This window comes from Magallana gigas, chromosome 5 (genome assembly GCF_963853765.1).
Source record: "Magallana gigas chromosome 5, xbMagGiga1.1, whole genome shotgun sequence".
NCBI classification, from domain to species: domain Eukaryota; kingdom Metazoa; phylum Mollusca; class Bivalvia; order Ostreida; family Ostreidae; genus Magallana; species Magallana gigas.
In genome coordinates this window covers 31,116,415-31,247,048 of record NC_088857.1, presented here as the reverse complement: position 1 = coordinate 31,247,048, position 130,634 = coordinate 31,116,415, and the positions used below count along the sequence as shown (strand labels likewise).

General features: G+C 32.0%; 4 protein-coding genes, 4 long non-coding RNA genes and 1 pseudogene across 10 annotated transcripts; 8 read left to right on the top strand and 1 right to left on the bottom strand.

Annotated features, from left to right (window-relative positions):
* The first annotated feature begins 11,202 nt into the window (after nt 1-11,202).
* On the top strand, nt 11,203-22,431 carry LOC136275611 (uncharacterized). Its single transcript, XM_066085206.1, has 13 exons — nt 11,203-11,267; nt 11,628-11,717; nt 11,982-12,032; nt 14,712-14,741; nt 14,900-14,932; nt 18,097-18,159; nt 18,286-18,348; nt 19,698-19,760; nt 20,274-20,321; nt 20,582-20,668; nt 21,410-21,496; nt 22,041-22,266; nt 22,352-22,431. Exons 7-13 carry the CDS (start codon nt 18,310-18,312, stop codon nt 22,429-22,431), a joined length of 630 nt encoding a protein of 209 aa, XP_065941278.1. The 5' UTR covers nt 11,203-11,267; nt 11,628-11,717; nt 11,982-12,032; nt 14,712-14,741; nt 14,900-14,932; nt 18,097-18,159; nt 18,286-18,309.
* Nucleotides 22,432-35,371: 12,940 nt separating this feature from the next.
* Nucleotides 35,372-39,937, top strand: LOC136275397 (uncharacterized). Its single transcript, XR_010713934.1, has 2 exons — nt 35,372-35,478; nt 39,589-39,937. It is a non-coding gene; the product is annotated as an uncharacterized lncRNA (long non-coding RNA).
* Nucleotides 39,938-42,670: 2,733 nt separating this feature from the next.
* On the top strand, nt 42,671-44,998 carry LOC105342324 (uncharacterized). The gene is made up of 6 exons (XM_011449237.4): nt 42,671-42,850; nt 43,498-43,593; nt 43,729-43,960; nt 44,103-44,165; nt 44,318-44,377; nt 44,684-44,998. Exons 1-6 carry the CDS (start codon nt 42,848-42,850, stop codon nt 44,893-44,895), a joined length of 666 nt encoding a protein of 221 aa, XP_011447539.3. The 5' UTR covers nt 42,671-42,847; the 3' UTR covers nt 44,896-44,998.
* A 5,214-nt stretch (nt 44,999-50,212) lies between these two features.
* LOC105326528 (uncharacterized) lies at nt 50,213-107,708 on the top strand. Its single transcript, XM_066085205.1, has 13 exons — nt 50,213-50,268; nt 50,462-50,551; nt 53,784-53,834; nt 61,992-62,021; nt 104,174-104,206; nt 104,353-104,415; nt 104,642-104,704; nt 105,659-105,706; nt 105,999-106,085; nt 106,590-106,676; nt 106,812-107,025; nt 107,124-107,189; nt 107,629-107,708. Exons 1-13 carry the CDS (start codon nt 50,266-50,268, stop codon nt 107,706-107,708), a joined length of 915 nt encoding a protein of 304 aa, XP_065941277.1. The 5' UTR covers nt 50,213-50,265.
* LOC136275396 (uncharacterized) lies at nt 80,565-82,265 on the bottom strand (annotated as a pseudogene).
* LOC136275486 (uncharacterized) lies at nt 86,897-87,828 on the top strand. Its single transcript, XR_010714065.1, has 3 exons — nt 86,897-87,005; nt 87,387-87,440; nt 87,736-87,828. It is a non-coding gene; the product is annotated as an uncharacterized lncRNA (long non-coding RNA).
* On the top strand, nt 95,161-101,451 carry LOC105324410 (uncharacterized). The gene is made up of 6 exons (XR_004601294.2): nt 95,161-95,244; nt 96,428-96,523; nt 96,661-96,898; nt 97,013-97,075; nt 97,216-97,275; nt 101,019-101,451. It is a non-coding gene; the product is annotated as an uncharacterized lncRNA (long non-coding RNA).
* Nucleotides 107,709-107,743: 35 nt separating the features above from the next.
* On the top strand, nt 107,744-109,183 carry LOC105348453 (uncharacterized). The gene is made up of 3 exons (XR_004601295.2): nt 107,744-108,088; nt 108,592-108,695; nt 108,794-109,183. It is a non-coding gene; the product is annotated as an uncharacterized lncRNA (long non-coding RNA).
* A 7,673-nt stretch (nt 109,184-116,856) lies between these two features.
* On the top strand, nt 116,857-127,304 carry LOC105338274 (uncharacterized). Of its 3 annotated transcripts, XM_034468099.2 has the most exons (17): nt 116,857-116,893; nt 117,840-117,917; nt 119,594-119,644; nt 119,730-119,759; nt 119,893-119,925; nt 120,003-120,065; nt 121,049-121,111; nt 121,462-121,509; nt 121,806-121,886; nt 122,428-122,535; nt 122,660-122,888; nt 122,986-123,054; nt 123,709-123,786; nt 124,625-124,684; nt 125,443-125,520; nt 126,359-126,418; nt 126,870-127,302. In XM_034468099.2, exons 1-17 carry the CDS (start codon nt 116,891-116,893, stop codon nt 127,103-127,105), a joined length of 1,368 nt encoding a protein of 455 aa, XP_034323990.1. In that variant the 5' UTR covers nt 116,857-116,890; the 3' UTR covers nt 127,106-127,302. The 3 variants fall into 3 exon arrangements, with proteins under 3 accessions (XP_034323990.1, XP_034323996.1, XP_065941126.1); XM_034468105.2 differs by lacking the exon at nt 119,594-119,644 and having other exon boundaries at nt 116,861-116,893; nt 126,870-127,304; XM_066085054.1 differs by lacking the exons at nt 119,594-119,644; nt 119,730-119,759; nt 119,893-119,925 and having other exon boundaries at nt 116,861-116,893; nt 126,870-127,304.
* Nucleotides 127,305-130,634: the final 3,330 nt, after the last annotated feature.

Here is a 130,634-nt window from a genome sequence, read left to right as displayed (position 1 = left end):
ATATAATATTTCAATTAATTCTATAATACCTTAAATTATTTTTATGCAAAATGCCGACTATCATATATAATCTCTGAATATCTTGGTTAAAGGTAATGAGATTCAATAAATCAATGATAAATGTTCCATGATACATGAACATTTTTGATGAAGTTCAGATTAAATAAAATTACAGTAAAAATATAGCATTAGAGATTCATTGTTTTTATTCTATTCATTCTAAACATCGAAACACATTATGAAAAGTAAAACCTGACATTAATTCTGAGATGAATCAATTACATCATTATTGTACAGTAATCACATACCTTAATATATTGTCAGTCAACCTTATAACACTTTTAAAAAGATACAGATATAAGATTCATACATTTACAAGTTTGATTTTTTTACTAGAGTACTTGAAACAAGATAAATATTGGTCACATTCATTTACTAAGACAGCCGCTTATATTGAATTTGATTTTAGAAAAATTCCTGGACTACAGTGCTGGTATAACTTTCAAGTTTACAGAACTACCCTCTAATAACTTAACCTTCATAATAAAGAAAATTTGGTGAATTTTTAAAAGCACTGAGGTCTAATTACATGTAGTAACACAAGCTAGTGTGTGACTGTGTGAGAGAGCACAACAGAGGATAGGAGGATTATTTTGATTATGCTTCCATTATGAGGCACTGATTACGAATCTCAAAACAAAATGGAGATCTGATTGTATAAAGTGTCACGTAATTCTAATGGCTAAAATAAATATATACCAGTTTAAAATGTCTGCATTCATAAATCAATCATTGGGAGGGGGTGTTGTGTTGAGAATAGCTCTAGATTCAAACATTGGCTAATAACTTCATAAAAAAAAATTGGCTGGTTTAATTGCCATTTTTAAACAGAATATCAGACTTTTGCATTACTTGAACTGAATAGGGTAAGTGTAAAATACATTTTAATATAAAATGCATAAAATACTGTATATGTAGTGTTAAGTTTGACTAGTCTTTAGCCTTTTTTTCCATTCAAGTTTCAAAATTGAAATACACAAAATGTTGAACAAATGTCCAAAGATGGCTTGATTTGAAGAGGGTATATAAAACCATGTATAAGCACAGTACAAAAACTAAAGGCTAACTAATGTAAGCCTGGTAAAAAATAAAAAATATACAGGTCCTTGAGGGGGAAATGTTTCACACCACCACATATTACACACTACCAAGGTATATACTAAGTATAACAGTAGAAAATCACAAGCACCGACAGAAATACCCTGTTCTCAATGGAACACAGATCATTAACCCATTTTAAACACTTATGGAGGATTTTTTTTTTGCAGTTTACATACAAGACCTTTTATCTTGCGAAGACATATATATAACAGAGATTCTGCAGAAAGACATTGTCCCAAATAAAAAAATGTAAATATTTTCCCACATACTAGTATTCAAACCTCAAATTTCAAGCATTTTCTAGCATGATTTTACAGTATGACTTGTTTAAAAAAAAATTTCAACAGGTTCAAAATTTGCTTAACATGCTACAAAAATTACTATGAATGAAAACTGAGTTTACAACAAAGATCAATAAAGAAAATGCACCAGTTTGATTACAAATAAAAATAATAAAAATCAACAAATGTTTACAAGTCTTCATAGTCTACAGACTAATTGCTTACACATTTTCATCATCTACAGACTTATGTAAAAATTGTTCCAAGTGACTGAGATTAGGGGGTAGACTTTTCCGACGCCAGTTAAGGTTAACTGGTGGAGAGGCATCGTCTGTGGAAACCTTCTCAAAGTCCAGAGTGAGAGCCAGGACTTGTTCGTCATCCAACATTGGTCCTGTGCTGATCACGCTCTTCCCATCCTCCCCGCTCGGAACACTGAGTACACTCGACTGAGGGGACCACCCGGTGGTACTCTTGGACTTCCTACTGTTACGATTCTTGCCCTGAGATCTTGCTGAACGAGTCGGTTTTAATGGAGCACTATACATTCCAGCTAAGGGGTCCATGTTGGAGTCTATTTTCAGAATCAGCCCCCCCCCCGCCTGGAGTTTCTTTCTGGATTCAGCCTTGTTTAGTCTGGAAGGGTCAGAGTTGGACTGACCCTGATCCAGATGAGCTGGATTTGGTTCAGAGTGTCTCATTGACTGGCTTCGCTCTTGCTGGTCATCAGAGAACACTTCATCTTCAACCATCGGAGCACTACGAGTTCTAAAAGCTGGTTTGTGGGGATCTGGAAGAGACTTGTATTCACTCTCAAAACTTGGCACAGGAAATTCTTCGTCCTTTTCCCCATAATCACCCACTGCTTTCAAATAACTAGGGTTTCGAGCCTTTTCAACAGATGGATGAATAACCGAGGAGGGAACATATTCCTCAGTCTCCACACCAGCATTCCGTCCCTCACCATTAATGTGACCAGTGTAAGCCTTCAAACTTTGTTTACCCCTGGAGATGATACTCAAACTACGAAGTTCAGTACTTCTTTGGCCAATAGTTTATTAACAATCGTGATCGTATAGTTAAAATTACAACAATTAAAACCAGTCCAAAGTAAAGAGTATAAGACTCCGTTCAACATCATTTTACATGGGTATATAAAACATTTTACTTATGATGGACAGTTCTGACTAGTTCGGTCAATTTACGACGAGCATGAGTGAACATTTAGTGTTCAAAATTAAGACTGATATTTTATTTCTAAATAAAGTAACAAAACTGTCAAAACCGCCAATCAAAGAGTACGGATGCAGGATTTGAGTCTCCGAGTCCTGAGTCTCGGAGTCCCCCACCTAGTGTGAGGCATCACTTACTCATAATACGTTCATTCATACATGGCATAAAAGGTTACAAAGGTTAATATATAGAATATACAATACATGACTCAGTATAGAGTACCAGAGCTATCGTTGCAAACACAGAATCGCTAAATATGACACTTGTTTTTAAACTCTCAATTTGGATATTATTATGCCCGTATTATTCACCTGGTTTTATAACATCATTTAGGAATACTACGCAGTGCTACAAGTTTCACAGAGTTCATTCTGTTAATTATCATTAACACCATTCAGTGCGCAGTACCTAGGTACACATAAATATCATAGTGACCCTTATGTAATACTAGCAATTCAAGGTCATATCATGGCTATCTGTTTACAACAGAGTCTCTGAAGGGGGAGGGGAAGGGGTCTCTGACCCTACCCCTGCCCCCTCTTCCCAAGTTCATCATTTCTCCTCTTCTCCAAAAACATATCACAAAAAATTATAGGCGCAGTGATGGGGACATGCCCGTCACCAGAAATTACAGATAGATATATATATATATATATATATATATATATATATATATATATATATATATATATATATATATATATATATATATAAGTATGAAAGACATCACTGATGATGTAATATCTAAATTCCAACATGTCGACAAAGTTATTTATCACGGCAGATGTAGAGATGACGGCTTTATTCTATTTATCAAAGATAAAATACAGAAATGAAATACAGAAAACAAAACAAATTTTGGGAATCGCCCAATGAAAAACAAGTTTAAGTTTTATTTGGCGATGATTGGCCATGGCTGCTTAAAAATGTGGGAGCCAGGCATCAATTTTTGCCTTATAGGGCATCCCTAACAAACAAGCAAAGCAAAAGCTCAATGCTTAAGAGCTCATTACATCGAATTTATTGATTAGAACTAAATGTTGTCAGCGGTGTTGATTTGTGCTTTAGGTCCAAACACTGTTTCACTTTCGGTTTGCCTGAGTAACTGCATATGAGAGTTGATTAAAATCAACTCCCAAAAATGAACATGCATATGAAGTAGCGTTATGTTCTTATTCACCATTTCAACCGAACATAAATTATTTATAAAATAAAACACCAACACATAATTTATAGGATAAGCTCGCATGCGCGAATGCAACAGACTTTAATAATCATATAATGTATAATATAGTACAAAGCAAACGGCTCTCAGTCTCTTTAACAGTACAAGCATACTCATTCTACAAAAGAAGAAAAAATCATGTAGAAACAAAAAACTGACAGAAATTCAATGTTATCTTTTGGGAGGGGTGGGTGGGGATAGTCTGTTGCAAAGTGGCATCGAACTTCGAATAACTTTAAAAAACCCAAATTCTACTGTATATGTGTACAAGTCATGCGTAGCACGGAATAATTCACCCTATTCACCCGTAAACACCCGTGAATAAACCTGAGGTCAAACCTAAGATTTGAGGCTGAGTATTGACTTGAGGAAAGTTGGTGACGACGATGCCTGGTTTTAATTTTTATGATTTTATTACAGCCATACAAAAATACATGTAATGGGTCTTGTCATACATACATGGATATTAACGAAGTACGTATTGTCATACACAATTCAAGATCCACTGAATGCTTAACTGTTTTCTTTAAAATATTACGTCATTTGATTAAAGTCTTACTCGTTCTTGGAATCTGACGTTATCTTCTTTGAAATCATTTTCAATGTTATTGAAAAAAATCTTTTATCTCGAACAATTACGTGCAAAAGAATGTGGGCGCTTAAGATGTAGATTCGGCAGGAATCTGGGCGCACAAGGAGAGTGAAAATTTCATCAATTAATTTTGAATATTTTTCGAATTATAACCGTTATTTGGTTTCTGTTGGATGTGGAATGAGTGGAAAAATATTTGAAATGCTAAAGGTTTTATTATAATATGGGTCTAAATATAGCAACACGATGCAATTCATGCAAAATCCTACTTATTTACAACTGTTTTTAAATGATTTTGTTGTCTCTGGGTCTTCTCTCCACAAATTTGAAACGTGTAAAGGTAACATATTTCAACATTAAAAATGTCGCATTTTAAAAAAAGATGGGAGATGACCCAGAGATGACTAATTATGTACTTTTCAAATTATTTTTTGAAGGATAAAAAACAAAGTCCATTGATATGACAGTGGTGTTTCAAACAGTACTTTATAGAGCATATATTGACAAGTCTCCGTGGCTCAGTGGTTTCGTCCTGGATTTAGTGAATACATACATTCAGTGTTTTGGGTTCAAATCCAACTGGTGGTCTTTTAAAAAAAAATTAAACTTTTTTGTTTTAAATGTATGTTATTATAACATGATGTTGAATTATAATATACCGGTATATTTTAATTTGTTTTTATTGATTTCTAGATCTGCTGTATGAACACTATAAAAAAATTCTTTTCTTATTACTAGTTTTTTAGGATAACACAATATAACTTCATTAAATAATGTTTTCATTAACATTTCCAACTAGTTATCGGTTTACCTCTCATTGCCATTTTTTGAAAGCTTTGTGAGTTTTTTAATAACCGGAATAGCCATGTACTTCGACTCTCAACATAATATATTTTTGTTGAAACCTGTACATAGCCTTTCGAGGTTATAGACATTTAAATCCCAATTGATTTGTGTCGAGGATTCCTGCAAACTTACAATCTTGTGCGCTCACTTTCTTTGTGAAATAAAACATGGAATTTATATTACTTATAATGGTTTTGGATGCAAATTGTAAAACAAACATCGTATGAAATTCTGTTGTATCATCAATTCCATCATCTTTGAAATTTCCAGTGCCATGATCATAGAGACATGAGCCTTAAGCGTTGTAACAGCATCTCCACGGTTTTTACATTGCCTATGCATGCTGTTTCTACACCGCAGATGGTAAACATAACGAATACTAGTGCTTTTTTAACGGCTGACAGTTTATTTAATTTCCAGGGTTTTTATATCTCCGCGAAAATTTGTTTCCATATAATTAGAGGATTGCTTAATCAAAATGAATCTTGCATGCTATGTAGACTAGTGAACAAAGGGACACAGTGGACACAGTGGAAACCACTGAAAGAAAACAATCGGTCAACAGAAAAGAACAAACCACATCCAATATGGACTCAAACATAAAGTATGAGGTAACCAGCCCTAACCAACTCAATATATATCAAATGAAACCGTACTGTGTATGAGTAAACAAATTTTCAACTTTTTTTTTCATTTAAGATGAAGAAACGGAAAAGCAATCGTATCAAGAAATACATGGTTCTGTTTTGTATCGTCCTTGTCTCGGTCGTTGTATCAACAGTCCTGGCTGGTTACATCGGATCTAAGAGTGTCGAGAAGGATATTCCTGATGAGACCAGTCAGGAGCTTCAGAAAATGCCAGAAAGGGAATTTCTGGAAATGTTGTATTCAAATCTTACAGAAATTAAAAGCGCTTTACAGCTTGGTAAAAATCGTGATTTCTGCAATTTTAATATATTTTTTTTTACCGATATTCAAGTGATAAGGTTGCGTTATTTCCCATTAATTTTACTTTTTAAGGCTTCGACACTGTTGAGAGGAAGTCTGTCAACAAAGAGCAATTTCATAATTTAACAAATGCAATTGGTAAGCATCAACTTTTTCCTTCACTTTCACAAAAAGCAGATGTAATATCCTTTTTCCATTAATATGTTTACTTATGCTTCATCTATCTATCTATCTATCTATCTATCTATCTATCTATCTATCTAGCTGATGTCATTATTTGTAAATAATTAATTTTTATGAAACAGACTTAAAAATGAATCAAAAATGGTCAGCGAATTGGTTCTCCAGCGTTTTCTGAACAAAACAGGTACAGTATGCATCTAAACACATTCACCAGTTCTGCAAGCTTGAAGCACAAAGTTTTTAAAAAAAAAAAGGTTTAGATTAGCAAAGTGCAGACATTTTCATGATATAATGACATTATTTGAATATTTTAGATTTTATATCTTGGAAAAAGTACCTCAATAAGAAAATTCACACCATTATTTTTTCGTTAGGTAAGTCTTTGACTTCCACAACAGCTCCACGGTATCGTTAAAGAGGTGATCATTTATTGTCATTCTTGAGGTTTGGGGATAAGATGTCGATCTTGACCCAACATAGCTTGAACAGTAATAAAATGGATACCCCCATTCATTTATTACTTGTAACTTATTTAATTCCGCGGGGTAAGGGCGATAATTTGTTTGCTATATTAAAGGGGGCGGGTTCCGATGCCGTTTTTTTTTTGGTAAGTTTACCAATTAATCAATACGGGGGTTTTTTTGTAGATTATTTATGATGTAAATTCCTGGGTAATGAAAACCAATGAATCTGGGAAAATAAACCATCACGAGTTCTAATGATTATTATGATGAATGATTGTGTAAATATTTCATGAATTTTTATACAGCAAACATGAGTTGACTACTGCCTTGAATGAGGATTATGAGCATTTTTATTAATACATACATGTATGAAGTTAGAGAGATGTGGTCCAGTTTTGATAAGTTTCTTTTTTTCAATCACAGTCTGCGTACACAACTGCACAAATCATGATGATGGGGACTATCAATCCTGCAATACTTGTAATGGATACGTTTCATGCGGCGGTCATGTTTTATTGAACAGGGACTGTCCATCAACTCTTGTGTGGGACAACTCCTCTACCTGTGACCCAAAGCATCTACCGAGTTAAACTGAACATTTAATAACTGTTTGAATTTTTTTTATGTGTTTGTTATCACTTATCCCATTCGTTTATCAATTGCCAGTTGATAATCTTTAATATAACGACTTTAATTACATAAAAAGTAACTGTCCTGAGATTGGTTGAAATCTCTACAGCGTTATAGTTCGCGCACGTGGTTAATATCCAAAAACAAATAACCCCAGGAGAAGAGTTCATATTTAAAAGCAAACTTTTACCTTGTTTAATTTAATTCATCGACTATAGATAAGATATACGGATACATCGCCCTTCGGTTTCATTAAATATTTCATACCTTGGGTATCACTCTTTCATTTGTAAAAGGGAACTGTATGAAAGATATGTCGTGGTTCAGGATACTAATTGTTCCTATTCTGTATTACAAGATAAATCGTTGTTCAACTTCAGGGTACTGGTTGTTCTGATTCTATATTACATTGATTGTATTTCTTTGTATTTGTTTGTTGTGTTTATGAATAAAAGCTTAACGCAAATATTAGTCAAATATTCAATTCTTTAATAACTTTTTTGCCACTCAAAAGTTGACGTTTTATCCTGACAAAAAAGAAAGGGTTTCCAATATATTAATAAAAGTATAGCAACATGCAGTAATTTCATACGAGTGGTAGATATGATCTGTTTTAAAATCCCAAGCTTTATATAAGAGTAAATGTCTAAGATCCTCCTAATTTTGTTCAGAATTATACGATCAGTGATTTAGCAATTACATTACATTGTACAATATAAATGTCCCAGATTTAGAGTTTAAATGGTTGTAACAAACGCTAGGAACTGTTTATATATGATAAAAATGAATCAACAGATAGAAAAATTAGCGCGAAAACGAACTTTTACTTGTATCATTTAATTGAACCAATGTTAACAAAAACATGACACGGTCCTTGTTTACATAACAAAGACTTGTGGCTCTGTATCTCGCTTATATCTCTACGACCGACACTCAAATTTTGATTGATCATTAGAAATGCATTACTTAAGCATTACAATAAACAATGAAAATAGAAAAATGAAATTTGATTAAAATAGGGACTATTCCCCTTTGGAGAACATGGTCGCTAACATTTTTTGTGGTCAGTCTACGTTGTGTTTTAAGACAAGGTAAAAATTGGCATGACGTTTCCATAATATGATTCTACATTGTTTTGTAGATGATATTGTATCCGTAGAATTAAACGATCGCCCTTTTTTCTGTTTCTTGATATTTTGGTAACTAGCAAGGGAACTGAAACGCCTTTAATTTGTACTGCACATGCCGTCCGTCTTAAATATGTATTGTGTTTCCATTTACCTGACTAATCAAATCATTAATCATACATGCCGAGTCTTCAAGACCATTTGGCAACATAATTTTTTTTACTGATCGAAGAAATGATCACGTTTATTTAATTTCACTTTTTAAAACCCTTATTTCGGTCCATAAAGAAAATCCTTAGTATGTTACCAGTTTTTGTATGTCATTTAAATGAAATTCTAAACCTGCGTATGTGTTTAATCTGAACTCCATGTATAACAAGAGGCAATCTGACAGGCTTAAGATTGAAAGCAAAAATAGTAAGAGTTAGTTTAAATATTCTCCTGAACCACTGTCTTAAAAAGACACACAATTTGTCGAATTTTGGCATCAGTAACACGTGATATGCTCGGATCTAGAGAGAAGGGGTTGAAAGGGAACTAAAAAGAGGCCATGGGCTACCCAACATCCAATCAAATTCATCTTTTGGCACCCTGCCCTTAGTAAAAACTTTGATCCTGCACCTGCATTCGTACGCAAGGATTTTGGGTTGTTAAGTTGAGGTTCCGTCGAATTTATTTTGAATAATTGATTGTGTGCTAAGATAAATCCAACCTTAAGTAAAATTATTGGACAGCTAAAATAGACGAAAAGAAAACGTGCCTCGGCTGAGTTAAACATTGTTCAAAATCAGTGTAAGAGTTTCCGCAACGCTAGCTTCCTAGGGCAATTTTTATACTAGTACACAGCAAACATGAGTTGACTCCTGCTTTATATGAGGATTTTGTGAATGTGGAGTTTATCAAATTGAATGCATGTATGAAGTTAGAGAATTTTTTTAAGGGGTTCCATTTTAAATTTCAGAATACAGATATTTAAAATCAAGCAATTTTATACTTCATTACTTAAATGCGTCTTGCAAACGACTGTTTAATAAGCATATTAACATTTTCTACTAGTTTTCACTAAATCCATCGTTAAAAAATGGTACATATAAATGATAACATAACCAAATGAATACTCAAGATTGTATTTTGGTTTTTTGTTCTTCGCTTGTTGAAATAGGAGACGACAATTGCCAAAAAAAAATTCTCTTTCAAGTGAAGAATTAATGATTGATAACACCCAAGAAGCATGAGTTTGCCATATCAATTCTTCAATAAATTCATCAACTTTTGGAAGACCTGTGTCAGTGCGTGCAGTCTGTGCTATCAGCATGAACATTTCATGATCGATGTAAAGTGCAGTTTCGATCATGGAATAATCCACTTATTGTGAAACTCAAAGTATAAGATAAGACTAAGTATTCAATATTCCTTATTCAAACAACAAATATTCTTTGGTGGTGCAAGCAGCATGTAGGAGGTAGTGAACATTGTAGAAAAAAATACTCATGTAAACAAATTGCGTTCACTTGACAAACCTTAGTCAGCAGATTCTTAGAGGAAAGATTGCCAAGGTCTGTCGAGTGATGGAGAGTAAACTTATTAGACCCTGACGTCGGTCAATAGAGTCTGTTCACTCTCCTATCAATTAAATTTATTCAAGTTTCAATTAATCACCGAATAATCTACATTATCTCAAAACTATAAAAATTAACACTAATTACTTACATAAAACGTCCTTTTTGATGTTCAATGCATGCATTCCTATTGGTCTGTAAAAGCTCAATGCATATATGCAATGTTTCCTGCCTTCTTAGCTGGTCTAAGTCGCACCAATAAGGGCATTTCACATATATAAAATCAAATTATAAAATCTTCTCATATCCACTGCCTATGTATCCCTATGTGTATGTTTTAAAAAGAATTGTTTAAACTGTAACTCGTCGTTGCATGAATATAGATTTTAAGAAATAAGAGAGAAATACCTTAAAGATGAAACAGATTTCCTTTAAGTTTGAATTTGGACAAACAGGAACTTGCTTGTCGTTTTGTCAAACAAGGAAATCTAATTAGTGTAATAAAAAGTTTAAAAGTTGAAAGAAAGTTTCTATATATAAATAAACAATATCCGCCATAGGTTATTTTTTTTTTCTTTAATCTATTAAATTATCAATCTCAATTAAGAATTTAACATCTTCAATTTAAACGAAATACACTCATTATTTATATTTTTACGTCAACCATATATACATGTATATTAAACATTTTAACGGATTTTTTTCTTTCAATATTTTCAATTTCCAATAGGGTACGACCTGCCTCGAAAGTTTTAAACATGGGCAATTGAAAAATCCTTGTCTGATATGTTTATGACGCGTACTCGTAGAGCGCTATGCAATGTTACAACACATGAATTTGGACCAAGATTCCTAGATACTCAATGATTCGTAATAAGATTTGTCAGCTGTAAATTCATCGATTTATATATATTTTTTATCGTTACATAATTTTGTTAGTTTTCCGTACACTCTCAACCCGGAAGCTTAGAAAAATCAATAATCGACTATCTTCAATTGAGCTTCGTCGGGGACGATGGTAAGTCTTTTGGTTTGATTGTCATTTCATAGATGTTATTATACATTTTAAACTTTTAATTTAAAGACGCTTTAAGAAAATGATGTCCAATTTAAAATTAATTTTGATTACGACCCGTCCTAAACAAATATTTCATACTCCTTTTTAGTCGGTTTTTGTCCATAAATTAAAGGTCTAGAGATTAAACCAGATTTTTTTAAGGATCATTACCACAGAGATAATAAGATGCTGGCAATTGATTTTTAAACCTTCTATACATTATTAAATTTTTATACCAAAATATTTAGGATTGACCTATCGGAATATATATTTAAAAATAAGATATCACTATTCAATATAGCTACTGTTGAATGTTGACAGGAGACGCCAGAAGATTTGGTCACAGGTCCACAGGTTCACGAAGATTGATGTGATAACCAGAACCCGTACGTGGAAGTGCTTCCAGATACGGTAAGGTTAAAATGCTGATTATTTCTTTTAGAATTGTAGAAAAATATTCGGGTTCAACTTACAATTCAGTGGAAAATATTGTACTAATGATAAATAATTAATTCAAACGGAGAAACCACAACATTCAGAGTTCTTTGACATATTGAGTTCACAAACAAGCAAGTTTTTTTTAAAGGATTATATAAGAGTACCAAAAAATATGCAAAATATGCAAATAAAATTGTTCTAAAATCCTAAACTTGTTTTTGGTTTTTAAATTTTCAGCATGAAGTTGTCTCCCATTCTTCTATTCCTTTCCAGATAACACAAAGCCAGGTAGAACTAGATGTCTATTTTTATTCTGTAAACCTACATTAAAAAGTTGCACATTTTGTCATGTTAGAAGTTTTTACTTTAGATAAAAAAATTAGTAAAGGACACATATATACATGTAGTGGTTAAACAGTAAAGATTTAATTCATTTGATAAATTGATTCTATAAATTCGACATTTTTAGTATTGATATTTGCATTCTCATCCCAAAATACAAGCAGGGAGTTTCTTGAATTTTGGACTATGCATGTCAAAGAGTACTCGGCTATCGCTCTATCGCTAAATGGTCATACCGATAATTGATTTTATGTTATGAAGTTAATAAAATCGGAAACAACTCATCTTTTATAAAGCGCATCTGCTCCTTTGTGAATGAATCATTTTGTGTTAAGACTAAACTCGTTCATTTTCAAAATAGTTTAAAAAAAAAACCACCAGCTTTTTTATGATAACTTTTTGCAAGTTAAAAATTTGGTCTTAAAAGATGCGGAATATTGTCATAACATTTGCGAGAACTGAGCTGCTTTAGCTTGTAACAAAATCTGATGGAAAAGGTTAAAATACTAGCACTCGTAAATAAAAACGTTAATTTATTCGATGAAAATACGCTTGCCTTGTTGACTATAAACTTGGAAAGAACATTAAAATTTCCTATTCAAGGCATTCTCGAGTTTTGTTGCATATCTTGTTGTCTAAAGCACGATAACCTATTTTTCTAATACTTATATCAAGTTCATTTATATATTTATTCAATATATACGAAAAACCTGAAACATACAACATTGACTCATTTGACAGTTATCTCAGAATACGGTACAATAACTTGGATAAAGATTATTTAATATATAGCATGGAATTGGTTAAATTATAAACATAGAATATATCTATAAGTAATAAATTACACAAGAATTACCAGACACCGGCAGCTAATCGCAGACAAAGCTTGCGCTTAATCTTCATGCGTACAGGTCCCCTCTCAAGGCAAGACAAAGTGTGCGCGGGCCTGGTTAGTTAGGCGGGAAGATTGGTTAGTAGAAGTTAAATTTAGAATGTTGTCAGACAGATCAATCGGGTAGTCGAATGGTCAAATAAAAATAAACAATTACACGTGGACAATCTCACCTGGAGATGTAAATAAAACACACACACATGCACACAGAAACACAACTTTAACTCCTAAATCACATTTAAGCCAATGCTCGGGCGAACAAATTTTCCTCATACATTTATCGTCAGCTGAAGAAACATGATCGCCCGACACAGGTATCGGACGACGCGGAGCAGTCGCATTAATTTCTAGGAGCACCGATATTTTCAAAAGCTTGATTTTTAATAGTCAGTTGATCATCGCTGGATCATCGAACGTTAAGACACAGTTTTGTTTCGGTCGGTCGATTTAATCAACAATTACGCAATTGCTGAATATTCTCTTGCAACCATGTGGGTATAGCTTCAATTTTTTGACGAAATAGTCCGCATGTCCAACGCTTACCGACCGATGTAGATGTTTACCGTTATTGGTTTACAATCGGTCGTCCAAAATCGGTGTCAAAATCGCCCAGAATGACCAGTCGACCGTCGGTCCATTTTCGGTCTACAATCGGTGTTTGCCAGCTAACACTGGAAAAAAAATTAATTAAAATGCTAAATGTCGACCGACTGATGACAGATCTAAAAAAAAAAAAAGGCTGCTGATGGTCGGACGATGATCAAGGGTTGCTCGACGCAGAAAAAAATTGTATAACTTTGACGGACAAAAAATTTGTCGGCCGACGAAAAAAGATGTCGATATCCGCTAAGACAACGGCTGATGAACTGCCGACTGTCGCGCGAATAATCTCGTTTTTGCCACAATAACCGTCGGCTAGGTTCTTTTTTGGAAATGAGACTGAGGTTAAACACACAGTAAAATGCTAGTAGTCTCTTCAAAACTTTTGAAACATTTTAAAATTAAGTTTGGATTTTGGTACAGTAATACCTTATACTAGTAATCCTGATGATTTTTCTCCATTCATCTGACCTGTGACTTGTGTGCTTCACAAGCATTTACATTTTGAAGAATGATCTTGCTGATGTTTTGCAGGAAATTTTTTTGAACATTTGTAAGACTACAGCAGTGACCTAGGCTTGTCTCACAATAATTGGTTATTCCGGGTTTATTTATACACTTGTTGCAGAATTGTTTTGTAAAGTATAAGCTGTTCAGAGGTCTAAAATTAAATCAATCACAATTTCATAAAATCCGTATTTTCTGGGTTCTTTAGATCTCGAATTGTCAAAGATTTGTCCTCTATATCAGATAAAGACATGCTTTCTTTAAATGGTATATTATTGTGCCGTGTTTGAACAAAACGGTTTACTTGCCTTAAATCGTTCATTTAATTTAAAAAGAACTACGAATCACAGTTCCTTCTCATAAAAAAGTAGAATCGGATTTTTTGGTCGCAAATATATGTAAGGATTAAAAGCAGTTCGTCTTAGTTTTCTACCTATTATTTTTCCCCTGACTCTAAAATTCTTTCCACTATTGGTCTGATCTTTCTAACATAAACTAAATGTTCTTCAAAACAGGTTACACGATTTAGAATAGACAAGTCAAAATTTTAAATTGATTTACATGTATCGTTTTTCTTTGACAGGGTTTTATATGCAATCAACTACTAATTTTATTTTATTCTTCAGAAAAAACGCCGAAAATTTATTCCATTCAAAGTATGTGCACCATCTCTGTTTTAACATTTTTATGTATAATTATGCACAATTTCTGAAGAATTTTGAAAAACTTCTCCTATTTCTCTATTAATCATTTGTTGAAATCGTTTTGAATCATGAAAAGATAACCATTGAAATGCACAATTTTAACTTTACAGTACCATTCCAAAATATTCAAGAAATCCAAAAAGGTATGACTTTTGTAGTACTACATACATGCTAGTAAAGGCAATAAACTACAATTTTTTGTGAGAAATGTGTAATCAAAAGTTTAGTTTAATGTAAACTTTAACAAGAGGCCCATGGACCACATCGCTCACCTGAGCAACAATAAACATAATAAAATCAGCTTTATGGAGTCGTATACAAAATAATTATCTGGACAATGTAGTATAATATATTCTGAATTTAAAAAAATTCGACTCCCCCTGGATATTCTTATGTTTATTATTGAGCAACTTTTATAACAGGATGATTTTATACTCATATTACATATTGAGCATTGCAGTCTATAGAAGATTTTAAACAGCTATTTATATATGGGATATAAACCTAATTAAACTTTGGACCACTTGTGAGGCCCAAGAATTGTCCAGGGGCCAAACTCTAAACAATTTTAAAGAACCAACAATATGGCAAAATGCTTGCATATACGTAAAACTATATATTATAACATTTGGGGTTTTTTTTAATAAAGGGCCATTGTCACGATTTTGGTCAAATTTTATTTTTATATTTTTATTATTTACAATGCTTTCGATGTGCATGTCTCACAATATAATGAAGTCCGAGGGTCAATCAGTTATAAGCAAGATATAGAGCTCACAATTCTTTGACATATAACCAAGGTTCGTGCCCTGTTTTTAATTACATAAGTTTAATACACCTGTAAAAAATCTTCTTCAGGATAATTTGTCTATTTTCTTATTCCTTTTAAGCATAATAAAACAGTTCCCAACGTTTAACCCATACAATTTAGGTCTAAAACTGGAATTTTTATTTTAACATTCAAAATGTAAACAAAAGATTTGTTTAGATGGCAGGGAATTGTAAGCTCTGTAACTTGCTTGTAACTCAACAAATGGCACTTTTAAAAATGCCTTGTTGAAGCGTTGTAAACAATAAATTCGGAAATGTTTTTGACCAAAAACGTTACCATGCTTCTTTAAAATGTTTCCCTTTGTAAAATTGGACCCCCAATGTAGCCCCACCGTACTCTTGAGGCTAACAATTTTCACAAACATGAATCTACACTATCTAAGACTGGTTTTTTTTATATAGTTTTCTATGGAAATGTTTTTTCAGAAGATTCGTAAAGATTTTCTCTATATATTCGCATGTAAAAATTGGAGCCTCAACGTTGTCCTACCCTTCCGCCAGGATCATTTGAACAAATTTGAATCTACTCTACCTACAACTGCCTCCACACTACTGAAAGACGGGGTCTTGAAAGTTTGAATTTGTAATTGTCCTGGATTTCCTTGAATATGCTTCCAAAATTTATGAGTTTGAATTAGTTGTTACAATTCGGTTATTTTGCAATTGTCTGATACTTTGTCTAAATTTTACTCAATCCCGGCCTTCATATTTGTAGAAAATTGACACAACGGTATATTATGTAAAATAAGACCCCAAGGAAATTTTTAAAAAAAATTACTACTAACCGGGAAAATCAAACAACAATATCAAAGTAGATAATTTTAATCATTAGATTTATTCAATTTTTTGATCCAAGGGAAAATCCACAAGTCGGACGGTATCCGTGATAAAAGTTTTATGAAAACCCCGAAAACTTTAAAACTGCTGAATTAACACACAAAGTGAACATTTGTATACCGAAAACAAACACCGGCACCTGACGTTAGAAATATTTTTTTACAATAAGAATCCAAGAACTTTGACAATAAAAAGATTTGTCACGGTCGGCATTTTGATTTTTAAGACCGACTTACATGTATCTGACTAGATTTTCTTCATTTGCGATTCATGCAAAATTAATAGGTAAAAATAAATCCGTTCGCCACTTACTACTTTTTTGTGTAAACTCGTGCATCACCTACACGAATTACGATACAACCGTTCCTTTCATTAAAAATCATAGTCCGAAAATCAGAGACATAAATAACAGAGATTGTCAACTCCGCCATTAGCGTGTAAATGTTACGGAACCAACCTTACTTTTAGAACTGCACGTGCAACAGCAATCTTGTATAAGTCATTAAATTTGAACCTGATAGTGAACATGAACATGAACCTGTTAATATTTTAAGCATGTTTTATTTATGAAATATTTACAAAAACTCTTTATTTAGTTTTAGAATTACTTTTTTAAAACTTATTAACTTTTCACAAAGTAATGGTAATGCATTACTTTACTCGTGTAATGATAATGTAATGCATTACTTCAAGAAAATTAAGTAATGGTAATTTAATGCCCTGATTCATGAAGTAATGGTAATATAATGCATTATTTTACAATGTAATTCACCCCAAGCCTGATTCCAACTAAGCTGGAAAACATGAACATTAACATTTAACTTGGTTCTTCAATCGATAAGATTGTATATATTATATGATGTATAAGTCTTCCAAAATGTATAATCTATTATAGACTTTGCTTACAATGCATTATTTAAAATTTAAATTAAGTTTAATCAAATAAAGAGCCAACGAACGAGAAGGCAAATTCAGACTTGTTTTTAGTTTAACTGTACAAAATTCTTTTAGAGACGAACAGACGAGCAGTCATACCACAAGTAAACTGGACGCCAATGAAACACCTATTTAATTTGTAAACATCCAAAACATCTGTGTATAACACTTCCCAATATTAACTTCGGTTTGCGCATGAAGTTTGGTAGTATTCAGGTGAAAGATAGTCAAAATAAAATTCACAACTTTTCAAACATGGCACATTGCGTTTGGGAACTTTAATTTCGATTCCACAATCAACCTCTTCTATTGATTAATGAGCTCGTACACCAACTGAATGTCAACGGCGCTGTGCATTCAGTTACGTAACTCATTCCACATTTGAACCCGAGCAAGAATATTTTGATCAATAAAACTATTTGTTTATTTTCTAAATAGAATTTTGTTTATACACAGAGGACTTAAAAAGATTTAATGCGTGTTTTTATGATACATATTTACTGAAATGCATGAAAACTTTCTGCACTATTTTCTTACGCGTAGACTCAATTCATGTGTTCTACGCGTGCCTTCCGGTTTGAGACTTCGGCTGACAGTAAACCAATAGACGGGGTCACGTGACCCCGTCTAAAAAAAACTTCAAACTTTGAAATAATATGTTATTCGTTAAAAATAAACTCGATTACCATACGATCTATTACAGAACAAGGACAGAAATTAAAGTGAAATATCAATATTCCAGGGAGCGGATCCACACAAGCATGGGGTATGAAAAAAATATATTGTTTTCAGCATTATAAAAAGTCACGTGACCCCGTCTAAAAAACTTCAAACTTTGAAATAATATGTTATTCGTTAAAAATAAACTCGATTACCATACGATCTATTACAGAACAAGGACAGAAATGAAAGTGAAATGTCAATATTCCAGGGAGCGGATCCACACAAGCATGGGGTATGAAAAAATATTGTTTTCAGCATTATAAAAAGTCGAACTTCATTAGATAAAACGCGTCATTTGTATCTTTATAATCGACATGCATCAAATAATTGGCGGCAACATGCCGGTGTAATGAAGAATAATGACCCCCGGCCAAAGACTTTTAACATTTTTCAATTATGTAAAAAAGTTAACTTCCTCGACAAAACGAAACGTGTTAATAGGTTTGTTACTGACTGCCTATGGAAATATGGCGTGTTGTTTAAGTTCGTAGAAGGATTGAATTCGTCTTGCTTCTATATTTACAACCCTGCTGTGTAGATTATTGAGTAACAAATGTAATAAGTAATAATATACACGTATCTTTATCAATCAGTCAGTCCTTCATTGCTAGCCTAGTTTTTTTAAAAGAAAATTTCGGATCCAGGGAGAAAAGGAGAAATAAAAACCCAATATAAACATTTCGGAAAAAAATGGCTAAATTTCTACTTCTCCATATGACAAGATACACGTTTTTGGGAGTTGATTTTTATTGGTCAACTCTCCTATGCAGTTACTCAGGCAAACCGGAAGTGAAACAGAGCTTGGGCCTTAGCACAAATCAACGCCGCTGACAACATTTAGCTCTTGAAAATAATCGATAAATTCGATGTACTAGTATTCTAAAGCATTGTTTTTCAAGGAGACTTATTTATAGATACATTGTAAATAGTCAGCTTTTAAATGGTAGGAACAATTTAGATATATTTTTCTAGTCGTACATTATATGTATTCCTACGCTAGGGTTCAATAAAGTCTTGTTCAACAAGACGCTCGGCTGACTCCGTAAATCTCCTACAAGCAGAGGGTCTCTTTTGCTTATCGGAAATTAACGGAGACAGCCGATCCTCAGCTGGTTGAACGAGACTAGAGTTTAATATTGCTTGGATCCATACAATTTCTCAGAAAGATTTCGATTAGTGGTGCGTAGTTTGATAAAATTAATTCAGATCTGTGAATAATACACAACATAATTCATATGGAATTTTCACGACATTCCTATCGGAGAATTCATATTATAAAAAATGTGCATAATTCTAATACATGTACATAGAGGAAGCTACTTGCTATGCAAAATAATATATCGTTGATTTTAAAATAAATAATATTCGATAAAATCAACTCCCGTCTGTATTTTAGTAATTTGATTAGATTAAGTTTTGGTATAAGAATTGATTAGGCATTACGAAAGAGGAAAAAAATTGGCATCGATATTATTTATAATACTAAAACAATAGGATTAATACGAAATCCCGATTAACCATCATATATAGTTGATAGAATCCAGAAAAAGGAACACGCTACTAAGCAAACATTTTTTTCAGGCAAGGCATGTCATCGAGGATAATCGCGTAAGCACAACTAGCAGCAGCTACGAAAGTTGTCGGGTAAGTTTTCAAATGTATGAATTCTTGTTTCTTTCTGCGAATTATGACAATGATATACCATATATGTCTCATTTACTGCAGCTATTTGCATAGAAAACAACAGCTTTTTTTCTTAAAATCAATTTTAAGAGTATGAGTCAAAGGCTCCAAACTATGGAGCGTCATTGTCTAGAAAAACAATATTAGATTTAAAGGTTTCAGATTTAAAAGACCTATACTGTAATTTGGTCGATACATGCAACACTATAAATCTGTACAAACGTTCGATATAAGAAGGAAAGTCCTTTTGATTCATTATGAAATAAACATTAATATTAATTTTGAAGTCTTTAATTAATCAAACGTTGTATTCAAATTATTAATCAGTTTGTAAACAAATCCACTTTGCATGATTTAAAGCAAGATTAAAAATTCTGTATAGGCTATATATTTTTTTGAGATAAACCAGTGTAAAATGTAAGATCACGCGTAATCATGCGTAATTCAGTAAATTGTAAATGATTTTAATTGCAGCCACACAAAAATAATGTATCCTGTCATACATATGTGGATATTGAAGAGGTATGTGAACATGGAGGGTATAATCCATCAACCATCTTATATAGACATGATAAAGAATATCGGGGGAACTTTCCTTTGACCATGTAGAGAGTAAATTTTGAGACAAAATTTGTTTTACAACCCTTATTTAATTGTACTTGATACATCTTGGATTAAACGACTGATCTGAATATTTTTGTGAATTTAAAAACATTGACATTCGTTAAAAAAAGGTAATCGTTAATGTTAATAGATTTATCTAACTTTTCTTATTATACCAGTGCTTTGAGCACAGAGATATGGACATTGAGCGATGTAACAGCATCTCTACAGTTTCTACGTTGCCAGTGATTACGTCTAGACAGAGGGTAAAGGTTTACAAATTCGTTTTACTATTCAAAGCTTTAAATCATTTTCCATGTACATCGTACAAGTATTCTGCTACTTCCAGTTCTCTGGAATTTTTCAGCGCAATATCATTATAAAATTAATTTAGCAAGGTCAATATTGAGAAACGACAAACCTTTGCAAATACTAAAACGGCGTTTTAGTGGCCAAATCATCAAAGATATAAGGAATAAGGAATCATTCTTTGAGTATTATGAGGTGATAATTTTGGTCGGGGCGTGATCAAATCCAATAAAGCCCAACGTATATTCAAAGAATGGTTCCTTATTACTTATATTTATATAATCTTAAACCATCGTACGATTAAATATTTAAATATAAATAAGCAAACCCTGCTGGCGCCTCAATTTGGCTTTATGAGTTATATAGTACAAAATCGATACGTAGTGTTATCACAGGCAAAGAAACTGAAAATATAAATATATGAAAATACAGAACGTTTGCAAACCATTGAACTTCAATAAACATAATCCCCCCCTTAAAATTGTGCTCATTTGTTTATGTGTATTTCGATTATTTAGTGCATAGATTAAAAACAAACTATTTAAAAATGGTCCTCAATTTTTAACAAAATTCAAGTTTATACAACCAGTTTAGAAGAAATAATTTTCTTTATATTAATTTCAAAATCAACTGGACAATTACCAGTATTATCCAAAAGCATTAATGCTGGTTAATTGCTAAACATCTATTACACACAGTGCGGAGTAGACGACCATGCTGGAAGACAAGTGGTTTACAGAGAAGAACAACCTTCGGTTAATATGACTCCAAAAATAAATTACGAGGTAATTGATATGATCACAACGAATAAATATCAATAACTTATATTCAGCCCTCCCCCTACATCCCCCCTCCCCCCAAAAAATAGAGAAAACAACCCTACCATTTTTGGGCACATATTATACTCCGTAGAGAATGTAAGATGGAAGCATGAGTGTTCCATACAATCTTAAACAGTAAGTACATGTAAAAAGGGATCTTCGTTAAAATGCTTTAACAATATTAAATATTAGCTCGGTATTAATGTCCAAAAGTATTTCCACATCTTTTTCAGGAAAAATTGTTTTAGCACAGTTGATCACTTACTGTGGCGAATCTCTTACTCCTATTGGTTATGGTTTGAATTTTAAAAAATCATTTAGACGAAGGTGCTTTAATGGGTTTATTAGTTTTACAAATAAATATGTTTATTTTCTCTGTTTGTTTCTATTGTTTTTTGGACCCCAAACTGATTCCAACAATCGTTAATTTTCCGTTTTATCATTGCTAGTATAACATGTATCATTCTTATGACTTACATTATAAGAAATTTATTTTTGCTCTCTATAGATGAAGGTTCCTGATAAAAACAAGGGAATGAAGAAATACATGGTTCTGTTTTGTATCGTCCTTGTATCTATCGTTGTATCAACAGTCCTGGCTGGTTACGTCGGTACGAAGGATGTCGTGGATGATATCCCCACTAAGGTCCAAAACCAATTTCAGATAATGCCAGAATGGAAGAAACTGGAAGAACAAACTAATTTGACAGTGATTAGAAACTTTTTGGATAATGGTATGTCTGTAATTGAATGTGATTATATTGTTTAAAAAACTTCTCATTTAAATTTTCCTTTAATCTTTAAATTTCTGATTAACAGGTCTTTCTGATTTTTCTAAAAAGCTCAAGGCTCTCAACGAACAACACTTTCAAAATTTAACAAGCGATTTAGGTAGGTAATGCTTTTTATCATGTTGTTTTAATTCATATGAGTTTGATCATAGTGCATGAATTAAGAATAATATTTTAGTCAATACTATAAATCAAATTTTTTTTACTTAGGTTTAAGAAAATTCGTATTTAAATAATTATGGGCACATACGAATATTAGAATGATCCTAATTAAGCATGGTAATTCTAATTCATCAAAATTCGATTGTACACTCTTTAGCATATGTTTAAAGATTTAAAAAACACCACAGAACATATCTTTTTGTTCCAACAAATATTGGTTAATTAATATTAAAAAAATTATTTACTTTTAAATCAGGTATATATCAATTATCCCTAGGCATTAAACCGAATGTTTTGTCTTTTAAAGACGAAATTTTCAGCAAAAACTTTATCCTGAACGAAATTGGGTATTTGTGCTTCAACTTTTTAGAACTTAATTTGGACATGTTTAAAAATGAAACAAAGACACAGAACGAGCTAATCCAACAACGCATTTTGAACGAAACAGGTTGGTTTACATGTATATACAAGTTGAAATGTGTGCATTATTAGAGGATAAAATGAATTCACCAAATAATATTACTTTTACAATTGCTAAATATATTGATATTTCTAGCATCAAAAGAAGACGTGAAAAATATAAACACCATGCTCAACCTAACACGTAAGTTTACACAAGCATGTGTCGAATAATAATGCCACAACGTACGTAAAATATCACTCGTCTAAGGCACAGTTCCCAAACATTTCAAAAGTGTGATGACCAAAACAGGTAGATTTGTGACCGCGTAGATCTTACGGTTCTAGAGAATTCGTCTGGATCTGCATCGGTCGTGTGCAGTACAAACCGGGTGGGGGAATGTTGGCGTAAAGAAAATAAGGTATAAGGTTGTGGCGCGTTGTATGCCGTAAGGTAAAAAGGAAGGGTAGGTTTGCCGTATTCCCGAAGGTCCACCGGTATACAGTTCCATAGAAATAAACAGGCAATTGATGCAGGATCATTCTGAATTTATTGGACGCAAATCAACGATGGCAACATTATAACAATTTAACAGACAGACATGTTACAAACAAGTCGGATATGGCCAGTAGTGGCCTCGGGACTCAAGACTCTGGGTGAGTCGGACGTGGCCGAGGCAGGCCGCCGTATTCCAGACTGTCGATTGACAATTGTACATAACTATATATAAGAATCTGAACAATGAGTATAAATTGACAGGTGATGACATTAGTAAGCTGAGTGAAAGGTTCACAGATATAAGATAATTAGATAAACTCGATGAGTCTTTGATGTCCAAGAGATGGAAAACTGATAATTGCACAATGTTGTTTTAAGAGATTAGCAGTTCTTGAGACATGACACTCTCAGACTGTCTCTTTGAAATCACACATAGAGTCCGAAAAGTGTCAATCACTAATTAGATAAGTAACTTTGTAAGAAATAAACTGTGAGAAAATATTATAAAACAGATGTTGAATTTTAAAAGTAAAGTCCAAAATAAAGATATAATTGAAAGGTGAATTTTGCACGGTGATAGATTTTTAAATGACATCTCATCTTTAATGTTAGAATATCTGCCTAATGAGAAACAACTTCATGGGATATGTAGAGTTTTCTTTCGGAAATAGTATAATACCGTTTGAAGAAAACAGTTTCAATTTAATCTTAGAGGACTTCTTTTTCGATATTTTACAATTCCATTGAAAATAAAAGTCCTACTTGGTATTCTATATATTCCATTTGAAATCATTTCTCCAATAGCAATTATTTTATTCATACATTATTGTAATTTTCACAAGAAAGTTATCTCGCATGTCAAGTGATATATACTTATATGTACACTCTAGACAATTGTATATCATATAAATAGGTCACACATATGTGCAACACCTTAGATGGATGCTAAAATACCAGGACGGCGTATACTTCTTAATTGGCAAAATGTTACACTTTTAAGACATTTACAAATGTACGGGTCAAGAAAACATCAACGAAAGCAACACACATTTAAAGTAAAAAAGAAACTAAGTACAGTTTCAGTTCTAGTTTGCCCTGTTTTAAAGTGATTTTTAAAAATATTACAAAAATTGAATTAAAATGTAATATATAAATATATATATAAAGCACAGGGAAATTCACTTTTTTGGAGCTCCACCTCCGCCCCGACCGAGGCTTACCTCATGACCTCTGGAACCCATTCACCTGGCAGTGAGCGGCTACCGCGCTAACCAGTCGGCTATCTAGACTAGAAAAAAAATCTTGCTTTCGATGTCGAACGGAACCTAGCGCGCTGACCGCGCACTACACAGTCGTTTGAGATACCGGTGGAATACAGTTAAACGCAATTTAAGAGGATCGGATCGATACACATTGCACATATATATACATATATAATAAACACAAAGATTGCAATAACTCTCAAATTGACATATACCTGCCCATAATGAATGATATAGATATATATATATAGAGCACAGGGAAATTCACTTTTTTGGAGCTCCACCTTCGCCCCGACCGAGGCTTGAACTCACGACCTCAGGAACTCGTTCTCTTAGCAGTGAGCGACCACCGCGCTAACCACTTGGCCATCTATTATATAAATCATTGAAATCGATGAAAGGGAAAATTTCCAAGATAACTTCACACATTATCATTTTTTCATCGTAAAAATTCACAGGAATTAAAACAGATTTTCTAAGGAGATTCATAATGGGGAATGTTGACATCTTTTCTCCATTCGGAAGTAACTCGGAATACCTCGCACAATTTTTCGGGCTTAATTATGGCTGATGCAATGCAAAATCCCCTTAGACTTTCTATTTTCAGCCGTGTCTTGAAACCTGACAAGCTAGAGGGGCGTTTCAACAGGAAAATCTTGGACACAATGAATTTAGATTCGGTTATATTTATAGTCCGATTAATACTTTCTGTCAAACTAAGAATATAAAACGGGGTTCTTCGTAATTATAAATGTCAACGGACAACTCTAATGTGTTGTTTTTTAGTATGAAAGGTAAAAATTACACCGGGATCATTTAATGAAATACATTATGATAAATGACAACAATAGACAAATTTCAGATTATCCGGACGCTTCACTTTTCCGGACGATTGGAATTTTGAACAAAAGTGTCAGAATAACTGAGGCCTCCGCAGTTTATAGAATTAGTAAAGTAGTCATAATCTTCATCAATAAGTAGTAATATTTAGTTCTTTGGATCATTGATTAAAAATTATTATTCAAAGTAGCAGTTCTATTAAAAAACTAGTTTAAATACCCGCACCTTCATTTAGAATTTATAGTTCCTCCCCCCCCCCCCCTCTCTTTTTATGTGCTTGTCGAAGAGCGGATACACCTCCAAAACATGATGCATCCCCCCAATACAATAGAAAATCGCATTTTATGTTTATTAATTGATTCATCATGTTTTAAAAGCCATGTCGAAAAAACATTACATACGTGCGATTGAAGATTTAACAAGTCACTAAACCCCCAAAATACTTTTAATATCCATGAAAACAAAATGAAATCACTCGTGGCCAACCAGCTCTGAAGGTTTGGTGACATTTAACACTTATATACTCTCAAATCTAGTGCCCTTAAGTGTTCTGACCACCCAAATATGATCAGGTCAAACTAGAAAGCCGAACAACATATTTTACTAGTGATATTCTTTAGATGTTTATATCCCGCATTCATGCTTATAAATCTATCTCTACATTTATCTTCAGAATCAAACACAGACGATTTAAAAAATGAAACAAAGACGCTCCATGAACTGATCACGCAACGCGTTATGAACGAGACAGGTGTGTATTGTTGCTTATAGAACTTAAAAATCAATTTTCTAGGATTGGACCACAAAACTTATTCGTTAAAAACTTTCTCGATATATTACTTTGTTAAAATTCGCCCCCCCCCCCCCCCAATGGCCCAACCCTACCCTGGGGTCATGATTTTCACAACTTTGAATTTTACACTAGGTAATGATGCATCACCTAAGTTTCAGCTTTCCTGGCTGATTAGTTTCTGAGAAGAAGGTTTTTAAAGAGTTTTCTCTTTATATATATTCGTTTGTAAATAATTCGAACCCCCCCCCCCCCCCATTTTGCCCAAACCCACCCCTGGGGTTCTTGATTTTCACAACTTTGAATTTACACTAGCTTAGGATGCTTTCACATAAGTTTCAGAATTCCTGGCTGATTAGTTTCTGAGAAGACGTTTTAAAAGATTTACTCTATACATGTGTATTTCAATATATATAAAAATACATCCCCATTGTGGCCCCACCCTACCCCCGGGGTCATGATTTTCACAAATTTAGTTCTACACTATCCGAGGATACTTCCACATAAGTTTCAGCTTTCATATGGATCTTGAGAAGATTTTTGAAAATTTATCAAAAATTTCAAATAATTTCTCATTATCTCCCCTTGAAAAAGGGTGTGATCCTTAATTTTAAGGACGTCAGACAAACTGTGATCAGAATAGCTAAAAGGAAATAACTAATTGAAAAGTGATTGTTATGACAATTTATGGATATTTGAATATTTTGTAGCATCGAAAGAGGACATAAAAAAGACGTTGTTTACTATACTCCATGTGTCAAGTAAGTACTTATAATTATGAATAGATGCAGTATGAACATATTTTTAGATCTTAAAAGTATCTAATAGTTAAATACTCGAAAGGATGACTGCACTTAAGGACATGCGATATTTGCGAAAAAATAAACTTTTAAAAGAAGAATTTTTCTTTCAATTGCAGAAATGATCAACAAATACGTAATTGCGTTACGATACGATAATAAGGACGCCCGCTCTTATACTAATTTCCTTCATAGCGCATGTTTGTCTATTGTTCTCTCAGTATTACAGAAGTTGTATATCAGCATTATCAAAGTTATGTCAACGGGAGATTAATAGACAAATATGCGCTCATGGTTTAAATAAGAAAAAATTGCTTCTTTTTACTTTCGCTTTCCCAGTTGAAACCAATGATTGATGCATGTTGAATATTATATTTCACCACGTGAGTTCTCACCTAAGGTAACTTTTCTTTCGAACACAAAATTCGATCACGTGACGTGTAAAGTGGCATGTTATGTGCTAACTAGGACAATGTATTCAAACACGTTAAGCTTCAAGCATTGATTTATAGTCTTCTGTACTAACATGGGCGTGGTCTATTGTTGAAACCATAGTGAATAGTATACTTGTACCATATAGAATAGATAGGGTTATGGTGTAAGAGTGATCATATAATATTTTATGCATGGCATTGTAAATTCATGCTAGTCTAATTTTAGTACAATTCTGATAATGTCAGCTCCACCTCTCATGCATATTAGTTAAGGTCGTCCGTTTCCAACGGAAGACCTTATTGTTTTCGTATTGTTTATTAAAGTCTTCCGTTTCCAACGGAAGACCTTACAGTTTTCGTACGATTTCTTCGGAAGATCTTATTGTTTTCGTATTGTTTATTAAAGTCTTCCATTTCCAACGGAAGACCTTATTGTCAAGGTTTTATAGACCTTATAGTTTTCGTACGATTTCTTCTTCTTCATCTTATTATTTTTTTTCCCACAAATTTTGTGCACGCGATTTCTCAAGAACTATTGGACCGATTTCAGCCATTTTTTTTTTACAGAAGATGGGACTTGATGTAAACTTTATACATTTTTGAGATTTATCTATCATTTTGTACATTTTGACAACCTGTTTTGTGCAGAGCTGATCCCAGAAACTATTAAAGATATGATTATAAAATTTTCGGGATAGGTAGTCTATAGTTTGAAGTTGTGCACTATTATGTTGTTTTACGCCAGTGGCGCCATTTCTTGGAGCTCGCCTAGGCACGAAAATTGGGTACGAATTTTCATTCAAAATTTTCATGCGTTTTGATCTGTATCTTTTTATTAGTTGATATTTTGTTAAGACATATATAACATAAGTGGTAGATAATCAAAAGTTCTTTCCAACGAAATCAAGAAAAGGGGACTGGCCCCTTTATTTAGGGACCAAGCCACTCGTAAACTCTATTACGAATAACTAAAAATGATAAAGATTTTGTAATGCATTATAGAAGCAAAGTTGTTGGTCGTAACAATATCTATCAGAAAAAATCATTGCCCTGCCCATTTATTATGTAATTAGGGATTTTTACGGGCTTAAAGTAATTAAACTTTGACGCAATATATCTAGAAAAGGAGAAATATTTTGTTAAGCATTGTAGAAGATAAAATGTTTGCATTGATGATTCTAATCGATTCCATTAATCAAAATACCAATGTCTGTCCCAATTAAGGATCTAGAGGGCTTGCCCCTAAAATTTTCAATCATTTATATCTAAAAAACTTAACAACAATTTTAGATGGGTGTAAGAACAAAAAAATGTTAGTATTCGTGAGACCTTTTGAATAAACTCAAGAAAAAGGGGCTGGTCCCTTAAATTAGGGGCCAAGATACTCGTAAAGTCTCTTACACATACTTTAAAAACGATAAATATTCTGTAATGCATTATAAAAGCACAGTTGTTGATCGTCACAATATCAGTTTGTAAAACTGTTTTCCACACCCATTGATGACGTTAATTAGGGATTTTAGGGGACTAAAATCTTAAATCTTTAATGTTATCTGTAACTACAGTTTGTAATAGAATAAGACTACCTGGTATTCACTTCGTAGTGGGATTATAATATATATAAGTTGAATGGTAAAATTACAAGAAGTTCTTTCCTTTTATTCATATAAGATAAATGTAAAATCCAATCATTTTGATATGTAAAAATTAATGAATAATGATCGTTGTTATTTTTAGATATTTATCAAAATTGAATCAATGTTTCAGGAATGAAAAAGATGAACTGAAAGGGTGATGCAGTCCAATTCTTTTCAGAAACGCACCATTTTATATAGATCTTTTCTCGTAATAACGAGATCCTTTCTCATAATAACGAGAAAATTAACTCGTAAAAACGAGATCGTTTCTCGTAAAAACGAAAAAATTATCTCGTAATAACGAGATTTTTTCTTGTAATAACAAGATATTTTCTCGTAATTACGAGATCTTTTCTCGTAATAACGAGATGATTAACTCGTAATAACAAGATCTTTTCTCGTAATAACAAGAAAATTATCTCGTAATAACGAGATCTTTTCTCGTTATTACGAGATCTATTCTCGTAATAACGCAATAAAAATTAACTCGTAATAACGAGATCTTTTCTCATTATTACAAGATAAAACAAATTTTATGTGGCCCTTTTCGTCTTTCGTACAAAACCGCGTCGATTTATGTACACGTTTATATCCTGCAAGTAATGAAATCTCAACTTATAAATTACAAAATCGTGTATGTGTTCGTTTAGTTTTAACACACGTACGCGTGCCGATATACGTTCTAAATCTCATCCTCTCTAATATCTGTATTATTCAGATGTCAATCAACTTTTTATGCAATCAAACAATGCAGCTTTTCTGTATATCAATTCGAACTTTCCCATAAAACTGCAGATCTCCAGCTAGTTATATGGCTTATGAAACATTGAACAAAGACGTGATGGCATTGAAAATATTTGCAAAATACAGGCTTTCGGGTCTCATTTTCAAGCGCTACAGAGCCGGTGTTGAAACAAAAACGTTGCCCTTACATTGTTTTTTTTTTCGTAGAAAACATAAGCTGATATAGTACATGTATTTCCCTTTACGAAGAATTGTAAGCAAAACCTATTTTATTTCTTCCATAAAAACCGCTCGAGAATAGAATGCCCATTGAAATGATAACTCCGCTCTATCAATTATTCGTGGATTCGATGGTGTTTTGATAAAGAGGGGACAATGTTGTTTATTTTTCGTGCAGCTTTCAAAGCTAAAACAAGGCGATAGAAAAGGAAATTCATATTCTATATAGTGAGTATTTAGACCTGTAGGGCTATCATTACACTATAAACGTAAGACAAACTTTATCGTTTTTGACTCTCAATACATACGTACTTTTGGTAATTGGGGGGATGCCTGATGAATACAAACTTTTTTCCTCGTACTTTTATATCATTTGAGAAGTAATATGAGTTACTTATTCCTTTTCATTTTTGCTTCAGTCTGTGTTAATGATTGCAATGGTCATGCTGATGGAGACTACCAATCCTGCTACACTTGTGAAGGATTCGTCGCATGCACAGCTCACGTTTTAAAAAACAAAACATGCCAGAATAGCTTTCCTACCAAACCAGTATATTGGGACAATTTTAAAAAGAGGTGCCTATATGAATCCCGTACATGTGATCAAACATATATATTTAACTAAAATATGTGCTACTAGAATGTGATATAGATTAAAATACAAATACATGTACATTGAATAGAAACTTTCCCACTTTAAATTTAACGAAAGGTCATGCGTTATTTGCAGAAGATTTTCCTTCTTTACTTTCGTTTTTAATATATTTTCCATTTGCTACTGAATTTATAAATTGAATGAAGAACACTATGGTGGCATATCTATGACTCTTCTGTGCAAGTTATTTTCTATCAAATAGGCAAGATAAATATGTTAACATGCAAGATAGTTATGTCAACATGCAACAAAACTACATGTATATTGATATGCAAGAAAATTGCAATCAAATAAAAATTATTTTAAAAAAAACTCAAATTCGCTTACATGTGACATCCAGGATTCTTAATTCTACTTATTAATGTCGACATGCCCTTTATTATGCTAACATGCGAGATAAATATGTTGACATCCAACTTGTTTATGTGGATATTCAACTAATTTATGTTAACATGCAAGATAAATAATATTTTGACATGCAACATATAAATGTCAACATGCAACTTAGTTATGTTAACATGAAACTTTCAAGTTGCATGTCAACATGTTTATCTCGCATGTGAACATAACTAAGTTGCATGTCAACATGTTTATCTCGCATGTAAACGTAACTAAATTGCATGTAGACATAAATAAGTAGCATGTCGACACAAATAAGTAACACATGAACATAACTAAGTTGCATGTTTACATAAATTAGTTGCTTGTCAGCATATTTATCTTCATGTTAACATAAATACGTTGCATGTCGCCATATATAAATATCATCTAGCTCCTTGTCACATGTAAGCGATATTTGAGATTTTTTTTTTTAATTTTTAACTTACCTGAGCTGAAAGCTCAAGTGAGCTTTTCTAATCACTTTTTGTCCGTCTTCCGTCTGTCCGTCTGTCTGTAAAATTTTCATATTTTGAACTTCTTTTTTGAAACCACTTTGCCAATTTCAACCAAATTTGGCACAAAGCAACCTTATGGTATGGTGAATATAAATTGCAGAAATGAAAGACCGATCTTAATTCAAAGCGGAGAAAACCTCGAAAATGTAAAAAAAAAAAAAAAAAAAAAAAAGGGGGGGGTGCATTTTAAAAAATCTTCTTCTCAAGAACCACTGAATCCAATTCAACGTAATTTAGCATAAATAATCTTTATGAAAAGAAAAATATAAATTGCAGAAATTATTGGCTAATTTTGTTCCAAATTTGAGTTATTATGAAATTAATAATAATGGGAAGTGGGTGAGCTTCTAACAGTTTATAACTCCATATCTCGAAAACCTCTTTGAAGCGGCCATATGAAAAGGGGACGATCTGACAAAGATGAATTTGTTTGTTTTGCAGCAGTTTGCGTGCGAAGGGAATCTTTGAAACATGCCAGATACATTGGTGCCGATTTTGTTAAATAATTTGAGGTTGAATATTTCATTGCGTTGACAGTTTCACCTTTGACGGTAATGTTAGCTTGTTTTGATTTTCGTTTCATTTTCAATAAATGTGCTTTGTAACCTGGAGAATTATCACCTGTATTTTGTAATTTTTACGTATCAAATCAAACATAGACTTCAGTAAGTCAGACAATTGACTGTTTAAATGTGCAAAATAAGCAAAATCTGATGCATTAAAAACGTACATAAATAATTTTGTCTTGTTGAAAATTTTGTAGTTACTGCTACCCGGTAAATTCAAAATTTACAACATGACAGGAGTTTAATATCGCTGATGGAAATATGTAGGTATATATATGATTCATATTGAAAAATAAATTGTGCTCCTTCTTTGTTTTAATGCATGTTTCTTCTGTTTTAATTTTCTATTTACTAACCATATTTAAGTGTCAAGATTCGAATCATAAGCAAGATACAGAGCTTTGCTTACAATTCTGTATGCACACAGAGCTTAGGTCACGTTTTGTTCATTTACATTTTAAATGCTGAATAGGAAATACCAACCTAAAAAATCTTAGTTGAATGTAATAAACTCTTGTGAACAAAAAATGACTCAAATCTAGAAGAATTATGAGCTCTGTACCTTGCTTATAATTGTACGATTGACGCTGCACATGCAATTTTGGTTGATCATTAGAAATGTCTCGCTAAACGTGAAATACTTGTAAAGGAAAATTAAAAGGATGATGATATCCTGCATCGCCGCTAGCCACAATTTTTTGTCCATTCTATTTCCACAATGACGATGGATATGCTGTATCTTCTTTCTGGGGTCCCCTTCTTAAATGATTTATGATATGAAGTCTACACCAATTTTGATAGTTTTTCAGACAAAAGTAAATGAAATCGAAGTCTTTAAAACGATTTCCATGGTTTCGACACATTACTGTCATGGGATTAAATGCATTATCGCTATTCTTAAGAAAATTCTACAGCGGAAAATCATCTTGGTTTGTAGCCATTTGTTTTTTAATAAAGATGAAAATAATGGTTGGGCCATAGGTAAATAGAGTAATATGCCTGTCAATACATTGATTATAGTAGCTTTTGTTTGCATATATCACATGACAATATTTTTCATTCGAGTGTATTCATAGATCAAGTGAGTAAGGTTGTAAAACGTTACACGAGCTCACGCCAGGTAAACAACAATCGTTTGTAATTGGGAAGACAAAAAATATTTTGGATGCTTTTAATTTGAGCGCATTGAGATAAAATTTTCTTCGCTCATATATAGGAATGTTTTAAAATAAGTACAATAACTAGAAGTAGTTGAAGAAGAAAATATACCTAATTGCTCATATATTTTAATCATTTTATAAAGTATGGGGGGGGGGGGGCAGAACTAAATTAAAGGGAATTGTAAGTAAACAGTGTACCCATACCAAAAATTTAGTTTTATATCTTGCATAGTCTTTTTATTTTCGGTAAAATTGGTATTTCATATAGGCACAATGTCAAAGAGTTAGTGTATGCAAAATGAGTGTACAATTAGGATACTTTATGGTATTTATTTCTTTTATTCTACGAGGGGCCATATGGCACAATATCCTTTGAACGCCAATATAAAGCCTTTGTAACAGTTGCTCTGGTGATTGATGTGGCCCCATAGGCCTCTTGTTTATATTTCTTTTTTGATTGCAATTTTCTTATTTGTCAACATAGTTTTGTTGCATGTCGACATAATTATCTTGCATGTCAACATATTTGATAGAAAAATAACTTAAGGGCAGAGATATGCCACCATATAACACAGTGCTGGTTTTCCAGCTTTTTAACATCAGAATAAATTGATTATTTGATTGCTTTGTTAAGCAATACTCAATTTACCTAGTTATTTAATGCTATTAATTTTTTGCTTTATTATATGTTGTCTGTAATAAAATTGAAATGTAATGTTAAGACTTGTCACTGATATTCATCAAAACAGGTACACAAGCTTTGTATTATGTCGACTGTATGTTTCTCTAATTGATCAAGAAACAGTTACCTGATACAGGTACGAATTTGTTCCCCATTTTTGTCCACAAGATTTCTTAGAGATGGCTTGATAGATTTTTTGAAAATTTCTGGAGTGATAGAAAAAATATATATCTCGAGGATTTCTTTCTTCCAAAGTTCATTTCCTGTCGTACGTTTCCTGTCCCGCGACAAAAAGCTTGTGACATTGAGATCTCAAAAATGATAAGGACTTGAGCATTCAGACTTTGTAGGATTATAGACCTATACTAGTAAATTTCCGTCACCGGATACACTTCAATTTTTTTTTTTTTGCATTTAATTTTTTTCCATATGGAATTGAAATATAAGTATTAATCCTTACATATGTCATCTATCCGATGTTAGATAAACAAAAAAATCCGGTGAAATATCTCAGAAAGCCTTTTTTGTAAACGTTCCCATGATATCTTAGAAAGCCAAGTGATCAATTCACGAAATTTATACGGATGTTAGACATTTGATAGAAAATGCGTTTAACCGTTTTCATTTTGTCAACCGTCACTTCCGATCCTCACCGGAAGGATTCAAACAAATCAAAGCTGTTTGAAAGTTTAACTATTTTTCTTTGACAATTTTAGTAAAATTGATAAACAATATAATACAGTTGTCTAATGTTCAAGAAATAGTAACTTTAATTTTCACTGACCATTTACGTATGTCCATTTCCTGTCAAGAGACAAAAAACAATGACTTCACGAGATCTAAAAAAAAAGGTTGACGACTGAAAAACCAAACTTTGTTGGATAATAGCCCTACGTGTGTATCCATGTTTACATTATTTCGTTTGATTCGTCGTCACTTTCAGTCGTCACCGAAAGCACTTAAAATATTAATTTTTTTACTTATTTTACATGGAAATAATATATCAGTACACATTCTTATATATATGTTAACTAAACAATGTTGAATAAGCAAACATATTCTACTTTCGGTGAGATATATCAAATATCTTAGGTACATATTCTTTTTACAAACTTGATACCCGCGAGATTTTAGTCACTGTAAGTGACAAATCAAGCTGTTTGAAAGTTTAACTGTTTTTCTTTGAATATTTTAGTAAAATTAATAAACAATAAAGTACAAGTGTCTAATGTTCAAGAAAAACTAAGTTTTATTTTCACTGAGCATTTCCGTTTTTCTGTTTCCTGTCAAGAGACAAAAACAATGAATTTCCGTTTTTCTGTTTCCTGTCAAGAGACAAAAACAATGACTCCACGAGATCTCAAAAACGGTGATGACTTGAACAACCAACTTTGTGGGATGATAGCCAAAGTATGTATCCGTATTTACATTATTTTGTTTGAATCTTCGTCACTTCCGGTCGTCACCGGAAAAACTTTAAAAATACGTTTTTTCTTATTTATTTTACATAGAATGAATACCCGTATATCATTACACGATCTTGTATATGTTAAATAAGCAAACATATTCTAGCTTCTTCCGGTGAGTTATGTCAAATATCTTAGGTACCTATCCTTTTTACAAATGTGATCTCCGCGAGATTTTAGTCACTGTAAGTGATTGAGACACACATTTTTATGAATGATAGACAATTGATTGAAGATGTGTTTAACGGGTTTTATTTTGTTAACAGTCATTTCAGGTACTCACCAGAAGAGTTCAAACAATTCATGTTTTTAACAGATTGTTTTTGGTGTTTCATCAAGCATGATCAACAGTGATGTACACAAGCCAAATATATATTTAAAAAAAACCGGTTTTTTTATTAATCACTTTCGTTCTTCCGTTTCCGGTCCGGAGACAATAAACCTATTTTCACCAGTACCTCAGATTTGACAGAGAGCATCGATATTTCATCGTATCATATAAAACAAAATCGGACGGTAGACCTACTTGTTACTCATAACGAGATCTAGGTTCTATGATGCATGAACATGTTGGTAAAGTTTAATTTAATTTAAAATTACAATAAAAATATAGCACTAGAGATTCGTCATTTTTATTCTTTTCATTCTAAACATCAAAACACATTATGCACAGTAAAACCTGACACATACCTTATATTGTCAGTCAACCTTATAAACACTTTTAAAAAGATACAGATACCAGATTCATATATTTACAAGTTAAATTTTTTTAACTAAAGTAATTGAAACAAGACGAATCTTGGTCACATTCATTTACTAAAACACTCGCTTGTATTGAATTTGATTTTTAAAAAATGGACTACAGTGCTGGTATAACTTTTAAGTTAACATAACTGCCGTCATATAACTAAACCTTAAAGAAAATTTGGTGAATTTTTAAGAGCACTGATGTATAATTAACAACACGGGCTAATGTGTGACTGTGTGAGAAAGCACAACAGAGGATAGGAGTATTATTTTGATTATGCTTCCATTATGAGGCACTGATTACGAATCCCAAAACAAAATGGAGATCTGATTGTATAAATGGTCATGTAATTCTAATGGCTAAAATAAATATATACCAGTATAAAATGTCTGCATTCATAAATCAATCATGGGGAGAGGGGGTGAAATAAGCCCTAAATCCAAACAAGGACTTATTACTTCATTAAACAAAATCGGCTGGTTTAATTGCCATTTTTAAACAAAATATCAGACTTTTGAATTACTTGAACTGATTAGGCTAAGTGTAAAATACATTTTAATATAAAATGCATAAAATACTGTATAGGTAGTGTTAAGGTTGACTAGTCTTAAGCCTTTTTTTTTCCATTCAAGTTTCAAAATTCAAATACACAAAATGTAGAACAAATGTCCAAAGATGGCTTGATTTGAAGAGGGTACTATGTAAAACCATGTATAAGCACAGTACAAAAACTAAAGGCTAACTAATGTAAGCCTGGTAAAAAAAAAATATACAGGTCCTTGAGGGAGAAATGTTTCACATCACCACATATTACACACTACCAAGGTATATACTAAATATAACAGCAGAAAATCACAAGCATCGACAGAAATACCCTGTTCTCAGAGGAACACAGATCATTAACTCTTTTTTAACATTTATGGAGGATTTTCTTTTTGGCAGTTTTCATTCAAGAACTTAATCTTGCAAAGACAAATATTTAACAAAGATTCTGCAGAAATACCCAGACCACAATGAAAAAAAATGTAAATATTTTCCCACATACTAGTATTCAAACCTCAAATTTCAAGCATTTTCTATCATGATTTTACAGTACGACTTTTTTATTTTTTTACATTTTCAACAGGTTCAGAATTTGCTTTACATGCTACAAAAATTACTATGAATGAAAACTGAGTTTACAACAAAGATCAACCAAGAAAATGCACCAGTTTGATTACAAATAAAAATAATAAAAATCAACAAATGTTTTCATGGTCTACAGACTAATTGCTTACACATTTTCATCATCTACAGACTTATGTAAAAATTGTTCCAAGTGACTGAGAGTAGGGGGTAGACTTTTCCGACGCCAGTTAAGGTTAGCTGGTGGAGAGGCATCGTCTGTTGAAACCTTTCAAAGTCCAGAGTGAGAGCCAGGACTTGTTCGTCATCCAACATTGGTCCTGTGCTGATCACGCTCTCCTAGTCTGGGCTCTCCCCATCCTCCCCGCTCGGAACACTTACTACACTCGACTTAGGAGACCACCCGGTGGTACTCTTGGACTTCCTACTGTTACGATTCTTGCCCTGAGATCTGGTTGAATGAGTCGGTTTTAATGGAGCACTTCACATTCCAGCTAAAGGGTCCATGTTGGAGTCTATTTTCAGAATCAACCCCCCCTGCCTGGAGTTTCTTTCTGGATTCAGCCTTGTTTAGTCTGGAAGGGTCAGAGTTGGACTGACCCTGATCCAGATGAGCTGGATTTGGAGAACACATCATCTTCAACTATCGGAGCACTACGAGTTCTAAAAGCTGGTTTGTGGGGATCTGGAAGAGATTTGTATTCACTCTAAAACTTGGCACAGGAAATTCGTCGTCCTTTTCCCCATAATCACCCACCGCTTTCAAATAACTAGGGCTTCGAGCCTTTTCAACAGATGAATGAATAACCGAGGAGGAAACATATTCATCAGTCTCTACTACAGCATTCTGTCCCTCACCATTAATGTGACCAGAGTCTCTGAAGGGGGGAAGGGAGGGGGTCTCTGACCCTATCCCTTCCCCCTCTCCCCAAGTTCATCATTTCTCCTCTTCTCCATTCTCTGTTGGTGGATTTCATCACTGATTGTCTCCAGATTCCGTAAAGCTTCAGATTTGAAATACAAGTTATAAATTTCATCTAAAAACATTGAAGGGGTGGAGGATGGTAATTAATCTTGCAAACAGAACTTCAAGAAGAATTACAGATCTGTAATTCTATACATTTATCAACTAAATTTAATTTGTGAATAAGAAATAATTAAGATTTTTCAGTCAAAGGTACAAATGAATTCTTACCTCCATTGTTTGATTGAACTTTGCCTTCATTTCAAAATATGGCATAAACAAAACAAAATGATTTTAATTGTAAAATCACTCGAACAGTATTTTTAAGATACCGGTATTCTCCATTACTAATAAAGATAATTTGTAGGAAGGCTTTGTTCAAGCTGTGTAAGAACTGCATAGGATACCATGCCATTGTGTTACCATCAGAGAGTGCAAATGAAAAGCTAGCATTAAAAAGAACCTATTATTCTGCAAAGGGGATGCACTGCTAACACATACAATATAACATTAAATGAAGCTGGATAGTTGTGGCCAATTTTTTTTTCCCAAATGTTTACCTCCAGAGAGTGCATTGTACTAGTCATGTACCGGTACTCCTTTATTCAAACGCATTATATCTACCTATTATCTCCTTCATGCAAATCTACCAATGACTTGCACTACAAGCACAAACTTACTTCACAGTACCATCACAATTCTGCTTAATAACACACAAAAGGAATGACATATGTAAGACTTCGTATTTATTGCTTTTATATCTTTTGGCAACAATTTTGGCCAGTTTCGGGCAGAAACAAACCAGTTCAAAAAATGTTTACATTCTTATCCTCAAATGTAGTGATTGTGGCCGCACATCTTCCTTAAAGTAATCCAAGACGAAGTAATTGAAACTTTTGTAGGTGGTTTTTTTTCGTTAGACGAATATTGTTTATCTTCTGTGACTTCTCCTGCATTAAAATTCTATGTTGATATAATAGAGCAAGATTAACTTGTAACGCAAGCTTTGTAACAATTTAATATTTCTCAGGGATTAAACAAATAGATTTCAGTAGTGTTTAATTATTTTGATTTTTTCCCCGAACACCTAGTGTGTCTTAAAGATGTAAAAACAAGTCTGCCTTTCTTTTTCTTTCGGTGGTATTGTTTATTCCGTACTTTAAGATCCTTTTGACATGTAAAAAAATAATATATAAATTCTTTTATTATTGCTACAGTTTGTGGACGTGATTGCACGGATAAAAGTGATGGAGACTACCAATCCTGCTACACTTGTGAAGGATTTGTCTCATGCAGTAATAATGGCATGGTGAAAAAAAATTGTTCGGAGAGCTATCCTGACAGACCCGTGTATTGGGACAATTTTAAAAAGAAGTGCCTGTTTGAATCCCGTACATGTGATCAAAAATATACATTTGACTAAAATTAGTGCTATTTAAATCATAATGTGATGTTTAATATTAAAAAAAACTTTTTGCATTGGATAACGAAAGGTCATGCGTAGTTTGCAGAAAATTTTCTTTCATTTTATTCTTGTTTGGGATTAAAACAATTTCGATTTTTATATTCTCTCCGTTTGCTACAAATTTGTGAACTGAATGAAGAATACAATGTTGAATTTAGCTTAAAAAATAAAAAGTGGTTGATTGGTTAGGTTTGACAAAAGCAATACTTTCTTTGTTCTTCCAAAGATCTTAATATTACCAATTGTATGCCAAACTACCGTATATGTATACCGGACTTCTAACTGATGTTCATCAGAAACATATTTTTATAGGTCATCTTAGTCATGGATATGGGATCACTGGATAGTCCGTGTTAAATGAATACTGTCATTTACTTAAAATTTATTTTATCAAATTAAATTGAGTTTACTACTATATATAGCCGTGTACTTAATTTAAAAAATAAAGTTATATTCTTTGATATATCTTATCTAAATTTTGGTGTAAAGAGAGGAAAATGATTGAAAGATAAACCCACAAACATAAGTAATATATCAACAACTGTGCATATTGATGATTCTTTTATTTTTTTCTTCTCTACTCCAATGTACTTAGCAGAAGAATAGTCTTGGCTACTTATACTATAAAACTAAATGCATGACCAGAACCCTATTAGTTCTGGTCCTGAGACCACTAATGTGAAAAGGCATTATGAAATTTATACAAAAAAAATTGAGTATTAAAACAAAGAACAACAGAATTATCTGGACAATCTAAACATAATTTTTCAAAACATTGTAATCTAAAAAAGTATTGTAAATATTCCCAATGTTGAAGTCACACGAGTCACCCAGGTGACCTATTGCATTTGGCATTCCTCCGTCGTTGTGCGTCGTGCGGTGTGCGTCGTCCCTCGTACATTAACAATTTTACATTTTTACCTTCTTCGTTAAAACAACAAGGCCAATTGCTACCATTTTTGGTGTGAAGCATCTCTATTGTATTGTTATACTGTGGTTTCATCAATATTCGTTGAATACCAATTTTCGTGGATTTCGTTGTTAAGTTGATCCACGAAATTAAATAATCATTGAAGTTCAATTTCAACTAACATTTTGTATTGATAGGATCATTGGCCACAAAATTACGAATCCTTGAAACTGTGGTTTTCAGAAAATCCACGAAAATTGATCCCCACGAAAATTAATGAAACCACAGTATTCATGGACCCCCCGGGGCGCTACAAGTGGGGCCTAATATACAAAAAATCCAAATTTAAAAAAAAACCGATCTTTTTTTTCTAATTCCACACATGCGGGGAAAAACTAAATGCATTGTAATAATGTCCAGAAGCCCTCTACTAAAAATTGTAAAATACATGGCCCCTGGGCAGTGGTTCAGGGCCAAGGATGTGGCTAATATGGCTATATTATAAAAGTGTATCAAATCTTATGATTTTTATGAAGCCCTCTTCCTAAATTGTGAAATTCATGACCCCTGGGTCAGGGGTTCAGGACCTAGGGTGGGACCAATATGGTCATATAGTAAATATATATTAAATCTTAAGATCAATTCTCTGTAAATATCAAAATTCAGTGGCCACGCAAAATCATCGATTTTCTTCATATTTCGTATTATGATACCCTTTGGTGAAGAGAGATGCACACAACCTTAAAGGGTTGCTATGGGGACCGGTTGCCATGGTAATAGAAACAAACGATTGAAAAATGGCCATTTTAAGCTTTTTGAACACAAATTGTAAGAGATTGCAGCATTATTTTCAGCTATATCGAATAAAATAATAGCATGCAAAATAGTGAGTTTTTAAATTATTGAAAATTTTCCATGGGCAAATGAATAGTTCAATAGAGTTACCATGGTAACTAAAATCACTTAAAAGATAATATTTTTTCATTTTATTCGAACATAGATAGTTTTAAATGGAAAAATTAAACAGTTGTTTTAGTTTGGCAACAGATATAATATAATATATAAAATTGAAATTCGTTGCTATTATAACAACAACTAAAAATCACAAAAATCTGCACATCTTGAGGTACTTTAGAAGACTTTTTACTCATACTCATGATACTTTAAAATGAATAAACAGAATGACTAAACTTGTCCTCAATTTTAATGCAATATGCTAAGATAATGCCGTTGCTGTGACGCTTTGAACAATGAAGAATTTCTGTTTAATTTTCTTAAGTCTACACATTTCCTTAGCAATGGCAGTTTTAAGATGGTGAATAATGCTTGAATATATATGATACAAAAATTTGGCATGTTTCCCACGAAAAGCAGCAAAAATGGTTCTAAATTGTGTTTAAACTAGCATTTTCGCTTGAAAGAATCACTATTGTTTTCTTCATTTTTTCTTATCTTTAACCTTGTGACCATAGCAAAAAGTGTTAATTTTTGTATAACTTCTTTGATTTTCAAAATATATGAAAATAATTTTCGGTTTCCATGGTTCCACATATCGACCTACAATGAAGTCCATAATTATATAGTGACCAATTCTTGCTAACTTCCCCGTGCAATAAAAAGATATATAATAAGCAAAAGAAGCATTTAGATATATCAAAGTTTGATATCAAGTTCCGAGAAATTAAATCTGAAACGTTATTTTTATGAAAAGAAAAACAGACAGAGAGGTTGGAGTTATACATGTGTTTTCATGTCAGACGAATCAAATCCAGATTGCCAGATATCCTAGGAAGCCAATACAATAATAAATTTTTTAAAATCACTTAAATTACAGAGAATTTTAGACCTTTTCAACTAAAAGGTAATAAAAATAATCTTGATATTCATGATTATTAGACATCTACAGAGCGCTTTACGAAACTATTTGAAGACATAACAACGCTAGAATTCGTCGGTTGTAAATTTTAGACAAATGACATTTTTCAAGCGATCGTTACACAATCCTTTATTTATTTATTTTTTTTTACTTACACTGCATTCTCAATGAGGAAGTGCAGACCAATCTAGAATCCTGTGAATTTCAATATTTAATATCGTGGTCATGGTAAGTCTGCTGCGTACTTTTTCATATTTTCTTTTTCTGAAACTTTTCATAGTTTATAACATGTAAATTTTCCACATTAAAATCTTTCATTAAATTGAAATCGCAAAATAAAAATTGTGTATTTTATTTGTGGAAATACCATGGTTTTTTTATCAGCATTTAGAGCATTAATGTTTGGATTAATTTAAAATTCATTTCACGACATATATTATATAAATAACATTAATAAAAGATTTAAACACTCTTTTATAGTTAAGAAATCTTTGATTTTATATTTTTAATTTATCACATAAATAAAAGATTTGTGTGTATTTTCTGTCACGTTTAAAATGGTGTTTAGCATGGTATCATTCCTATTTTCAAGTTTAAAGTTCTAGGAGTTTAGAATCTCTAAGAATGATCATTAAACATGCACACGCAACACAAATTCATTTTATATAAGAGTAAAACAAATTTATTTAAAATTGCAAAATAGTCATGGTTTAAAGACTACACCATTGCTTCATTCTGCTGTATTACCTTCACAGTTTTGTAAGATCTTTTTTAATAACTTTGTATCAGTAGTATAATACTTTATCAAAACCATAGACTAAAATTGGTACCTCTGGCATACTGAATAATTATACCTGTGTTAATCATATACTTAGGAGCTGAATGAAGTGGTGTTAAATGTTGGCAGAACAAAATTGGAAAATGGACAAGAACAGTCAACAACTGATAAGACCACAACAAAACAGAATGAAGTAACCTTTAAAAATCAATGCAAGCAATGGAATCAAACATGTTTGAAATGCTTTGATAAATCTTCAATCAATTTAAAAATATGAGTCATTCAATATTTTTCAGTCTACTTCGTAGTCATGATTATCTTTTTCCAGTTTAAGATACAGACGACAAAAGGACATGTTTTGATAAAGTACGTGGTTCTGTTTTCTATAATCCTGGTTGCTGTGGTACTATCAATTGTCCTTGCTGGTTACGTCAGTACAAACAATCTTGTAAAAGATATTCCAAATCAGCTCAAAAGGGATTTGCAGAAGATGCCAGAATGGGAAATTCTGAAAAGGTTGCCGTCCAGTCTTTCTCAGATGATACATGCTTTACAACTTGGTAAAAATAATATGGTCGTTAAATAAAAACATATCCAACCTTACATTAGAATTGTATGAGATCAGTATTTTTATATCCTGTTTCTTGATAATGTCCATTCTTTACCATAAGAATTTTGATAATGTCAATTGTTTCCATATAGATTTTAAAAATGAAACGAAGACTGCTAGCGAATGGCTTCTACAGCGTTTTTTAAACGAAACCGGTACGTAATATACTCTAAAAAGTTGCCTTTAAAAGTTAGTATCCTTTCTGTTTTAATATTTTAAAAAAAACCTATTCGCTACACTGACTTGTAATGCCAAATGCAAAACAAATAAGATATTAATAAATATTACTTTTCTTTCACAATTTTAGATGATATCTCGCGGAAGAAAGATATCCACAATACAATTTACACCATGATTCATGCTTCAAGTAAGCATTTTTGTTTAACCAAGTACATAAAATTCCTGAAGAGATGGTTTTGGGTCAAAGACTTCGGTTTCTAATTGAAAGCAAAATGAATACGTGTTATAGATTTTTAATTGATTCTTGTAACAAGATATATGTGAAAAGATTATGTAAAGTGTAGCTTCAACGGGTATTGATATTACTTTCTAGCGTGGATTTCTGCAACAATAATGAATTATAAAATATTTTTAAAATTTGGCATTAATTTGATTGAACAAGGTTAAATCCACTATTCCTTATAATGTTTACTATTTACAATTTCTACAACAGTCTGTGTCAACAACTGCACTAATCGTGATGATGGAAGCTACCAATCCTGCTACACGTGCCATGGATTTGTTTCATGCTCCAATGGTGTTTTATACAACATGACTTGTCAAGTAAATTATGAAAACAATCATCTTTTTTGGGACAACATCAAACGTAGATGCTATATAAGATCACCTACTTGTGACCCAGATCATCTACTACTATTAAACTGAAATTCTTAAAACTAAGGCAAAAATTAATGCTTTTTGTATTTGGTTGGGGTCAATTACTTTGAAATGTAATTAATTACTTTCAAATACATCAATAATTTTTCAATTACATTCAGTTACAATTACATAGATTTTTTCAAATGTAATTAATTATTTTCAATTACTTTGACAAATGTAATTAAATACATTTTAATTACTTTTAATATCTTAAGAATAAATACATGATTGTATAAAAAACTTTTTTAAATGGTTATGTCTTTAAAGGTTTGCGTCCATTTTAATCATTATTTATAGATTATGGTTTAAAATTTATATTTTAAAATAATATATGAACATTATAAGGGGTACTAAATCCAGTGTCATCGGGTTCATGAACAAGATTTTTATGCTAAATTTTTATTCAGTACATTTGTTCTTGGGTATGAGAGGGCCTCAGGCCTAAACAAATTAAACCCTTTCTAGAGTGTCTAAACACATCAAATTATAATGAGACACTTAATTAGTGTATAAACACAAGCCTATTTAAAACAGGTATGCAACCTAAACATTATTATTAAATTCTGTCTGTCATTATCCTGTAAACCTTATATACCTGAACATGCATATATTAATTGTTTACAATGACTTGTACTGATAAAATGTACTGCTTAAAGCTTTATTTAATGAAGAACTAAACTGAATATGACAGCTTTTTAAATTTTTAAGTAGAAAAAAAGTAATTGAAATGTAATTGAAAAGTAATCAAAAATACATAATATATTTTGGAATGTATTTAGGTACAATTACTTGTAATTCAAGGGAGACTCAATTACAAATTACTTCCAATTACTTTTAAAAATGTAATTAATTACGCCCAAATATAAATAATTTCAATTACTCCATCCCTGTACATTTGTATCATTAATTGTTTTTGTTAATTGTATTTTTGAAACCAAACAATATCAGAGCTGCTTTCAAAGTATTGCAAAAGAATTTGTACATCTATCACCAGTTATGTTAAATCCAGTCTTCTTTGTACATAGGTACATTATATGTGTTGTATTACGGAAATGCATATTATAATGTGATAAATTGTTTATTTGTTTATCGTTTGTGTTGTTCTTCGAATACTGAAAACTGTTTTACCTACCGTGTACGATATTTGGCGCAAAATATTGTTTCTCAAGTTGACAATGATTTGAATATTCCTGAATATTCCTATTGTCATAAATATACACGTATGCATGGTATTTTAGCGATGTACTTGATTTAGCTGGAGGCGGTTTTTGACAAACATTACCGTTTTATAGAATACATAGTCAATTGTATAAATGTAATTTTACAGATAAAGAAAAAGTATTCCATAGCTACCAATTTAGATAGTCCTATGAAATACTAAAATTAGAATTGATGTATTTTTAATTTTATGATAATGCCATTGTTTATTGGATATGGACATCGTAAACTGCCTTAAGCGAAAATAGGAAAATGTACATACTCTGTATCTTAATCGACAAAATGCCTTTTCTTATATTAAAAAAGATATGTAAGAAAAGTGCCCATCGACGAAAAACTGTTGCCTTGTATACTCTATTCTATATAATATTGTATTTTCCCAATGTTCTTGTATGCAATCTGAAAAAAATTAAAATTAGATATTTGTTTGATAATTCAGTAGATCATAATATGTATAGTGTATGAAGAACAATGGGATTATCTCATGGTAAAAAAGTACGTTTTAAGTGTTTTTGGAATATGAATATATTGATTAAACTCAATTTGAAAACAACAAAAAAATGTAAGGTTTTCAAATAAATTTTTCAGGATATTTTTGGTCTAGATGGTTTGCTGGTATTTCATTGTACAATACAAAACAAACTTAAAATGATCAAATAGTTGAGATATATTTTAAACGCATATCAAAACACATTTGTATACGGTATATGTATATACTTGGTTTTTGGTGTTTGTAGTGTGTTTATTTTCAGATCTTAACGACTTTCTTTTTGTTGGTCCCCCAAGTTCGCCTGACTGTTATAGCTTATTGTTAGCTTCCTATTCACTTGCCAAAGACATTAACCTTCATATAAAATCTGGGGGAAAAACACTTTAACCCAACCACCTTGACTTTCTTTTCGTTGAAATTAGAAACACTTAAGTTTGAAATCAGACCCTTGGCAGATAAGTTGGAGCGCTTAAAATCAGAAATAAAAGCATTCAAAAATAAACGCACTGCTACACTTCGCCAACTGCAGTCTTAGATAGGAACATTAAATTATGCATGTGCAGTTATTTCCCCTTGACGTACATTCTTAGGCGTATTATTGATATCTTACTCGGGGCTGCAAAGCCCTTTCCACAATAGAAATCTAGACAAAGAAGCTCGGGCTGACCTGTAGGCATGGGCTATTTTCCTTGATCATTTTAATGGTAAAGGGTTCTTTCCGTCAGTAATAAAACACACATCTTCCTCTTTACAATTATTTACTGATGCTAGCAATTTGGGTTTTTGGTTGTACTTTCGGAAGAAAATGGTTTTATGCCCTCTTTCCAATATCTTTGGTGGATTTTCACAATTCAGTTAGAGAGTTTCTGCAAATTTTGATCACATTTGAAATTTTGGGACATTTGTTATCTAATAGCACTGTTGTTTTACACGTCGACAACCAAGCGGTGGTTTACGTCATCAGCAAAAACTCTTTTATGCAAGGACCCATTACTCTTGCAACTCATGCGATGCCTTATGGTATCATCTCGAACACACAACATCCATTTCCAAGCTAAACATATTAAAGGAGTCAATAACATAGCTGCAGATTTACCTTCTCGATTACAGGTCAAAGAATTCCAAGCACGGTTTCCCTACATGGATCAGGTCTGCACCCCTATCAGCCTATAATTAATACGTCATTAAGTCAAATCTCAGAGTATGTATTGTATACTTCTTTATCGCCATCTACAGTGGCAGCCTATAAATCAGCATTCCAATCATACAAGCTCTTTGTATCACAAACTTATGGTTAAAGTACACCGCCTTTACCACCTCGTCTGGAACACCTGGCTAGCTTCATTACACATTGCTATCAAAGTAATCTAGCTGCATCTACGACTCGTTCATGTAAGATTGTATCTGATCTTAGCTTTATTTGTCAGTTAAATTCTTTCCAAGATTTTACACAGCATTTTCGTATCAAAAAACTGCTTCAAGGTTTCCTGATGTAAAACCAACATGTGACCCAAGACTTCTAATTACCCCCGAAATCCTACTGAAGTTAGTAAAGGCATTCCCCCACACAATAGATTCATGTTTCACCAGGATTTTGCCTTGTGCCATGTTTCACAACAATTCACCTAAATCAAAACATTAAAAATGCCTTTCAAAATATCAGGCGCACAACTTCAGAATAGGCACAGCGAAAACAGCCACTGCAACGGGTTACACGGAAAATGCAAATTCAAAATATGGGCCGTTGGAAGTCCAATGCTTTGAAGAAGTACCTACGCATTCCATAGATTGACCCACATTAGTTTTCGCCAGAATTTAGATTGTTTTGGTTTTCTCTGTGATGAAAAAGTTTTTCTTCAGACAGGGACTTTAGGTAAACCTCTTGAATGATATGGTTGCTTAAAGGCAGGGGCTCTAAGTTTGCATTATATTGTGACACAAACAAACAGCGTTGATTTTTCTTGAAACAAGGGCTTAAATTTGAATTTGCCATGCCTCACTGCAGTCCATGTTTTAATTTGACAAACTCTCGAATTATGTTTAATGCATGATATTTTTCAAATTTTGCACTCAGTGATTTACATGTATTATATATTTTCGTTTTGCATATTTTATATTTTCACCATGTTTTCATTGGTACTTGTTTTTGATATGCTGTTGTATATCTTGTGTGCTTTGTTCTTTGTTTTTTTATAACGTTGGCGCTGTATGGGGCGGTAACAGGCCAGCATGGGTGGCTTTGTCTTATTACACCGATGCCAAAATGCTACCTTATTACGGTGGCAGATAACGCCCCATTTTGTCATTTGGTTGTACCTGTACATATGTATAAATCTACAATATGTATTTTGATTATACAATTTTACAATTCCAACTCGGGGACATTTTTTAAAGTAAACGTACTTTGTTAACTCAGGTGCTTCTTTTGTAAAATATATGTTTTTCTAGTTAAAGATTGGCACCAACCTTGTGGTTTCACTGCATAATATTTTTGTTCCCAGTCTATTTTATTATTGTGTATACGCCCATTGTTTGTCATTTATTCTAATATGTCTTGAAATAATGACCATTTTCTATTCCTGCTACCTACGAGTAACTGTTATGATTTCATTGGAGGGATCAAACAAACATAACCAGTTTGTTTCCATCATTTGCAATTATAAAGCATTTAAGAAATTTTTCTCATAATCAAGTTACTCATTGGTTTTGCTTTACCCCCACCTCTTTTATCATACATTTAATATCATAACTAAGTTTAAAGATGTACATTGTACATAAAGATTTTAGAACTGTTTTCAATGTCTTATCTTTGATCACAATAAAAAAAAAAAGAATGATCGATTTCATTGTGCTAGGCAATATTTAACATTCCATAACATTGCATGGCTTCTATGCAAGATTGTTTGCATTTACGTCCTTTTACCCTTTCCTCAAGCGAATAAGAGGGTTTATTTCATGTTTCCAACTTGACAATTTACATAAAGCTGTAAATTTTAAAAGTTTGATGGGTGTATTTCTTCTGTAGGATATTTGTATTAGAAAAGTAGAAATATTTTACATATAAAAGCTTATGAAAAATTGAATGGCACAAATTCACGAAAACAGTTTTAACAAGATTTCACAAATTTGCTTTTCCTTTTTTGCAAAAAAGAAAAATTTAAAAAAGCAAAAAGATAGAAAAGATATAAACTGTCTATAAATCATGAATACATGTATCTTTTAAACCCACCTCAAAACTAAGTTTTAAAAGTGAATTTTTTATCATTAAAATTAAACCGTTTTTTTTTCTACTTCCAAATCTTTAACAATCTGCCTTAAATGTAATCGTGAACTGCATTAACTTGTTTTCAATCACAAGAAATGTTTAAAAGTATTTTTGCACAGGGCATAAGAAATTAAATTTAATAATAAAACAAATAAGATTTAGGTTATATTAGTCATAACACTTTTGTCAGCTATTCATGATGAGTTACTGCATTCAAATTAAAAAAAAAAAGCTTATCGCGTATACACTAGAACTTGTAAGCAGTTGTAAATTTTAGTCGGTTGTTGGATCTGTCCATTGTTACATAATTCTGAGCATATCTTCTTGTATATCATTCAAGACATTATCGATCCGGAAGTAAAACACATATCGATTCGACCAGTCATCGATACCAACTGCGGTCATGGTGAGTTTAGCAGAAATGTTCTTTTCATTTTTGAAGAAAAACACTTTGCCTATTATATTTATTCTAATTATATGCATAAATTGAATTGAATTTTAAATTCTCAATCAATTTCATTTCTTTCGATAGAACCCGTTAACATTGGAAAATTACATGTTAATTTTCATTGAGTTTACACTTGAATACTATTTTGCAGGATACCCCAGAGGAATCTACTTCTGATCCACAAACTCAAAGTGATGGCGGCGGTACTCCAAACACGTACGTGGATTTGCTACCAGAAACGGTAAGAAATTATTTCTGATTTCATCTTTGCAATGTATTTAAATCTGGCTTGAATTAAAAGATTTATACTCATATGCATTTGTTACTTGGCTTGGTTTATATCATATGAAGTTTAAAGGATCACTTGTACGTAACAAAAGAATTTGCCTATATTGAAGATAGTTTTCCCAGAAACAAAATTCAAAGTTCATTTGATATTTTCTACTGTACATATTTCTTTTTTTAAAATGTCATTTAGAAAATTGTGCTCATGAATATTAAATTTACCTTCAAAGTTGGCTAAAACATCGTTCTTTGCCGTCAAACGGTCTATTTCTGCATGAATTTTGGCCTAGAAATACATTAGTCAGATATTTTGATAGGTTTTGATCAAAGGAATAAATCAATATGGGATTTTTTAGGGACACAGCTGCCCTGAGGTCGAAATATACAATGTACGTGTTTCATATGTAAGTTTTGAATAGCGTAGTTCGTTTTACCGCTGTCAATTACTGTAGACGTATTTTTTTCCACGGGGTCATAATTCCGCGGAATCGCAATATCAATTTAATCCGCGGGTAAAAATTTACGCGGATTCTTGGAATGGAAAAAAAAATCATTTGAATAAATATTATTAAATTTAGTTCTGAGCTATTTTCATTACCTAGAATTTGTCCAACTTTGGACTTAAATTGTAAGAACTGTTCACAGTGAACAGTAATTATCGGTTGTGCACTGGTCGGTAGTCATTAGTTAGCCGTCAAGATGTTATGACGCCAGCTAAAATCGTCTTGTGAAACACCACATGATGATTATTTAAATTATGAGTTGATCAGTTTTATCCATTAAAGGTCAGAGCACAAAGGGATCTAAAATTGCAGTAAAAACACGGGTCTTAGCCTCAGTTAATTGGGTCATTGAAAGACAGACCCGCTTGAGGCTATTTGTCGTCTGACACGTGCCGTTATCTCAAACTGGGAGAATTTTAAATTTCATGCAAGTAAATTTACAGAAAATTCAATTCTTTAAGAGATTAAATTATTTATTATGTGAATTCTCAATAAAAATTTGTTTGACAGTTTGCATGGATAAAAACGATATACATTGGGTACACGTATATGCAAGTGTTAAATAATGTAGAAACTTCCGATTATCCTTATTCATGTAATGCAATTTCAAAATTTTATTCCAAAATGCACTTTTAGTACACTGGGAAAAAATTCCGCGGAAAATTTGTTCCCGCGTTCATAGCGTAAATTAATACCACGCGGACAAAAGTACGTCTACAGTATTGCATATTCAATGGTTTTTTGGTATCCTGGTTCGATTCCAACTGTTGGAATGATTTTTCTTTTCTTTTTTATTATCGGTTTGTATAAACACCATTTTATTTTATTTTGTACAGGATTGTGCATTTTGTATTCTACTCCGAAAGTATTCTACTTTCATTTAATACTCGTTTGCTTTTCAAATTGAATACATTTATGAAAAAGTATGTACTAGACTGAATGCAATCAACCGTAATTATACCTTAGTTTAAGCACGCTCTCTTTGAGAACAAGAATCATTTACTTTGTGTTACTCGAGACAGGTGCCACGTAAAAATTAACAAACAGAAAAATGCACCAATCAGAAAGGAATATTCCAAATTGTAAACTTCTGCCCTTTCTTAAGCGGTTTATAGAACATTAAAAGCAGGTTGTAAGGAGATTTTAATTAATAAATGAGGTTATAAGCCTTTTTAGTTAAATCTGTAGTAAGCTAAGGTGTTGGGTGATCAATCAGACGTGGGCGTTGAGCACAAAAAAAATACAGCTTAGTTATAAGCAAAAATCTACGCCGAATTGACTGTGTTTAGTAAATGGGTACTTTGTGTATTGTATCTTAATGTAGGATTTATCATTTTTATTATGAGAAAAATAAACATGCATAACGTCTGGAGCCTGTGAACAGAACAGGAGCCTCGCCAATTGACAACAAGCGGTGCTAATTTTATAATGACTAATCAATAATATTTTATAATCTGATTCTGTTTTAGGTTGTAGGATTACATTTCGGTATGGACACAACTTTACCTGTTTATTTGATGTTAGTATTCATTTGGCTTGAAAAAAGTGCGTAAAATTTGCTAATTTCATTTCGACCGAGTGATATGGCGAGGCCAGATGTAAGTCCAAAGAAGTGAGACTTCTTCAGCGAAATACTTAAAACTGCCAAAAGGTCTGCGGCATATATAGGGGTTGTAGAGATAGCAGTGATAAAAAGTAAATATGGCGGACAGTGCCTATTTACGAGCAGTGTTTAGCCTTAAAGGACAACATCGCGTAAAAAATACGTACCAATGAGAGACATAAATATAAGAACTTGTTTGTCAATCGTTGGACAATAAATAAGTTCAAATAAAAAAAATCTTGTAAAAACATTGTTTCTGATTATAGTAAATGAATGTGTTCTTTTTGTTGAAAGGGATCTATAATTTTTTTAAATTATCATGCTCAAAACTGAATGAGATATAAGGCAATGCATAACCAATTTTAACGTCATTGTGAACAAGGCATATATGAGAATTTCATCGTCGTAATAACGATTCTGTATGGGAATGAAGTAAATAACGCATTTTGTTTTTTTTATATTTTTACAGGATAATCTGTAAATGTTTTCAATAGAATAAAAGAAAATTAATGCATAAAACGACCTTTGAAATTGCGTCACGAGAGACTTCTGTAGTTGCTAATGTTCGCAGGTTATGAATAAACGCATATAAAGTATAAGTTTTGTATTATTGAAAGTAAACGGAAAATAAAATTTAAAGATAATAATGTAAAAAAAAAAAAAAAAGAAGCGTTCATAACTCATACTGCTTTGAAAAACGACTGTAAGACTTTTTTTTTCAATCCTTAAACATTATGAGAACAAGAACCTAAGAGTTTACTGTGTATGGCCTGATATCAAGAAGTGGAACGGAAATCGATATGCTTTTTGTAAAGACAGAAACAAATACCGTCCTTGTAGGTCAATTCTTCTGTTACATACAAGTGATCCTTTTACCACCAAACGTAAATGCAATGGTACATTCAGAACACAAAAAATTTAATATGAAAAGGAAATAGCCAAACCTTTTAGCAGAACAGTCTTTGTAAAATAGTCTATGCAACATTGAAAATAAACAATATGAAATGATTTTTAAAATAGAACAAAAAAATAAGGTTTAAGATAGAATAAAAAATAAGGTTTATCAGTTTTATCTTTTGTAGCATGGTGTGGCTGGTAAACCTGCTATCCCCTTTCATATGACACAAAGCCAGGTAAATTTAAACAGGAGAAAAAAGACTCTTAAAACATGCTTAAACATTAAAAAGAATAACCCAATGCATTGCAAAAATACAGAAATATGAATTATTACCGTATGAGTTTACTGTCGACTTAAAATTACATGTGTATTTTTACTTCTATATTTGTTCTATATTGCTTACTAGTATCTAAGAATTATGGGAAATTCAATAGAACATGATTTTTGGGAGTTGATTTTAATAAACTCTCCTATGCACTTACTCAGGCAAAGCGAAAGTGAAACAGTGTTTGGACCTAAGCACAAATCAATACCGCTGACAACACTTAGTTCTTGAAAATAATCGATAAATTCGATGCTATGTATTCTGAAGCATTGTCTTCAAGGAAACTTATTTATTAATACCATGAAAATAGTAAGATTTTAAATTGTACAAACAGTTTAGATATTTTTTTTAAAATCGTATGTATTCCTACGCTAGAGTTCAATGTAGTCTCGTTCAACCAGACGCTTGGCTGTCTCCATTAATATCCGACAAAACAGAGTCTTTCTTGCTTGTCGGAGATAAACGGAGACAGTCGAGCGTTTGGTTGAACAAGACAAGAGTTCAATCTTGCCTGGATCCATACAATTTCTCAGAAATATTTCGATTACTGATACTACTTGCCATACAAAATCACATATAGTTGATTTTGAATAAATGATAATCGATAAAATCAACTCCCGTCAGTACTTCAGTACTTTGATTTTTATTAAAGAATGAAGAAAAACCAGACGGAAATGTTGGAGTTACATGTATTTCCATAAAGGACGAATGAAATCCAGATTGCCTATTTCTTAGAAAGCCAATAATATGATATTATTTTACGAATCCCAAAAATTATAGAATTTTTTTTACCTCTTCAACGAAATAAAAATTTTTTAATGATAAGACATCTATAGACCGCTTTACGTAACTATTTGAAGACATAACAACGCTAGAATTCTTCGGTTGTAAATATTAGACAAATGACATTTTTAAAGCGATCGTTACACAATCCTTTAAGTATTTTCTAGAGTATAAATACAATCTCAATACGGAAGTGTAGACCAACCTGAGTCCTGTGTACATCTAGATTTTATACTGTGGTCATGGTACGTTTACTTTTTCATATTTTATTTTTCTGAAACTTATCATGATTCATAACAATTTTTTTCCACATCAAACTCGTTCATTCTTATTATGATCGCAATTCAAAGTTGGTATTTTTCATTAATACTATTCGTTTCGTCACCATTTAAAGGCTTTTTGTTTGGATTAATATAAACTTCATATATAACATACATATGTTAGGTAAATCGAAGTTTCCTAAACTCTATTAAAGTTAAGTTGTAAAACCTTTGATTTCTTTTACCTCTTAATGTATCACATTTATGAAAAATTTGTGCGTGTTTTCTGTAACGTAAAGAAAATGTTCTCTATAGTGTCAATCTCATTTTCAAGCTTAAAGTTTTTCCAGAGATCTTTCTAAGAATGAATATAAAACATACACATGCATCTGTACGTGCAGCAAACAATCATTACATATACAACCAGCATTTTGTGGCAAAAAGCAAAGTATTCACGGTTTATGGAACAGTGGTATATATTTTGCTGTATTACCTTCACAATTATACAATATCATGGTCTGATACTCTTTTCGATTACTTTTTGTATCAGTATTAAACTACTTTATCAAAACCATAGATTACGTATTGGTACCTTTGGCATACCAACTATACCTGTATTAATCATATATTACATTAAGGAGCTTAACGGAGTGGTGTTAAATGTTGAAAGAACAAAAATGGAAAATGGGCAGGAACAACCCAAAACCGATATGACCACAACGAAACAGAATGAAGTAATCTTTTATAAACAGTGCAAGCAATGAAATCAATATTGAAAAAAAAATCTTTGATCAATCTACAATCAAACAGAATCTTTCAACATTCTTTAATATACATCGTAGTAGGTATAATATCTTTTTCCAGTTGAAGATGAAGACGTCAAAAGGACATACTTTAATAAAGTGCATGGTTTTGTTTTCTATAATCCTGGTCGCTATCGTACTATCAGCAGTCGTTGCTGGTTACGTCAGTACTAAGAGTCTCGTAGAGGGCATCCACAGTCAAGTCAAAATGGATTTGCAGAAGATGCCAGAATAAAAAATTCTTAAAAGATTACGGAATTATCTTTCACAGTTAAAGCATGCTCTACGACTTGGTACAAAAATACCGAACCAAAAACAATACATTGCAATTGTATGAAATCAGTAGTTAAATATCGTGGGGCTTTTGTGCTTTTTATTTGTTTTTGTTTTTGTTTTCTTTAGCTTTTTTATTATATCTAATTTCTACCATATAGATTTTAAAAATTAAACAAAGACTGTTAGCGAATGGCTTCTACGGCGTTTTCTCAACGAAACTGGTATGTCGTGTACTATGAGAAATCTTGTAAACAATCTTTTAAAAACTTGTTCCAAACAATGAGTTGTGATAAGAAATGCTAAACTTATATATATATATATATATATATATATATATATATATATATATATATATATATATATATATATATATATATATATATATATATATATATTCCTTTATCATTTCTAGATGTTCTATGGTGGAAGAAAGATATTCACAATACAATTTATACCATAATTCATTTTTCAAGTAAGCATTTCTGTTTAACCCAGAGGTGGTTTTGGGCCAAAGATTTCTGTTTCCAATTGAAGATGTGATAACAAAACATTAGGTATGTACTTTCAGCGGGCATTGGTATTTTGTATTTAGAATTGATTTCAGTTGAAATTTATGAAACATAGATTGATATGACTATAATAGTTCATAAATGAAAACACTTTATTTTAATTTTCTACGTTACTTTGTAATTTAATCGAACGCTGTTTAGCTCACCTGTCACCTGTCATCTAACTTTGTTTTGCCATTTTTATAAAAGTATGTGTCAACAACTGCACTAACCGTGTTGATGGATACTACCAGTCCTGCTACACATGCTAAGGATATATTACATGCTCCGGCAGTCTTTTATACAACATGAATTGTTAAAAATATAGTGATAACAAACCTAACCTGTGGGACGACATTAAACGTAGATGTGAGATAAGTTCGTCTACCCGTGACCCGGACTATCTTTCGTTATTAAACTGAAAAACAATTGCAAACAATATTTTTTGTCAAAAATTGTATTTGTTCATTGTGTTTTTACAACTTTAAAATACCACAGCTGCTTGCAAAGCCTTAATTGGTTTGACACTAGAAACGCCATTAAAGAAGAGTTTTGTTTACAACCGAATACGAATATGCCCACTTATGTTACATCCAGTCTTCTTTTAACATAAGTACATTATGTGTGTTGTATTTTGGAAATGAATATAATAAAATCTTAATAAAATACATTCTTTATTTGTTTATCGTGTGTGCTGTTCTTTGAATACTGGAATCGGTTTATACAATATTTTTACAAGTTGACGTGCATTTGAATTAGTATATTCCTGTTCTGAATATTCCTTTTTTTATACATACTAGATTGTGACCCGTGCGTGCACGGAGATTTACGAAATAGATACAATGACACACCATATATTGTTGACATTTGCATAACCAAGCTTTAAGCCTACAATAATGCTATTAATTTCATTACACTCTGCTGAGTTTGGATGATATAACTGTGTCTTGAGAAAGACCTTAAAAGTTTATCCATGCAAATGTGATATTGTGGAAACATAAAATAAAGAGCCTCCCGTGATTTAACATGAATGTAATGCACATGCGCAATATTGTAAAATCCAAAAATTTCAGATGATTTCCGGAATTTTTTGAGGAATTTTGTTGATTATTAATAAGCGAAGTTTGATTGAAATAAAATAGAAACAAACTGGTAATCTTCAGGTATCAATGATGTTTAGAATATATAAAACAAAAGACAGTACTCTTCCGAATTATCGGTATTAAAGCTAAAAAAAATTGGAGGCTATTATTTTATATAGTAGTATAGATATGCATGGCATGTAGCGATGTTCTTGATTTAGAAGAAGGCGTTTTTGACAAAAACACTTCATAAAATACACAGCCAAATATGATACGTACTTTTACAGAAAATATAGAAAAAGTATTCCTTCATTACCAATTTAGATAGTCATATGAAATGTTGAAATCAAATGTGATATTTTTTTCATTTTCTAATAATTCCATTGTATATTGGAAATGAACGCCATGTCCTGCATCAGGCAAAAATGTGAGCCTTGCATACCTTATCTGTGTATAATAACTGTGCTGTCCCAATGTTTTAGTGTGCAATGTAAAAAAAACCAAATAGATAGATAAATAAATATTTATTTGATCATTCACTAGATCATGATCTAGTGTATAAAAGCCAACTGAATTATCTTATGGCAATAAAGTTAGTTTTAAGCATTATTATATTATGCATATAAAATGATCAGCTCAATTTAAAATTAGCAAAAAGATTAAGGTAATAAAATTTATTCTTAAAGATAATTTTGGCCCAGGTGGTTACTAGTAAATTATTGTACAATACAAAGCAAACTTAAAATAAATAAAAATAAATTGTTGATATAGATTTTCAACGCACATAAAATTCTTTGACCAGTTCATTTCCACCATTTGCAATTATTCTGCACAATAATTAAGAAATGGTGTAAACAATGTTTTTTCAAAAGGTGTTTTCTCCTACGAAAATGAAACCAAAACGATCACTTCGCAGCATTTAAAAAAAAATGTATTCTCACTATCAAGTTATTCATTGTAAATTTGCTTTACCCCGACCTCTTGCACCATGCATTTATTATAATAACTTGAAAATGGACTTTGATACATTACAAAGTTTTAAGGGGTACATTGAGATTTTAGAACTGGTTTCAGTGACTTATCCCTTTATCATAATAAAAAAGAATGATCGATTTCATTGAACGTTTTATAACGTTGCACGGCTTCTGTGCAGGATTGTTTGCATTTAAATCTTTCACACTTTCCTCAAGCGAATAAGAGGGTTTCTTTAATGTTTCCGACTTCGAAATTTACAAGTAGCTGTAAATTTCAAAAGTTTTGTGGGTATTTTTTTCTGTAGGATATTTGCATTTAAAAAAATTATGAAAAATTGAAAAGGCACAAATACATGTTAACAATATAAACGAGAGTTCACGAATTTGCTTTTCCTTTTCTGCCAAAAAAAAATTGAAAAACAAAAAAATTATTGAAAAGATGTCAATTGTCTAAAAATCATGAATACTTAGTATATGTATCTTTTAAACCCACTCTAAAACTATGAAATAAAACTGAATTTTTATATCATTAAAATTAAATCTTTTTTTTCTCCTGCCAAAACGTTAACAGCCAGCCTTAAATCTAATCGTGAACTGAATTAACTTCTTTTCAATCACACGAAAGTGTGAGGTATTTTTGCACTGGGCATACGAAATTAGATGTGAAACAAAACAACTCAGGTTTTATTTATAATAGTCATAAAACTTTTGTAAGCTATTCATGCTGTTGAATCAGCGCATTCAACACCAAAAATGAATAGCTTATCGCGTATACACTAGACAGTTTATGTAGTTGTAAATTTTAGTCGGTTGTTGGATCTGTCCATTGTTACATAATTCTGAACGTATCTTCGTGTATATCACTCAAGACATTATCGATCCGGAAGTAAAATACAAATCGATTCGACCAGTCATCGATACCATCTGCAGTCATGGTGAGTTTAGCAGAGATTTTCTTTTCATTTTTGAAGAAAAAAACTTTGCCTAATATATTTATTCTAATTATATGCATCAATTCAATTGAATTGGATTTTTAGACAGATCCCATTTACATATGAAAACTACATGTTCATTTTATTGTTGAACAGATCAATTTTCATTGTATTTACACTAGTATACTATCTTGCAGAATACCCCGGAGGAATCTACTACTGATCCACAAAGTCAAAGTGATGGCGGCAGTACTCCAAACACGTACGTGGATTTGCTACCAGAAACGGTAAGAATTGATTTCTGATTTTACCTTTGCATTGTATTTAAATCTGGCTTAAATTATAAGATTTATACTTATATCATTGATATTAGGCTTTGTATATCTTATATTATATTTAAAATATTCCACAAAAAAAAAAATGCAATGACAGTTGTGTATTACTATACTATATAAACAAAAACAGGGCACGAGCCTTGTTTACATAATAAAGATTTGCGAGTTCTGTATCTTACTTATTAACTAATGACACTATTTCATTTGATCATTAGAAATGCATTTCTAAAGCATTGTAAATAATAAAAACAGAAAAAAAGAATTTGACCAAAATCGAGACCATGCCCCTTTAAAACTCGTAGACTGGCACCCAAATTTCATTCGATCATTAGAAATGCATTTCTAAAGCATTTTAGATAATAAAAACAGAAAAATAAAATTTGACCAAAATCGTGACCATGCCCCTTTAATAATAAAATGAAGGTTTTTTTTCAATTTTATCTTATTTGTAGCATGGTGTGGTTGGTAAATCTGCTATACCCTTTCATATGACTCAAAGCCAGGTAAATATGTATAGGAGAAAAGAAACTCTTAAAACATGCTTAAACAATTAAAAAGAACAACCTAATGCATTACAAATGCACAGGGGCTCGTTTCACAAAAGTATCTTATTATAACTAAGATCTATCTTAAACCAAAATTTGTGATAAGATCTCGCCATAGCTGTTTCACAAAACTGACATATCTTATGATTATCTTAAGATCTTTCATAATTTTAAGACAACCAAATACATGTTCTAAGTTCAACTTTAACAGCGAGAATCTGTATTTTGGTTCTCAACCATAAGCTGAGTATAATTAGAAAGCGCGCGACAGTCTTTCATTTTTATGCTGCCGTTGGTGCAACGTTAAAAATTTCATTGTGTTTTTAATCATAATAAACATTATCCGTAATATTTTAATATGTTAAAAATAATTTATTTTTATACATTAATCGAGTAAAATGCTAAATTTTTAAAGACAGCATCAATTAATGGATGTAATACACGCTGCACTGCTACGAGTTAAGAGTGATAGGGTGCTGAATAAAAATTTACGTTCATGATACATGTATAATCAAAGTTTTAGCCAGATGATCGACATTTTTATATATTTTCCATTTTGGATTTCTACAATAGTTTTCATACATATGAAAGGAAAAAAACCCAGAACCCCGGTGCACCGCTCCCCTCTCAATTCTTCATGCTATCTTTTTCATGTTTTCTGTCTTCTTCAGAACATTTATAACAGATACATTTTGAATTGAAACCAAATTTAAACTGCGTCTGTTAAAGTGGACACCACACATCGTATACATTTTTATATGGATGTTACCGAGTCCACTTTCATGTTCGTACACGCTTTACATTTACCACTGCGTGCATTCAAATTTGAACAGCATTAAATATCTATTTAACTTGTGAAAAGAAAATAGATTGTTCACGTCGTATGGGGTCAATCAAATAAATATTTCTAGGACTGTAGTTTACTTCTAAAGAAAAACCTTTTATTCCGTTAGTTATATGTACAATTTTATTAATGAATATAATTATATCAATGTTTCAGTAACAGAATTTTATCAAGCTTTAGACATCTCAGTTTAACAACACCCCCACCCCCTGTGAAAGATATTTAAAAGTTGATGCAAGTTTCGGAGCATAAAAAAAGCTAAAATGTAAAATACAATGCATATGCAAAATGAAAACAGCCTCCGCGCATGTATATTTCTTTTTGCTACAAATAACATTTGTTTGTTACATTCAAGAATGAAGTTTGTCTCAAGAACTGTCTAAAGATTTCTAACATTTAAGATAGTTCTGTGAAACAAAAATGATATATCTTAGGATTGTCATTTATCAGATCTTTTGACAATCTTATGATATGTATTATGAGAAATCTTATGATATTTTTACATTTTTAATTGTTTTATATTGCCTCCATCTAAGAGTTTGGACAACTCAATAGAAAATGATTATTCAAATCAAGTTTTCGCCTTTAAAAAGTATTTAATGGTTCATATATTTCTAAACTGATTAAAACCTTGACATAATTTTTACAAATGCGGTGAATAGTGATTCTTTTTTTCTTTCTTTAGAAAAAGCGTCGAAAATTCATTCCTTTCAAAGTACGTATTCACTGTCGTTTATCAAATGATTAAAAATAATACTTCGTTAAATACAATATCAATTTTTTTTAAAATTGTAGTATCATTCCAAAATATTCAAGAATTCCAAAAAGGTATGTACAATATAAATGTAAAGGTATTTAGTCTAGTTAATTGGCTGAAGTTCTTTCTTTTGACAAGGTTGAAAGCATTTCATCAGTTGAATGTTTATCATAATTCACATTATCTAAATGAACATACGTGTATTTACTTCACATTATATTGCAGAGAATGAGCAAAAAGGGAAATAACTTGTCTGTATTCAAGGGAGCTGATCCTCACAAGCACGGGGTATACACACACACACACACCCACACACACACACACACACACACATATATATATATATATATATATATATATATATATATATATATATATATATATATATATATATATATATATATATATATATATATATATATATACACAGTCAAACTTGTATTAAGCAATCATCTGCGGGAGGCACCCAAAGTGACCTCTTAACAGAGGTGACATTTGAATAGAAACTTGTAAATTTACCAACATCAAAAACCTTATTAAAACAATTATCACAATAAAACAATAATGAAACAAAATGATAGATAAAGTAATTGATTAAATGTTTTTATAGTATCTATTATATTTAAAATAAGTACAAATACATAACAATGCATTGTGCATGCAATTTTTATATATTTTTTTTAATTATTGAAAAAAAAAGTCATTACGTGATAAAACCTTGTCGCTGACATTTTCTCAGTTATAAAACTAACTATTGTTTTGAGTTCCGTATATATATATATATATATAAAACAAACACTTTTAATACAAATCAACAATTAAGTTTTTAACCGACCGTATCTGAACTCAAAATCATATTATTACCTAGGCGTCGGAACCGGGGGTTTAGGGGGGGGCTTAGCAACCCCCCCTTTTTTGGCAAAGTTAGACATAACCATTAGGCACATAGCATGATAGAGGGTTCAGCCTCACCCCACCCCCACTTTTTCTCGCTGCAAAGATAAATATTTCTAAATTTACCCTTAAAAGATTAGTCTAGGCCTCCCCCCCCCAACCCCCACTTTCAATTTGCTTCTGACGCCAATGTATTAAATCAAGCAATTTTACTGTTAATACATGTTTAAACAATTCACTTGATTCCCATTCGTATCTGATCTGCCAGTTATGTATTATAAATACATCGATTAACCTCCAGAGTAGAATTATTGTTTACATTTATTACCCGACATTCGGAAGCCATGTTTAAAATCCCCGGGTGTAAATCATATGACTGGCCAAAATGGCCGCCTAATGCATGTCGACTTTACAGTTTCAGATTAAAATACGATGACCGCTGACCGCGTTAGACAGGTGACCGCTCTTTAGAGAGCAATTATAAAATGATCGCATACGAAACGTGACTGCTTAATATGGGTGGCTGTTTTGACTGTGTGTATATATATATATATATATATATATATATATATATATATATATATATATATATATATATATATATATATATATATATATATATATTATATATATATATATATATATATATATATATATATATATATATATATATATATATATTATATATATAAATATATATATAACTTGGTTTGTCCAAGGTCTATCTAAAAAGTATATAGAATATAAGTTTACCAATTGATGCAAAGCTAAGTTAATTGGAAAGTACCAGCAAAATAAAAAGACCAAATTTTATAATAAACATGCATATGAAGTTAATATTTTTTATGTCTGCTTGCCTTATTAACCACCATCAAATTTAAACATAACTCCTCTTTAGAGAATAAAAATGGTCATTTAGTGAAAGATGCAATAAATGACAATGAACAAAAGGCACAATATTAAACATGTGCAAAGTAAAATAATGCACATATATGTACATAAATATCAAACGTAATGAGACAAATCATAAAAAGTCAAGTGTGTGCCTGAGAGCAACAATGAGTTGCATCAAAAGACTAGAATACAATTTTGCCATATTTGACCTAAAAATATTTTAATATGTAGCCAAAATTAAACGAGTCTCAAGAATGATGCATAATTTTAATCTGTAAAATAGATTGAATAATTAGCAATTTATTCACCATTAATAGCAAACAAAATGTATTTTTCTTAGACTAGGCACGCCATTGAGGATAACCGTATTAGCACCAGCAGTAGCAGTTACGAAAGTTGCAGGGTAAGTCCTTACAGATGTGTTTGTAAAATAGTGTGTATATTCGTCATTTTGTCAATGTTAAACACCAGCAGCTACAGTAGCAGCTACGTTTGATGTTTGTTCATAGTCTGAAAAGGGGAAACAGGTCTGTGCAACATCATAGCGGATAATTATTGCGCATATCAAAATGTATTATAGTGACTGAAAATAAAAAAGTATTTCATATGTGACATCGAAATATTATTATGTTTGTGTCTTTAAATCAGCTATTTTGTGTTAAACATCGGCTTTATTTTCTCTCAAAAGTTTTATATTCTAGCTTAAGAAATAATATACGAAAATACAATGATTTTTGTACATGTATATTAGTATTCGTTATCAATTGACCTGGGAGGGTGAAGTACTTCATATAAAATATAAGACAGAGTTTTAAAATTGACAAGTTGCAAAAGATGAAAGGCGAGGAATTGGAAAAGAGCCAATAATGCCAACCTTAGCTTCGATTTTAAATCTCTTGAAATTGTAAAATTTATTACTTTTCTTGTATGCTAAACCACTGATTCATATGAGGAGTCGAACAATAAGAAAACGAATTCTGTTTTTAGAATTGAAATGAAAGAGATCGAGTAATGCAATATAATGCATAAAATGTCGGCGTGAATATAATTATACAAACCTTAAAGTTTAATCAAAGTACTGAAGAACTGATGGGAGTTGATTTTATCGATTATTATTTATTTTAGAATCAACGATATATTATTTTACATGGCAAGTAGTTTCCTATATGTATTTGAATTATGCACATTTTTTAAAATATGAATTATTCTCCGACAAGAATTTTGTGAAAACCCCATATGAATCATGTTGTGAAATATTAAAAGAATTAATTCCATCAAACTACGTATCAGTAATCGATATTTCATAGAAATAGTATGGATCCAAGCAATATTGAACTCTAGTCTCGTTCAACCAGACTCTCGGCTGTCTCCGTTAATCTACGATAAGCAAGAGAGACTCTCTGCTTGTCGATAATTTACGGATATATTAAACTCTGACGTAGGAATACATACAATGTACGACTACAAAAAATATCTAAATTGTTCGTACCATTTAAAATTTGACTACTTTCAAGGCATCTATAAATAAGTTTCCTTGAAAAACAATGTTCTAGAATACATTACATCGAATTTATCGATTATTTTCAAGGACTTAATGTTATCAGAGGTGTTAGTTTGTGCTTAGGTCCAAACACTGTTTCACTTTCGGTTTGCCTTAGTAACTGCATAGGAGAGTTGATTAAAAATCAACTCCCAAAAATATAATTAAACAAAGGTTTGACAAATGAATCTTAGTATTGGACTGAGCTAGTTTAAACACCTGATTTTTCATAATACTGTAAAAAGAAACATTCATAACAGGGAATCTATTTACAAAAAAGTTATTGTCCATAAGAGTAAGCCACGTGTACTTAAATATGTGTGTCTTTTTAAATGCAAGGTCTTTTAAACAACTAGATTTTCAACCGTGCGTGCACGGGTTGACATTGCATATGATATTGGACATTTAGATACATCGACACACCGTATTGTTGACATTAATATTTTACACAATTAATAGCTTTCCAAAAAGCTTGCCTGACTAAAAAAAATTATTCAATGGAAGCTTGCATGTTTCAATCATGGTATCTTATAAGAAATGAATTTTAATTTTTCGCTGCTGATCATAAATTCTAGTGCATGTACATGTATATCACTTGAAATTAAATTATTTCATTAAATTTCCAACCATAGGAAATAGGAAAGGATATTCAAGCAAGTATTGTTTTTGAAAGTGTGTGGGGGCAGCTTCATCCAAAACATCTTGACAAGCAATTAATAAAAGGGCAAATTCTCAAAATCATGAAAAAAAAATCCTTATTGTAACTTCAATTCAATTAGATTCCTTATTTTCAGTTTCACTTATTACATGCTTCGAAAAAAAGTGGAGGGGGGCAAATCTATGATATTTCCATTATTCTAATATGTATGTAAAGTTAAGAAAAGTTCCTGCTGCCAAAAAAGGGGGAAGCAGCTCCCCTCCCCCCACTGCCCACCCCAGATGCTACGTGCCTGTGATGTGTACACACGGTGTGCTGTGGAGTATTCCTCTGTGATCCCAATTTGGACTCGGCCACTAATCGGTGCGCAAAAACTATATATAAGACATTTTGGCGCGAGGTCCTGCTTTACCATTCACGCAACGGCTGAGATCTCGATCCCATGGTTTGAATGAACTCATCCATTGGCATAGATCCATGGGGAGGGGGTGAAATGAATTTTTTGATATTTCGTTTTGTAACAACTACATATATTATACTTTGGGTCGAATGTTTTGAAAAAATCTATCGAATTAACACTCACGCTTGACTAGCAATTGTTTAATATAGTATTAATGTACATTTAGTAAGACATGCGAGTTCTGTGCCCTTTTCAAGATGAATAAAATCGCCCAATTGATCGAAAATCGGGCCACATCTCACTTCGGCGAGTAAGTTCCTCCAGTAAACATTCCAGCTACATGAATATATATTTGGGTTTTTTTCCAAACCGATGATTCTTTGGTGATGATAATAATCCAACACTAATTAATACTTACATTGAACCGTTATAGACAATACGAAACAACTGGTTGCGATGACCCAATCCTCAACCCCTTTTTCCACCGTTCAAATATGGCTAATTTATTTTTAAATAAGGATTACACACGTGCATGGTGAACAGCCCTTTTACTTGAAAACTTTTGCTCACTGATGTTATTACATCCCATATCACATTCTTATCAATTGTGAATGTAAATGCTGACACATTAAACATGCATCGGTTGATCTTTTTTTTGTTAAAAAAAATCTTTACATTGCTTGCTCCCATTGTCTGCACTGTTTCGGAGAAGGCAACTTTCAAGCCTTAGATATGCCTGACGTCATGACGTCAGACAATAACCAAGCTTTAAGCCTACAACAATGTTATTAATTTCACTACACACTGCTTCGTTTGAATAATCTAGCTGTGTCTCGGGACAGGTCTTCACCACAGTTAAAATGCCTCCCATACATATACCCGTAATGTAGCAGAAAATTGCAGAATTGCTGCGAAACGATTTTGGAGACAATTAATGAAGCTGCATTGTAAATAACAGTCAAATTATTCATAACAAACCATTTTAGGCTGTAAATACCTTTCATCTAAAATTTAATTAATATTTTTGAAGAATTCAACACTTTTTCACCAACGTTTTTTACTCGATTCAAATTTACACACCATGTTGACATTCGAAACTCTCGGGGTTTTTGTAATCCTTGTAAATGCATCTGCCGTATTTTCTTTGATGAACAGAATTTATTGCAAAATTCCAATGAAAGTTTACAAGTATTTGTATTATCGTTTCTGAGTTTATCCAGCAAATGTGATTTTGTGAAACATAAACTAAAGGGCCTTCCGTGATTTAGCGTGAATGTAATGCGCATGCGCAAGATTTCCAGATTTTTTTTAGGAATTTTTGTTGATTATTAACTAGCGAAGCTTGATTGAGAAAAATTAAAAACAAATTGGGAATCTCTAAGTACCAATGATGTTGAAAATATATAAAATAAAAGATAGTGCTCTTCCGATTTATCGGTATTAAAAGCCAAAAATTCGAGTCTATTATTTTAATAAAGTAGTACAGATAATGAATTTGTATTATTTCATTTCAGCCATTCAAAAATAATGGATCCTGTCATACATATGTAGATATTGACGAAGTACGTATATATATATATATATGGAGTCTTTTGTCAAACAAATGACATTTTTGCTCCACTGAATATTTTGATCTTAAATCTATGAATTTCACTAGTCTGTTTACTTTGATTTTTAAACTACTCTTAGGAATGATATTAAAAAATTATCATAACTTATAACGTTTTTGGTTAATTACTGGTATGTAATTATGAACAAGATATTTGACAGATGTTTCAAATTTCAAATTACTACATATCTAATTACAATATGTATCTTTTGACAATCTGTTTTAAAATGATACCACACTGTTTGAAATTGTCAGTGCCATGTGGATAGAGACATGGACCTTGAGCGATGTAACAGCATCTCCACGGTTGCTACTTTGCCTGTTGTTTCGACTCCACCGACGGTAAATTGATAGTCTTCTTTACAACACCGATTACATATTAAAGTTCCATACCGACGTTTTTCAGGGCTGAATGTATTTAAAATAATAGAATCTTTCGAACAACAATAATGTACAACTTTTAGAAAACATTAGACTTTGTCAAGAAAGGATATTATTAAATATCTAATATCCAAAACAGTTAAAATGATTGTATACTAGTACATGTATTGTGATATCAATACGATTACTATTCTAATGCAATGGAAAGCAAGAACACTAACACTAAAAAATAAAGTTTAACACCAAATGGAATGATGTTAAATGATATAAATCCTTTAAAACTGCAGTAAGACAGAACAACGCATCCTATGATAAGTTAATTTGAATATTTATTTGAATATTTGTTGCTTTACTTGTAAAAAGTAACCCGTGAAAGTTTTCTTAGACGCGCAAACAGAATGTTGTGGTGGAGAACTTCGACAGAAGACAACCGACCACCCCTTCCAAAACAACTCCCAAAATACATTATGAGGTAAAGGTTTATAATCAAAGCGATTAATATATAACATCAAATAATAAAATATGTCTGTTTAAGCCTGACTCATACGCATAATGCTGGTCGTTTTGCACCGATCGTAGACTGTAATGCAGAGCAGTTTTAAAAGTCTTCAACCAACCTTTTTCTTCATGAAAAACTCTTTCGCATTTTTGCACTTTTGTGGATGAAAAATACAGATTGGGGTGATAAAAGAAAACAATGTCCTGAGCACATACCAGCAAACAAATTGTGCTCATCATCAAACAGTAATAGTAAAAAGAACAAGCGGTAGGACTGGACCATATTATTCTTTTAAAACAAAAAACTAACGTTATATACTGGAGATAAACTTATTGTGATTAGAATGAATATATCTTCCAAAGCTCTTTAAAACTTTTAATAAAAAAATGTTTAAACTCGATTTTTTTCCCACTAATTATTTGGCATCTAGCAGAAAAATTGAGATCAGTAAGAGTCTTTTTAAAAATTTTAAAAGGTTTTAAGGTGGTATTTGACACTTCCATATTGTGACGTATTGTTTATCTAAATAAACAATAAAATGAAGTGTAATTATATAATTAGTTTCTTTCACCTAACAGTGTAGCGCAATTGGTTAGAAGGTTTGAGAGTCATGAGTTCGAATCCCGCTCGGGGTTTTACAATTTTTACCTCTCGAAATATTTTTAAAAGCTATTTTTTGGGGGGTTTTATATTGTAAAATTTGAAAATTCTAAACCAGTGAAAGTATTTCAATTGTAATGTACTTTAATCTACATTAATATCGACAGATGCCCCATACCACTTAAAAATTAAACCCCCTTTCAGCTTACCAGGCTTGCAGTTATTCGAAAACATTGAAGACATGCACCCATACCTGTATAATAAATGTTTTGTTTATCCATAAGCTATAACAAATGAATAGTAGATGATCCATTGATGAACACAATTAAATTAATCAATAAATTCACCTATTCCTTCCATATTTTATGCTCAAGTACTCTTAACGTCATCAAAAAATTAGTTCATAATCAATGAATGTTTATGATCTATGATCAATAAAAATTTCTTTTATCTAAGTATTCTTATATGGAAGTGACGTTAGAATACATGTTCCGCTTATTGTTGTTCTATTATGATACTAAGAAACACCCGTGAAATTAATTATTTGAAATATTTTCTCAAATACAAAAACTGTGACTAAATGTTATTAAATAAGTTAATATTAATCCATTATTTTCAGAAACCTACGTTTAAATAGTTTTTATTTGATTTTGCAATTTAGCCTTCTTTTATTTAAAAATGTGTGACTTGTGTTTTGTTTATAGTATAGACCTGAAATTTGGACACAACTATCGCCTGTGTTTAGACGCAAGCCTTTAAATACAAGGGCATATCAAAAGGTCAAAGGTCAAATATGATGAAGTCATTTATGATATTTATCAATTTTCACCTCCGTCAAATTTACTTAAATCTCAATAAATCTGAAACCAACGTTCAAATTTTCATTATTTTAATATATTTTTAACACGGGGTCATGACAATCAAACCTTTTTTTTATTTGACCTTTGCAATATCTTTTTAGAGACTGTTAAGTGTTGCAATTTTTCATCTTAAAAGTTGATTTAACAGGTAACAAGTGCTATTTATACATTATATTTTATCAGAAACTATCTAAGTTAATTACGAGTTAGAATTTATTTCAGTGTCTGTAAGGTACAAAACTGTATCCTGTAAAATTAGCAGTACAATTGTTCAAACATTTGTACTATTTTAAAAAGTAACGTATTTGCAAAGAAAATTCTAACAATGATTATTTTATTTAACACTTCACTGAAAGAAGGTTTGAGGCAATGTGGACAATAATTGTTGAGTCGAATATATTTTTTCAAATTTTACATTTTTATAGATTTCAGTCAAAATAACGAAATATCACAATTTCAGACAAATTGAACAATATGGAAAACTTAAACCTATCTTTTTCTGTACTACCTGAAGTGATTTGTTTTCCAATTCAAGATGAAGATTCCAAAAGGGGATGAAATGAAGAGGTACGTGATTCTGTTTTGTGTTGTCTTGATCTTTATTGTATTGTCTACTGTCCTTGCCGGATATGTCAGCACAATGAATATCCCCAATGAAGTCGACCAGAAGTTTAAGGAGATGCCACAATGGGAACTCCTAAATAGCTTACCTTCCAATCTAACAGAGATGAGAACCGCTTTTCAATTAGGTAATTTTAAAATGGCAATATCTACTTATTGCTTACAAAAAAACCAATTAATTCAATAATTCAATAATTACGGGTACACAGATTTTTGTGTAATTAAGGTTTTATTACATTTATTTTCAATCGTCATTTTAAAGGTTTGGACATTATCGAAAGGAAGACTATCGACAAGGAGCACTTTCAAAACTTTACGAAATCGATTGGTAAACAAAACGTTTTTTAACTGATAAAAGTTAAGTTGTTTTTATGCGTTAAATACGTTCTTAATTAACGAAAACATTAACCATTTTAAAAAGTTAATCGAGAAAAACAATCACTGAGATGGAAAAGCAAACTCCAGTAAATAGCTTGCATGTAATTGTTGATTTCAGCTTTGCAATGTTCTTTCATCTTGTATAGGATCAAAATAAATCCTAAATTTTATCTGAAACTAACCTAATTCGTACTTTATCCGCAGACTTCAAAAATGAGACCAATGTGATTAGCGAATTAGTTCTACAGCATTTTCTGAACGAAACTGGTAAGGTTTTTATTTTATATGTCACAAGAAATTGTTAGTTTTAGCTGTATGATTCGGGATATAACGGTTGCGATTGTTGCAGAACAAATTATTCGGCGATAGCTGATTACAATGGTATTTATGCCAGCATGTTGCAACAACAGATAAAATATGAAACATATTTGTAACGTAACATAAATTGCTACAAAGGAATTAATAAACTAATCTTACTCTTTCTTTACGTTTTCAGATTTTCTTTCATGGAAAGATGAGGTCAAAAAAATCATTTATACCATAATTTATTCATCAAGCAAGTACATTTGAAATTTCAAAGTATACACAACAAAAATGAAATCAACGTTATTTGACGTTTTCAATTTTTACAATTTTCGACCATAAAATAGTTACATGTTCTTAAAAGGGTAAAGTTTTTAGAAAAAATATAGCGCGCTTCCAACTCAACACATGGCGTTATATGTTTTGTCTTATTTCGCTCTGCTGTTGGGCATCAAGGACGTGAAAAAAAAAATTATAAGATTTAGTTGAATTTTACTGTATGAAAAAAATACGTTCCAATATGAAAATGTACTATTAAAAGTATCGGGGTTTTTTTATAGACTGCGTAAACAACTGCACTGGTCAACCTATAGGAAACCACCAATCTTGCTACACGTGTAGTGGATACGTTTCATGCGCCGAGGGTTCAGTTTTATATAATATGACTTGTCCATATAGTGGAGAAAAAAGCCCACTCCTGTGGGACAACATTAAGAGAAGTTGCGAAAGAACATCGCCTACCTGTGATCCAGCTTATATCTTATACTGAAGAAACATTTCTTTTTTAAAACTTTCTGGTGTCGCCACTTAAGTGTAAACTGTTTAATATAACGACTTGTGTGAAAACAAAGAAAGATATACAATTTTCTCCAAAATTGTTTAACAGTGGATTCTGTGTATTTGCTTCAATAGATGATTTTTAAAATGGTTATATAATGTACTAGTAATTAAAGTACTGAACTTGTTTATACGTTTACACGAGCTTAAACCAACGACCTGTTCTTTTTTTAATTCACGATTTTTCTCTCTCTCTGACACACACACACACACACACACACACACACACACACACACACACACACACACATGAATACAACTTTGTACAAATGATACATTTTTTCAGAGAATGAAATTAGTATTGCCATGGAGGTTATAAAAGTTACGAAAAAAAATGTAAAACCAGTCCTATAAAGAATTAAGTACATGTAAAATTAAACATTCAACTATTTCAGAGGTTCGTTCCTCTTCTGTGATAATATGGCTTCATTTGTTGCTTTTTATACCTCACTGTTGATTCTAATTATATATATGGATTCATACTGCAACTCTAAATAAACTACAGTTATTGTTAATTACATGTCAAAGGGACCTAATCCAGGAATTATATTTCGTGTTCAAATAAAGAAATTCAATGATATGGTCTTTGCTTTTAAGCTTTCAGTGCAAACACTGTTGGCATTAGAATAGCATCATTTCCTCCCAAATAACAGATCACGTTTACATGTTTAATAACTGTTCTCTCGACATACTTTTTATGCTTAATATTTAAACTTAACTTAACCGCCACTTTAAATTGAATTTTTTTCTGAAAGTGTAAGATCAGAAAAAAGGGTTCAACAGGTCACGTCGCTCACCAGAGAAACAGTGCTAAAATAATTCTTAATTTTGACCCAATTAGCATAAAATTACAATACAAAAATAATTCACAATTTAAAACAAACCCATTTACCAGATATAGATTATTATTCTGCAGGAAAAATATGGTCCCTTAACATTTTTCAACAACAAAACACGCTAATGGTTGAGTAATAACACACACACACACACACACACACACACACACACACACACACACACACACACACGTCTGATTATTCAAGATATGAAAGCGCTTACGTTTTGCAATTAGTGTTGCTTTTTTATTTACTTTTAAGCTTTCAAAATAAAAGTCCTAAACAATAAAACTGCTTTTTATTAATTCATAATTTTCATCAATGATCACTAGATTTTTACGGACACTACTAAATCATAAAGCATATAGTCTTGACTGGAGGTTCAGTGCAGGTGGAAGTGTTGGAGACTCACCATGTAGGCCAAAAACGTCATGTAAGACACGTCAACATGACCGCTACATTAGGGTAACTCATCTTTCTGATAGAAACCGTACAACACGCGCAACTGCACGACACATTTGAGACCACATCAATGGCTTTTCTGGGCGGGACGATATAAATCCGAGAGTAATAAAGTTCCCCAGCATCCATATTTGCAGAACTAGACTACATAAACAAATGAAATAACCTTTCACAATTTTTTTTTTAATTCAATCCTGTGATATCTATGAGATGCTGTTATTAGCGTGCATGTATGAGGTATTAATGTTGTGATTTTTAAATATATGGGTACTTGTACCTTCTTGAATTTTCAATAAAGCTGTAAAATAAAGTTTGATTGAGTTTTTAGATCACCTGAACCGAAGATTCAAGTGACCCTCGGACCAAAACTAGGCCCCAGGAGGGGTTTAAAGTTTAACATGAAAATACGTAGAAATTGTTTTTAAAAATTTTCTTCACCAGAACCACTGCACAAAAAATGCCAATATTTAAAGAAATTAAGCTTGTTTATATAGTGAAGATTTTAAATTGTAAAACTGAGGCCCCATACGAGGTTCAAAATTTAACATAAGAAATACGTAGGTATATAAAATGTTTAAAAATTTCCTTCTCAAGAACCTCTGCACCAGAAATGCCAATATTTACACAAAGGTGTGGTGATGGAGACCACCAATCTTGCTCCACGTGTCATGGATATGTTACATGTAGCTGCAATGTTTTTCCTATCGGCCCTGCGCAATCGGCCATCCTGGCAAACCACTTGTCTGGAACGATTTGCAGAAAAGGCGCGACGAGCACTTCCGAACCTGTCATCCATTGCATACATTTGAATCAAAACCGGGCCAATTGAATACATTTGATTGAAAATAGCTTCAATTGTAAAAATTTTGATTAAAATTGCATATAGTAAATATTTGATAGAAAACAGCTTTAACTGTACATGTATACATATGAGTAAAGAAGATAGGTGAATAAGGCGTGTAAAATGCCTGTATGAGGAATGATTGGATACTGCAAAATCAAAATATCATTAAATCTGATAAATTTTTTAAAAAAATAATTAAAAACAATATATATTTAACGTAACATCAGTTTGTATCTTTTAAATATTTAAATACTTGTAATAGGTTGATTCAAACTGGCGTATGCGTGTCCAAACCTACAAAAATAGTGTCATTTTTATAACTTCAATGCCTTTTCTTTAATAGAGTGGGTCTGAGCTCCATATTTTTGTCATAGTCTTAATGCGGTTTAATGGAATTTAAACCCATTTTAATCAACAAAAATGCGGAGAGATGACCCACTATACTTTAAAAATGTCATTTTGTAGCCCAACAATTGTACGTTTTAGAAAAATAATACAAGTCAGTGAATTCGTGGCCAACGTCTTATGAAGCATTTAAACAACGAACTTTATTGTGAATGAAATGGCTCAGTGGTTAGCGCACCAGACATTAGGTATCTTTTTAGAACTTTGGTTTTTAGGTTGTGGGTTCGATACCACCAAATCTTTTTTTTAATCGTTTTTTTTTAAATATTTCAAACTGAATATAGTTAGAAATTATCCTTTTGTAAACTTGTATTATAACATATCAAATATATTTAATTGAAAAAAAATGTTAAATTTGAAATTGTATTTAACGACAAAACAAAATGGGCAGTCGCGCAATCTATTCCCCCATCTTCTTACCAAAAATATGGCTCGCCCCCCCCCCCCCCTGCAAACTCTAATGACCGTCGGACATCCCCCCCCCCCCCCCGAAAAAATTTTCTGGATCCACGCATGTAGTTGTTTAAAAACTCATTTCAATATCAAAACCAATAATCAATACATTTTTTGTTGGAAAATGAACACAAATCATTCACAGATTTCTATCAAATCCACATGTTATGCACCTAGCATCTTTTTACACAAAACTGCAATTTAACAAATTGTTCTTAGCATTGCCAATGCTTTAGTCTGTAATCTACGTTCCCATTATCACGATTCGCGCGTTTAATATGCGTTATAAAGCCTTTTCAGGTTTTGACAGTTAATTTTACGAATCCTTCGCAAGCTTTTGAGATACAAATGGGATTTCGTAATACACATATTAAATCAGTGATTTAACAAGAGGCCCAGGGGCCACATCGCTCACCTGAGCAACAATTGCCTTAATTCTGATCAAATTAGCATTACAGTATCAAAATATCTCAACAACTGAGTAGAGTAGATCTTGCTAAAAAAAAATTGAAAATCTGCCAATTTTTATCCACCTCTTTTTTTTGGGTAAATACCAAGCCCCTTTTGTTTTTGTACCTGTAAGAAGATTTTTCTCTATTCCTATATACCCCCCCCCCCCCATTTTGTGGCCCCACTTTTCCCTAGGGAATCTGGTTCATAGTAAGTACTGGGTTTTAAATTGGACCGAAAACTTTCCCAGAATATTTTTAATGATTTTTTCTGTACATTCCTATGTAAAAATTCAAACCCCCATCACGGCCCCACCCAACCACTAGGGACTGTGATTTTGCAAACTTGAATTTACACTACCCAAGAATGCCTCTACACAAGTTAAAGCTTCTCTGGCCAAATAGTCTTTAAAAAGAAGATTTTTAAAAGATTTTCTCTATATATTCCTATGTAAAAATTCATCCCCCATTGTGGCCTCACCCTACCCCTGGACTATTATTTAAACAAACTTGAATCTATACGATCTGGGGATGCTTTCATTTAAATTTGGGCTTTCCTGGCCTAATAGTTTTGAGAAGAAGATTTTTAAAGATTTTCTCTATATATAAAAATTTATCCCCCATTGCGGCCCCGCCCTACCCCCAGGGACCATGATTTGAACAAGAGGCCCATGGGGCCACATCGCTCACCTGAACAACAATGTGCCATATCGCCCTCGGTAGAATAACAAAGAAATAAATATTGTAAAGTATTCGAATTTTACACTTATTTTTTGCCACACGTAATCTTTGACATTGTACCTTCATGAAATACTGTTTTTACACAGAATAAGAAAATCCTACGCAAGATATAGAACTAAATATTTGGTAGGGGTACACTGTTATATAACTTCTAATTCCCTGTATTTTCGTTCTGCCCCCCTCCCCCACTTAATAAAGCGATCAAAATATATGAGAGCATATAGGTACATTTTCTTCCTCAACTACTTACTAGTTATTGTATTTCTTTTAGAATATAATAGCTATTGTATTTTATCAAAAAAAATCCTACATGTATATATGTGAAGAAGAAAGTTGCACCTCAATGCGCTCAATTTCTCAAATTAAATATATTCAACAATTTAATTTGTCTTCTCCATTATAATTTAATGACTGTTGTTTACCTCGCGTAAACTCATGACTTTTATAACTTTACTCACACTTGATTGATGAATACACTGGAATGAAAAATGTTGTCACGTCACGTGACTCACGTGACTTGTTAACGAGCTATAAAAATCAATGTTACCGTATTGACAGGCACATTGCTCTAATTTACTATGGCCCACCCATTATTTTCATTTTTATTCAAAAATAACAAATGGCTACGAACCAGGATAATTTTCCGCTGTAATATTTTCTTAGGAATAGCGATAATTCTTTTATCCCCGCAACAGAAATGTGTCAGAATTATGGAAACTGTTTTAACGATGTCGTTTTTATTTACTCACATTTCACATTATTCATTGCATAAAGAGGGGGCCCCAGAGAGTAGTTATATACAGCATATCATTCTTTAATTTTTTTGTGTACAAGTATTTAACATACTCTAATTCATATAGAATTTCTAATGATCAACCAAAATTTCAGCGTGAATCGTAGAATTGTAAGCAAGATGAGCTCAAAATTTTGCTAAGTTTGAGTCATATTTTGTTCACACGAGTTTATTACATTCATGCAGCTTAAAATTTTTAAATTGGTATTTCCTATTCGGCATTTAGAATGGAAAAAAATGAATGGCCTCAGATCTGTGTACAAACATAGAATTGTGATGAGCAAATCTCTGTATCTTGCTTATAATTCGAAGCTTTAACACTCAAATATGGTAAGTAAATAGAAATTGTAAACAATTAAACACAGGAAACATGCACTATAACAAATAAAGAACACAATTTATTTTTCAAAATGAATCATATACATGTATATACCTACATATTTCCGTCAGCGATATTAAACTCTATTTAAACTAAATAAACTCGAGAGAATGCCGAGTATCTCAACAAAACATATTGCATTATTCTACCATTACGCAAAAGATGATACCGAATTACCGATAGCCTGAATGAATTGCATTTTAGTTCTTTTTTAATACATCAGATGTTGCTTAAATTGCGCAGGTAAACAGTAAACTGTTTGATTTACCGAAGTCTGTTTGATTTGATACGTAAAAATCAGGAAATACAAGCGACAGTTCCCAGGTTAACGCAAAGCATAAATGAAAACGAAACGAAAATCACAAGCTAACACCAACGTCATATGTGAAAACTGTCAACGCATTGAAATATTTAGCCTCAATTTACTTTACAAAATCGGCACCAATGTATTTTGCATGTTTCAAAGATTCCCTTCGTACACGAACTGTTGCACAACAAACAAATTCATCATTGTCAGATCGACCCGTTTATCATATAGTGTCATGGCTGCTTTAAACAAAGAACCTCGTTTTAGAATTATTGAATACGAGTCTTGGTAAAATGGGTATGCAAACTCGGGCCGTGGCGAAATAAAAGCCGGGGCAGATCGGCAATCGTCAATTCCAAATACGCATTATTTTGCAGCAATATTTACAGCGAATACAAATATACTGGTCCATCAAATGTCCTGAAATTTTAATGAGATTTGCAGATTAATAACTGCCAATCTTTTGTTTTGCCCAGGCCAAAATCTTGCCTACCCATTTTACCGGATGCCGAACCCGAGCTATTAAACTCATTGAAACACGCCTTTCCTTTATTATTATTTTCGTAATAACTCAGATTTGAAACAGAATTAGCACTTAATTTTTGCAATTTATATTTTCCTTCCCATAAGGATTATTCATGCTTAATTACGTTGAATTTGCCTCAGTAGTTCTTGAGAAGAAGATTTTTAAAAAAAAAGGTTTTCTCCGCTTTCAATGAAAATTTTTCTTTCATTTCTGCAATTTATATTCATCTTTCCATAAGAATGCTTTGAGACAAATTTGGTTGAATTTGGTTAAGTGGTTTTAGAGAAGAAGTTCAAAATGTCAAAAGTTTACAGACGGACAGACAGACGGACAGACAGACGGACGGACGGACGACGGACAAAATGTGATTAGAATAGCTCACTTGAGCTTTCAGCTCAGGTGAGCTAACAAACTTGGATCTACATTATCTGAGGATAGTTACATGCCAATTTGAGCTTTCTTGGCCAAATAGTTTTTAAAAGAATTTTTTTTACAGATTTCCTCTATATATTCCTATGTAAAACTTGATCCCAATTGTGGCCCCACCCTACCCCCGGGACCATGATTTAAACAAACTTGAATCTACACTACCTGAGGATGCCTCCACACAAGTTTAAGCTTTTCAGGCCGAATAGTTTATGAGAAGAAGATTTTTGAAAAATACCGACAAATTTTCAATAATTCTCAATTATCTCCCCTTTAAAGAGGGCGTGGCCCTTCACATGAACAAACTTGATTCCCCTTCACCTAGAGGTGCTTTGTGCCAAATATGGTTGAAATCTGCCCTGTGGTTCTTGAGAAGAAGATGAAAATGTGAAAAGTTTACAACGACGACGACAACGCCGCCAACGACAACGACAAACAACGGACAAATTGTGATCAGAAAAACTTACTTGAGCCTTTGGCTCAGGTGAGCTAAAAACTGTGTCCTACTAGACTCTACACAAAAATTTCAACAGTTGGTATATACATATGTTTTACTGTGTTGTTTATAGTACCAGAAAAAATGATGTTGAAGGAGCCATTTCAGCTCAGTTTACATTTAAAATGCACTTTTTCTTGTAAGTGAACATAGTGGGTAACGTTAAGTTTGTATTAAAGGCACACAAAAAAATACAGCACTAGAGATTCATCATTTTATTCTATTCATTCTAAACATCAAAACACATTATGCAAAGTAAAACTTGACATTAATTCTGAGATGAATCAATTACCGTTACATCATTATTCTTCAGTAATCACATACCTTATATTGTCAGTCAACCTTATAACACTTTTAAAAAGATACAGATATAAGATTCATACATTTACAAGTTTGATTTTTTTTACTAGAGTAATTGAAACAAGATAAATCTTGGTCACATTCATTTACAAAGACATCCAATTGTATTGACTTTGATTTTAAAAAAAACTGGACTACAGTTATTACTTTCAAGATTACATTAATATATATTACCATTTAATAATTTTACCTTAAAGAAAATTTGGTGAATTTTTAATAAAAGCACTGATGTCTAATAAACAACACAGGCTAACGTGTGACTGTGTGAAAGAGCACAGCAGAAGATAGAAGGACTATTTTGATTATGCTTCCATTATGAGGCACTGATTACGAATCTCAAAACAAAATGGAGATCTGATTGTATAAATGGTCATGTAATTCTAATGGCTAAAATAAATATATACCAGTATAAAATGTCTGCATTCATAAATTGGGGGGGGGGGTGTTGAGAATAGCTCTAAATTCAAACATGGGCTAATAACTTCATAAAACAATTGGCTGGTTTAATTGCCATTTTTAAACAGAATATAAGACTTTTGCATTACTTGAACTGAATATGGTAAGTGTAAAATACATTTTAATATAAAATGCATAAAATACTGTATAGGTAGTGTTAAGTTTGACTAGTCTTAAGCCTTTTTCAATTCAAGTTTCAAAATTTAAATACACAAAATGTAGAACAAATGTCCAAAGATGGCTTGATTTGAAGAGGGTATGTAAAACCATGTATAAGCACAGTACAAAAACTAAAGGCTAACTAATGGAAGCCTGGTAAAAAATAAAAAATATACAGGTCCTTGAGGGGGAAATGTTTCACACCACCACATATTACACACTACCAAAGTATAAACTAAGTATAACAGCAGAAAATCACAAGCACCGACAGAAATACCCTGTTCTCAAAGGAACACAGATCATTAACCCATTTTTAACACTTATTGAGGATTTTTTTTGGCAGTTTTCATTCAAGAACTTTTATCTTGCAAAGACAAATATTTAACAGAGATTCTGCAGAAATACCCAGTTCACAATGAAAAAAAATGTAAATATTTCCCCACATACTAGTATTCAAACCTCAAATTTCAAACATTTTCTAGCATGATTTTACAATATGACTTTTTTTTTTTTTTTTTTTTTTACATTTTCAACAGGTTCAAAATTTGCTTTACATGCTACAAAAATTCCTATGAATGAAAACTGAGTTTACAACAAAGATCAACAAAGAAAATGCACCAGTTTGATTACAAATAAAAATAATAAAAATCAACAAATGTTTACAAGTCTTCATAGTCTACAGACTAATTGCTTACACATTTTCATCATCTACAGACTTATGTAAAAATTGTGACTGAGATTAGGGGGTAGACTTTTCCGACGCCAGTTAAGGTTAGCTGGTGGAGAGGCATTGTCTGTGGAAACCTTCTCAAAGTCCAGAGTGAGAGCCAGGACTTGTTCGTCATCCAACATTGGTCCTGTGCTGATCACGCTCTCCGAGTCTGAGCTCTCCCCATCCTCCCCGCTCGGAACACTTAGTACACTTGACTGAGGGGACCACCCGGTGGTACTCTTGGACTTCCTACTGTTACGATTCTTGCCCTGAGATCTGGTTGAACGAGTTGGTTTTAATGGAGCACTATACATTCCAGCTAAGGGGTCCATGTTGAAATCTATTTTCAGAATCAACCCCCCTGCCTGGAGTTTCTTTCTGGATTCAGCCTTGTTTAGTCTGGAAGGGTCAGGGTTGGACTGACCCTGATCCAGATGAGCTGGATTTGGTTTGGAGTGTCTCATTGACTGGCTTCGCTCTCGCTGGTCATCGGAGAACACATCATCTTCAACTATCGGAGCACTACGAGTTCTAAAAGCTGGTTTGTGGGGATGTGGAAGAGACTTGTATTCACTCTCAAAACTTGGCACAGGAAATTCTTCGTCCTTTTCCCCATAATCACCCACCGCTTTCAAATAACTAGGGTTTCGAGCCTTTTTAACAGATGGATGAATAACCGAGGAGGGAATATATTCCTCAGTCTCCACACCAGCATTCTGTCCCTCACCATTAATGTGACCAGAGTCTCTGAAGGGGGAGGGGAGGGGGTCTCTGACCCTACCCCTGCCCCCCTCTCCCCAAGTTCATCATTTCTCCTCTTCTCCATTCTCTGTTGGTGGATTTCATCACTGATTGTCTCCATGCCAGATTCCGTAAAGCTTCAGAATACATGGTTTTAGCTGAACTGACTTCTTCTTCTAGAATTTATATTCCTCTTTTCTGTTCCTATAAGAGGCAAGCAACATAAATGGTCAATGTGTTTTATTTGAAATACAAGTTATAAATTTCAACTAAAACATTGAGTGGGTTGATGGTCATTACTCTTGCACACAAAGCTTCCAAGAAGAATTACAGATCTGTTATTCTATACATTTATCAACTAAATTTAATTTGTGAATAAAAAATAATTAAGATTTTTCAGTCAAAGGTACAAATGATTTTTTACCTCCATTGTTTGATTGAACTTTGCCTTCATTTCAAAATATGGCCTAAACAACAAAAAAATACCAAAAAAATTACTCAAATGTATCACAATTCACACATTAAATGTAAAATTACTCAAAAAGTATTTTTAAGATACCCGTATTCATCCTTACTAATAAAGATAATTTGTAGGAAGGCTTTATTCAAGCTGTGTGAGAACTGCATAAGATATCACGCCATTGTGTTACCATGAGAGAGTGCAAATGAAAAGCTAGCATTAAAAAGAACCTATTATTCTGCAAGGGAATGCACTGCCATCACATACAATATAACATTAAATGAGGCTAGATAGTTGTGGCCAATTTTTTCTTCAAATGTTTACCTCCAGAGAGTGCATTGTACTAGTCATGTACCGGTACTCCTTTAATCAAACGCATTATATCTACCTATTATTTCCTTCATGCAAATCTATCAATGGCTTGCACTACAAGCACAAACTTACTTCAGAGTACCATCACATTTCTGCTGAATAACTGTTATATGTACCAAGCTACTACTGATCACATCAAATCTCCATCTGTTTTCATCAATAGCAGCATCTGCATCTTTTTTAATACATGATAATAAAAGCTATGTATCCAAGCAAGCATTAATTCTTGTTATGTTCTGACCTGTAACTGTTGGCCACATCTAAACAAGAACAAGAACAAGGAAAAAAATAAGGTACAAAAAATTATTCTATTTTACTAGACAGATCGTAATGCAAATTTTAAATGTTATTTTCATCACGATCTGTCCAGTCTGATTCACACCGCAGTAGCCAGTCTCTACTACAGAACGACGCAGTTGATTAGAAGGAACTACATTCACCCCTGCGAATGTTATTGTCATTCAAATTTTAGACCACGTGGTTTTATTTGACCCTTTCAGTTTCGCAGTAAAATTCGTACCTCGTGTATATAGTCTATTTCACAGTATCTAGGTTCTTGTAGTCAAATATAAAATTTAGAGATTTATTGATTTTAAACTTTTATCTTTATTAATTGGTGCATAAAATGTGTTCTAGAAATAAATGAGACTATACAAAAATTAGTTTTTGTCTCCTGTTGCAACAACTAACATGCTTAAAAGAGATTCCTCCTCAGGATTAATTTTCGATCCGCGCCTGACCTAGTAATAACATCAATAGCGAAACAGACTATACCATTTTATGCAGATTGTTCCTTGAAAATGGCTTGATATACTAAGTTTTAATGCAAAACAGACACCCATTATTTTTTTTAAAACATGGTATTGTACACCACAAGCATCAAACATGGCTATGATTTTTTAAGCAACCCAATGTTTATATTTTCAACCACTGTACACGTGGTTGAACACGAACGATAACTCTGTTCTGAATATTATCGTTTAATATAAATAACTGCTAGATGGTGAAATAAGACATACATCGTAAAAGCTTTTCCCGTTTTAACATAAATCAAAGTAGGATATGATATGAAAAACGATCAGTACTTGCGTATTTTGAGAATATTATCCGAACACTTATACTTCCGCTCGAAATTTCACAGGAACTGAACAAATCTCGGTGAAGTCTCGTGAACTTTCATTCGAGCACCTCTGGATTTATTACGAACTTAGCAACGATAAAGAAAACATTCCGAACACATTCGCAGGGGTGACATTGTAACTTTTTTCCCGATCGACGCTGTATAGCAGTGCTAGATGGGAAAGTTTAAATGTATAAGTCTTTTATCCAAAAGGAATCCCCAGAAGTTTTAGTCAGTGGTCCACAGACTCAAGAAGATGGCAGCGAACACTTGAACAAAAGCAACGAAGTCCTTCCGAAAACGGTAAGGTTAAAATATCACAACTCAAAATAAATATGTAATGCATATTTTAGGTTTGAGAAGAAGATAAGTACGTCGATACAATTAATAGAGCAAGAGGTTATTTTGCAAAGAAAGGTTTTATTTTTTATGGAAATCTCAAGCAAAATGCTAAATGCTTTAAGGTACGTATACTATAAGCCCAGCCAATTTATTTCGAGGTATTATTATATATGTTATGAATATTTGTCGATGTTTCTAGTCATTTATATGTTAATAAATGACCGTTTTTATATGTTAATAAATGACCGTTGCAAACACTGATTATTTGTGTCAGTATTCTGTATGATAGTTAGCAAAAAAAAAAAAGAAAAGAAAAAAAGCTGCAAATAGCCAGAATTTTGTTTCTCTATTGATAAAAATTTGTGGATAAAAATAGTCATAACGCTATAGAGGAATTTTTTTAAAAATCCGATTGAAAAAATATATTGCTTGGTATGTAACAGGACCGATACTATTTAAACACAAGCATCCAAATGCTTATATTTGTATCTATTTTGATGTTTATTTGCTTGAAATATTTTTGCATCATTATATACGCTCTTTGTTAGGGATATTATAGATAAAACGTCATTTAATGCGCTTCCGTTGCTAAACATGCAGTGTCAGAAACCTTATTTTGAGAACAAATAGATATAACTTAACGATTATCTTCAAAAGTCAATATCAAATTGGTAATGTAACTTTAAACGTTTCATTTAATCGCACAACAGTAAATTTATTCAAACCGCGTGAGACGTTTACTTGCGCTCATACGCCGTGATCAAATCTAACCCGTGTTATTGAAAATTGAACGTCAAAGATTTCCAATGCTGACATAAGGGAAATGATACATCGAGTGTAAATATAAAACATTGAATACCACGTGTGATTTGATAACGACAACTTTAGTCTGCTTATTAATGTAAAAACTTATCACTGACGAGCGCTTTTTCCGTGCGCTAGCGTTTTTGTTGTACACGTATTTCGTACGTCGTCATTCGTTTTCGTTTTTGGTCGTAGTTTGACAGCCAATTTACTACATACCTATTACTATGGTGACTGACAATTTATTTAATCTTTAGTACTTGTGTGAGTGACAATTTACTTAATTTTTAGTACTTAATTTTTAGTACTTGTGTGAGTGACAATTTACTTAATTTTTAGTACTTAATTTTTAGTACTTGTGTGACTGACAATTTACTTAATTTTTAGAACTATAGTGACTGACAGTTTACTGAATGTGCATACATATCGAAACAGGAGACCACCCACGATTCAACCACTGGTGCACAGACTCACAAAGATGGCGGCAGGAACACGTACGTGGAAATCCTTCCAGAAACGGTAACGAAAGGTTTAATATAATTATTATGGTTCCATGTGCATTAGCCTGTGGATTTCAGGGCTTTTAAATGTTGCTTGGGAATTTTAGAATGTGATTTACTTTACAGATCTATAATGTTAATATTATTTACTTAAAGGATTGTTTAGGATATCTTGGAAATCAACATCAAAATGGAAATAAATGCATGTATATACATAACATTATAAACCATCTTTGTATAAATTCCGGAATAATGTATTTCCACAGCAAGATATAATTTCAAAATATTTACTAATTCAAGGTTTGCAAATACGTCAGGCTTTAATTGAATTTAAAAAAAAATGTCGGTATAAAATTATTTTTATTCCAGCAAGGTATGGTAACCCAGTCACCAGTTCCTACCCAGAAGACACAAAGTCAGGTAACCATTCTTTGGAAGATTTTGTTATATAAATTATATTGGCGTTTCTTTGATATTCATTTTAGAACATATCAGAATCTGACTATCATAAATATTTCCGGATATTGAAAAAAAAACCTCTTGTAAGTAAGATAATGAAAACTTTTAGAGTTTACTTACAATTTCCATGATGATTATATTTTCGCAATTTTTTATCTTTAGAAGAGGCGTCGGAGATTTATTCCTTTGAGGGTAGGTATACACAGTTGTTTTGAAACCAATGAAAATAAGACCTTTAATATATATATATATAAAATGTAAGTAAAGAAAGTAAGATCCTAATGTAATTAACATTTCAGTATCATTCCAAAATATTCAAGAATTCCATAAATGTATGTACATACCAAGGTAATAGATGAAATTTTTGACTTGTTTGAACGTTATTAATCCGTCGTTTTACGCTTGCGCTATAAAAGTAATCATTAACTTAATAACAATTTTTTGCAGAAGACAAATAAAAATGGAAATGAATTTTCCGTATTCAAAGGAGCGGATCCCCAAAAACATGGGGTAAAAATAACAAACACATTATTTTAGACTTAGGGTAGTTGTATTATTTAAGCTGAAAATTTTAGCTGAGGAATATATTTCTTTAATTTTTTTAAGAATGAACATTATTTGGAGTCATATTAATTCATAAATAGAAATGTATTCAAAACTACTGAAATGAAAGTAAAAAAAACAAAATCAAATAAAAGTGACGATTGTTACAAAGTCTTTAAAATTTCTAGTTTACTAAATAAAACGTCATCTTACAGTCTGAGAATAAAATAATGAATAAGTTATTCGCCATCACAAAATAGGCACGGCATGCCATTGAGGATAACCGTCCCAGCACCAATAGCAGCAGTTACGCAAGTTGTAGGGTAAGTCTGTAAAATTCTAGTGAAATTGTAGAAATAAAGACCAAAAAGCTGCTCATATATTAATTTTGGTTAGGGGTACTAGTGTCCTCAAAGCTTAGGGAAATTACACTGTGGTATCATTGGACATATTGAAATCCGTTATCATTTCTTGTTGTAAATAACTTTCATTGATATACATGTAGCATAGTTATACAACATTTATTGAATGCACTCCAAATGGAACCTTATTCATAGCCTTGAAATATGTTTAAATATACGTGTATTCAACAAGTGTTAAATCATACTATGACTGAAGTGCCTTGATACTAAAAGACAATTTGGAATATAAATTTTGGCAAGTACAATAAAGTACTGGTTTTAATCTTTATGATTTTATTACAGCTATGCAGAAATACATGTAATGGATCTTGTCATACATACGTGGAAATTGACGAAGTATGTGTTGTCAAACACAATTCAAGATCCACTGAATACCTTATTGTTTTCTTTAAAATATTTGGTCATTTGATTAAACTTCGTATGTATATACTTGTTGTTGAAAATCCTTTTCAACTGTTATTGAAAAAATCTATTTTTCGAACAATAACATGTACCTGCAAAATTTTATGAAATAAAACATTGAACATTGGATTTATATTACTTATTACGATTTCTGACTCATGTAATTGTAAAACAAATGTCGCATGAAATTCTTTTGTATAATCAAGCCCATCATCTTTAAAATTTTTAGTGCCATGATCATAGAGACATGAACCTAGAGCGTTGTAACAGCATCTCCACGGTTTCTACATTGCCTATGCATGTTGTTTCAACACCGCAGATGGTAACTATAATGAACAAAAGTTTCTTTTCTTTTTCATAAAAAGACCTACAGTTTATTTAATTTCCAGGGGTTTTTTCTTCGCGCAATTTTGTTTCTATATAACTAGAAGATTGCTAAATCGGAATATATTTTACATTTAATCTAGTCAAGAAAACAGAAGGAAATAGTGGGGACCACTGAAAGAAAACAATCGGTCAACAGGCAAGAACAAACCACATCCAATATGAACTCAAACATAAAGTATGAGGTAACCAGCCCTAACCAACACAGTAGATATGAAATGAAACCGTACTGTGTATGATTAAACAAATTTTCAACTTTTTTCTATAGTAGCGTTTTCTCTTCTTTTTTCATTTAAGATGAAGAAACGAAAAAGCGATCGAATCAAGAAATACATGGTTCTGTTTTGTATCGTCCTTGTCTCGGTCGTTGTATCAACAGTCCTGGCTGGTTACATCGGATCTAAGAGTGTCGAGAAGGATATTCCTGATGAGACCAGTCTGGAGCTTCAGAAAATGTCAGAAAGGGAATTTCTGGAAATGTTGTATTCAAATCTTATAGAGATTAAAAGCGCTTTACAGTTTGGTAATAATCGTGATTTCGGCAATTTCAATGTATACAATTACCGATATTCAAGTGATTAGTTTGCGTAATTTCGATTTATTTTTACTTTTAAGGTTTCGATACTGTTGAGAGGAAGTCTGTCAACAAAGAGCATTTTCAAAATTTTACAATCGGTAAGCATCAACTTTCGTCTTCACGTTTACTGAAAGCATTTGAAATATCCTTTTTCTAATAAATATGTTTACTTATACTTTATCTATCTATCTATCTATCTATCTGATGTCATTTTATGTAAACAATTAATTTTAATGAAACAGATTTGAAAAATGAATCAAAAATGGTCAGCGAATTGGTTCTCCAGCGTTTTCTGAACGAAACAGGTATGCATCTAAACACATAGTATTTATCAACTAATTTACGATTCATCTATAAACCTTGAATTATATTTATATCCCAGTTATATTTTCTCCACTTTTAAGAAATGACTGGTTTTTTTATTATAAAAACATATCGCAATACAGCTAGTTTTAACCAATTTGAAGCATATCAGTAAAAGCATCCATTTCCTAATTTGTTTAGCTCATTTAATTTCAACTTTAATTCAAACACCAAATGAAAAACTTTCCACATCGGTAAACTATGTTTTTATTATCTGTTTGATATTTGAAATGCTTGAATTATTTCTTGGACGATCGAAACTAACGAAGTAAGAGCAAAAATCTTCAGGCCTTGAACTCGCTGATCTCAAGTAGTTGATTTACCATTTCTGCAAGCATGAAACACAAAGTTTTTGAAAAAAGTGCATACATTTTCATAATATAATGACATGTTTTGAACATTTTAGATTTTATATCTTGGAAAGAATACCTCAATAAGAAAATTTACACCATTATATTTTCGTTAGGTAAGTATTTCATTTCCACAACATCTCGACCGTAACGTTAAAAAGGTGATCATTCATTGTCATTCTTGAGGTTTAGGGATCACCCCTGCGAATGTGTTCGGAATGTTTTCTTTATCGTTGCTAAGTATATAATAAATCCAGAGGTGCTCGAATGAAAGTTCACGAGACTTCACAGAGATTTGTTCAGTTCCTGTGAAATTTCGAGCGGAAGTAAATGTGTCCGGATAATATTCTCAAAATACGTAAGAACTGATCGTTTTTCATATCATATCTAACTTTGATTTATGTTAAAACATGAATTATTTAAAATGTGTGTTTTATTTCACCATCTAGCGGTTTTTAAATTAAACGATTATTTTCAGAATTATCGTTCGTGTTCAACAACGTGTAGAGTGGTTGAAAATATAAACATTGGGTTGCTGAATAAAATCACAGCCATGTTTGATGCTTGTTGTGTGCAATACCAGGTTTAAAAAAAATAGTGGATGTCTTTTTGCATAAAAACTTAGTATGTCGAGCCATTTTCAAGGAACATTCTGCATAAAATAGTCTGTTTCACTACTGATGCTATTACAAGGTCAGGCGCGGATCGAAAATAAACCCTTAGAGTGGATATTTACTTAGCATGTTAATTGTTGCAACAGCAGAAAAAAAAATTATTTTTTGTATTGTTACATATATTTCTAGAACACATTTTATCCTCCAATTAAAGAAGATAAAGTTTAAAATCAATAAACGTTTAGATTTTATATTTGACTACAAGTACCTACTAGATTCTATGAAATAGACTACAAACACGAGGCACGATTTTTACTGCGAAACTGAAAGGGTCAAATATAACCACGTGGTCTAAAATTTTAATGACAATAACATTCGCAGGGGTGGGGATGTCGATCTTGACCCGACATTGCTTCAGTAATGAAATGGATCCCCCCCCCCCCCCACACACACACACACACACATTTTATTACTTATAACTTATTTAATTCCGCCGGGGAAGGGGGGGGGTACATTTGTTTGCTGTATAAAAGGGGGAGGGTTCCGAGGCCTATTTTAGGTAAGTTTACCAATTAATCAATACACTGTTTTGTAAATTATTTGATGATTATAGTTCTTGGCTAATGAGAACCAAGAAAATCTGCGAAAATAGACCACTATGAATGTCATGAAATTTTAATGAGCAAACATGAATTGTCTACTGTCTTAAATGAGGATCCTGTGCATGTTAAGCTTTTTATCTATGCATGTATGAAGTTAGAAACATGTGATCTTAGCTTTGTTAAGCGATCAAGATAACTCTATTTTTTTCTATCATAGTTTGCGTACACAACTGTACTAATCACGTTGATGGAGACTATCAGTCCTGCAATACGTGTAATGGATTCGTTTCATGCGGTGGTCATGTTTTATCGAACAGGGACTGTCCATCAGCTCTTGTGTGGGACAGTCTTACAGGTAGATGCGAGTACAGCTCCTCTACCTGTGACCCACAACATCTACCGAAATTAAAATGAACATTTTAAAACTGTTTGTTTTATTAGCTATTTGCGAGATGACGATCTTACATGTAATAGCAAATTTTAAAGTATGAAAAAATCAACTGTCTTGAAATTGGTTGATTTTCCCTTTTCTCAAAATTTAGAAGTTTTATTGTTGGCTGCACAACAGTGCACGTGGTTAATATTTTAAAACAATTAACCCGCAAAAGTAGATTCATGTAAATATTAGTTCACGTTAAGAACCCCTACCCTACTTCTAAAAAGAATTACGTTTAATTCATACTTAGAGAACTAATTTACAAAACAACTGGAACAGGTATCAAGATGTCTGTAACATTCAGCCCAGATTGTTTTGAATTGACATTTATTTTTACCGATGAAAAATAACGTCAATGTGCCTTCATAGACACGGGGGTTCTAAGTATAGCCTGGAATTTTCTTAAGATAGATCTCATGCCGACTGATATATTAGGGTTACCTACATTGAGGCAAAGTTTCTACATTAAAGTGCAAGATTCGACCATTTTCCCATCAATTAACCCCTCTGTTACTTTTTGTCCCCCGCCGCAACGCGGAGCGGGGACATAGAAATCCCGGGCTTCCGTCCGTGCGTCCGTGTGTCCGTCCGTCACATTTTTTTGTAAGCGCTCTCATGCCTACAAATTTTGACCGATTTTCATTAAATTTATACCAAATGTTTATACTACTATTACCTTGGTCAGGTTCGAAAATCAGCATTGGTCGATACTTTTTGTTGGAGTTATGGGACTTTGACCACAATAATGACTCCGTTTTATCAAAAAATTGACATTGTAAGCGCTCTCATGCCTACAAATTTTGACCGATTTTCATTAAATTTATACCAAATGTTTATACTACTAATACTTCGGTCAAGTTCGAAAATCAGCATTGGTCGATACTTTTTGTTGGAGTTATGGGACTTTGACCACAATAATGACTCCGTTTTATCAAAAAATTGACCTTGTAAGCGCTCTCATGCCTACAAATTTTGACGGATTTTCAATAAATTTATACCAAATCTTTATACCACTAAAACTTTGGTCAAGTTTGAAAATCAGCATTGGGCGATACTTTTTGTTGGAGTTATGGGACTTTGACCACAATAATGACTCCGTTTTATCCCAAAATTGACCTTGTAAGAGCTCTCATGCCTTCAAATTTTGAGGATTTACATGAAATGTATACTAAATGTTTATACCACTAATACCTTGGTCACGTTCCTAAATCAGCTTTGGTCGATACTAGTATACTGCTTGACCGGCGGGGACCCAGGAATTCTATTCTTGTTTAGATTTAAAATCTTCAAAATAAGTCTGCAGCTGCGCAGTTCTACAGCTGTTCTAAGTGATTACATTGTTCTGTTCTTAAATGCATAATTTGCTTATAAAACAACATATTGAGCGTCATATTTATTGCTTTTGTACCTTTTGACAACAGTTTTAGTAAGTTTTGGACAGAAATAAGCCAGTTCAAGAAATGTAAAAGATAGCCGCACCCCCCCCCCCCCCCCCCAAGGGCATGGTCACAATTTTGGTCAAAAAATATTTTTCCGATTTTAATGTTAACAATGCTTCAAAAGGGCATTTCTAATAGGCAACCAAAGTGTAAGTGTCATTTGTTGAGTTTTAAGCGAGTTACGGAGCTTACAATTCTTTGCTATGTAAACAAAGCTTTTGTTTACATTTTGAATGTTGAAGTGAAAATTCTAGTTTTAGACCTATAATGAATGTGTTAAACGTTAGAAACTGTTTATTTCTGCTTTAAATGAATAAAAAGACAAATCAGTTTGATTTTTTTTTCACCGGTTTATTGAACCTATGTAAACAAAAACAGGGCACGAGCCTTGTTTACATGATAAAAAGTTGTGAGCCTTGAGTCATACTAAAACTCTACGACTGACTCTCAAATAATCATTAGAAATACATTCATGAAGCCACTGTAAATAATAAAAGTGGCACAATGAAATTTAACCAAAATCGTGACCATGCCCCATTAAAAGCAGTCTGATAAAACCATTCTCCTTCTACTTACACTCGCCAGCGTTTGACATTGATATGAGGTCTTCTTAACAAGACCTCAACATCTGCATACAATCTTAATATACCCCGACCAATCACAGAAATGATTTTATCTGTTTTGTGCGAGGTTTAACTCAATAATGGACGTATCATAGAAAACAGAGAGTGTAAAGGAGAAGGGAGTGATTTTAATCAGACTGAATTAAAAAACATTCTTTTACGTTTTTAATTGGATTCATTAACCTTATAGGATAATATACACATTGCCCTTTGGTTTCATTAAATATTTCTTACCTTGGGTCTCGCCCTATAATTTGTAAAAAGAAACTCTGTAAAAAATTAATCGTGGTTGAGGGTACTAATTGTTTTTATTCTGTACTGCATTACATTGATTGTATTTGTTTGTTTTGTTTTTTAATAAAAGATTAAGGCAAATATAAGTGAATTCTTCAAATTAAGAGTTTATTTCTACTTAAAATTGACGTTTTATCTCTATCAAATAAAGGCTCCTCAATAGAGTTAATATCTCGATGTCTGGACCTTTTAATTTTGATCAAAATTACACGAATAATCATTTAGCCGTTTTTTACACAAACAAAGTTTACACAATTCATTCCAGTTTAAATTGTGCTGCAATATGAAAGTTTAAATTACTTTACATGTCAAAATCAAAAGTGGTTTGTTTCATTATCATGCTTTTACTGTGTCTTTGAAAGTTCCAATGTTTTCCCATAAATCACTGTGTCTTCTCATTATTACGCTATAACTTCTTTATAAAATCTTTAAAATTATCTTCCTATCATTTTGACTACACTTGGTGTAGCGTCCACAAAAGCAAATCTTTATATACATTAAGTGCACCATGTCAAATTTAAGATCGTTATTAATTTTTTATCCAGTTTAACAGTTTGTTTCAATATTATTTAATGGTTTCTGTCATGCCTTTTCCTAGATTCAAGCAACTACAAAGACGAAATAAACTTGTAAATCAATTCAACTAGCTTAGATAAACATAATGTATAAATAGGACCTTTTCACTGCATTCTTGGCTTGTGATTTCTAAACAGAAATCTAGCATTCATCTTTCTGTGTCTTACCTATCTATCAACCATGGACTTTACTTTTCTGTAGCCTACAGTCGTCTTTAAATTACGAATTTGGTACGTCAATATATTGACGCAGTATGAGATAAACAACACCGTTCGATAGTACTGATAACAATACATCGAAATACAGAATACCAATACACTAATAATTCAAAAGCTTATTTGAATACTCAAAATGGTATACAATTTGGTCTGTAAGGTATATAAAAATGTTTGATTTTAGATTATGTTATTATTCAAATAAAATGTATATTGTTATTTCACTGTCAACACATTCATATTAATCGAAGACAATCTCTAGAGCAATATCTCTTATTGCTAGTTCTTCTTTTTATAGTCTTTTATAAAAGAATCTGAACATGACCAGCACTGAAGTTTCGTTAAGAATAAGTTTTAAGTTGGAATTTTTTTTTAGAAATGAAATGTAAAAGATATATTTCGGGAAAAAATTATTGATGAGACCATGGTTCCTTCATCTCCGGTGCAGCATACATAGAAAGTATTATACTTGTTATATGTTTGTGATGTGACTGCTTTAATAACTAAAACTTGAGAAATAATAGTGAAAAATATAACCGAACAAAAACGGCAAATTGATGTTTTTAAAAATAAAACATACTCAGGATGCTGATTCAGACCTACTGAATGCATGGCAGACATTTGCACAAATCTACATAAATGTACGTCCCAAAGAGGGGAAACTGGGGGAAGGGATCCTACTACCAGACCACGACCCTAAACAATTTGGCGATATTTATAGAATAGTGTCTCATCTTAGCAACGCTAACTTCCACATACAATGAAAAGATCTATCATAAGTAAAAAAAAAAAAGCATTTAGATATCTCTAGGTTTAATATCCAGTTTTGAGAAATGAATTCTGAAATATTTTTTTTTTATAAACAATGAAGAAAACCAGACACAAATGTAGGAGCGTGTATTTCCATGTCAGACGAATGAAATCCAGATTGCCGCTTTTTTAAAACGCCAATAAAACCATTCTCCTTTAAATCCGTAAGGTCACAAAAATTTAAGTGAAGTTGAAACATCACTATAATTTTTGTAAGTCCGTATATATATAATCTTGATAAACATAATTATTAGACATCTACTTACTGCTTCATGATACTAACTTTGATGACATAGCAACGCTAGAATACGTCGGTTGTAAATTTAAGACGACTGACATTTTTCAAGCGATCATTACACAATCCTTTAAATATTTTCTTTACTTACAATATATTCTCAAAACGGAAGTGAAGATCCTGACTCCTGTGTACATCTAGATTTTATACTGTGGTCATGGTAAGTTAAAGGGACTTGGACACGATTTGAGATCAAAAATTTTATTTTTATTTTTTTTGTATAAAATGGTTTACTTGTGCATTTTAAATGATTGACCAAAATATTAAATGTTAAAGTCAAGTTACATGCGAGATACAGAGGTAAGAATTGATAGTCATGTAAACAAAGCTCGAGTCTTATAGTTGTTTACAAAAAATGTAATGTAGAATTTTACTATTTCTTAGACAAAATGACATGTAAAAAACAATTTAAGCTAAATCAATATCTTCATAAATACTATTATCAACAAAAGAAAGTTACATTTGATTAAACTTACACCAATACAACACATATGTAAAAATGACAACATTTGAGCTTTGTTTACAAAACAAAGAATTATGAACTCTGTATCTTGCTTATAACTTGATAGTTGACTTTCAAATTTTGACATAGTATTATAAACTTCTACATTTATCAGTATAAACATTGAAAATGGAAAAACAAAATTTGAAAATTTTATGTCAAATCGTGTCCAAGTCCCTTTAATAAGTACTTTTCATTTTTTCTTTTTCTGAAACTTATCATGGTTTATAACAATTTAATTTTTCCACATCCTACTCGTCCCTTCGAAATGAATTCTAATCGAAAACGCAAGTCATAATTGGTATATTTCATTTGTAGAAATACTATTTGTTCACCATTTTTAAGAGTACTATTGTTTGGATTCATATAAAATTCATTTCACAACATAACTGCATATGTTAGGTTAAAGATTTCTTAACGTATTTCTTTCAGAAATCTTTGATTTTAAAGTTTTAATGTATCACATAAAATTATATAAAAGATTGTTTGTGCGTTGTCTGTCACTTTTAAGATGACGTTCACTATGATGTCATTCCCATCTTCAAGCTAAACGTTTTCCCCAAAAGTTTTAGATGTTTAGATTCCCTGCGAATAATTTTTAACATGCACATGCAGCAAAAATTTATTTCATATACGACCAGCAAAACTTTGTCAAAAAAGCAACTTATTCAAGACTATTGGTATATTTAGATGTATTAGCTTTACATTTATATACGATTTCATACATTTTTCGATTATTTTTTGTATTAGCATTATAATATTTTTTTTTAAACCATATATTACGTAATTATACCTTTAGCATACTAAAAATACTTGTGTTAAAATCATATATTTTATTTAGGAGCTGAACGAAGTGGTGTTAAATGTTGGCAGAACAAAACTGGAAAATGGACAAGAACAACCTACAACCGATATGACCACAACGAAACAGAGAGAAGTAACATATTCCATAATTAATGCCAACAATGGAATCTATTTAGAAAAAAATGCTTTGATAAATCTGCATTCAAGAAAATAAACCTGAGTTTATATAATATATTAAATCTACATCGTAGTCAATTTCTTTTTTTCCAGATCAAGCTGAAGACGTCAAAAGGACATATTTTGATAAAATACGTGGTTTTGTTTTCTATAATCCTGCTTGCTGTCGTACTATCAATAGTCCTTGCCGGTTACTAGTACTTCAGTACGAAGAGTCTTGTAGAAGGTATCCCAAATCAGGTCAAAAAGGATTTGCAGAAGATGCCAGAATGGGAAATTCTTAAGAAGCTGCCGTCTAATCTTTCAGAAATGAAATATGCTCTACAACTTGGTAAAAATATTTTGATCATTTAATAAAACATATCCCACCTGAAAAGATACATTGCAATTGCATGAGATCAGTAGCTAAATATCGTTTTTATAATAATCATTCTTTACCATATAGATTTTAAAAATGAAACAAAGATCGCTAGCGAATGGCTTCTACAGCGTTTTTTAAACGAAACAGGTATGTTGTGTACTTAAACAAGTTACCACTAAGGGCTGGTTAACTGTCTATTGCAAACATGTTTACAACATTGAATTGTAATCAGAAATGCCAAACAAATTAAATATAAAAATATATTTACTTTTCTTTACTATTTCTAGATGATATATGGCGGAAAAAAGATGTTCATAATACAATTTATATCATGATTCATTCTTCAAGTAAGCATTTTTGTCCAACCAGGTTTATTAGATTCCTGAAGTGGTGGTTTTGGGTCAAAGATATCGGTTTCTCATTGAAAGCAAAATGAAATAAGAATTTTTCAATTTCCTTGTAACAAGATAAGTGTAATAACATTATGTATAGTGTACTGGCACTGTACCAGTTATCGGCTATAATTTTACGTTTTCTTTTCGTGTTTCCTTTTTAGCTCACCTGAGCTGAAAGCTCAAGTGAGCTATTCTGATCACATTTTGTCCGTCGTCCGTCTGTCCGTCTGTCCGTCCGTCCGTCCGTCTGTCCGTCTGTCTGTCTGTCCGTCTGTAAACTTTTTACATTTTGAACTTCTTCTCTAAAACTGCTTATCCAATTTCAACCAAATTTGGCACAAAGCATCCTTATGGGAGGGCAAATATAAATTGCAAAAATAAAAGTCCGATCTGTATTCAAAGCGGAGAAAACCTTGAAACTGTAGAAAAAGGGGGGTGCATTTTTAAAAATCTTCTTCTCAAGAACTACCGAGGCAAATTCAACGTAGTTTAGTAATAAATTATCCTTATGGGAAGGAAAATATAAATTACAAAAATTAAGGGGTAATTTTGTTTCAAATCTAAGTTATTACGAAAATAATTATAAAGGAAAGGCGTGTTTCAATCAGTTTAATAGCATCGGGCTCGGCATCCGATAAAATGGGTAGGCAAGACTTGGCCTGGGCAAAACAAAAGATTGGCAGTTATTAATCTGCCAATCTCATTAAAATTTCAGGATATTTGATGGACTAGTATATTTGTATTCGCTGTATATATTGCTGCAAAATAATGCGTATTTGGAATTGACGATTGCCGATCTGCCCCGGCATTTATTTTGCCACGGCCCGGGTTTGCATACCCATTTTACCAAGACTCGTATTCCATACTTCTAAAACGAGGTTCTTTGTTTAAAGCAGCCATGACATTATACGAAAAAGGGTCGATCTGACTATGATGAATTTGCTTGTTGTGCAACAGTTCGCGTATGAAGGGAAATTTTGAAACATGAAAAATATATTGGTGCCGATTTTGTGAAGTAAATTGAGGCTAAATATTTCAATGCGTTGACATTTTTCACACATGACGTTGGTGTTAGCTTGTTCTGATTTTCGTTTCGTTTTCATTATTTATGCTTTGTAACCTGGAAACTATCGTCTGTATTTCGTGATTTTTACGTATCAAATCAAACAGAGACTTCGGTAAATCAAACAGTTACGTTAACTGTTTACCTGCGCAAATTAAGCAAAATCTGATGTAGGGGTACTGAAATACAATTCATTCTATCGGTAATTCGGCATTATCTTTTGCGTAATGGTAGATTAATGCAATAGGTTTTGTTGAGATGCTCGACATTTTCTCTAGTTTATTCAGTTTAAATAGAGTTTGATATCGCTTACGGAAATATGTAGGTATATACATGTATATATATAATTCATTATACATGTAGTGCAAGTTTCTTGTGTTTAATTGTTTACAATTTCTATTTACTAACCATATTTGAGTGTTAAGCTTCGAATTATAAGCAAGATACAGAGATTAGCTCACAATTCTATGTTTGTACACAGATCTTAAAAGCTAAAGATTAAAAAAGTAAAAAAAAAATGTCAATATTTATTACGAAAATTTTCAAAATCTGTTCTTCCAGAAACCAACTTATTGAATTGTAAACTTAACCTTTTTAGCTCACCTGAGGATGGGGCCACAATTGGGGGGGGGGGGGGGGGGTCGAAGTTTAACAAGTGAATATATAGATTAAATCTTTAGAAATCTTCTTCTCGGAAACTAATCGGCCAGGAAAGCTGAAACTTGTGTGGAAGCATCCTCAGGTAGTGTAGAATTAAAGATGTGAAAAACATGACCCCTGGGGGTAGGGTGGTGCTACAATGGGGGATCGAAGTATAACATATGATTATATACAGTAAATCTTTAAAAATCTTCTTCTCAGAAACTAATTAGCCAGGAAAGCTAAAACTTGTGTGGAAGCATCCTCAGGTAGTGTTGATTCAAATTTGTGAAAATCATGACCCCTGGGGGTAAGTTTGGGCCACAATGGGAGGTCGATGTTTTACATAGGAATAAACAGAGTTATTCTTTAAAAATCTTCTTCTCAGAAACTAATCAGCCAGGAAAGCTGAAACTTGTGTGAAAGCATCCTCAGGTAGTGTAAATTCAAAGTTGTGAAAATAATGATCCCCAGGGGTAGGGTGGGGCCACAATGGGGGGGGTGTCAAAGTTTAACAAAGGAATATATAGGGCAAATCTTTAAAAACTAATCAGCCAGATGATTCTTTATAATTGTTAAGACTTTGGCCCCAGGACAATTCTTTGGCCTCACGAGAAGGTTCAGAGTTTGATGTACGTTTATATCCCATATATAAACTATTGTTACGGATCTTTTTTAGAACTGCAATACTCAACATATGATATGGCTATAAAATCATCCTGTTAGAAAAGGGACTAATGATTATAAACATAAGAATATCCAGGGGAAAATGGATTTTATTTATACAGGATTTACATGAAGTATTGTACATTGTCCAGATAGTTTGTATTATGACTCCATTGAGCTGATTTTATCATACCTATTGTTCCTCAGGTGAGCGATGTGGCCCATGGGCCTCTTGTTTCTTGATATATTGGAATAAAACTTTTCATACTTTAAATTGTGAACTCTTTATTTATCCATCGGTTAGATTACATCATCATTTAGAACCCAAAACATATTGTTTCTGTGCTTTTTAGCACGCCCCGAATTTGCCGAGGTTTTATGATTTACTGTACTAGTTATCGGCTTCGTGATAATAACATAGTAAAATCCTTGTACATGTTGATTTTATATTCTGCAAAGTGTAAATTGAATTATGTCCCTTGCGGGGTCAAATATAAGGTCGTAGGGGTTATTATACATAAACAAAACACATAAAATTATTCGCTTATTATCATACGGTAATACACAAAATCTTACGCTAATCAATACATAATTATACAATCAGGCGTTCAACTGCGCCATGAATCTCTCGGAATATAGTGAGTTCCTTTTATTTATAAATGTTATATGTAATGATATTATATGCCAAATCGAAGAAGGGATATAATTACGTACCACAAAGAGGTCATATTCTATTTTTAACTTATTACGTCACTTCCCCCACAGCTGAAAGTGCAAAGATGTAAATCAGCGGTAAACAATGATCGTTAAAGCTCATGTTTAAAACATATTGAAGAAGGTTTTCAAGCAAACTTACTTTTCTTTATTCGAAACAGACGACTGAATTAAAAAATCTCGGATAGTTGCGTGCTATAAACCCGAACCCACAGTTTAGCCGATATCTGGTCTTAGCCGATAACTGGTACAGTACCAGTAGCGTCAACGGAAATTGTACTGTATACAGGGAAATATTCATCCCCGTTTAATTTTTGCCCTTTTTGCCCTCGTTGTCAGCGGGCGAATTTTAGAATAGGCGAATCCCAAAGTCTCCTTATTTCTCTTTAAACAAAACTGTGTCTGGGCGAAACTTGTTGCAAGTGTAGAAAGGCGAAGATTACACGGGGCGAAAATAACTCTGTATAGAGTATTGATTTCTAGCGTAGATTACTATAACGATGACGATCTATAAAAACTCATTTAAATTTCTTTAGAAAATTCTTACATTAATTAGATTGTACAAGGTTTAATTCACTTATCCTTATTATTTTATTTATCATTTCTATAATAGTTTGTGTCAACAACTGTACTGGTCGTAATAATGGAGACTACCAATCCTGCTACACGTGTCATGGATATGTTTCATGCATCAATGACATCTTATACGAAAAGACTTGTGCAGAATTTCTTGAAAACAAACCTCTCCTGTGGGACAACATTAAACGTAGATGCGAGATACGTTCCTCTACCTGTGACCCAGACTATCTATCAAAATTTGACTGAAGAACTATTGCAAAAAATCTTTTTTAGTCAAAAATTGTACATGTATTTGTTTATTGTGTTTTTATAATTACAGCTGCATGCTGTCTTAACTGGTTTGACGCTAGAAACACCTTTTAAAATAATCAATTTAATACGACTATTCCCAGTTATGTTACACCCAGCTTTTTTAACATAAGTACATTATATGTATTGTGTTTTGAAAATGAATATTTAAAATAAAATGAATTGTTTATTTGCTTATCGTATGTCATGTTCTTCGAATACTGTAAACTGTTAGATTTGGTGCATAAGATATATGACGCAAACTTATTTTTAACAAGTTCTATGAACATATACCTGATTGTTCCTAATTTTTACATAAAACCGGTATATGCATGTATATTTGCGTGACATTTAGCGATGTATTTGATTACGCAGAAGACGTTCTCTGTTATTTAAACACTTTATTATTACAAAATTTGTGGCCAAAAATGATTTTATTTACAATAAAATTAGTTTTACAGAAGATATAGAAAAAGTATTCCTTAAGATATTCAATTGAAGTATTGAGATTAGGATTTAAATTTTTTTTTTAATTTTTGATAACTTCACTGTATTTCATGAGACGAGACCGCTTTGAATTATCTACTACATTCAAAATTTATAATAATCTAGTTCCTTTTTATCTAAAAGATATAACTCATTATGAAAAAACTACAGAGCGATTTTAAAAAGCCTCTTAAGTATTTCTTCTTTGGTGAAAGATTTTTAAGTATCATTCTTCTTTGGTTAAAGATTTTTAAATATCATTCATGCAAAATTAAGGCATAATTGTATTCTTAAATATTATCTTTATCGATGTTATATGATAGCAGAACCAATGTGTTAATGTGGAAGTTTAAAAGATGCACATCATTGGTCCTTCGTTTGTAAAAAATATCATGATAAAGACAAAAAATTAAGGTTATTGAAATTTTTCTTAAAAATAATGTTTGGTACAGGTGATGCACTAGTAATTTATTGTGCAATACATAACAAATCAAAAATAAATGAATAAAAAGTTGATATGCAATTTAAACGCATATAAAATTCTGTGACCAGTTCATGTCAACCTTTTGCAATTATTATGCATAATAAATAAGAAAAGATGCAAATAATGTTTTTTTTTCAAATTTTTTTTTCCCTTTGCAGCTTTAAAAAATGTGTTCTCACAATCAAGTTATTCACTGTTAATTCGCTTTACCCCCAGCTTTTTTATGATGCATTTAATATCAAAACTTAAAAATGGACTTCATTAAGTTTAAAAAGAGGTACATAGAGATTTTAGAACTGGTTTCAATTACTTATATTTTGATCACAATACATTTGTACAAAAGAATAATCGATTTTCATTGGTAGTTGTGCAAGACAGTACCAGACATTTTATAGCGTTGCATGTCTTTTATGCAAGGTTGTTTGCACTTATGTCCTTTACACTTTCCCCAAGCAAATAAGTGGGTTAATTTCATGTTTCCGACTCGGAAATTTACATCTATAGCTAGAAATTTTCAAAGTTTTGTGAAAAGTTTTTTCTTCTATAGAAAAGAAAAATTGAAAAACCAAAAAAGGTTTATGGAAAAGATGTCAGAAAATGAAAACATGTATCTTTTAAACTCACTCCAAAATATGAATTAAAAGCGAACTTTTTATGCTGTTGAATCAGCGCGTTCAAACCCAAGAAAGAAAAAGCTTATCACGTATATACTAGAAAGTTTATGCAGTTGTAAAGTTTAGTCGGTTGTTGGATCTGTCCATTGTTACATAATTCTGAACGTATCTTCTTGTATATCACTCAAGACATTATCGATCCGGAAGTAAAATACCAATCGATTCGACCAATCATCGATACCATCTGCGGTCATGGTGAGTGTAGCAGAGATTTTCTTTTCATTTTTGAAGAAAAACACTTTGCCTAATAGTAATTCCTAATTCTAATTACATGCATCAATTGAATTTAATTGGATTGATGATTTTAAGATTTTTAGATAGATCCCAGTTACATATAAAAAAAACTACATGTTCATTTTATTTTTAAATAGATAAATTTTCATTAAATTTACACTTGTATACTATCTTGCAGGATACCCCAGAGGAATCTACTACTGATCCACAAACTGAAAGTGATGGCGGAGGTACTCCAAACACGTACGTGGATTTACTATCAGAAGCGGTAAGAATTTATTTCTGATTTCACCTTTGCATTGTATTTAAATCTGGCTTGAATTATAAGATTGATACTTATATCATTTGTTACACTGCTTAGTGAATCTCATATGATGTTCAAATTTTACAACAAAACATAAATGCAGTACACTTAAATATAAAAAGAAATAAGCAAATATTCCAGCAGAACAATATGTTGGAAATAGTCTATGTAACACTGAAAATGAACGATGAAAATGATTGTTAAGACATAACAAAAATGATTTTTTTTTAATTTTATCTTTTTTGTAGCATGGTGTAGTTGGTAAATCTGCTATACCCTTTCATATGACACAAAGCCAGGTAAATTTGGATAGGAAAAATGAAACACTTTTAAAACATGCATTGAAAACTAGAAGGAATAACCCAATGCATTGGAAAAATACGAAAATTGAATTTTCGCCGTATGAATATACTGTCTACATAATTTTTTTTACCTTTTATATTTGTTTTATATTGTTTCCATCTTAGAATTATTGAAATCACGTTTTCGCCTTTAAAAAGTATTTAATAATTGATATATTTCTAAACTGATTACAACCTTGGCATAATTTTTACAAATGCGGTGAATATGACTCTTTTTTGTTTATCTTTAGAAAAAGCGTCGAAAATTCATTCCTTTCAAAGTACGTATTCATGGTCGTTTATTGAATGATTGAAAATAATTTAAAACTTCGAAAAATACATTATCAAGATCTTTATCAATTTTTTTTTACATTTTAGTATCATTCTAAAATATTCAAGAATTCCAAAAAGGTATGTTCAATGTCTATAAAAAGGTAATATCTTTGGCGTACTAAGTTTTTTTTTATTCTATCAAGATTGGAAACATTTTGTCTGTTATAAGTTTATTATAACTCTTATTATCTAAATGTACATATTTACTACATATTTTATTGTAGAGGATGAGCAAAAAGGGAAATGACTTGTCTGTATTCAAGGGAGGTGATCCTCACAAGCATGGGGTATATACATGAATATATAATTCGTACTACTCAAGTGGTCTACCTGAGGTTTTATAAAAATTAGATAATGAATAACTTTACCAGATGTAAAACTATGCACTCAGTTGATTGAACAGCCCCCCCCCCTCCCCAAATACGAAAATTTAGAATAAACATGCATCTTTAAAACGGATCAAGTTACTTATTAATATATTCAACATTAGCTAACAGCATTTATTGTTCTTAGGCTAGACACGCAATCGAGGATAACCGTATCAGCACCAGTAGTAGCAGTTACGAAAGTTGTAGGGTAAGTTGGTGCAGACGGGTTTGTAATATTATGCATATTCGTTATTTTCCAATGTTAAACATCAGCAGCTACAGTAGCAGTTGTGTTTATTGTATGTTTAAATTCTGCAAAAAAGGGAACAGGTCTCTGAAACATCATAAAATATTATAGTTGCAAATGCTAGACGGTAGTAGAGTGACTGAAAATACAAGGATTTTTTTTACTTGCGACAACGGAAATAAGGAAGTTTATGGAACATTAAATACATGTGAAGTTTTGACATATTCTTTATTCTTATGCTTGGGTCTTTAAATCAGGTAGATTATATTGAACAGAAAAAATATATGCAGATGTAAAAATCTATAAATGTCTGTATATATATATACGTCATCAATTGACATTAAAGGGTGAAGTACTTAATATAAAAAAAAAATAAGATAGGGTTTAAAAAGTGACAAGTTGCAAAAGAAGAAAGGCGAGGAATTGGAAAAAAGCCAAATATGCCAACCATTGCTTAGATTTTAAAACTCTTTAAATTGTATAATTTATGTCTTTTCTTGTGTGCTGCATTTGCGTGCAAATAGAAGTTTATCAAATGATTTATACGAGTTGAACAATACGAAAACGAATCATGTATATAGAATATATAGATAACAGAGATCGAATTATAAAGTATTATGCATGAAATGCCCAAGACTACAAAGTAAAAAGTATTTTTAGTTTAATGGTTGTTTGAAAAATAGAGTTACACTAACGTTCGACAAAATTATCATTGAATAGAGCCGGTCTAAACCTCTGATTTATCATGATAGATGGATTATATACACATGGCTAACAACATATTTATAATGCATTTGTTTGCAAGATACTTTAGCAAAAGTGTTCGTAAAAGTAAGCCATGTGCACTTAAAGCTCTGTCTTGTAAAAATGCAAGTTTTAGTTATTTAATAATATTTTTGAATTATTTAATTACAGCCATTTAAAAATAATGGGTCCTGCCATACATATGTTGACATTGAAGAGGTAAGTACATATGGAGTGTTTTGACACACATATAAGCTTTGCTTCACTGAATATCTTGACAGTAAATCATTGATTTGTCTACACTTGTCAATTTACATTGATTTTGAAACTAGTGGTAACTCTAAGGAAATACAATTTAAAGTACATGTATTAATAACAAATAACAGTTTGTTATTTCATAACTATAAACAGGAAACTTAAACAATAATGTATGTTTTGAATATCTACATATCTTAAATATATATGTTTTGAGAGTCTAATGTTTAAATGATACCACACTATTTTGTATCAGTGCCATGTAGATAGAGACATGGACCTTGAGCGATGTAACAGCATCTCCACAGTTGCTACGTTGCCTGTTGTTTCGACTCCACCTGTGGTAAATTGACAGCCATTTGAAAACACCAAATACATACTGAAATTTCATTTAAATGATTTTAGTAATGAATAAACTTAAGGCATTTAAAATCACAAAACCTGTTTGATTACAGGCATAGATGAAACAAAATTAAACTTAACCAAGAACACACAAAAATCTTAAATATTTCCAGTTCTACTTGAAGCCAATGCAAATATGCGATTTTAAATAGCAGTGGACAGCAAACAAAAATCCTCAAAATCATATTGGTGCTAGATTTAAAACATTTAAATATACATGTATATTGTGTTATCAATATCATTACTCTTGTTTTACTTGAAAAATAATCCGTTGGTAAGTAAAGCATTTAATATAAAGTTTATAGAATGTTTTATATGATATAAAACCTTCATCCAATGTTGACAAATCCGCACATTCTCCATGCATTTAATTTGAATATTTGTTAAAATGTTGGTTGCAATACTAGTATGTTAAATGTCTGAGAATAATCCATGATTGTTTAAGTCGCGCAAACAGAATGAAGTGGTCGAGAACTCCGACAGACGACTACTAGCTACTCCTACCGCAACGACCCCCAAAATACATTATGAGGTAAAGTGACAAAATCAAAGCGATCAACATAATCGTATCAAATGACATTATTGGTGATAATAATACATATATTTAAGCCTGATGCATTGGAGTCTATAATTACTCTTGTTGTTATTTTTTTTTTTTTAATTCAAGATGAAGGTTCCAAAAGGAAATGAAATGAAGAGGTACGTGATTCTGTTTTGCGTAGTCTTGGTCTTCATCGTGCTGTCTACCGTCCTCGCTGGATATGTCAGCACAATGAATATCCCCAATGAGGTTGACCAAAAGTTTAAGAAGATGCCAGAATGGGACCTTCTGAAAAGCTTACCTTCCAATCTAACAGAGATGAAAACCGCTTTTAAATTAGGTAATTTTGCGTACAAATAATGAATTCCATATATGATAAATTTCATATTTCTAATATAATTAAGTTTACAAATATTTATTGTACGGATTTTTAAAAAGGTTTGGACAATATTGAGAGGAAGACTATCGACAAGGAGCAATTTCAAAATATCACGAAATCGATTGGTAAAAAGACTTTTCCTCCCATATCTAAGTATAGTTATTCAGATGTGTGTGTATAACAACATGAAAAATATAATTGCTTTAAACAAATAAGTTCAGGGAAAAAATACTTTTAAAGGGGGAATGATGCACACAAATTTTATTTTAAGGATTTTAGGATCGTTAAAGTATCATTTCGGAAACATGATTTCCTATTAAATTATTGAAAGCATGTATTTTTTTTGAACAACGAAATCATGTTTCAGAATTGAAACTATGCGATCGGTAGAATAAAATTCAGCCATAAATACATTAGCCTTTGTAACAGTGTTGAATGCTTTTTGCGATATAGCATTTTGAATGGCTTTTAAGTTTGTTTTGATGATATTCTTAATGATTGAAAACAGTATAAAAGCACTATGTCCTATAACTACATGTAACATATTTAAAATTTTACCTACAGGCTTCAACAACGAGACGCAGATTATTAACGATTTAGTTCTACAGCACTTTCTGAACGAAACTGGTATGTTTTTCACATAAGGCTGTATAAAATTAATTCTACGTTTAACGTAACCCGCGCGCGTAGGTTTCGGCGAAATTGTCGTTTTGAAAAAACAAACAAATCCGGATTTGAAAAAGTCGTTTCGGCTTGGGTTTTCATTTAGCGACTGAATTCTACATCCTGTATGAGAGAAAAACATGCTCAAAGACAGCATTAAGGTATTCAGTTTTTACAATACGAAGAACACGAAAGTCTATGCCACTTTCAAAGTAAAAAAAAACCCAACAATAATGGATCAGACAAACACATGATCGAAGTTGGCAGTAAAAATCTGATTCGAGATTGTTTAATGTCGGTTGTCAAGTCACAGAGCCTGAACCATGCTGCACCAACTTCCGCCCAAAAAGGCAAAAACGAGGTTTGTTGTATATATTTATTTAAGTGATCCATCAACAACTTAAATGACTACCCATCTTATTTAACAAAAACTCAGAATGTGTACGGTTAAGTTATTTTTGCATTTTTTTAAGAAGGGGAAAGCTTAAGTAATTTCTTACCACCGCTGTACTGAAAAGATATAAAAAGAGTTTTAAAAATTATATCTTTCTCCATAGACTTCAATATTAGCTTAAAGATGTGATAAATTTGTTCCTTTTTAACTTTTGTTCAATTTCAAAGGTGAATGACCCTATAAAATTACACAAAGATTTCAGTGTTCGAACTACCAATATTTGGTTTTAAATATAATAATTGTGGATGCAACACCTTGAAGTGAGGCAATGCATTAAGTCAGCATAATTAACTGATTTAGATAAGAGTTTTGACATGATAATGACTGCAAATTCCTTTCATTTGAAATGTATCTACATTTTTAATAACATGTTCAGGAATAATAATTCATTTATTCACAATATATAATAGGAAGAAACTAACAGGTGGCCCAGCTAAAGTGGAAGAACGGAGAGAAGTGGAATACACTTGTAGGGTGGCAGTTATTTTAAGAACCCTGTCTTGAGTTCTTAGAAGTAGGTACAGTGAATCTTACAACACAACTCTGATATGTTAAATTTTAAAATGTGTCATTATGAAAATGTATGAAATAATATCATTATTTTGATTGTAGATAATCTGTGAATCACATGTGTTGTGCAACATTTTCCCTGAAAAGAAAAAGTTTTCCCTTCGGTTGCTATGTTGATGTAAATCCATTGGATGTACATCTTGATGTGCTTGCAAGTCACTCCACTTCTCGTCCAGTATACATGATGTACCCACAGAAAGGATATAAACATAAATTACACAAAAGTATATGCTTTGAAAATGCAAAAATTAACATGGACTGAATCCTACCATATGTATTATATGACGGTGTTGATGTATTGATAACTGAATGGGTGACTTTCAATAAATACACACTTGTTTGAAATTTTTGTTTGTTTATTTTTTTCCTCCCTCCCTCGTAGGTTTTAAATTTTCATGTTACGTTAAACGTAGAATTAATTTTAAACAGCCTAAGTCACAGACGTTCGTTTTGTTGTGGTAATGTTATATAATAATACAGAAGTAAATTATGAACCAGCCTTCGTGTTTTTGATCAGGTGACCGACCCACATTTATACATACTGACTGATCTTTATTTCTAAATGTTAACAAGGAGTGTAAATGTTAATCTAAACATGAAATTCTTTCTTTGTTGAATCACATACAATTTGATTTGATTGAATTCTTTGGAGCTATATAATATACCTTTCATCAATAAAAATCAAAACAAGTGAAAAGTTAAATCAAAAAATAAATTGGCACAAAGAAAAAGTAAACAAACTGAAATAACTTTTCCTTGTTTTATATATTTTTTTTTTTTTTTTTTTTTTTTAGATTTTCTTTCATGAAAAGAAGAGGTCAAAACAATTATTTACACTATGATCTATTCATCAAGCAAGTACATTCAAATTCAATATTTAACATTGCTTTTATTTATTGTTTCCTCCTCCTCGTATACATGTATCTATAACTTTATTGTACAGGTCAATTCTAATGGTAAATTCTATCCATGTATTTTATTTACCAAAAAATGGCGGTGATTTATCATAAAGCTTTTTCTAAATTTATAAAATTGTAACAACTCTATTTTATCATTTCTATACCAGTTTGTGTCAACAACTGCACTAACCGTGTTGACGGAGACTACCAATCCTGCTACACGTGCCATGGATACGTTTCATGCGGCAATGGAATTTTATTTAATCAGACTTGTCAAGATGGTATTTTAGGCAAACCTCTCCTGTGGGACAACATTAAGAGAAGATGTGATTACAATTCCCCTACCTGTAATCCAACATTGAAGAAATCAAAAATTTCTTCTTTTTTTTTAAATTGCTTATGTTATCATCAATTATTTTTGTTCATTGAGTGTAAACTGCTAAGACTAATGACTTGCATGGAAACAAAGATAGCCATTACTGTATTTTTCAGAATTTTTTTATTGTATGTAGTGTATATTTTCTTCAAGCCAAAATCAGTGTTATTATTAAATTAGTGAATGCAGGTTGTTCAAAAAGTTCGTGGAAATATGCTATTTCAAGCTAAATAACAAATCCATTTTCAGGAAAGTACCATAATATTCTAATATAGACTCTCATAAGTATATGTACAGAATTTAAAATCAGAGCAATGTTAATTCTTACATTGGAGTTATCATTAATTATACGTTGCCTTTACAAGCTGCACGGCTCAGTATGACTTAACGACGTTTAATAACGTCTTAGCCCTTGGTTTAACTGAGAGTAATATGCGCAATCACCGTCTGGTCTGAAGTTTCAATCGCACACTTCATAAAAAACGCTCGTGTCACTTATGGATGAGCGATCTCGAAATATTTCGATGTTTTCATGTTTTCTTCATCATTTATTTCGTTTCTATCGGTGTTTTACCCAAGTCGACACAGATTGTCTTGATGGCGCGCTGCTCCGTGCGGTCAGCTGACGTCGCTTTCTCTGGCGTTTTAAAAAACACCTTCTTAACGTAATTTCTGCAAAAAATAACCTCTACTCAATTAAGTACATGTAGATCCAATGTTCTGTGAAGTCATGCTTTTATGTAAAACTTCCGAATTCTTTAAAAAGTGTGCAAGATAGTTTTATATATTTTATGTGAATATAATCAAATAGAAGTAATTGGAATTCTTGTTAAGTTCAAGATATTTTTATCCAAAAAGATAAGTTCAAGATATTTTTATCCAAAATTTTCAATTTTTATACATTTATTTTATATCAATGCTAAGGGAATATAACTCTTTTTCTGAATTTTCTCTTTGTTGTATGTCTAAATGCTATAAATTTGCTCATCCCGACGATTAATTTATAATATATTTGTTTTTAGTTTTCTGATAAAGTTGACAATAAAATTAAACAAGATATACAAGTATATACAAGTTTCTGCCTACAACGATATTACTTTTAACAAAACCATGCGGTTTTCTGATGCTAAATAATGCCTTAGTTATGTTTATCTGACATCTAAAAAAATGTTGTGACGTACATTTTTCTAATAATTAATTTAGGTTCTATTTTGCAGTTTTCATCAGAAAATTTTACGAGTATAAAGTTACATTAAAAACTGTTACAAACAACGTATAAAAATGATGTACACTAAGGACTTAACAATTGAAGATAATGATGGTCTGATATGTTTTATAAGAGAAAATTAATATCCATATCCAAAACCTCAATCAGGAAGTTTGGATAGTTTTTACACTGGACCGTAGGTACTATCTGCGACTCTTTAACAAAGGCATTTTTTTATTTTAGAGAAAACATTCAAAACCACTCTAGATTAATATGATTTTTTGACAAACAATTCGATCCACAATATTTATGCAGTAACAGGCACGTAGCATCGGGGGGCAGGGGGGTGCCCCCCCCCCCCCCCCACACTTTTTCTCGCAACAACCAATTTTTTAAAGATTTACATATAAAAATTTGAATTATCATGGAGTTGCCCCCCCCCCCCACTTTTTTGGGAGTACGTAAAAAATTGGTATGAAAGTAAGGTAAGTAGGAAAAATAGGAGTGAAGTTGATGTTTTAGATATACTACGCCATCCAGCCCCCCTCTCACCCCCACACGGATTCGGATTTTTGAAGATTTTGGAAAAATCAAAAATTTTCTTTGTTTTTTTCTATTTTTTTTTTTGGTCAATATTTTTTGGATGAGTCTGCCACCCCCCCCCCCCCCCCCATTTTCAAAAACGATGCTGCGTGCCCAATTAAACCATTTAAATGCGAACACGATGGTCCAGGAGCTTTTTGGTCAGCCCTCTTAAATACATTATCATATTTTATTAAAAAGGCTGGGTTCTTTGATGTGAAAATCCAGCTTCATTTATTAATTTTCAGTATATTTGGATTCTATGATGCCTAACAAACTTTATCCATGGTTGAAAAACATGTTAAAGAAGAGTCAAGTCAGTTACCTTGAAATAGTTTGTGTTTGAACGGTCATTTTTAAAAAGGACATGATCATCTTCCAGATGCCATATGTACAATGCTGCATCTTTTGCTCTATAGTTTTCAATTCAAACTAAAAATATGTTATTATTAGAATATTTTGTATGGTTTCAAATTACAGATATCATTTGCTCATTATATACTATCGACATACTTTTTTATTGTTAAAACAATATGCTCACAAATATACTTATTCTTTTGGCTGATATATTTTGAAATGTTATTACTTTAACGTTATAATAATCTGGAAATTTAATGAAATCATTAAAACATGCTTTTTAAAGCCTTATCTAAATCATATAAAATGAATCGTTCATACTGATGCAAACATACATGAAAGAAATTTACCAAATTCCGCCGTTAAAAAATTGAAATATAAGGTGATGAATGATACACACGAACCAATTTAATGTCATTGAACAATTCATTTTAAGTCAAGCCGTCTTTTCCTTAGCGAAGGATGTGATGAATTGTCGCCGAACTCAAAGAAGCGTATTAGAAGCCACTATATAGTACTATTGTATTGACTTATATGATACCACATACATGCATGACTGAAGATAACCCAAAGACTTCTAATGTAGTGTTTGTGACGATCAACCCTCTTTCCCTAATTTTGGTTTCAGTATATACCTTTTTAAAACTGTTCAAAGCAGCTTTTATTCAAAAAGAAAAAAATGCGAAATATGATTTTGATGAAGCTAAGATGCCTTAATGATATATTTTTAAGTAGCGGATTCAACAAACTGAATAAGTGAACCTTTTCCTGATTAAAATCATTTCTAGAAAACGAAACGGTTAGTTTATTAATTAATATTATGCACTAATTGGTCTTTTATTATTTGTTTGTCTTTAATATTAATAAAAAATCAGTCATTGGCAACGATCATTAATTTGTGTGAACGTTTGACACATATATACTATAAGATTTATAACAAAATATTCTGGGTATAATGGTTGATGCATGGCATTTTGCATAGATAAATATAACGGTATTGTGCTAAAGTATAGGCTATATCTCTCAAAAGCATAATTATAAGCAATGAAAACACATGCGTTATTTGTAATCTCTGATGCTATCTCTCGCTATTCTCAATTGACAAACGAAGAAGGTCCGCTTCGAGTGGGAATGATCAGAATCTTGTTCAATATTTTCTAAAACCAGATTCAGCAATTTAGTTATTGAAGCCTGTGCTTCTTTTTATAAGTAATGTTTTATATAAGCAAATTGAATGTTGTCGGTATGGAACGTACCTTTTTAGTCACGGAATGGTCCTTAACGCTGTATTTATAGTCCTTTTTCGGTCACTATTGTTAAGTTAATTCCTTGAACTTTTTTACTTCAAATCAATTTTTTAGAGTTCGGTCCGTTTCCAAAGAAATTTAATGGTTTTAAACTGCGTTGCAGTTAAATAATACATTGTTTTCTTACCCTAACTACTATGCAAATACTAACCTGCCTTTGATTGAAGACAAGATTCATAAATATGCATGGCGGGCAGAATTTATATTGTAATGATTGGTCTACATTTAGAATAGCGGTATATACTGTAACTGAACCATTTTCTCACCAGAGGTCGTGCGACACAAGCTTAACTTATACCTCTGTCAACGCCTGAAAAAAACAGCCTGTTACATGGTCAAAATAAGCATGGCGAGCACATTGTATTGTTGATTCATTTTTCCTGTACAATCAACTTGAAGGGATGATACATGTATTAACGTGCAAAGTTAAAAAATTATCATAGGGGATGGCATTGCTGTTGGTTATTTGTGTAAAATCAACAATGAAATGGAAGCGTGCAAAAACTTTTTTAAAAAATTTTACGTCCGCAAAATAGTTCGTCTAGTAATATTGAAAAAAAAATGAATAAAAGTATTACAAATTGAAATTGAATTACATAATCATATTAATTTTATATATAGATAAACGAAGTAAATACATCAATTTTAAATGTATTTTGCCATTGATTCGTTTAAGTTTGTACAAGAATCTTGACATCACATCGGGCATTGACAGGAGAAGCGCTGGTGAGAGAATGTAATCTCTCTCTCTCTCTCTCTCTCTCTCTCTCTCTCTCTCTCTCTCTCTCTCTCTCTCTCTCTCTCTCTCTCTCTCTCTCTCTCTGCGTGTTGCCATTTTGTTTAAGTTTCAAAACAAGATATATCGGCCGGTATAAGTAGCTATTGATGATCGTAAACCTGTGACTGATGTCAATAATTTACATGTATGTATTCGAGAGGAATTAACAGGAAGATTGACGGAACCTCAAAAATCCGAGCCGATAATCAAATAAGACCGAGTCCTGTTAACTGATAACTATATCGCCCAGCAGACTGCGCATGTGACGAAATTTTGGGTATTCACAAAGTGACCTGGGGTTAAAAATCACATCGTGAATTATAATACTCAACATTGATCTATATTTATTTAAAAATATATTATTATACAAAAATATCAAACCTTCTAATTAGTTTTTTTTGTCAGATGCTATAAGTTGGTGCAAAAATTAAATTTACAACATGACAGCGTTATAAATTTTTGTATTTACACCCACCCAAAAAACCTGTTTGGAAATGAGTAAGAATGTTTTAAAGATATTACGGCAAAAATATGTTTAAAAATGCCAGAAAAAGTGACGTCGACTGACCGCACGGAACACCGCGCACTCATAAAATTCTGTGTCGACTTCGGTAAAACATTGATAGAAACGAAAACAAATAAATGAGGAAAACAGTAAAACATCGAAATATTTTAAGATTACTTACCTACAAGTAGTGCAAGGAATTTTCTGATGAACTCTCTGACCAGACGGCGAGTGTGGCATATTACTCTCACGTAAACCAAGGGCTATGACGTTTTAAAACGTCGTTATAACTCTACGACAGACTGGGCCTGTTTGATTGATTGCTGAATCCAACTCCTTTGAAGAAAAGACAACGATCAGCTGACAACTGATGTGCAATACTTAGTATTAAAAAAGCACAAAGAGTCAAATGGTCAATTTGTGTATTTTTTTCTCATTGAAAATTTCCTGCAATCAATGAAGACTTTTGATTATGCAAAATACATACTTACATGTGTGTTCTAATTCTACTAGGCCACATATATCAATTCGTTTATAATACTTTTATGTTAAGGTGAAATCAGACATATCACAGAATGGCTGACAGCTTATCGAAACCCACAGGAGCTTTGTTGTTACTTACTGGAATAATTATTTTAGATATTCATTTTTTATCCCCAAACTGCAAATTTTTCGCTTATTTGACATTTGTACAGTATATTTATCATTATATATTTCATTATCAAAAATTTTCTTGTTAATTTGAGTGGCTTTTTCCATGTGTGTTATTCCACCCTAAAGGGGCATGGTCACGATTTTGGTCAAATTCTATTTTTATTATTTACAATGATTTAGGAATGTATTTCTAATGATCAAATGAAAATTGAGAGTCGGTCGTTGAGTTATTGGCAAGATATAGGGCTCACAGTTCTTTGTCATGTAAACAAGGCTCGTGTCCTGTTTTTGTTTACAGAGGTTAAATATACCAGTAAAAAAAATTTCAAGCTGATTTGTTGATCTTTTTATTCATTTTAAACAGAAATTTTTAGCATTAATAAACAATCTTAGTGTTGAACACATTCAATTTAGGTCTAAAACTGGAATTTTCACTTAACATTCAAAATGTAAACAAAAGCTTTGTTTACCAAGCAAAGAATTGTGAGCTCTGTAACTTGCTGAAAACTCAACAAATGGCACTAAAATTCTGGTTGCCAATTAAAAATGCCTTACTGAAGCATTGTAAACATTAAAATCGGAAAAATATTTTTTGACCAAAATCGTGACCGTGCCCCTTTAAATACCAAATTGTTATTGGTTTAGACGCAGTTTATAATCCGTTCTCTTATCCTAAGCATTACCAATTGCAACACACTCGACAACGGGTAACACTATATAAATAGTGCCTGTTTGGGGGGGGGGTAACAGTTGAAATTGACACCCCGAGGAAACCATTGTCAACCGACGCGAAGCGGAGGTTGACAATGGTTTTCGAGGGGTGTCAATTTCAACTGTTATCCTCCCAAACAGGCACTATTTATTTTATTATACTGAATGTCGGCGAACCGTACGCGCATAATTTACGAGCATGTAACAATTCATTGTGTTACCCGTTGCTAAGTGTGTTGCTAACGTTGAGGGTAATAGAACGGATTATCAACTGCGTCTAAACCAATCAGATTTCAGTATTTAACATGAAAGTATAATAAAACGACTTGTTATATTAGCGATGAGCCCCCCAAGCCCCCCCCCCCCACCCCCGATACCTGTGTTATATGTATATCTTACAGGGCCGAACTAAATTCGTCTTTCATTTCCATCGCCCGTCTTATTCAAGATTTTAATTTAAGATTGAAACATAAAAGTTTTAAAAACCAAACCCGGAGTATATAAGTAACACTAGAGAACATTGTGTCGTTTACCTAACCGGGTTTTCAGACCAATGAATAAACTACCAGATACACCAGAAGAATAAGCAAATTGTACTAGATTTTGTCATTCCATTTCATTTGAATTATACATAGGTCATTTGTTACATAATTTTGCAAGTTTGTCAATACATATAAATCACTCATGACGTTATCTATCCGGAAGTTTAGGTATACGTCGATTTCGAGACCAATAATTTTTCAGTTGAGAGTTCACCGCGACCATGGTAAGTTTGTATGTGAACAAATTTAAATGGTTTGTCTAGAAAAATTAGAAATATTTCCGCAAAGTTCAAAATAATGTTTTGTACATCTCTAGTTCGGAAAATGTTTTTTAATCAAGGAAATATGTAATGTTCAAACAAATGATATACACTGTGTTATGCTTTCAGTAAAGATGGTTTTGTAATCTATCATCGAATAAACTCCAATTTTTATATTAAATACACTCCAGACAGAAAATTCATGACCAACGTTTTTTAAATTATCTGCATGTTTTCCGAAAACATAATGAATGGTCGCATCTTCGTAAATTTAGTTAAGAGTTTGTGATCCGCTTCTCTACTCTGTAGAGGAGAGAAAGAGGAGCGGATTTGTAAACCCTTGGCTTGCGAAAATAGGATGGTAGTGGCCATTTTGGACTATATCAACCTCCTTTAGAGAAGAGATCAGCTGTATAAAGATAAAAGAAAATGTTCAAAATTTAAAGGAAAAATATTTAAACTTATCATTGTTCATTTTCTTTTAATTTTATCATATTTAAAAGTTTAAGGCAGATATGATGGGTTATAAGTTGATCAACCAGCCTCCTTAAAGGAATTTTACGAAATCTTGACCGATTTTAAGCACAGATGCAAATTTTGCCTAAGATTAATTTTAAAATTGTTTTATTTTAGATATTATCAATGATCTTGCAATTGCCAAAAAATAATAGAAATAAAACTGATGAAAAAGTTTGATTTTTTTGTATAATCGTACATTTTTTTATGGATATAAATCAATGGATCAAAAACTAGTGATGATTTATTACTTGTATCAACAGCCCTCATTGTAAAGTAGAAGTTGTGTTACATAAAGCAATACATGTATATTCAAAACAAACCCGATGAGTATAAAACTTTTCAAGTGACTTTCGTCATTTGATCTCTGGGTTGGTGCATATATTTCTTACAGGACACTCCATCTGGTCCAAAGGCTCGCGAAGATTTCAACAATAACCCAAATACTTACGTGGAATTGCTTCCAGAAACGGTGAGGTTAACATGCCAATTGCAGCAATGCAAAACATGCATACCATTATGTGCATGATTACAATTTTGCATCAAGGCATAAGAATGTTTTCGAGTTCCACGAGGGATTTCACCTTAAAGAAATATTTTAAATCATAAATCTTATTGACAAACATGCACTCAGTTGCTGGTCGACTACAGATTACACACGATTACGCAATAAAAGTTTGCAGTAAAGTCTACACTTTCGCGAAAAGGACTTGTGAAACACTTTGATCATGTCATAAAATTTAAAAGGGGACATACACACGATTTGATCTTGAAATTTTATAAAGTTTTTATTTTTCCTTTCTAGAGTAAAAAATCGAGGCATTTCTAATGATTGATCAAAAATTGAATCTCCAATGCCCTGTTATAATTGGAATACAAATGTCAGGGACCAAAGCATCCGTAAAGTATCGGGTCCGTTAGTTTTCCCGCTAAATTTCCCGCAAAAATTTTATAAGTATCGAAGTTGATAAACTCCATATTCCTTGTACATTATTTAAGGTGGCCGACTTCAGGTTTTTTTGTGAATGTTTTTGTGCTAAAAAAAATACAGTGTATTTATGCATTTTAAGAAATTGTTTCGGTACAATATAAAAAATTGAACACACAAAAAAAACCAAAAAAAAAAAAAAAAACCGGATAAGCTATAAAAACTTGTTATTGAAAAAATTATTTTTTAAACGATTTTTCGTTGCTCGGTAAGTGAGCGTTGCCTATCGTGTGTTATTACAAAATAGAGCTTTGTATGAGTACGTTATAAGTAATAACATAAGATAAAAAGTATAACGTGTACGCCTTCGAAAATTTTACACCCAGAGTAATGCGTTCCCCCAGGTAATTTTTCTTAATTTTTATTCATGAATCCTTTGTACTAAATGAATCTACATTTGTAATAAAATTTGGTGCATTTTAATATTTTTAGATGACCCCCATTAAAAATCAGATGGTATAATTTGGTATTTTTAACATACAAGGTAGAAAATGCTTTAACCAATCACATATTACAATTTGAGGAAAATCTCAATTGTAGTATTCTAAAATCTGATTCGAAGTACGGAAAAAGACATTTTCCTATATATTCCTATGGTAAAAGTGCCTGTATATTGAGATTGCCCCTAGAATAACCAAATGGTAGATTTGTGAAAAAAACTTCACAAATATACTAGAGTTGGTGTAAATTACATACTGTTAAAAAAAGGGTTTTGCTTTTGTAGTTTTTACGCAGTAAAAAAAAACCCACACAAATCCGCCTTTTTAAACACAGCTCGTGTCATGTTTTTTTTTAACAAATAATGTTTTGTAAAAAAAAATCAGTATCGGAAAGAAAGTGATTAGTGACAAAAAAGATAAACTGTTTCATTACGTTCATAAATTAAACGAAAATTTTACAATTATGACATTTGTGAACAAAAATAGACAATCTTTGTTTAAAGACAAAAATCAAACCTCTGTTTATTGTTCAAAACTCTAAATACATGCATGTACATTCAATTTTAAGCATCAGAAATGCCCATGTTAATCGCTCTATATATGTAATTAAATAAAAAACGGAAAAATATTATTGAAAATTTTTTAGCTAAAATTATGGGTATGCCCCTAGGTCTAAGAAATTCCGTGTATTTCCAAAATGTTTTTATATTTTTTTTGCAGCATGATAAGGACAATAAATCGCCTATTCCTTTCCAAATAACACAAAGTCAGGTAAAATCGAGTACATGTATTTTACTTATTTGACGTTATTCTGTACACAATGTTCAAAACTCATTACTATTTTTGTAAACTTCAGAAAAGACGTCGAAAATTTATTCCTCTAAAAGTAAGTATAGCATGAATATTTTCTTTTATGTCATTTATATCCGTTTGACTTGTCATCAATCATTATATATACAGTTTAATCAATATAAATTTTTCTCACATTTTCTTTCTATGCGTTATTCCTTGTATTTCAGTACCATTCCAAAATATTCAAGAAATCCAAAAAGGTAGGTAGGCGATAAATTGCAGTTTCTGCTTTACTGAAAAATAGATAACTTTGACAGCATTACGTTTCGTATTGCAGAAAACAGACAAAAATAGAAATGAGTTGTCAGCTTTCAAAGAACAAGATTTTCACAGACAGGAGGTATACAAGAATACAATACTTGCAATGATAGACTTCACACGTTTACATGTAAACAGCAACATCTCATGAACATTAGAGAGGTTTAGCAGACCAACGTGTACGTGTACTTGTACGTGTAGGTTACATGTTAGAACTACCCGTACCAGCTCAATTACTTTTCTTGTTTACCAGTTGTAACGTGTACTTGTACGTTTAAATGTTTTAATGTAATTATGGATATCCTCTCCTACTAAGCTGAGAATGTTGGTTATAAACAAAAAGTAGGCTTTCTGCCTGTGTTAATTTTATTAAACATCATTTATTATATATGCGCATTTTTATTTATCGCAAATTAATAAGATAACGGAGCCATTGCATGTTTTGGAGGAAGAGATGCGTGAAATAAAACTCCAATAACATATTAAACGCTAATGAAAATTTATGTTGGAAGATATCAGTATTCGCATTGAATATTCAGGCTTAAGAAAAGTTAACATATTTTTTAAAATTAATAGACAACAGGGAAACAGAGGCTACACGTTCGACCTTACGGGTACTTTGCAATTTACATGTATGTTCATTCGGGTACATACGTGTAGAAATTCGTCATTACACAAACTGATGACGTAATGCACATATTTTCCGTTCTACACGTACACGTACACGTACGCGTACACGATGGTTTGCTAAACCTCTCTATTGTCTTTATCAACAATCTTTGAAACGTGAGGCTAAAGATGTTATTTATAAATTAATTATCAGATTTTTGGAAGACCGTCAAATGAACAAACGAAAACCTTCGCTCGCGTTCGTTTTATTACATATAGATAGATAAATGATATTGATTAAGAAACATCCCCTTCTTCATCAATTTACAAGAAGTAAAACGATTAAAAAAGAATCAGGTTTGGTTATAGATGCTTACATATAATTTCAAAGCAATGCAGTTAACGTTAAAAAGCCGAACACGTATGCCCTCCTAAACAAAATATGTACATTTTCAGCCACGGCATGCAAGTGATGATAATAGAGTCAGCACAAGTAGTAGCAGCTACGAAAGTTGTAGGGTAAGTCAACAGAGAAGTCTTTCGTTTTAATTATCATTGTAAATTGTGGTTTTATTCATTACGGTGCCAAAAGGTTTCTATATGACAGGATCTAATCAAATTCTGTGTATACCATTATAAAGAAAACAATTTTAAAAAACAAATGCATTTCTGCATAACATCAGATTAAGGATGTCTGTCAAATGTAGTAAAACAATTAAGCAAGAAAAGTTAGTGACAAATTTATATCAGAAAGATTTGTAAGCTGATCTTTAAAGGAATTGTCGAGAGAAATTGATTTAGATTATATAGAACTATAAATAGAATTGTCAGATTCATTTATGATACCTTTATCCTTTTCAATGTTTCAGCCCTACAGAACTAATGTATCTTGCCATACATACGTGGATATTGAGGAGGTATGTGGATAAATATAGATTGTATCACATTTTTATTAATCTCAAGATCGTACCAATTTATGTAATGTAGGTTCTTTGGAATTTTCTCTCACTATAGGGAATGAATAATCATTTAAAGTTCTGAACGAACACTTATAGTCAACATACATTCACTTAAAAACCCAGTCTTCATCAATCATGACTTTGTGAAAAAATTATAACGATAGAAGCAATTAATTAATACATGACATTGTCATAAAAAATCATTTGAAATTATGTCCATTTTTTTTTGCATTATTTCGAATTAATGTTTTCAGTGCAACAGAGACATGGAAATCGAGAGGTGTAACAGCATATCTACTGTTGCCACTTTGCCAATAGATTTGCCTATGCCGAAGGTAAACTTTGTTTAAATTTACGATGGCATATATCTCATAAAATTTTTCCTTGCTTTAACAGTTACTAGTACCCACGTTTTTTTTAAATAATATCATTTGCACCCGAATGCATGACAGCTATATAGTAATGTGTTATTCTATTTCAAAATGGTACATGATATATTACTTTAGTAATATTTTACATGTTGATGATTGCTTCAGATTCGCCAATTCTAAATGCGTTGATCTGCCAGAAAGTTTAATGTATTTAACATATGTTCGGGGAATGTATTTGATTTTTGACACCATTTTTTGACACTGATCCCACTATATTAGAGAATGGAGATATAATTAATAATTATTTCAACAATGGACAACAGGGTCTGAAAACGAAGGGGCTGTTGGAGAATCCAAAAAAAACAACTTAAATTCGAGTGGTGGTAGGGGTTGTATCTGTGATATAAATGATAGAATTACTTTTGTCTCTTTAATATCAAAGTAATGACAATAAAATCATAATTCAGTGTACTAGAATTCTGTTGCATTTATAATTTTAATTTAGAGGAATGAACAGAAGGACATGTTGGATAACTCTGGAAAAAGACAACTGCAAAATACATGTATACAGGAAGAAGCCCCTATGGATATGACTCCAAGAATACATTATGAAGTAAGTTGCCATAATCAATGGAAGAAAAGTAGTTATAAAAGGGCTTGGTAAATCTGCTTTTTAAGGATGCATCCTTTAATGCAATCTTTTATTTATTTAACTTTACATTTCCTTCCCATTAAAGATGAAGGTTCCTGATAAAAGTAAGGCGATGAAGAAGTACATGGTCCTGTTTTGCATAGTCCTTGTCTTTATCGTGGTATCGACAGTCCTGGCAGGTTATGTCGGTACTAAGGATGTCGTGGGTGATATCCCCAGTATAGTCCAACATCAAGTTGAGACGATGCCTGGATGGACAATTCTCGGAACGCTTTTAAATCAGACAGAGATTGAAACCCTAATTTTGAATCAAAGTGAACTTTTTTTTGATTGAGACTGAATATTGAATTAATTAAAATAAATACAGGACTTAAGTGTACATTTTCAAGAATCTATTTTTCTATATTACAGGTTTTGCCAATCTAGTCAAAAAACAGCAGACTCTCAACAAACGATTTGAAAATTTAACAAATCAAATAGGTACACGCCATTTATTCTTACTTGATTGAATTCTATGACGTTTTGAATTTAAAGTAATTAAACATAACAATGAATATATGTGGAAGGGAAAACATACATCTGGCATTATCTGCATACTAAGTATATCGTTGCATGGCTTCTTGGAAAATTAAACGTAAATTAACGACTGCATGGCTTTCATATACATTTACGAAGAAACATGATGCGTTGTTTTTTTATTGCTTCAATGATCAGAATATTAGCTTTACATTTCATAATTGGACATTTAAACTGTTGTAAATTGTTTAAAATGCCTGTTGAAAACATTTATTCTTTTTTTCACTCTTTAGTTATTAAAAGTTTTGTTGATTATCTAGATGTATTCACAAACTATGTTTTATTTCATTTCGTCCTCGGTCGATATACTCTCATCAGGTCTAAAAAAACCCAACATGTATTGACCTCATCAAAAGGCTATAACTGTATAGAATACCTTTGAAATTTGCCAAATAACAAACAATGTTTTTATCAGAAAAGGAGTATAGTAAAAATTTGAATCGCAATGCAAACTAATGCTAAGTTACCGGTATGGTTTGTAGATAATAGTACACTATTTCAAACTACATGTATATGAAAATACACAACGTGTTGTTAATCTTTTGCATGTACCATCAGAATCAGACTTCAGTCAATTTAAAAATGAAACACAGACAAACATTGAATCAATCCCAAAACGATTCATGAACGAGACAGGTATGTATCTATTCTAGTGCCAATGTTTATTATTGTTACCATTGAGTTAAACACTAATTAATAAGTTCTCTGAAGTTTTGTAGATGATCGAAAATTCTAATTCTATATTGAATGGCAATTATAGTTTTAAACAGCTAAACATATAATATGATCAAATCTATCGTAAAGTCCTTCGGGCTTTATTGGATTGGGTCATGCCCCGACCAAAATTATCACATCAAAATACTCAAAGGATGATTCCTTATTCCTTAATTTATCATTGCATCGATCTTCGAGTGATAAAGTTCCTAGCTAGATGACCAACAACTTGTTATGTTATTCTTTATTATTGTCTTTTGCACTGATGAATAGTTAGCTATGATAAACTCTGTGTGTACCGCAATCCATAATAACGCCTGTGACAAAACGGTAGAAACTTCAAACAAAACCTTAACGTAACCATCCGAAAATATGTTATAAAGGATCGCTTTTGAGAAAAAAATGATATATTCTCAATAACATGTTATGCACATCATTTGTAATTTTATCTTTGACAAATCACTGCTCGGAAAAACACTTCGCATGTTTTGTTATACTGCAACAAGAGAATTTAATAGAATAAGTTGTTGAACACCATGCTCCGAGGTTATATAATGTTTACAGGAGCCCACTTTTAAATTTAGCATCGTTTTCCCCTAATAGTACTTATTCTTTGGTAAAAGTAATACGGAGATCATACGTCAAGATCATACATCACTGTTTAATAAATTTATAGTTTACCTGTTACTAGCATATGTCGTTAGCGTTTTTACATGTAAATACTAGTACTCGCAATTGTAGACAATCATTCCATTTTCAGATTTTCTAGCGTGGAAGGAGGAAGTAAAAAAGGATTTTAACAACACAGTACATTTGTTAGGTAATTTTTTTTTTTAATTTGTGATCTATTTTATCACAAGTCTGATATATTTACATTTATTTAATAAAAGATATAAGAATTTTATTTACTAGTACATGCACTCTTTTAAGTGCATGTATAGTTAATTGATTTTCAAAACAGTACTACATGTATATCATGTACCGTTGGGTATTTTCAAAGTTTGATCTCACTTAAGAAGTTCGTGTGAGAAATTTAATCAGCAGTTGCAAGAGAAATATTATATATATATATATTTGTATATATATATATATATATATATATATATATATATATATATATATATATATATATATATATATATATATATATGGAAACCACACCTATACATTATGAACAAAATATTTTACTATTATGGGCTTTAAAAAAATAAAAAGAATTGGTTTTTGACTATTATAAAAGAACAGTTATAGCATTTTTATATCGGTCAGTACATGGTTTTATACACCTGGTGAGAGAATATCAACCTCGGACTTCGTCCTCGGTCGATATACTCTCATCGGGTCTAAAAATAAAAACATGTATTGACCTCATCAAAAGGCTATAACTGTATAGAATATCTTTGGCATTGGCCAAATAACAAACAATGTTTTTATCAGAAAAGGAGTATAGTAAAAATTTGAATCGCAATGCAAGCTACATGATACTAAGTTACCGGTATGGTTTGTAGATAATACTTCACTATTTCAAACTACATGAAAATAGACGACGTATTATTAATCTTTTGCATGTACCATCAGAATCAGACTTCAGTCAATTTAAAAATGAAACACAGGCAAACATTGAATCAATCCCAAAACGATTCATGAACGAGACAGGTATGTACCTATTCTATTGCCAATGTGTAACGTTGTTATCATTGAGTTAAAAACTAATTAATAAGTTCTCTGAAGTTTTGTAGATGATCGAAAATTCTATTTCTATATTGAATGGCAATTATAGTTTTAAACAGCTAAACATATAATATGATCAAATCTATCGTAAAGTCCTTCGGGCTTTATTGGATTGGGTCATGCCCCGACCAAAATTATCACATCAAAATATTCAAAGAATGATTCCTTATTCCTTAATTAATCATTGCACCAATCTTCGAGTGATAAAGTTCCTAGCTAGATGATCAGCAACTTGTTATGTTATTCTTTATTATTGTCTTTTGCACTGATGAATAGTTAGCTATGATAAACTCTGTGTGTACCGCAATCCATAATAACGCCTGTGACAAAACGGTAGAAACTTCAAACAAAACCTTAACGTAACCATCCGAAAATATGTTATAAAGGATCGCTTTTGAGAAAAAATGATATAATATTAATAACATGTAATGCACTTCATTTGTAATTTTATCTTTAACAAATCATTGCCTGGATAAACACGTCGCATGTTTTGTTATACTACAACGAGAGAATTTGATAGAATAAGTTGTTGAACACCATGCTCCGAGGTTATATAATGTTTACAGGAGCCCACTTTTAAATTTAGCATCGTTTTTTACTCAATAGTACTTATTCTTTGGTAAAAGTAATACGGAGATCATACGTCAAGATCATACATCACTGCTTAATAAATTTATAGTTTACCTGTTACTAGCATATGTCGTTAGCGTTTTTACATGTAAATACTAGTACTCGCAATTGTAGACAATCATTCCATTTTCAGATTTTCTAGCGTGGAAGGAGGAAGTAAAAAAGGATTTTTACACCACAGTACAATTGTTAGGTAATTTTTTTTTAATTTGTGATCCAGTTTGTCACAAATCTGATATTTTTACATTTATTTAATAAAACATATAAGATTTTTTTTACTAGTACATATACTCTTTCAAGAGTATAATTAATTAATTTATGTGTACCGTTGGGTTTTTTCAAAGTGTCATCTCACTTAAGAAGTTAGTGTGAGAAATTTAATCAGCAGTTGCAATAGAACCACACACACACACACACACACACACACACACACACACATATATATATATATATATATATATATATATATATATATATATATATATATATATATATATATATATGATTATATATATTAAGGGAAAACCAAAGGACGCATTTTTCGAACGACCTCATATCATTTTACGATGGATTTGCTTCAAAGAATACACGAAGTAGAGTTTAATTGAAATATTATTATCATATCCTCATTGTCTATGTCACAGTTTGTGTTAGCAACTGTACCGGTCGTGATAATGGAGACTACCAATCTTGCTCCACGTGTCATGGATATGTTTCATGTAGCAACGAAGTTTTATCAGATCGGCCCTGCCAAAACGGCTATCCTGGCAAACCACTTATCTGGGACGATGTGCAGAAAAGGTGCGACGATCACTTCCGAACCTGTCATCCATTGCATACATTTGAATCAAAACAGCGCCAATTGAACACATTTGATTGAAAATAGCTTCAATTGTGAACATTTGGATTAAAATTGCATATAGAAAAATTTCATGGAAAACAGCTTCAATTGTACATGTATACATTTGAGTAAAATAGTTTCATTTGATTTTTCCAAATTCATTCACTTGATAATACATAAAAGCACTAATTTCAGTCTTCATTTAGATTGAATCTATTACACGTACCAATTTAGACTAAGTTTGGTGTGATTCATAATCGATATCAAATATGCCATTTTCTTTTGACCAAGTTCAACTTCGTATAAAATGTTTTTTCGTATCAAGCGTGCTGAAATAAAAAATTTCAGACATAATAAAAATTGCACTTTATGTTGCTTAATCAAACATTTGAGCAGGATTTGTTAACATGTACTATGTATGTAAAATACAGTTATATGACCATGTGTACCATATTAATACTAGAAGTTTTTCGTCTATTGACTTTGGTTTTGAATACATTTTCATTCTATTGTACAGCAATCATATACATTTTTGTTTAGAATAGCCTGTATGAATGTTAATATACACCTTGTACATTCTAATTATACATTTTGCATTATTGTGTAGTTACATCAATTATTAAATTAGATTTATAAAATCATCAAATATATCGGATGCAGCTGGTACGGAAAATATGTAGATTGCCGGGTTTTAATTGTTTAATTGAAGTCAAGCTACATTGTAGAATCAAACAAAATAACTGTGAATAATTTGAACTTTTCAGATAATTATCTGTTTAATAAACTGTTTCAATCTCATGTTTTGGATATATCTTACTTCTATTCATTTTAAGTCAAATTAACCGATCGTTCAAAATAGTATTTCTAACCACCTATCGTCTGCTGTCTGTCAACTTTTGGCTTTAAAGGAGAGGTAATAATAAAATCGTGAACATAGGAAATTTTGATGGGGTGTTTTAAAACAAGAGGCCCATGGGCCACATCGCTCACCTGAGGAACAATAGGTATGATAAAATCAGCTTAATGGAGTCATAATACAAACTATCTGGAAAATGTACAATAATACATGTAGATCCTGTATAAATAAAATCCATTTTCCCCTTCTTATGGTTATAATCATTAGTCCCTTTTCTAACAGGATGATTTTATAGTCATATCACATGTTGAGTACTGCAGTTCTAAAACAGACACTTAACAATTGTTTATCTATGGGATATAAACCTACATCAAACTCTGAACCTTTTTGTGAGGCCGAAAATTGTCCTGGGGCCAAAGTCTTAACAATTATAAAGAATCATCTGGCTGATTAGTTTCTAAGAAGAAGATTTTTAAAGATTTACTCTACATATTCCTATGTAAAACTTTGACCACCCCCCCCCCCCCCATCCATTGTGGCCCCACCCAGCCCCCAGGGATCCTGATTTTCACAACTTTGAATCTACACTACCTGAGGATGCTTCCACATAAGTTTCAGCTTTCCTTGCCGATTAATTCTGAGGAGATTTTTAAAGATTTACACTATATATTCTTATGTTAAACTTTGACCCCCCATTGTGGCCCCACCCTACCCCCAAGGATCATGATTTTCACAATTTTGAATATAAAATACCTGAGGATGCTTCCACACAAGTTTCAGCTTTCCTGGCTGATTAGTTTTTAAGACGAAGATTTTTTAAAGATTTACTCTACATATTCCTATGTAAAACTTTGAACCCCCATTGTGGCCCCACCCAGCCCCCAGTGATCATGATTTTCACAACGTTGAATCTACACTATCTGCGGACACTTCCACACAAGTTAAAGCTTTCCTTGCTAATTAGTTTTTGAGAAGAAGATTATTAAATATTTACTCTATATATTCCTATGTATAACTTCGACCCCCTCCCCCCATTGTGGCCCCACCCTACCCCCGGGGATCATGATTTTCACAACTTTGAATCTACACTACCTGAGGATACTTCCACACAAGTTTCAGCTTTCCTGGCTGATTAGTTTCTGAGAAGATTTTAAAAGATTTACTCTATATATAAAAATTAATAAATAATAAATATATTCCTGTTAAACTTTGACCCCCCCCCCACAATTGTTGCCCCACCCTACCCCGGGGGTCATGATTTACAAAACTTTGAATCTACACTTCCTGAGGATGCTTCCACACAAGTTTCAGCTTTCCTGGCTTAATGGTTCTTGAGAAGAAGATTTTTGAAAAATTCTAAAAAAAAAAATTCATTAATTTCTAATTATCTCCCCTTAAAAAAGGGTGTGGCCCTTAATTTTCACAACTTTGAATCCCCTTTGCCTAAGGATAATTTGTGCCAAGTTTGGTTGAAATTGGCCCAGTAGTTCGTGAGGAGATGTTGAAAATGTGAAAAGTTTACGGACAGACAGACGGACGACAGACAAAATGTGATCAGAAAAGCTCACTTGAACTTTCAGCTCAGGTGAGCTAAAAATGTATTCAAGAACTTATTAGCCAGTAAGTCAAAATATAATTTATTTTACAATGCCTGTTAAAATTAGTTTAACCAAAAAACCCACAGGAAGGCTGAAAACCCACCAAAGAAGCTAAAATTAAGGGTTTTCTTGGAACCAAATTAAAAACAACTTAAAGTTAACATATATCAAAAGAACTAGGAAGGGAAATAATCACCCATTACACTCTTGGCATGACCAAAAGGCATCTTTTTACACAAAACTGATTTTTAACAAAATGTTCTTAGCAGTGTGAATGCTCTAGTCTGTTAGATTAATATCTATCTAATGCTACGTTCCCAATATCATGTCGTGACGATTCGCGCCTTTAATCTGCGTTATAATGCCTTTTGATATGTAATTTTACAAATCCTTCGCATTTTAAGCTTTTGAGATACAAATGGGATTCCGTAATACACATATTAGATCAGTGATTTAAAAACTGTGGGAAAAAATAATGTTGGAGGAGCCATTTTAGCACAGTTTACATCTAAAATGCACACGTTCTTATATGTGAACATAGTGGGTAATATTAAGTTTGTTTTAAAAGCACACCAAAAAATATAGCACTAGAGATTCATCATTTTATTCTATTCATTCTAAACATCAAAACACATTATGCAAAGTAAAACCTGACATTAATTCTGAGATGAATCAATTACATCATTAATGTACAGTAATCACATACCTTATAGTGTCAGTCAACCTTATAACACTTTTAAAAAGATACAGATTTAAGATTCATACATTTACAAGTTTGATTTTTTTACTAGAGTAATTGAAACAAGATAAATCTTGGTCACATTCATTTACAAAGACATCCACTTGTATTGAATTTGATTTTTAAAAAACTGGACTACAGTGATAACTTTCAAGTTTACATTAATATATACACACTGTATTACCGTCTTATAATTTAACCTTAAAGAAAATTTGGTGAAATTTTAAAAGCACTGATGTCAAATTAACAACACAGGCTAACGTGTGACTGTATGTGAAAGCACAACAGAAGATAGGATGATTATTTTGATTATGCTTCCATTATGAGGCACTGATTACGAATCTCAAAACAAAATGGAGATCTGATTGTATAAAT

Bases quoted from the DNA above. Each gene is read 5' to 3' on its own strand.
- LOC136275611 (XM_066085206.1), top strand. From the start codon at position 18,310: ATGTCAATATTCCAGGGAGCGGATCCACACAAGCATGGG. The intron at 21,497-22,040 runs GTAATTGATATG...TGCTCTCTATAG, and splicing joins CTCCAAAAATAAATTACGAG to ATGAAGGTTCCTGATAAAAA. The intron at 22,267-22,351 runs GTATGTCTGTAA...TCTGATTAACAG, and splicing joins TAGAAACTTTTTGGATAATG to GTCTTTCTGATTTTTCTAAA.
- LOC105342324 (XM_011449237.4), top strand. The intron at 43,961-44,102 runs GTAAAAATAATA...GTTTCCATATAG, and splicing joins GATACATGCTTTACAACTTG to ATTTTAAAAATGAAACGAAG. The intron at 44,378-44,683 runs GTAAGCATTTTT...TTTCTACAACAG, and splicing joins CACCATGATTCATGCTTCAA to TCTGTGTCAACAACTGCACT.
- LOC105326528 (XM_066085205.1), top strand. The intron at 50,552-53,783 runs GTAAGAAATTAT...TATCTTTTGTAG, and splicing joins TGGATTTGCTACCAGAAACG to CATGGTGTGGCTGGTAAACC. The intron at 104,705-105,658 runs GTAAGTTGGTGC...ATTTAATTACAG, and splicing joins GCAGTTACGAAAGTTGTAGG to CCATTTAAAAATAATGGGTC.
- LOC105338274 (XM_034468099.2), top strand. The intron at 119,926-120,002 runs GTAGGTAGGCGA...TTCGTATTGCAG, and splicing joins TATTCAAGAAATCCAAAAAG to AAAACAGACAAAAATAGAAA. The intron at 122,889-122,985 runs GTGAACTTTTTT...TCTATATTACAG, and splicing joins AACCCTAATTTTGAATCAAA to GTTTTGCCAATCTAGTCAAA.